Here is a 142,817-nt window from a genome sequence, read left to right as displayed (position 1 = left end):
TCAGTGTAATTATCCCTGCTTTTTTATAAGTAAGGCATTCTGAACTGTATTCAGCCAACAAAGAATCTGCTTTCCAATTGGATCAAATAACTTGTCATTTTGAAGTATTGATCTGTACCCATTAATGGTTGCAATAATAATTAAAGCTTCAAGCAGCGTTACAGGGGGCCAAGCGGGGCACAGGAAGCATCTCACTGCATGCTCTCACTAGAGAAATGTTTTGCTATTTAAAAATGCCCAATGCCGCTAGTAGTCAGGATGTCCAATCGAAGGAGAGGAAATCAAAACAAAAAGACCTTGAAACCAGAAAAGGAACCAGGCAATCCTAGTTCAGCCGATTAGGAGGGATGAATATTGTTGTCGCTGGCAGGTTTCCATCCCTGCTTTTCTATGTGGCAGACTGTCTTTAATCATTAAGCTATTTAAATAGCAGAATGCAACTTTTACCTCATCCATTACATTTTGGCTCAAATAATGTGGACAAAAGAAACATTTATTAACAGAACTAAAGAGTAGTCTTGCGCAAAGACTGTATAGATAATAGCAATACATCCTACTTATAACAAAAACTCCATGGCTGATTTGTGTCTTTGGAAAAGAATAACAGTATATAAGGGTCAAACAATTCTTCTCCTAAATATATGAGAATCATGGTATTACAAAGCGGATATATATTGTTGTGTGAAGGGTGAAAATTACAGAGTGGATATACATTTCTGAAATACAAAATTTGGAACAGCTCAGAGGAGAATCAAACAAGGGTCAGAATATTGAAGAACAAGGATGTCCCCACTATACCACAAGGGCTACTGGTTGTCCCTTCAACCCTCTATCTTCTCCTAATGTAAATTTTACCCCATCCATTACAATTTTGCTGAGATAAAGTGGGCAACAAAACGTTTATTAAAGGAACTAAAGTGTACTGTTGTACAAACCCGATTCCAAAAAAGTTGGGACACTGTACAATTGTGAATAAAAACAGAATGCAATGATGTGGAAGTTCCAAATTTCAATATTTTATTCAGAATACAACATAGATGACATATCAAATGTTTTAAAATGAGAAAATGTATCACTTTAAGGGAAAAAAAAAGGTTATATGAAACTTTCATGGCATCAACACATCTCAAAAAAGTTGGGACAAAGGCCATGTTTACCACTGTGTGGCATTCCCTTTTCTTTTTATAACAGACTGCAAGCAAGTTGCTCAAGTTTATGAATAGGAATGTTGTCCCATTCTTGTTTAATACAGGCTTGCTCAACTGTCTTAGGTCTTCTTTGTCGCACCTTCCTCTTTATGATGCGCCAAATGTTTTCTATGGGTGAAAGATCTGGACTGCAGGCTGGCCATTTCAGTACTCGGATCCTTCTTCTATGCAGCCATGACATTGTTATTGATGCATTATGTGGTCTGGCATTGTCATGTTGGAAATTGCAAGGTCTTCCCTGAAAGCATTGATGGTGCCTTTCCAGATGTGTAGGCTGCCCATGCCACACGCACTCATGCAACCCCATACCATCAGAGATGCAGGCTTCTGAACTGAGCGCTGATAACAACTTGGGTTGTCCTTGTCCTCTTTAGTCCGGATGACATGGCGTCCCAGTTTTCCAAAATGAACTTCAAATTTTGATTTGTCTGACCACAGAACACTTTTCCAATTTGCCACAGTCCATTTTAAATGTTCCTTGGCCCAGAGAAAATGCATGCGCTTCTGGATCCTGTTTAGATACGGCTTCTTTTTTGACCTATAGAGTTTTAGCCGGCAACGGCGAATGGCAGGGTTGATTGTGTTCACCGACAATGTTTTCTGGAAGTATTCCTGAGCCCATGTTGTGATTTCCATTACAGTATCATTCCTGTATGTGATGCAGTGCCGTCTGAGGGCCCGAAGATCATGGGCATCCAGTATGGTTTTCCGGCCTTGACCCTTACGCACAGAGATTGTTCCAGATTCTCTGAATCTTTGGATGATATTATGCACTGTAGATGATGATAACTTCAAACTCCTTGCAATTTTTCTCTGAGAAACTCCTTTCTGATATTGCTCCACTATTTTTCGCCGCAGCATTGGGGGAATTGGTGATCCTCTGCCCATCTTGACTTCTGAGAGACACTGCCACTCTTATAGGCTCTTTTTATACCCAATCATGTTGCCAATTGACATAATAAGTTGGTCCTCCAGCTGTTCCTTATCTGTACATTTAACTTTTCTGGCCTCTTATTGCTACCTGTCCCAACTTTTTTGGAATGTGTAGCTCTCATGAAATCCAAAATGAGCCAATATTTGGCATGACATTACAACATTTCTCACTTTCAACATTCAATATGTTTTCTATATTCTATTGTGAATTAAATATTAGTTTATGAGATTTGTAAATTATTCCATTCCTTTTTTACTCACAATTTGTACAGTGTCCCAACTTTTTTGCAATCGGGTTTGTACAAAGATTACTATAGAGGTCTAACTAATAGCTATACAGCCTACTTATAAGGAAAGCAATGACTCCAATCACTCCATGGCTGGTTCATTTCTTTAAAAACAATAAGTGCATAAAAGGGTCAGGTAATACAATTATTCTCTCAAATATATGAACATTATGGTATTACAGATATGCATTGTTGTGTGAAGGCTGAAAAGTACCAAGTGGATGAACATTTCTGAGATAAACAATTTGGAAAGACTGAGAAGGGAATTGAAGTGGGGTCACACTATTGAAGAACCAGGATGTTCCCACTACACCACAGGGCCTGCTGGCACACCCTTTAGTCTCAAGAGGTTGTGATCTATAATACCCCAAATAGCATACACAGGTGCATACTTTGAAAATCCCCCAGAAACATTCACAATATAACCGACAACCGTTTTGTGTTAGGCATACTATAACATAGGTACGAAGGTTGTTGCCAGCAAAGTTCTTGTCTATTCTGAACAAATCTTAATACATCATTTGTGTTGTCTGCAGCGAGGCTGAAACAGCAGTCAGCTGCATGACAGTCTGCATCTCTAACCACCATGCTATTTAACAAGGGATAGCCTACCACTCCCTCACTTACTCAGTAAGAGACATTTACTCTTCTTGGCCGGCTTCGCGTAAGCGGTCTGGCAAAAACAATGTGTGTATAGAGTGGTGAATGTGTGTATGTGTTATGTGTAGAGATATGGGACATATTGTTTGTGGGGGAGGAGTCGATTTCTTGGGTGAAAATAGGAATGTCTTTATGCTGAGTGATAGGAGAATGTGTGTGTGATTTTATGTAGAGATATAAGAGTGTGTGTAAAGAGAGATGGGAGAAAGTGTATTTGGAGGGAGGAAGTATAGGGTAGGGAAGGAATATGTGCATGGAGCAAAGAATGTGTCTTGTTGAGGGGTGGGAGGAGGAGAGTGTGTATTGTGTGTGAAGAGAGAATATAATGTGTGTGTGATAGTGTGGAGGGACGAGTGCGTATATTAGCCATCTTGTGTTAGCCATCTAGTGTTACCCACCTTGCATCAGCCACCTATCGTTAGCCACCCAGTGTTAGCCACCCTGCGTTAGCCACCCAGTGTTAGCCACCCTGCGTTAGCCACCCAGTGTTAGCCACCCTGCGTTAGCCACCCAGTGTTAGCCACCCTGCGTTAGCCACCCAGTGTTAGCCACCCTGCGTTAGCCACCAAGGGTTAGTCACCCTGCGTTAGCCACCCAGTGTTAGCCACCCTGCGTTAGCCACCCAGTGTTAGCCACCCTGCGTTAGCCACCCAGTGTTAGCCACCCTGCGTTAGCCACCAAGGGTTAGTCACCCTGCATTAGCCACCTTGCCTTGAGCTTGCTAGCCACTTGAGTGACAGCTAAAATCCTTTTCCTCTAGCATCACATGCACATGCAGTGGCCAAAATGATATGGTTGAATTCGTAATACCATTGAATAGGAATAGGTTTAGCTTGCTAAGCTGAAGATTGTTTGGCTTAGTTACCTCATTTAGCGATTAACATCTCCAGAAAGTTATATGTCTCTGACATATTTTTGGTAGCTGTCGGATATTCCCCTGTGGATTTATGGCCTTATATAGTCATAGACCCGCCCACATCAATTTCAGTTTCTGATTTCAGCCATATTGTTTGAGAAATCAGCTTTCCTTATATAACTTTGAAAGAAAATGGTTCAAAGATCCTTCACACCAAACAGCATGCAAATCCGTTCAGCGGTCTCGGAGGAGTTGTCGTTAACATGTTTTTCACAGTGGTCAAAGTGGAGGCCATATTGTTTGAGATTTCAACTTTCCTTATATAACTTTTAATGAAAATTATCCAGTGGTCCTTCACACCAATTGTCATCCAAATCTATTCAGCAGTTTCAAAGGAGATGTCGTTTAAGTGTGTTTGTAATCAATGGCAAAAACGTGAGAAACATTGGTGATGTTTATAGCGCCCGCAAGCAGTATCTCTGTATATGACTTTTCCTCTCCATTCCTAGCAGACACATTTACGAGTATGTTTCGATTGGTAGCGGTTTGATGTTCCATTTGGGATTAATGGAGTTCTAAATTCCTAGAACCGCCCAGCTCAATTTCATTCACTGATTTCGGCCATACTATTTGAAATATAAACGTTCCTTTTAGAACTTTTAAAGAAAATGGTTCAAAGGTCCTTCACATCAAATGGCATGCAAATCCGTTCAGTGGTTTCCGAGATGTCCTTAACGAGTTTTTCACAAAAGTAAAATGGAGGCCATATTGTTTGAGATATCAACTTTTCTTATATAACTTTTAAAGACAATGGTCCAGTGGTCCTTTACACCAATTGTCAACCAAATCTGTTCAGTGGATTCGGAGGAGATGTTGTTACTATTTGAGATATCAACATTTCTTATATACATTTTAAAGATAATGGTTCAAAGGTCCTTCACACCAAACGGCATGCAAATCCGTTCAGCGGTCTCGGAGGAGATGTCGTTAACGAGTTTTTCACCAAATTCCAAATGGAGATAAATCCAAGGGGTGAATTTGAAACACCCCAAGACTTATTTGATCAGCATGAGAATGGGCATGTATGGAACTTGGCTGCATGACTCTACAACATTTGGTTCATGAGATATGCATGCTAAAATTTTCAACATTTGTGCTACAGCGCCACCTTGGGGTGTATAGGTAAATTAATGGCAGAGGCCCTTCGGGCCTCTCATGGCAACAAGCATGCAAATTGAGCAACATATGGCCGAGTTACTGGCCTCTGAAAATAGGCCCGGAGAAAAAAAATAAAAATAATAATAATAAAACGAACAAAACAATAGGGTACCGTACCTACGGCAATGGTCCCCTAATAATAAAACGTACAAACATAAGAGGGTTCCAGCAAATTCGTTGCTTGGCCCCCTAAATACATTGTCACACGGAAAATGTCAATGTACACGCTAGCGGGCTACACATCTACATTGTCATAATGCACAATCAGAATTATGGATGAATAGATCAGGGGCTATTTTTATTATTATTATTTTTGGTCAATTTGAGATCCGAAATGCCCAGGCCTAACAACACCACTGTTGTCTCCTGTTCCCTTTTTTGTAGGTTTGTATGTGTCTGTTTGATTTAAAAATGGACAACATTTGTCATTTACATACAGTCCCCTCCATAAGTACTGGAACGGTAAGGAAAATTCCTTTGTTTTTGTTGTTCACTGAAGACATTTGAACAAGAGTTCAGAATTTCAGCTTTTCAGCTGTGTTAAACAACTCAGGACATATCACCATTTGTTAGAACCCACCCATTTTTCAAGTGAGCAAAAGTATTGGAACGTGTGACTGACAGATATTTCTTGTTGCCCAGGTGTTGTGTTTTAGGTTGATTGTTCAAACATTAAATAGCTCTGCAGGACTAGTCTAAGTTTCCATCCTCGGTTTAAACCTATAAAGACTGCATTTCTTTTTAAAGAGGATAAACCAACATGAAGATCAGAGAGATGTCTATGGGAGAAAAGCAAGCCATCGTCAAGCTGAGAAAAGAAAATTGACCAGAGCCATTGGACAAACATTGGGCATAGCAAGCACAACAATCTGGAATGTCCTGAAAAAGAAAGAAACTACTGGTGTACTGAGCAACGGACGTCGGACAGGTCGAGCAAGGAAAACAACAGTAGTTGATGACAGAAACATTGTGAGAGCTGTGAAGAAAACCCCCTAAACATCAGTAAGAGACATCACCAACCACCTCCACAGTGCAGGGGTGAAGGTACTGTTCAAAGAAGACTCAGAGAGCAGAAATATGGAGGCCACACCACAAGATGCAAACCACTCATCAACAATAATAACATGAATAATCAGATTCAAATTTGAAAAGTAAAGAGATGAGCCGCATCTTATTGACTGTTGAGACCAAGAATGGAAAGGCCAAAGTGTGGAGAAAAAAAAGAACTGCTTATGATGCAAAGCATACAAGCTCATCTCTGAAGCATGGTGGAGGTAATGTCATGGCGTGCATGGCTGCTTCTGGAAAAGGCTCATTAATATTTATTGATGATGTAACTGATGATGGTAGCAGCAGAATGAATTCAGAAGTTTACAGAAACATTCTGTCTGCCAATTTACGGAGAAATGCATTGAAACTAATCGGGAGGAAGTTTATCATGCAGCAGGACAATGACCCAAAGCACACTGCCAACAAAACAATGGACTTCATCATGGGAAAAAAGTGGTGTTAGACTGGCCAAGTCAATCACCTGACCTTTACACAATAGTGCATGCATTTCACCTCCTTAAGAGGAGACTGAAGGGAGAAACACCCCGAAAAAAAAGAAGAACTGAAAGAAGTGGTAAAAGTGCAAGTTTGGTGATGTCGATGGGTCGCAGGCTTGAGGCAGTTATTGCAAGCAAGGGTTATGCCACCAAATATTAAATGTTATGTACCTTAAGATTATTTGTCTCAATACTTTTCCTCACCTAAAAATGCTGTGGTCTAATACAAACGGTGATATGTCCTGAGTTGTTTAACACATCTAGATAGAGATGAATACCAGGAAATAAAAGCTGAAATTCTGAACTCTCGTCTCATACTCATCTTTTGATCTTAAACCCAAATGTCTTCAGTGAACAACAAAAACAAAGGAATTTGCCTTGCTGTTCCAATACTTTTGGAGGGGACTGTATGGAAAAGAAAAATGGAAATCTCTTAACATTTTTGAAAATCTGTTGATTAATACTGGAATATGGAAACAAATGGACACTAATGCCTTGAATAAAATATAGAACAGTTTTTGTTGGGTGTTTTGGCCTCAGCTTCACGACGCCTTCTCAACACAGATCACCTAAAGAACCCATCACATGTATACATAATTATAAATGTATTGCTTGAAATCTATTCTATTCTCTGAACCCTGACTAGAGCATTGAGTCCATTAATTGAGTCCATTAATCACCATAATCTATAGTTTGTCACTAAAATCATGTAAAACATACATGCAGAAGGGTATAAGACTTGTCCTTAAGGTCAGTTAACTTGCACTGGAAATGTATAGAAACAGGATGTAACTGGGTAAATGACACATCCAGAGTATAATTAACTGAAAGCAATGATCGTTTCCTTCCTCTGAGACATTAGCATGCATGACACAGTAAACTTGATGCAAGATAATTTCCCTTTGTGTGCAAATAAGATGTATGATGATTTCAGGTTAAATGTCTCTGGAAGATTACCAAAGGTCTTGTGGGAGACCAACACTGCACATCATCCAGATAACATCATTCCTACTATGAGAGGTGACCCAGTGAAAACTGTGTGGTGGACTACTGTAACGGGAAAACATAGAGCTAATGTTTTAAATTACAGGTTGGTTCATTTGCTGATATACTTGTACAGTTATTCACACTAAGATACAGTCTAAAACACTAAAACTGCTTTTATGAACAATATACAGGAAGCTATTTTCAAATTTCCAGGTGGAAGACCATTTATATAAACCAACAAGCAGTACTCACCTGCACTACTACTCTCTTTGTCACCAGACTCTCATGTAGAAAACACTGCCATTCAATTACCAATCTCAAAGCATTAGTCAAGAGGTAATCAGGAAGTTGGCTTGAATAAAAAGGGCCACAGGTGAACTCTCTGTTGTTCCGCAAAAATGCATGGCAACATCAAAGAGAGGTAGAGGAAGAAAGAGAGATGGACAAGGGAGAGGAAGAAGAACAATAATCTCTAAGGAGATTTGTGACACTGTACTTGACCATATTCTTGTACTTGTTGTGACAATGAGGGAAGCAGGGCTGAGAGTACAGACAAACCTGAACTGCTTTTACTGTTAAACGGTAATTTACTGTAATCCTCTGTCTACTATGTCGACTATCAATTTGTCTGTACTCCGTATGAATCAGCACCTGAAGAATAATACAGGGCAATTACATGAACATGAAGATTGTAATCATCTCATCTCATCTTCATCCGCTTATCCGGTATCGGGTCGCGGAGACAGCAGCTCCAGCAGTGGACCCCAAACTTCCCTTTCCCGAGCCACATTTGCCAGCTCAGACTGGGGGATCCCGAGGCGTTCTCAGGCCAGTGTCGAAATATAATCTCTCCACCTAGTCATACACAATTTTTTCATGTCAAATTGAGGCACCAGTTGATGATAGTAGAAGTAGCCATTAGGAACAAGTTAGTCAAAAACAACTTCATTCTTTTAGGGAAATCCAGTGAAAGAAACTAATTCAGGAGAATGGCAAAAGTATGGAGACATTCAGAAAGACTCTGGCACAGGTTAATAAAAAAAATCATAATCTATAAACCTAAAAAAAAGAAACTCGGGTCAAGTTGATCTCCTTTTTAACCTGATGAGCACAGCGTTGTTCTGGTTTACTTTTTGGCTGTTCATGTTCTTTTTCTCGATGGTCTGCACACTTTTGTGCATGCATAATTCTTGGTATGAAATGGATAACGCGCAGGTAGAAACTAAAAACATTTTTGGCCAGAAAGACACATTTTATTAGCAAAATGCAGTGAAACACCCCAAATATTAAATACAGAATAATGTAATACTTGCATCTAAATTTGTTATCTCATGATATACCAACATATTACATTACCAAAGTGGACTGCAATATTTTCTTTAAATGTATTAACACAATATATATATATATATATACACTCATCTAAAGGATTATTAGGAACACCTGTTCAATTTCTCATTAATGCAATTATCTAATCAACCAATCACATGGCAGTTGCTTCAATGCATTTAGGGGTGTGGTCCTGGTCAAGACAATCTCTTGAACTCCAAAGTGAATGTCAGAATGGGTTATATTGCGACTATTTCTGGTGGGTTTTTGAATTATGTCTTAGGATTTCTTCAGGATACACAAACACTTCACTGGCTCCACGATTCTCCCAACTTTTCATTTGATGGAAAATTCTGTTATCGTCACCTATAGTCATACAGTAGTTATTGTATCAATGTCAATTACGAATTGCCAATAAGTTGTGAAAACGGCCATCGGCAAAAGCCATACAGTTAATAGATACTATCTGTGGTGGAAGCAAACTTAATAAGAAACATTACTCATTTTAACACAATGCTTAATGGATCCTAGTGGCATATTACTGACTTATAAGCTGTTAAAACGGCCAGTGGCAAAAGTCATACAGTTCATAGATACTATTAGTGGTGGAGGTAAACTTAATAAGAAACGTTACTCAGTTTAACACAATGGTTAATGGTGTCTAATGAAATATTCAAACTTAGAGTGATGTTAATGCGTGACAAAATGATATAATGTCCAGAGGCTATACAGATGCCCAGGTAATGTACAGCTCTGTGGGTAACCGCACAGCCTCTCACGTGGGTTCCCTGGGTTCGAATCTCGACAGGGCAGCCGCAACAAACACTTTCTATTGCATGCCAGCTGAACTAGGCTTGCCTGGTTTTTTTCTTTTGAGTAGCGGTTTTACCACAGCTATTTTTAATGCAGCTGGAAATGTGCCTTTGCAGTCTGGTGGCTTGGTGGAGTCTGGTTGCGGCAGACTGACTGCTTAGTAAGAGAAATGTCTGAGCTGGAACATGAAACAGGAACACATCGGACCCTGTCTCCTGCTCCCAGGTCTTGTTGTATGTAGATGTTAAATAGCACGGCTTTTAGGAAAACATCAAAATGATAAAGAACAATGAAGATCTCTCAAAATGGCTCAAATGTGTGATTTCATGCTGGAATACTAAAAGAAAAATGGACAACCATGACTTAATAAATAGAAGAAATGTTTTGCTTTGTGTTTTGGTCTCAACTTCACTGTGTCTACTCAACTCAGATCCCTAAAGAACTATGATGGTTCCCCAACAGAACCCATCATGTGATTACACCTTTTGACCCATACACATGATAATAAATGTAATCCTTGAAATCCCTTCTAGAGCACTGAGTACAATAATAACCATAATCCATGGTTTATCACAAAAATTATTTAATGTGTACTTACAGAAAGAAGGGTAGAGGGTCTTCTCCTTAAGGTCAGTTCCTTGCCATTTAACAAGCAATTGGGTGATTGACACATTGAATGTTTGCACAGCATAACTGAAAGGAATGAGCATTTCCTTCCTCTTTTACATTAACATGCATGACACAGTTGACTTGATGCAAGATAACCATTAATATAGCACAAGAGTAAGGATCTGTACACCAGTTTGGGACCATGTTATTTGTCCGTCAACAAACTCATTATTTAATTCCAGACAACTGAGGTATGTTGCTACAGTGTCTCTCAGAAGGATTCCCCTCCCTTGGACTTTTCCACATCATGGAAAGGTTCGCTATTTTTTATCCTTCAGACAATAGCCTAATCTTGGACTATGGAGACATTATTTTTTGGAATTAATTTCATTTTGAGTGTTTACAATTTTTCCTGCAGTGTCTCTCTAGGCTAAATTGGAACTGAACGGGGCAAAAGATGTAGCGTCCGAAAATATATGATACATTCCAAAATGGAAAGGCTGCTGTGTATGGATATACATGTAGGTCTCTGTATGTTCTCCTGAACAAAATGTGTCAAAACGAGCTTGGTATCAATGGTTATGTTCTACTTGAAACTGAACAATTTTTTGAACATACTAAACATCCAGAGACCTATATCAATATACCCTGGCCTTCCCGTTTTGGAAAACCGCATGTATTTCGAATGCTATGTCCGTTGCCCTGTTCACTTTTGTTGTAGCTGGAAGAGGGTTCCTTTAAAAAAAAAAATAACTCAAAACAGCATTCATTCAAAAGAAATTCTCCACAGTCCAGGATTAGGATAGATACTCCGAAAAAAGGCCCCAGTATCATAAATAACCTTTTCCTTAACACCGCACATCAGGATAACACCATCCCTACCATGAGAGATGATCCAGAGAAAACTTTATCCAGAGTGGACAGGACTTCAGACTAAGCTGAAGGTGGATCTTTTAGCAGAACGACCCAAAGCCCACAGCCAAGACAACACAGGAGTGGCTTTGTGACACGTCTGTGAATGTCTTTGAGTGGCTTGTTCAAACTTCTTCATGTGGCATGTACAACCCACCGACTGCCATTAAACCATAGGGGCTTATGGAAACCACACAGACTGTTATAAGGTTTTTCTCCTGTGTTTACACACTGCATAGTTTTGTCATGTTTGCTGACTATGCTGACTTTTTCACACTGACTGACAATGAGGAAACACAGTGTATGTGTCACATGTTCAAAGATGACAAATAGCAATGAGGTTGTATATTGTCCTTCCTGTTTAAGATAGAATCTTGATATCTGAGTCACTTTCATTGAACTTGGGGTCAAGCAGACCTCCATCATAACCCAAAAACAACAACAGAACTCCTTTTTCCCCACAAAATAATTATTTTTTATTGCTTTTCCACAAAAACAGTTTAATAAAGTTCTCCACCAAAAATGCAAAACTCAGTTGAGTAAATCATGTGAAACAAAATCAGTCCTTATTTCATGAAAAAGGTCATATCTGAGTTTCTATTTGCAACAATTTCATAGAGTAAGAAAGGTTCAGATTTCAGGAAAACAAGAGATAATGATTAGATTACAGATTTTCTCGATTACTATGATGCTTGTACAGTTTTTCACAACCACTAACATGCTAAAACTTTTTTTTTTAACAATGTTCACAAAGCCTTTTTCAAAGTTTGAGGTGGAAGACCATTTACCATTCATATTAAAACATACACATCTCTCTTTGTCACCATACTGTCACCATTCAATTACCAATCTCGAAGCATTACAAGTCCAACATTCTCAACACTATTGTCAGTGTGTTACTTAACTTGACTAATTAGCTACTTAGTCAAGAGGTGATCAGGAAGATGGCTTGAATAAAAAGGACCACAGGTGAACTCACCTTTGTTTTGGAACAATGGATGACAATGTCAAAGAGAAGTAGAGGACGAGGAAGAAAGAGAGGTGGACATGGGAGAGGAAGAAGAACAATAATCTCTAAGGAGATTTGTGACACTGTACTGGACCATGTTCTTGTACTTGGTGTGACAATGAGGGAAGCAGGAAGACAAACCTGAGCTGCTTTTACTGTTAAATGGTAATTTACTGTAAACCTTTCTGTCTATGCTGACTATCCATTTTTCTGTACTCTGTATGTATTAGCACAAGTAGAACAATACAGGAAAATTACATGAATGTGAAGCTTGTATTCAAATTCTCTAAAATGTATTTAAATGTAAATGTGTTCCAAACACTACTTCACATTAAATTGAGACACCAGTTGATGATAGTAGAAGTAGCCATTGTGAACATGGTTGTCAAAAACAACCTTATTCTTTTAGAGAAATCCAGTGAAGGAAAATAATTCAGGAGAATGGCATCTTCAAAAGTATAGAGACAGTCAGAAAGTAAGCGAATACAATCTAGGTTCTGTGTTGGTTCTATACAGTCCAGGTTCTGTGTTGGTTTTCTTCAGTCCAGGTTCTGTGGTGGTTCTCTTCAGTCCAGGTTCTGTGGTGGTTCTCTTCAGTCCAGATTCTGTGGTAGTTCTTTACAATCCAGGTTCTGTGGTGGTTCTCTTCAGTCCAGATTCTGTGGTGGTTCTCATAAGTTCTCATAAACATGGGGCTCTGCATCTATCTGTTGGTTGGTCAGTGGGTGAGTCTGCAAGAAGATAGAATGGATGACCCACCATTAAAAAATGTAAGATAATAATATTATCTAAATGTTCACACGTGCACAAGCACACACGCACACACACACACACAATACACATCTGAAAAACAAACTCTCTCTCACTCAGACTCTCTTAGGCTGCTTCAAAATAAAACATAATGCTGTACTTACATTTAGAGTGTCGTAGTCTGTTGATCTGTTCCTCATGTTCAGAGCTGAGTACATGTCACTGTTAGGATCAGGATGGACACTCTGTGGGGTAGAGAGCTGAGTACATGTCACTGTTAGGATCAGGATGGACACTCTGTGGGGGACAGAGCTGAGTACATGTCACTGTTAGGATCAGGATGGACTCTCTGTGGGGGAGAGAGCTGAGTACATGTCACTGTTAGGATCAGGATGGACACTCTGTGTGGGAGAGAGCTGAGTACATGTCACTGTTAGGATCAGGATGGACACTCTGTGGGGGGAAATGTCAGGATAACAATAGAGCCAGACTGTGTAGAGAACACTGTTGTCATCAGTGTAACTGATATAATCACCTGTGGGTCTGTTGTAGCGTCACTTCCTCCTGTAGATCTCCTGTAAAGAGGATAAAGTATGTTACGCTGTCTACTGACATCTAGTGGTTATTAGTTGTATTTACAGTCCCTGATATACTTGACATTAATCTGTCTAGGAAATGCTGACCTCCTCAGGGTACAGTAGATGGTGACTAGAAGAACTGCAACAGTGAGGACGGCCCCCACTGTAACCACGGGAACCCAGGGAGACAGGAGAGCATGTCCTATTCCAATTTAGGGATATAACATAGTGGAAACCAGGGAAGATATAAAGGTGTTGAGACAGATGTCTGGGAATGATCTTTGATTCTTTGTATTTTCAGAATGACCACAGCTGTTCTCAAAAATTACCATTTTCCAGTGGTCTATTAAATACTCTTGCAGCTTCATTGATGTATTGTATAAATATTATTTTATGCAAATATTCATTTTAGTACTAGTTTTAGTAGTTGTACTGTATACAGTAAAGTATTTTATATCCTCACAGTCACTTCAAGCATAGATTTCAGCATGTTTGTGCAATATTACCTGAGACAGTCAGAGTAGTTCCTGAGAAGCTGTACCCCCACTCTGCAAACCTATTGTTACTCAAGGTGAATTTACACCTGAACTTGTACTCAGCTGAGTCAGTCTCTCTCAGGTCTGTGATTCTCAGGGTACAGTCACTCACATTATCTCCAAGGTACTTCACACGACCTGAATACTCTGGCAATGATTTCAGGTTTGTTGGCGCCTTATTACGTTCTCCTTGTATATACCAGTTCATTTCTATGACTGTATGGTTATTCGGATGTTGGTATGTGCAGGGAAGATCCACTGTTGAGCCGATCAAGGCAGAGATTGTCTGATGGGTGTAAGTCACATTGAAACAGGACTTACCCAGAATACCTGAAATATACAGAATCCTGTCAATGTATTTAGATTATTTGACAATTGTTTTTACATCTCCTGATACACACTGGAAAATTAAAATGAAAATTATGGATAGTAAGAATGTGAATCAGATGCAAAACTTCAATAACTGTGCTTGGATCCAGACTTACAGACTACAGGAGAGCGGAGATCCTCAGAACCATTTACAGCACAGGAGTAACTGTGTGTATAATAACTGGTTTCAGTGTATTGCCGGAGGGGGGAATCGACAAGACGGTATCCATTCTTGTACCCGATGTAGGTGTGGTTTTGGTTGTCACTCAGACTACAGGGGGCGTTACAGGTCAATATCACTTTCTGCCCCCACACTGGGTTGGTGGGAGACACCATCAGTAGGCTTGTTTGTCCACATTTTGTTGCCATAGTTCCTGCTTTGTGTGAATGGAACCCACAGAGGAAAGTCACTCAGTGAGATGAGAGAAGTACTGTGAGAAGTTACACAGAGAAGCCTAACAGACATTGTCAATAAACATAATTATATTCTTCCATACAAATGTGTTACAAACACATTTTAAAATGTTTTGATACACATTAAAATAAGTCTAATGTCTATCAGAAAAAATGCATAATATAAATGCATAAAATAATTATTAATATTAATACTAATAATATAATATATTAGTTCACATGCTTCTTGAATTGTTGGCATTCAAGAATTGTATTCACAATATCTTTCTTTATTCAGTGAGCCTTACAATATAAATTTGTTTAACCAGTTACTGAGTCCTTACTGTACCTGTTACAGACCAGATAACGACCACCAACACACTTCCTGTAGCTCTCATCGTCGTGCCACCTTGTAGTCTTAGAGACATAAACAACAACACTTTATAACAGTTGAATAAATACACTTGAAACCATTAAGAAGCAAACATGAACACATCTTGGGTGGTTGTCCCTCTTCATCTTTTCCTCTTCACCCAGGAGCCTTTGGAGGGGGCGTAACTGTCTGTGTAGTACTGGTTAGGTCCCAGGTGACTACCTGAATGTTTTACAACAACAGGAAATTGGTTATTTGAATTGTCTTGTGACTTTCCAGTGGTGTATTTAAACCCCCTGTTTGTCAGGTAGTGTTCTGGGGACAGATTGGAGCTGTGTGGTAGCTGACCTGAATTTTTCTTAACAGGACATGTCTGAGTTGGAACATGGAACATGTAGACATTGGATCTCTGCATCCTGGATCTCGTCTCCTGTTCCCCTTTTTGTATGTTTGTACGTGATTGATTGATTTTAAAATAAAATGGACAACATTATCATCTGATGTATGGAAAAAGATAATGGAATTCTTTCAAAACGGTTGAAAATGTGTTGATTTATACTGGAATGTGGAAACAAATGGACAACCATGCCTTGAATAAATTATAGAACCATTTTTGTTGGGTGTTTTGGTCTCAGCTTCCCAATGCCTTCTCAACCCAGATCCCTAAAAGACCCATCACATTTCCACCTTTTTTGTACACACATAATTATAAATATATTGCTCCATATGTCTTTTATTCTCTGAAGCCTGACTAGAGCATTGAGTCCAAAAACATCATTAATCTATCATAAAATATAGGTTGTCATTAACAATCCAGTAAAGCGTACTTACAGGGTGAAGGGTAGATGACTCCTTCTAAAAGTAATTTTCCTTGCCCCGACAATGTGTAGACAAGATGTAACTGGGTGATTTACACATTTTTAAGGTTTTCAGAGAATAAGTAACAGATCTGGTGGACCACATCCTTCCTCTTTTGCATTACCATGCATGACACAATTAACTTGACGCACGATAACCATTAATGTAACACAAGAGTAAGGATCTGCACACCAGTTTGGATCCATGTTATCTCCTTGTAATCCCTTATAGAGCATTGAGTACAATATTAACCATAATCCATGGTTTATCTCAAAAATTATTTAAAGTGTACTTACAGAAAGAAGGGTAGAGGGTCTTTTCCTTAAGGTCAGTTCCTTGCCATTTAAGAAACAAGCAATTGGGTGATTGACACATTGAATGTTTGCACAGCATAACTGAAAGGAATGAGCATTTCCTTCCTCTTTTACATTAACATGCATGACACAGTTGACTTGATGCAAGATAACCATTAATATAACACAAGAGTAAGGATCTGTACACCAGTTTGGGACCATGTTATTTGTCCGTCAACAAACTCATTATTCGACACCAGACAGCTGAGGTTTGCAGCTACAGTGTCTCACAAAGTATTCACCCCCCATGGACTTTTCCACCTTATACCGCATGAAAACACGATGTCAAAACGTCATTTCATTAAGATTTTTTGACCCTGATCAACACAAAATGTCAATAATGTATCAGTACAAAATAAAATTGGGACGAATTTTCTAAAATGTCTTTATTAGTTGAATGGAATCACATAATTATTTGAATGGAGTCCACCTTGGTGCAAATAAGTTGTTTCACATGATTTTCTCATGAAGAGATCACCAGAAGTTGTGGGAGACCAACACTGCACATCATCCAGATAACTTCATTCCTACTATGAGAGGTGACCCAGTGAAAACTGTGTGGTGGACTACTGTAACGGGAAAACATAGAGCTAATGTTTTAAATTACAGGTTGGTTCATTTGCTGATATACTTGTACAATCTAACACACTAAGATACAGTCAAACACACTAAAACTGCTTTTATGAACAATATACAGGAAGCTATTTTCAAATTTCCAGGTGGAAGACTATTTATATAAACCAACAAGCACTACTCACCTGCACTACTACTCTCTTTGTCACCAGACTCTCATGTAGAAAACACTGCCATTCAATTACCAATCTTAAAGCATTAGTCAAGAGGTAATCAGGAAGTTGGCTTGAATAAAAAGGGCAGCAGGTCAACTCTCTGTTGTTCTGCAACAATGGATGACAACATCAAAGAGAGGCAGAGGAAGAACAATAATCTCTAAGGAGATTTGTGACACTGTACTTGACCATGTTCTTGTACTTGTTGTGACAATGAGGGAAGCAGGGCTGAGAGTACAGACAAACCTGAACTGCTTTTACTGTTAAACGGTAATTTAGTGTAAACCTCTGTCTACTATGCCGACTATCAATTCTTCTGTACTCCGTATGAATCAGCACATGAAGAATAATACGGGGAAATTACATGAACATAAAGATTGTAATCATATTCTATTAAATATTTTTAATTGTAAATGTTTTCCATACACTACATCAAATTGAGACACCAGTTGATGATAGTAGAAGTAGCCATTATGAACAAGTTAGTCAAAAACAACCTCATTCTTTTAGAGAAACCCTTTGAAGGACAATAATTCTGGAAAATGGCATCTTCAAAAGTATAGAGACATTCAGAAAGAAAGTGAAAGACTCTGGGCCAGGTTTAAATATATTCTTTTAATCTATTGTAAAAAATGTAATCCAAATGAAACTTGGGTCAAGTTAATTTCCGTTTTAACCTGATGAGCACAGCAGTGTTCTGTGTTTGCAGCTCCTCCCCGTCACCTGCCACCGTTACGCTTTCACATCCCGATACGCATGAACGCACCCAGCAATCCCGATCCCAATCACCGGAATACTAAACACTTGCGCCCTGCTTGCCTCTCTATTCAGCCTGTGCTCTGCCTCCACTCCAGTGTGAGGTATTATTCCTAGTGGACCTGCCAAGCCGTTGTATAACGCATTGCATTTGCCTGTTGACTCCCAGCCTGTTGTTCTCTCCCTTCCCGTCCTATCTTGTTATCTAGAAACCTGCATCCTGACCTGTCAGCCTGCCCCTTGGATTCTCCTACCGTCTAACCCTGCCTGTACGGTTGCCATCGCGGACTGATCACCCGATAGTCCAACCTGCCTGCCTGCTTCTGGTTTCTCCTCTCTGTCTATTCCTGCCTTTGCCGTTGCCTTTGTGGTCTGATCTCCTGGTTACCGAACCTACCTGCCCGTCTCTACCGTTTTTTGCTCCTGTCTACTCCCCTGTACGAAAATTAATTGACAGTTGCGTTTCTGCAATAGGAACCACACACCCCTGGTCTATGTGTTCATTACAGACACAATGAATACTGCAACTATCAACATAGATTTGCATGGTTAACTGTCTTTTATGGGTACAGACCATTTGTTTATACTAATATAATTAAAATGAGTTACTTTTATAATATAATAAGTATGATTTTGCTCCATATTTGGCATTTTACTATAATAAATATGTCTGCCTGAAATCAGTGAACAAATCAATAGCACGTGGTCCAGGAACAAACAATATTTAATTCTGTTATCAGTATTATCCATATCAATCTCTAAAGAGCTAAAGGAATATATGAATGGCAAAAATCACAACAAAAGCTGAATCATAATCAAACACATTTGATACATACCTAAACAGAGAAGAACATATATAATGTAATTTATTACAACAGATGTTTGCATAGAACATTGTCATTACAAGGACAAATATATCAACTACAGAATATAGTCTAAAGTTTGAATTTGTCTGGAAACACTGTGGCAACACAGTAACAATAGAGACTTAGCTTTGGTGCCATAGTCCATGTTTTGTGGTGGTTCTCTTCAGTCCAGGTTCTGTGGTGGTTCTCTTCAGTCCAGGTTCTGTGGTGGTTCTCTTCAGTCCAGTTTCTGTGGTGGTTATCTTAAGTTCTCATAAACAGATGACTCAGCATATATGTGTTGGTTGGTCAATGTGGGGGTCTGCAAGAAGACAGAATGGAAGACCCACCATAAAAATATAATAATATGTAAATGCACACACACACACTCTAGCATTGTGGAGTAGAAACCTGAAGGTATATTCTCATCTGGTTTACCTTTTGTATCACATGTTTACTACCTGTTCATACTAACAACTTCTCCTGGACTTGAACCAGAGTCATATGTGACTGACATTGTGCACTAGACACTTTTAGGGTGAGTGTGGCCAGAGAGGAAGAGAGGAAGATCACATGGCAATAACACAGCCTGTCGCTCAGTGGAGGAGAGGCTTGGTATGCCCTCACAGGTAACAGGGACATATTGACTCTGATACCTCCTTAAAACAAAATGGTGTCCTTTATTGACCCATCATACCTAATGTCAGCAGGTCTCCCATTTATTTAATGGGCCTACTGTACCATTCCAGTTCTGTCATACAGTAGGCTGCTGCAATTTATGTTCATAGGCTTGACAGATAAAATCACTAGTGTTGCAAAGTGCTCTAGACAACAACTGTAAAACACTAGAACTGTAAAACAATACAACTGTACATGTCAACACATCAACCGTAAAAAACTACAAATGTAAAACACAACAACAGTAAAACACAACAACTGTAAAATATTATAACTGTAAAACATTACCACTTTCAGTGTGTCATAGTCAAGTGATATTTTTCTCATGTTCAGAGTTGTGTACATTTTTTGGATCAGGGTGGACAATGTGGGGAGAAAGATGTCAAGATAACAATAGAGCCAGACTGTGTAGCGAACATTGTTGTCATCAGGGTAACTGAAATAATCACCTGTGGGTCTGTTGTAGCGTCACTTCCTCCTGTAGATCTCCTGTAAAGAGGGACAGAGTATGTTACACTGTCTACTGACATCTAGTGGATATTAGTTGTATTTACAGTCCCTGGTATACTTGACATGAATCTGTCTAGGAAATGCTGACCTCCTCATGGTACAGTAGATGGTGACTAGAAGAACTGCAACAGTGAGGACGGCCCCCACTGTAACCACGGGGACCCAGGGAGACAGGAGAGCATGTCCTATTCCTATATGACGAATGGGGATATAACATAGAGGAAACCAGGGAAATATAACATAGAGGAAACCAGGGAAATATAACATAGAGGAAACCAGGGAAATATATCATAGAGGAAACCAGGGCAGATTAAACAGTGTTGACAGGTGTTTGGGAATGATCTTTGTGTCTTTGTATGTTTAGAATGACAATGAATGTTCTCATTTACTACTATATTTCCTGTAGCCTATTTAAAATTCTTAGAGAATAATTCATGTGTTTTATATAAAATAATATATGCAAATTTTGATATTAGTACGAGTTGTTGTAGTAGTATAGGATCTAGTATTTTGTATTCTCACAATCACTTCAAGCATAGATTTCAGCATGTTTGTCCAATATTACCTGTTACAGTCAGAGTTGTTCCAGGGAAGCTGTACCCCCACTCTCCATACGGTGTTTTAAATCTGAACTTGTACTCAGCTGAGTCAGTCTCTCTCAGGTCTGTGATTCTCAGGGTACAGTCACGCACATTATCTCCAAGGTACTTCACACGACCTGAATACTCTGGCAATGAACTCAGGTTTGTTGGTCCCTCATCACGTTCTCCTTGGATATACCAGTTAATTTCTATGACTGTGTGCTCATTTGGATGTTGGTATGTGCAGGGAAGATCCACAGTTGAGCCCTTTGGGGCAATTATTCTCTGATAAGTGTAAGTCACATTGATACAGTTTGAACCAACAACACCTGAAATATACAAGAAGCCTGTCAATGTGTTTAAATAATGTGACCTTTTTTTATCAGCTGATCTGCACTGGAAATAGTGTTATGAATAGTAAAAATCTAAATCAGATGCAAAACCAAAAATTCTACTTGGATCCAGACTTACAAACTACAGGAGAGTGGAGATCCTCAGAACCATCTACAGCACAGGAGTAACTGGTTGTATAAAAACTGGTGTCATTGAATTGCTGGATGGAGGAATCGACTAGGTGTCCGTTCTTGTACCAGATGTAGGTGTGGTTTTGGTTGTCAATCAGACTACAGGGGTCGTTACAGGACACTATCACTTCCTGTCCCCACACTGGGTTGGTGGGAGACACCGTCACTTGGCTTGTTTGTCCACATTCTGTTGCCATAGTTCCTATTTGTGTGAATGGAAACCACAGACGACAGACACTCAGTGAGATCGGAAGTACTGAAGTTACATGGAGAAGACTAACAGACATTGTCAAATAAACATAATCATATTTTTCCAAACAAGTGTGTTACAAACACATTTTCCAATGTTTGATACACATTAGATTAGTTAGAAAATGCATAAAATACTACATTATTTGAAATGTTATGTATTGCATGCTTTCACAATAGCTTTCTTTATTGAATGAACCTCACAATATAAATGAGTTCAAACAGTGACTGAGTCCTTTACTGTACCTGTCACAGACCAGATAACGACCACCAACACACTTCCTGTTGTTCTCATTGTTGTTTCTTCCTGTAGTCTTAGAGACATAAACAACAACACAACATATATGGCAAATAAATACACTAAATACAACCACTAAGAGGCCAACATGAACACATCTGTCTGTGTAATAATAATAATACATTATATTCATATTGTGCTTTTCAGGGACCCAAAGACGCTGTACAATAGTGACATGGAAAACTGATACAAAAGAAATACTATGAGAAAACAACGAAGATTGAGAGTGTGGGATTTGGCGTGGCTAGGGGTGATTTTGAACAGATGAGTCTTGAGGCGTTGCTGGAAGATGGGGATAGTCTCAGAGTCACCGATGGTTTTGGGGAGAAAGTTCCAGAGACGAGGAGCAACCCTTGAGAATGCCCTGTCACCAAATTTTTTGAGCTTGGACTTGGGGAATATGAGGTGTCCCGCAGTACTGGAACATAGTGTGTGTGTTGGTTGATATGGAAGAACATCAGAGAGGTAGGCATGGGCGATAATCTTTAGGGCTTTATATGTCAATAGGAGGTAGTCAATGCGTTGGGAGACATGAAGCCAGTGTAACTCACAGAGGTTAGGGGTGATGTGCTGCTGGGACTTGGTGTGAGTCAGTAGTCTGGCTGCAGAGTTCTGAACCAGAAACAATGGTGTCATTGATGCTGAGATTGAAAGTGCCAGTTTGGTTGAGGGTAGTGCTGTGTAGTTCTGTGTATGTCCCAGGTATGAAAACATGAATTTTTTACAACAGCAGAAAATGTAATTGGTTAAATTCATTGTCATGTGATTTTGGTAGTGCATTTAAAAGCCCTCTTGTTCCATTCTAGTTGGCTGCCCACAGGTAGTAATGTGTGTGTATGTATGTGTGTGTACTGTGTGCATTGTATATGCTGTACAAATCAGCTATCTTTCTACTCTCAGGAAAAATGTGAAATTATTTTGACTTACGTGACCACTGAAACTATCTGGCCAACTGGTGAATTTAAGCATGCTCGACTCCATTATGGACCTATTATTTCTATTGTTTTATCTACTTGGAAATTAATAATGAGGCAGACCAATTCCAATGTTATCTGGCATTTCCGTACACAATTGTTTCCGAAATTATAATCTCCTAATAGGAAGGAGACCAATTACATATTCCCAATGGAGCAAAAAGGATTATGTGCTTTTATGGATCTACAACATACATTTAATTTACCTGTTATTTCTTTTTTTCTTTACCTTCAGTTATGTGCTGCATTAAAAACCTATGGTCTTTTAATGATATTATGTACGGCAGATGATGAGATCTCCAAACTTTTTTGTAATTTTATGTATCTTAAATTGTTGCACTATTTGCCGGTGCAGTTGCCCTCACCATCTTTACTTCTGAAAAACTCATCCTCTTTGGGTGACTCATCCTCTTTGGGTGACTCATCCTCTTTCTTGCAATACACAACTTTTCCAGCCTTTTGTTGCCTCTGTCCCAGCTTTTTTGAAACATTTTGCTGGCATCCAATTCAAATGTGTTGTGTTTTTGTTTACATTTTATAAAGAGTCTACACTTTTTGTGTAACAGGGTTGCAATAGTGGAGCCTGCTAGGGATAGAAACATGCAGTGTTGCTCTGGCAGAGAAACAGATTGACCTTTGCCATGTTTAGCAAATTAAAAAGGCAGATTTTGTCATGTTTTTGAATGGGGCCTGAATTTTTTTGTCAAATGTCGCCCAGAAACATACTTTCTACATATTTGGTTAGCGTAGCTGTGAAAATACCATACCTCACAGTGATGCAGCTCAGCAGTACATAAACATATTCAACAGTATATGTCCCCAAATCAAACCTTGAGCACCTTAAAACCCTTCAGTCCAGTGGAACGCTGGCATGCCAGAATGAGGTCATCTAATTCTTACTAGCATTGAGTCCTAAAATTATCATAATCTATGGTTTATCACCAAAATCATGTAAAGTGTTCTTACCGAAAGAAGGATGGAGGATGTGCCGTTATAAACAGTTTCCTGGCATTGTAGAAACATGAAGTAATCGGGTGATTGACACACATTAAATGTTTTCAGGGCATAAGTAGCGGAAAGGATTGACATTTCCTTCCTCTTAGACACTGGCACGCGTGACAGTTTACTTGATTCAAGATGACCATTAATGGAAGATATATAGCCCAGATTGGATCCATTTTATTTATGCATCAACAAACTGATTATTTAATTCACGATTACTGAGGTGTGCAGCTACAGTGTCTCTCAAAAGAATTCACCTCCATAGGACTTTTCCAATTGATACTTTATGAAAACATGACACAAACATGTATTTAAATAGGAGTTTTTTACACTGACCCACACAAAAAAGCCCAAGGTGAAAAATAAAATTAGCAAAATCTACTAAAATGTCTTCAGAAATCACACTATTAGTTGAATGGGTCCACCTGTACGCAATTACGATGTTTTACATGATTTCAGGTTAAATGTCTCTGGGAGATTACCAGAAATTATGTGGGAGACTAACACCACGCATCATCCAGACAACACCATCCCTACCATGACGATAACCCATGGCGATGACCCATGGCGATGACCTATGGCGATGACCCATGGCGATGACCCATGGCGATGACCTATGGCGATGACCCATGGCGATGACCCATGGCGATGACCCATGGCGATGACCCATGGCGATGACCCATGGCGAAAACTTGATCCACAGGACACAGGATCCAAGACTGGTGTGAAGATTAATCTTTTATCACGACAACAACTGATGTAGCTTCAGGACAAATCAGTCAACGCCCTTGAGTGGCTTTTTCAAACTTTGTTAATGAATTGGCATGTACCAACCATCATCTGTCATTAAACCTTAGGGTGTTATGAAAAAGTACAGAGCAACCACTTAGGCCAGTTTTGGAGAATGTTGGAGTATTTATTTTTGGGCGGTGGAGGGCGGGTTCAACTCGTACTAGAGGGTTATACCCACGAAAGTGACAACTGAGTGTTGATCACTGTTATAAGGTTTCTCTCCTGAGTTTACACACTGTCAGGTTTTTGTCAGATTTCCTAATTGTGCTGAGTTATTGACACTGACTGACAATGAGGAAACAATGTCTTGGAAGTGGAACATATGTGTTACAAGATCAAAGATAAGTAGGTTTGAGGTTATCTATTGTCTTTCCTGTTTAAGATACTTCATCTTGACAATGGTTCAATCAGCAATCAGTTATTATTCATGCATAAAAGTGGTCACCTCTGAGTTGCTATTTGCAAGAAATGAAAAGTAATAAGGCAAGGACATTGAGTAAAAGAGGTTCAGATGTGTTCAGCTGAAAGGGGAATGCAGAGAGCTAATGTTTTAGGTTACAGGTTTCTTGTTTCTTTGATACTTGTACATCATACTTTTTTCCCAATTGCTAAAATACTAATACTTGTCTTATGAACAATGTACACAGAGCCATTTTCAAAGTTTCAGGTGGAAGACCATTTATATATTGCATGAATGTTGCAGTGACTGTATTATTATATTGCTTTTGGTATTTGTGAATAAACTTCGATTGAAGTTTATGCAACCAACTCATATACCAATAAGTGTTGCTTACCTGTTTTCACACAATAATCCATACATTTCTTTGTCAACATACTGTCACGCAAAAAACACTGCCATTCAAATAACCAATCTCTAAACATCACACGTCCAACCCTATTAACCCTTTTGTTAACGCCTTACTTAACTTGACTACAGTAACTAATTAGACAAGAGATTATCAGGAATTTGGCTTGAGCAAAAAGGGCATGGAAACTACATTATTATTATTAACAAATATTATTGTTTTGGAACAATTGATAATATCAGAGAGAAGTAGTAAAACACTACTACGGCAAGGAAATACTGAATTCAAAACTAATGACTATATTTACTAATTGCATCTTTATGAAAGGCTGGACTCATTAATTATATTTGAATCACTTGCACCTGAATATAATATAACCATGTTACTGTGAAGGTAGGTGTGTTACTTTCTGACTCTGAAACTGCATTCCTTTTTATGTTAATCACATAAATGGTTTAAAAGTGTAACAGTTTGTGATTTGTTAAATTGTTAGAATGCACGTATGAACAAGCAGTCAGGAATCTTTCATCTGCAAGAATGTTTCCATTGATGCTCTGCCTCCTTTCACCTGCGAAGCTAGTAACAATATTAGCTAGCTGTAGTGTAGCACCCCATTGCACTGCTGCTAGATATTTTTGGTAGACACAGAACACATAAAGTCACAGAAAAAAAACACAGAAACACAACACACACTATCCAAGAAACTATAATAATATATTCACTGTCTCTGAGCAATGTTATGTAGGAACTTATTATCTGATATACCTGGTGGTCTCTACAAAAAAACTAATAGAAGTAAAAAAAAAAAAAGACTAAAAAAGAGAATTATGTTACGGCCTGAGGGTACCTGCCACAGGTTCAGGACTGACACTGGAGAGAGAGAGAGAGAGAGGGAGGGGGGAGAGAATGGGAGTGGGGGAGAGGGAGGAGAGAGTGATGCCACTGAGGTCTTTTATTTTTCATTTTCGTTTTGGTTGTCAGTCAGACTACAGGGGTCGAAGATTGAGCCTCAAGTAGATTGAGTCTCATATTCCTTCTATCTGTGCATATCCCTTCTAGCTGTGCATATTCCTTCTATTTTTTAATTGGAGCACTATAACACGCTTCTCTGCTGATGGTTTTTAACCAGTTTTGTTTTCATGAACCTGCTGTAGGACCACGAGTTTGCATTCAGCGTCGGGGTCTTCTGGTCACTCCAACATCATTTATCTAAAGACACGGTATGTTTTTCATAACGTTTTTAAGAACGTTAATATGCAATCAGTAAAATTAAGCAGAACGTTGCGCAACGAAATTCACAAAGAAGCATTTAATCGGCTAAATAATTTACAAAGAAAAAATGTCAGTTAGGCAGAAGAACATATCAAGGGTACTTGATAAGATTGAGGTTGAGTCCCATTTGTGCATAATGACCACTGTATTTCTCAGGCAGTGAGTCCCATCTGTGCAAATTGACCGCTGTATTTCTTGGTCACCTGATGCCGTCAAACTCACCTGTCCAGTCACGGCTTATTCTTGCCTGTCAGAGGTGGATTTGGAGTCGTTCTTGCTGTTATGTAAAGAATTGAATCAATCAATAAAATGATCAAACAGCCAAAATCCCCATATTCACATTGATGATAATACATTGTTCTTACTCAACTGAACCAAATGAAGCCTAAGAGTGAGGTTGAACTGGCCCTGGGAAACAGAAGAATTGCTGTAGTCTCAATGCGACAGACAGCGTTTCCAACCGTAGTTAAAACCAGCTAGATGTATTGAGAGACTTATTGAACAGTAGTGTCTAGCAATGCTTACATGTTAGCGTTTCTTCAAATGCATTTTATTATCAAAACCTGTTCATCGCATTGAAACTTCAGCAATTTGATCCAATACTCAAGTTGAACGTACTTACAGCGTGAAGTGAAGGGGGAGAAGTATTGAACTATGAAAAAACAACACATTTGTAACTTAGACTGTTGACATATTAACATGAATAAATATGCATGTCATTAAAAGAGTGTTGGCCTACAGTACAGTACATGCGGAAAGTATTCACACCCCTTAGACCACCAGTTACACACCCGTCTCCGTCATGCACTGATCAATGCGGGATCTCGTACAGACACGGGTGTGAGCCTTTCAGAATGTACTGAATCTACCCATGGTGGACTACAGACACGCTGCAGAAACATTTCATGGATGATCAATGGAAACAGGACGCGCGGGAGCTCCATTTGAAGTGACATGGCAACATAGAACATGCAGAGAGAGATGGATACTGTTGTAAGTTTTTTATTGTCTCATGAAAACAATGTGTAACATTATAATACATTTAACATTTAAATTAATGAAATGTAAAGAAACAAGAATTCCGTGTGTCACCCAAAAGGCATTACATGTCTTGTGAGTCAGCAAGAAGAAATGCTATTACCCAAAGAAATGTTATTATGGACCCAAAAAACTGTCATCATGACTAAATCACATCAGTAGGGGCAGAACGAATGACTGGGTCATATCCATAGAAACCATAAGACTTAACAACTGGATGGCGTCTTTGGAAGAGAATCAAATACATTTAAATAAGTTTTGTTCCTCCCTGTAAATATGATAATTTTAGCAACTGTCTTAATAAGCACGAAGGATGTCTTCATTTTGTATTCCCTCTGTAATGGCTCAGTCCATTATTTGCAAAGTAGATGACAACGTTTTTACCACAACTGTTACTATGGACACCTGTCACAACCAGTTTAAGCATGTCATTTAGCCCCCTCGTATATTATTATTGTTTTTAATAAAATAATGTGCCTGATATAAAAATATAAAAACATGTAAGTGCATCCTAAGAGTATAGTATTGTTTGGCAGACCCAGGCACATACTATTGTGAAATGGCAGAATATGCTCACTAGTTGGGGGCACTGGGGTGGTTGAGTTTTGCAGCAGCCAGCTGGCCTTCCTGTTTCTGGGCTTCAGGCAGTTGGACGGTGGAGTACAGAGGCACGTCCTGGCTTCTGTAGTGAACACTGCTGTAATAGGCGTCTTCCTGTTTGACTGTGTCTGTTGTCTGTGCTGCAGTCTGGTCCACGGCCAAGTCTGAGATGATCTCATACACATGGGCAGACTGTCTCTGACAGGGAAATATGTCAGACAGTATTAGTAGTGATGGCCATACAAGGCTTCATTACTGTTCTGCTAGCAGCAGGATATTATGCTAGCAGCACTAAATCTGAATGTATTTTTCAAAATAAAAGCCATCATTGAAAACAATAAAGGCAATATAGTCAAAGATCTAGTGTGTACATTTTATGTTAAATATCTTTTCCAATACTCTTTTTTTTTAGAGATTAGATTGTTAACTATATTGCCTTCTAACGTTTAATGATGGCTTTTATTTGTGATAAAGAATATCTGAGTGTTGCTAATGCTAACGCTAATGAATCCTCAAGTAAGTAGATCTGGGGACTATATAGGAACAGAGTCTCTCTGATTGTTGAAAGATGTCAGACACAGCTTCTACTGGGGCAGACCAAACAAATGTAAACTCACCTGCCCATTATCTGATATGTCTCTTGTGTCATTGGTGGTTTTGAAGGCCTTTCTCCTGATTTATATGAATAAATTAAGGAATAAATGATTGACTAAATAAACACTGAACAATAAGGTTAGTTACAAAATAATAAACAAAAGAGTTGTGATTCTCACTTGGACCAGATGAATCCAGAGAGACAGAAGATGAGAAACAGAACAATCACTGTGATTCCTGCCACTGGCTTCCTCCAAGATGTTTGTTCCCCTCAAATTTAAACAAAAAAAGGGGTGGAAATTAAAATCTGTTATCAAGGAGCTTGTGCCTTGGAACAAGACCACTGACAAGGATTGTGGGGAATTTAAAAAAACATACAAAATAAAAATGCTAAATTACCAGAAGACCCTATGTATTCAAGTACAATATAAGATATTCAAATCAAATCGATGGGCAAACTGCAACAACATTTGATACAGACATGTTTCAGTGACTATACCTGTAATATGTTGTTTCTATATATCAGTTGAACATGTCACCCAGGGTAAGTGCTGCAGCAAAATTACAATATATCAAATGTGGAATTGATCACCTGAAAATAACATTTACTATAATTATTTGGCTTAGTTGGAGGAACTAAAAAAATTATGAAATACTCTTCCTTTTGCATTTCCCTGTTCATTTTTCCCATAATGCATTTTAGAATCGCTTCAAATAAGCTCTGTGTTTGGTTAAGGCTTACTCCAGTTCAGTGTTTTTGTTAACCAAGTAAATCTCATCTGGATCAATTGACGTTTGTCGCAAGGTGTTATGGGGATTATGACTCATACTTCTCAGTCATTACACAAAAATAGTTAATAAATTGAAATTCTATCAAAAACTGCCCAACTCTGAATACTGTAGTAGTACTGTAGTCGTTATACTGTAGCAGTCCTTGGAATGCCTACATTTTCAATGATAAGCCATGTCTTACCTGTTACACTGATCAAACGTATTGAGGATTTCTGGATTCCTATCATATTCTCAGCCTCACAGTAATATTCTCCACTGTCCTCAGATATAATGTTAGTGATGTTGTAACTCTGTCCTGATGCTTTTGGTGAGTTTACAGTCTTCTTGTACCAGGTGTATTTGTCCACAGGTGGGTTGGCATCACTGTTGCAGGTCAGAGTCACTGAACTGCCCTCCACTATTTCACCAGAGGGACTGACTGACACTGAGGTGTTCTTTGGGCCATCTGGGGGACAATAAATTGCAATACAGGGTTTGACAAATCATTACATAAAAAATTAATTATGGATCATCGAACAACTTTAATAGTAGAATCATTTATTAATTCCTCCACATGATTATGATATATTCAATGAAGCTTCATTTCATTTGTGTGATGTGGTAGCATTGGTTAAATTAAATATCAAATGTTAGGTATACTTACATTTAATGTTAATGTACACTAGGGGAGAGCTGAGACTTCCATATTCATTCTCAGCTTCACAGTAATATTCTCCACGGTCCTCAGATGTGATATTAGTGATGCTGTAACTCTGTCCTGATGCTTTTGGTGAGGTTACAGTCTTCTTGTACCAGGTGTATTTTTCCACAGGTGGGTTGGCATCACTGCTGCAGGTCAGAGTCACTGAACTGCCCTCCACTATTTCACCAGAGGAACTGACTGACACTGAGGTGTTCTTTGGTCCATCTGATGTTGATGACAGGAAATAAGGATGTAATGTGGCCCCAAGACATAACTACACATGTATAACACGGTGCCAAGAAGCTACTTACATCTGACATTGAGAGTAACTTCAGGAGAGCGGAGCATCTCTCTGCCTTTTACAGAACAGGAGTAGTTGTCCGCTTCACCAATGACTGGGTGTAGGTTTATGTCACTGTGTTCGTTAGTTAGAAGGTGTCCGTTCTTGTACCAGATGTAAGAGAGTTTGGAGTTGTCAGTTAGAGGACAGGTGGGGCTACAGGTCAGGGAAACTCCCTGTCCTTCTATCACTGTGCTTGGAAACGTCACCTGCAGGCCTTGTATTAAAAACACCCGGTAGTTTTATTACAACAGCCAACCATTCCAACCATTATGAAGACAATCATATTACATACCTATGGTTATTGATGGAAGTGATAATGGTTTACCTGAGACAGAAAGTCTGACGCCTGTTTCTCCAAAATATGCATTTGAACGTGTGATGAATCTGAACATGTATTTAGCCGAGTCGCTCTCTCTGACTCCCCTGATTGTTAGGAAGTGTCTTTTCTCTGTAGTTTTATGGGACTCTGGTCCATCATTCTTATACTTCACACCACCTTTGTAGTCACCATCATTATACGTCACACGACCTTTGTAGTCATCATCATTTCTCAGACTCACAAATCTCCCCCGAGAATCTTTTCTAGTGAACCAGAAGGTTGATGTGACTTTATCCTTTTTTGGATACTTGTAGGTGCAGCTCAGCTCCACTGTTGACCCCTTCAAGGCACAGATACTGTGAGTGGTGTAGGTCACACCATAGTCCTGACCTAGGACCAACGAAAGTCACATTGGGAAATGATGAAAACCCCAATGCTGTTCTGCTCAAACTAAAAGTTCTGTTGCTGTGAGATTTGCTCAGTGAGTAAAAAAATAACTGTTTAAACTGAAGATGCCTAACAGAACACATTAACAGAGCACTTTAAAAGAACACGTTAACAGAACACATGTGACACAACACTTAAAAGACAACTCCCAACAGAACACACCTGACAGAGAACATGTTAATAGAACACATGCAACAGAACACATGTAACAGAACACATTAACAGAACAAACCTAACAGAACACAATAGCATTATGATTTCAATGTGTTTTAGTAAAAATGCCTTTAAATGTACAAAAAGAGCAGCTAATAAGAAAATAGACAATACCTGTCACAGACCAGAATATGACCATCAACACAATTCCAGCTGTTGTCAAAGACATTGCTTCATCTGTCTCTCTGCATCATATATCAAATGAGAGGTGAAAAATCACTACAAATGAAAATGAACCGATCCAACTGAAAACACATTAATACTTTGTATTGCTTCACAGTACCCGGGTTCCTTTGATTATCATTATCATCAATGAAAATATGGTTTCTTTCTCTAGAACATAGTACCAAACACAATATAGCAAGACCTCGTAAAAAGTACTTACATATCAAAGGGTTGAGATTTTGTAAGACAACTATCTGGCAAGGAGGAAACATGATGGCAGTGGTGGGCACATATGTATTACAAATTGTCTGATCCCAAGTAGCTGTAGGAGGAGTTTCTTTCTTCATTCTTCCTCTTTAAGATACATTAGAACTAGAAAACCTGCCCGGCTCTGGTTGGAATGTAAGATCTGTTGTGGTCATGTAAAACATCATCCCAGCTGGATACACTTGAAACTTTGAAGACCTGATCTGAATATTCAGTTAAAATGGTTAGAAAATGTGGAAATGGAGTTGCCCGGGGTTAGAATGAGGAAATGTTTTCTTCCCCAAAAATAACACTGTTGTGTATGTCCAATGCAATCACACCCCACTGCTTTTTGTTGTCTCTTCATAATAAAAACAGTAAATTAACTATCTGATATTGCTATTTTGAACTGAACATTACAGAGACTGGCTTTGAAAAAGAACATGAAACACACACCCACACATATTATATTATATCCTTGTGGTTAACAGGGACCTAACCCATGTCCAGAAATCCATTTTTCCCATTCCTTTGTCATAAACCTGACCATAATCTTAACCTAACCCTAAACTTAAGTTAAAAAACCCTAACCTAATCCTATTTGTAAACTTAACCTACCTCTAACGCCCAACCATAACCAAAACTCTAACCGGTAATTCCTAAACGTGTAAGTCATATAATAAACTACATTTCCCAGTGGGGACATTTGGAAATGTGTTTAGAGCAAGGGGTTTTCTGTAAAGAAGAAAATGCAGGCTTTCGTAAATGGTCATCTCAGGGAGGAACTGTGCCAGAACAAGAATCACAGCGACTCCAGAGTTATGAATATGTTGACATAATCATTAATATATCTCCTGAGAAGAACATTGCGTAAGGACGTCCAATATATGAAACAAGGACAACATTGTCTACACACAGAAAGACTTGTAGCACTATTGGCACATTAATGATAACTGATAGCAGAGAATTGTAATGAACTCAGTGTTTTACCAGACGTAGGCATGGTGTTGGTTGTCACTCAAACTACAGGGGATGATACAGGTCACTATCACTTCCTGTCCTCACACTTTGTTGATGGGAGACAATGTCACTTGGCTTGTTTGTCCACACTTTGTTGCTGGAGTTAATGTGGTGAGTGTTAATGGAAACCTCAGAGTGAAATGTGTGCTTCCTGAATTTATTTCTCTGGACACTTTTTGGAATCATATTTGCCTTTTCTATCAAGAAGTGAGATGGGCCTCTATGTAAGAAGAGAGAAGCACTTTCTGTTGTCTATTTAAAGGGAACACTTCAAGAAACATCCAGCATATCTCACATCACTTAAACTTGAAACAGATATTTATGGCACAAGAGCACATATTTTAATGCATTCTAAAATTGCATCGCCCTTCTCTTTTTGAGGTAAACCAATGATTCAGCCCACACCAGAGACCAGATAGCACCCACCAACTTCCTTCCTGCTGTTCCGAAGGCCTTTTTTGTATCTCCCAGTTGCCTTAGACACATAAACAACAACTCACTCATTAACTAAACCTAAACGTGTAAGTAATACAATAAACTACATTTCCCAGTGGGGACATTTGGAAATGTGTTTAGAGCAGGGGTTTTCTTTAAAGAAGATAATGCAGACTTTCGTAAAAAAATGCTTTACATAGCAAAGGGTTGCTTTACATAGCAAAGGGTTGAGATTTTGTAAGACAACTATCTGGCAAGGAGGAAACATGATGGCAGTGGTGGGCACATATGTATTACAAATAGTCTGGTCCCAAGTAGCTGTGGGAGGAGTTCTTTCTTCTTTCTTCCTCTTTAAGATACATTAGAACTAGAAAACATGCCCAGCTCTGGTTGGAATGTAAGATCTGCTGTGGTGATGTAAAGAATCATCCCAGCTGGATACACTTGAAACTTTGTAGACCTGATCTGAATATTCAATTAAACCAGTTAGAAGATGTGGGAATGGGGTTGCCCAGGGGGGCATTCAGGGCTTCAGTGTGGTTGTGCCAGTCATTGATTGGATCAAAATATGTGCCGGTGGCAGGGCTGCAGGTTTTAAGTGGTTACTTGGGTTAAGATTCTGGAGTTCCTGGGTTAAAGATTTGGGATACGGTGGGGAAATTATAAAAACATTTCTTCAAAAATTTTTTAATTTGAAAATGTTGTAGAGGGAGTCCAAACCATTTAATCAGTGTGTCAGCATACAAGCACACAATGTAATCAGCCTAGTAATGAAAAGGTGCACCCTTTCCCACTAAATTAAACGTAGTTTTAACAAAATTGAAATGTAAAGTTATTGCCAATGATGGACTTTTTCAGACTCAACAAGGAAACAGATTTCGCTACTACCACAATAAAAAAATCATTTTTGTAAATTCAAGTTGCAGTTTTATTTGTGACTCCCAAACACGCAAACAGGAAGCAGAGAGAAGCTCTACCCCCGAATCAGGACGAGACACTGTAGCAGAGGGGGTCGGTGGCGACAGTGGCTTGTCGTCCCACCCCTCCGAGGGAGGCTCCGGGCAGGGGGACCGTTGCAGGAGCCCTGGTGCGTGGTGTGTAGCATAAGTGGCACCTGGTCCCGAGCGTGGGAGGCGGAAGAGTCTCTCCTCCCAGTGTGGTGGCAGGAATACCTCGTCTTCCTCCTCCGATGACTCTGGATACTCCTGCTCCCAGGGCCCCCCCCCCCAAAAAAAAATAGATACATCTATTGGGCTGGTCGCTGGGCCTGCGTCCGGGAACTCCGACTTGGTTTCCGCCGGTGTTGCCGCCTGCTTTGGGGCTTTGGATCCTCTGGCCAGGGACCCAGGGACCCAGGGACCCAGGGACATCGACCCCAAACCTTCTCAAACACACGGTGGGTCTCCTCAGCCGTGGCTTGCTACATTGTCCTGGTTTGGTCGGTCATTCTGTCACGGCTGAGGAGGCAGGACACGGGGCGCAGAATGAAGGGAAGAGATCCTTTTACTGTTTCTCGTTCCAAACTTAACCAAAACAACAAAAGGAGTGTTTGACCCTGAACTGAAGAGTGGCAAACACAACACTAACTACTAACAATGACCCACAACTAAGAGACAAACAGGGCAACTTAAATAGGAGCAGCTGCCTCTGATTGGGGATAATAAACACCAGTGACCATAGAGATGCCTGGAGGCACCCCAGCCAGGACCTGACAATATTCAATAGCAAATATTACAACATATCAAATGTTGAAACTGAGCTGTTTTATTGTTTCTTGAAAAATATCTTTAAATTTGATGATGAATAATATGTTTAAAAAAAGTTGGGACTGGGGCAACAAAAGACTGGAAAAGTGCAATGCAAACAATCTGAACCTGGTGGAATATCACACAAATAATTAGGTTCATTTGCAACAGGTCAGTAACATGATTGTGTATTAAAGATGATTCCAGAGAGGATGGGTCTGTCAGAAGTGAGGATGGGGAGGGGTTCACCACTCTATGAAAGGCCTCGCATTGAAAATAGTGCAACGATCTAAGAATAATGTTTCGTAATGTAAAATTGCCAAGAGTAAAATTGCAAAGGTAAAATTGCTAATTGCATCACCTACGGTATATGATAGCATTAAAAGACTCAGAGAATGCAGACACATCTCTGTACTCAAGTGACAAGGCAATTAAACAATATTGGATGGACGTGATCTTCGGGCCCTCAGGCTGAAATAAGCAATGCATTAAGAACAGACTTTTCTGCAGTGGACATCACTCAGGAACACTTCCAATAACCAGTGTCTGCGAACACAGTTTGTCTTTGCACAAACAAAAACAAAACTCTACCATGCAAAGAAGAAACAAGATCCAGAAATGCTGACTCATTTTCTGGCCTTGAGCTCATCTAAGAGGGACTGAGGCATTGCTTATTTCAGCAAGACAATACCAAACCACATCCTGCACATATTACAACAGCATGGCTATGTAGTAAAAGGGTTTGTGTGATGCAACACAGTGGTAAATATGCCCCTTTCCCAACTATTTTTGAAACATGTTGCTGGTATTAATTTCTAAACGTGCATGTATTTTTCCAAAACATTTGTTTTATATTCAATTAAATATAGGGATAAATTATTTTCACATCATTGCATTTTGTTTTTATTTGCATTTTAAATAGCTTGGAAACAGGGTTGTTTGCATGTGTTTTTGAAAAACATGATGAAGTTAAGCAATTTACTTTTGTTAGAGGCCCAATAAAGATGAAGATGAATGTGTGTTTGGCTATTCACACACAATTTATTTTCTATATTTTCTATATTAAAATTTCAAACTGGTGTTGAATGGAACAAAAATAAGTTATAAAAAAGCAATACAATTACAATCCACACAAAATCCATAACAGGGACAGTTCTGTTACTTAGAAATTAGAAAAGTTAAATATGTAAAAAAGAAAATCTAAAACACATTATATTTTGTAACATGCAACTAAATTACAAATACGGAACTAACAACATTTTACAGTAAGATTTGAAAACAATCGTTTTTCTCTAGAATAAACCACCAAAAATAGTTGAATAATAACAGGTATAATATAATATAATTACAGAGTGTACCAATCGTAATAGAAACCTCACTGACCAAGAAAAGCTGAAGACAGTCAGGTCAGTGGTTGGTTTAAAAGGACTGGTAATCTGGGCAGGCGTCCTGACCGCATTATACTTCCTCCTAACAAAATTCATACCAGATGAGGTTACATAAAAATTATTTCAACATCCCTTTGGACCACATTAATAATTGAAAAAGGCAGATGCTATGCGACTTATATTAAAGGAGCCAGGGGCTTAAATAAATCAAGTTAATATACAATGTGTAAACTTGGAGGGTGGAGTACCGAGTTACTTCCTGTTTCTTGGAGGAAGAGAAGTGGACACTGGAATATTGGAGGAGATCCTGGTTGTCTGTGTCTGCTGTCTGTGCTGCAGTAGAGGTCAAGGCCATGTCTGATACGTTGCTATACACAGGATTGGAGTCTGTCTGATGGGGAGAGAAGTCAGAGAGTGTAAACATTTAGTAGATCTGGGGTCAACAAAGGACTGGATCAAATGTGTAAAATATAGTACATTTATTCAGTCAATTAGCCTCACGTCTTAACAACAAACATTGTATTTCTCAGTCAATGAGTCCCAACTCGACATGCTGACAACTGTATTTCTTAGTCAATGAGTCCCATCTTTACATGCTGACCACTGTATTTCTCAGTCAAAAAGTCCCATCTCGACATGCTGCCCACTGTATTTCTCAGTCAATGAGTCCCATTTGTGCATATTGACCACTGTATTTCTCAGGCAGTGAGTCCCATCTGTGCAAATTGACCGCTGTATTTCTTGGTCACCTGATGCCGTCAAACTCACCTGTCCAGTCACGGCTTATTCTTGCCTGTCAGAGGTGGATTTGGAGTCGTTCTTGCTGTTATGTAAAGAATTGAATCAATCAATAAAATGATCAAACAGCCAAAATCCCCATATTCACATTGATGATAATACATTGTTCTTACTCAACTGAACCAAATGAAGCCTAAGAGTGAGGTTGAACTGGCCCTGGGAAACAGAAGAATTGCTGTAGTCTCAATGCGACAGACAGCGTTTCCAACCGTAGTTAAAACCAGCTAGATGTATTGAGAGACTTATTGAACAGTAGTGTCTGTAGCAATGCTTCCATGTTAGCGTTTCTTCAAATGCATTTTATTATCAAAACCTGTTCATCAGCAATTTGATCCAATACTCAAGTTGAACGTACTTACAGCGTGAAGTGAAGGGGGAGCTGTATTGAACTAGGAAAAAACAACACATTTGAACACATTTGTAACTTTGACTGTTGACATATTAACATGAATAAATATGCATGTCATTAAAAGTGTGTTGGCCTACAGTACAGTACATGCGGAAAGTATTCACACCCCTTACACCACCAGTTACACACCCGTCTCCGTCAAGCACTGATCAATGTGGGATCTCGTACAGACACGGGTGTGAGCCTTTCAGAATGTACTGAATCTACCCATGGTGGACTACAGACACGCTGCAGAACCATTTCATGGACGGTCAATGGAAACAGGACGCGCGGGAGCTCCATTTGAAGTGACATGGCAACGGTACATAGAACATGCAGAAGACAGTCATTGTATGTAGCACAGCACCAGGTTCATACAAACAGAACATACGAGTGACATTGATAAAAAAGCAATCAGGGTTGTGGTTGGTACATGGTCTACATTAATGAATGAGACAGTCTGTTTATACTTGCCATATGGCATTATTTTAAAACCTGTGCTCCTAGAGTAGAACACAATCTACAGGCTTAATACAACTGAAAGAGATGGATACTGCTGTTATTTTTTATTTTCTTGTGAAAACAATGTGTAACATTATAATACATTTAAAATTGTAATTAATGAAATGTAAAGTAACAAGAATTTCGTGTGTCACCCAAAAGGCAGTACATGTCTTGTGAGTCAGCAAGAAGAAATGCTATTACCCAAAGAAATTTTATTATGGACCCAAAAAACTGTCATCATGACTAAATCACATCTGTAGTGGCAGAACGAATGACTGGGTCATGTCCATAGAAACCAAAAGACTTAACAACTGGATGGCGTCTTTGGCAGAGAATCAAATACATTTAAATAAGTTTTGTTCCTCCCTGTAAATATGATAATTTTAGCAACTGTCTTAATAAGCACGAAGGATGTCTTCATTTTGTATTCCCTCTGTAATGGCTCAGTCCATTATTTGCAAAGTAGATGACAACGTTTTTACCACAACTGTTACTATGGACACCTGTCACAACCAGTTTAAGCATGTCATTTAGCCCCCTCGTATATTATTATTGTTTTTAATAAAATAATGTGCCTGATATAAAAATATAAAAACATGCATCCTAAGAGTATTGTATAGTTTGGCAGACCCAGGCACATACTATTGTGAAATGGCAGAATATGCTCACTAGATGGGGGCACTGGGGTGGTTGAGTTTTGCAGCAGCCAGCTGGCCTTCCTGTTTCTGGGCTTCAGGCAGTTGGACGGTGGAGTACAGAGGCACGTCCTGGCTTCTGTAGTGAACACTGCTGTAATAGGCGTCTTCCTGTTTGACTGTGTCTGTTGTCTGTGCTGCAGTCGGGGCCACGGCCAAGTCTGAGATGATCTCATACACATGGGCAGACTGTCTCTGACAGGGAAAGATGTGAGACAGTATTAGTAGTGATGGCCATACAAGGCTTCATTACTGTTCTGCTAGCAGCAGGATGTTATGCTAGCAGCACTAAATTAGAATTTATTTTTCAAAATAAAAGCCATCATTGAAAACAATAAAGGCAATATAGTCAAAGATCTAGTGTGTACATTTTATGTTAAATATCCTTTCCAATACTGTTCTTTTTTAGAGATTAGATTGTTAACTATATTGCCTTCTAACGTTTAATGATGGCTTTTATTTGTGATAAAGAATATCTGAGTGTTGCTAATGCTAACGCTAATGAATCCTCAAGTAAGTAAATCTGGGGACTCTATAGGAACAGATTCTTTCTGATGGTTGAAAGATGTCAGACACAGCTTCTACTGGGGCAGACCAAACAAATGTAAACTCACCTGCCCATTATCTGATATGTCTCTTGTGTCATTGGTGGTTTTGAAGGCCTTTCTCCTGATTTATATGAATAAATTAAGGAATAAATGATTGACTAAATAAACACTGAACAATAAGATTAGTTACAAAATAATAAACAAAAGAGTTGTGATGCTTACTTGGACCAGATGAATCCAGAGAGACAGAAGATGAGAAACAGAACAATCACTGTGATTCCTGCCACTGGCTTCCTCAAAGATGTTTGTTCCCCTCAAATTTAAACAAAAAAAGGGGTGGAAATTAAAATCTGTTCTCAAGGAGCTTGTGCCTTGGAACAAGACCACTGACAAGGATTGTGGGGAATTTAAAAAAACAATAAAAATAAAAATGCTGAATTACCAGAAGACCCTATGTATTCAAGTACAATATAAGATATTCAAATCAAATCGATGGGCAAACTGCAACAACATTAGATAAAGACATGTTTCACTGACTATACCTGTAATATGTTGTTTCTATATATCAGTTGAATAAGTGCTGCTGCAAAATTACAAAATATAAAATGTGGAATTGAACACCTGAAAAGAACAATTACCATAATTATTTGGCTTAGTTGGAGGAACAAAAAATAAATGAAAAACTATTCCTTTTGCATTTCCCCATTCATTTATCCCATAAGACATTTTAGAATCGCTTCAAATAAGCTCTGTGTTTGGTTAAGGCTTACTCCAGCTGAGTGTTTTTGTTAACCATGTAAATCTCATCTGGATTAATTGACTTTTGTCGCAAGGTGTTATGGGGATTATGACTCATACTTCTCAGTCAATACACAAAAATAGTTGAAATACTATTAAAAACTGCCCGACTCTGAATACTGTAGTAGTACTGTAGTAATTATACTGTAGCAGTCCTTTGAATGCTTACATTTTCAATGATTTTCAATGATGAGGCTACTTACATCTGACATTGAGAGTAAATTCAGGAGAGCGGAGCATCTCTCTGCCTTTTACAGCACAGGAGTAGTTGTCCGCGTCACCAATGACTGTGTGTAGGTTTAGGTCATTGTGTTCGTTAGTTAGAAGGTGTCCGTTCTTGTACCAGATGTAAGAGAGTTTGGAGTTGTCAGTTAGAGGACAGGTGGGGCTACAGGTCAGGGAAACTCCCTGTCCTTCTATCACTGTGCTTGGAAACGTCACCTGCAGGCCTTTTATTAAAAACACCCAATAGTTTTATTACAACAGCCAACCATTCCAACCAGTATAAAGACATTCATATTACATACCTATGGTTATTGATGGAAATGATAATGGTTTACCTGAGACAGAAAGTCTGATGCCTGTATTTCCAAAATATTTATTTGAACTTGTGATGAATCTGAACATGTATTTAGCCGAGTCGCTCTCTCTGACTCCCCCGATTGTTAGGAAGTGTCTTTTCTCCGTAGTTTTACGGGACTCTGGTTCATCATTATTATACTTCACACGACTTTTGTAGTCATCATCATCTCTCAGACTCACAAATTTCCCCCGAGAATCTTTTCTAGTGAACCAGAAGGTTGATGTGACTTTATCCTTTTTTGGATACTTGTAGGTGCAGCTCAGCTCCACTGTTGACCCCTTCAAGGCACAGATACTGTGAGTGGTGTAGGTCACACCATAGTCCTGACCTAGGACCAACGAAAGTCACATTGGGAAATGATGAAAACCCCAATGCTGTTCTGCTCAAACTAAAAGTTCTGTTGCTGTGAGATTTGCTCAGTGAGTAAAAAAATAACTGTTTAAACTGAAGACGCCTAACAGAACACATTAACAGAGCACTTTAAGAGAACATGTTAACAGAACACATGTGACACAACACTTAAAAGACAACTCCTAACAGAACACACCTGACAGAGAACATGTTAACAGAACACATGTGACACAACACATTAACAGACAACTCCTAACAGAACACACCTGACAGAGAACATGTTAACAGAACACATGTAACAGAACACATTAACAGAACAAACCTAACAGAACACAATAGCATTATGATTTCAATGTGTTTTAGAAATGCCTTTAAATGTACAAAAAGAGCAGCTAATAAGAAAATAGACGATACCTGTCACAGACCAGAATATGACCATCAACACAATTCCAGCTGTTCTCAAAGACATTGTTTTACCTCTCTCTCTCTCTGCATCACATATCAAATGAGAGGTGAACAATCACTACAAATGAAAATGAACGGATCAAACTGTCTGTGTAACACTGAAAACACATTTATACTTTGTAATGCTTCACAGTACCTGGGTTCCTTTGATTATCATTATCATCAATAAAAAGATGGTTTCTTTCTCTAGAACATAGTACCAAACACAATATAGCAAGACCTCGTAAAAAATACTTACATAGCAAAGGGTTGAAATTTTGTAAGACAACTATCTGGCAAGGAGGAAACATGATGGCAGTGGTGGGCACATATGTATTACAAATTGTCTGGTCCCAAGTAGCTGTGGGAGGAGTTCTTTCTTCATTCTTCCTCTTTAAGATACATTAGAACTAGAAAACATGCCCGGCTCTGGTTGGAATGTAAGATCTGCTGTGGTGATGTAAAGAATCATCCCAGCCGGATACACTTAAAACTTTGAAGACCTGATCTGAATATTCCGTTAAACTAGTTAGAAGATGTTGAAATGGGGTTGCCCGGGGTTAGAATTAGGTAAAGACATCCAATAGATGAAACAAGGACAACATTGACTACACACAGAAAGACTTGTAGTCCTATTGGCACATTAATGATAACTGATAGCAGAGAATTGGAATGAACTCAGTGTTTTACCAGACGTAGGCATGGTGTTGGTTGTCACTCAAACTACAGGGGATGATACAGGTCACTATCACTTCCTGTCCTCACACTTTGTTGATGGGAGACAATGTCACTTGGCTTGTTTGTCCACACTCTGTTGCTGGAGTTAATGTGGTGAGTGTTAATGGAAACCTCAGAGTGAAATGTGTGCTTCCTGAATCTAATTCTCTAGACACTTTTTGGACTCATATTTTGGACTCAAACTTCCAGCATATCTCACATCACTTAAACTTGAAACAGATATTTATGGCACAATAGCACATATATTTCATGCATTTTTAAATTGCATCGCCCATCTCTTTTTGTGGCAAACCAATGATTCAGCCCACACCAGAGACCAGATAGCACCCACCCACATCCTTCCTGCTGTTCCCAAGGCCTTTGTTAAACAACAACTCACTCTTTGTCTGGTGAATACCTACATTGGAACAAATCTGTTTGAATAACCATAATAAAAATATTCTTATTTGAACCGTGACAATTGAATTGAGTCCAAAGGGTTTATTATTACCACAGCGTAAGGTGCATCACTAATTTCACGAGATGAGCGAGCTAAGGATGGAGGTCTAGTTAAAGATATCTATAGAATCTAAAAGTAACTGTGTGAATGTAGAAACAATGAACCGTGCGTATGCCAATATCCAACATATTCAGGGCACAAGTCGCTGAGACAAAATTATCCTTTCCTTCCTCTTTAAGACATTAGCATGCATGACATACTCCTACTCCAATCAAACAGGATGACACTTTCAAAATAAAAGTTGTGCAGAGTAATGCATTTCTCTGTTGACTGATTAACCAGTAATTATCATGGGCATTACTATCAAATGTATTTTTGTCTATTTTTACTATAGCTTTTATTCTTTGCCAGGGATTCGGACCTGGCCAAGCATAGACTCGGTAGTCAGTTTATTAGATAAACAAACCTGTTAATGAAAATCGATAGTGCCTACGGACCGCAAGTCGTGTTCACCAGAAAAATCTTTTTCTGGTAAATAAAAGTTATTAAACACCATCATTGCACAATAACTGCAGATATATCATTGACATTATACATATGTCATGGATATGTCTGCACTTTTATGCGTGGGTTTTGTCAGCTTACAGAGAGACTCAATATAGTTGATACATGTCTAAAAGTAGTTGATGAGGACATCTTCCTTCCTGTAGCATGCATCACTCTGTCAGCTTGAAGGTCCGATCTATGAAACACAGAACTCAAATGGGGCCCGCTGCTCAGATAGCTTCTGTGTTCAATTGTGTTAGAGGCTGAGACACCCAATTGCGCCCCTCACAAAGCCCCTGGGCCAATCATATGCGATACCTTGAGCTCCCATGGGGCAGAGTGAAATCGCTTCGAGGCATCTGGCAGCATCATCCGTGATCACCAGGGTAAACAGTCAAACTGGGTATCGAATGACAGGCAGTGGGATCACTGGGATTGGAAGACAGAACAATGTGGCGGTATTCTGGGTTTTTCCCAGTGAGTAACTGGGACGACGTGTTCTGGCAAAGGGACGGGCGACTATGGGAAACACAGGGGGCATTCAGGGCTTCAGTGTGGTTGTGCCAGTCATTGATTGGATCAAAATATGTGCAGGTGAGCTGGGGTTTTAAGGTGATGGGAAATGGGCATGAGAAACTTAACACAACACAGATGTGCTGGCTAACTCTGAAAGAAGGACCATCGATAGGACGTGTTGCCTGTTACTGATGGGCCCCACACATCCTGTCCATACATTCTGTCCACACATCCTGTTAGGAGTTGCCCATGTGACTGACATAGGCTATATGGATAGGTCCATTGACCATAGGTTGGAACATACCATACAAGGGTCTGTTGGAGGATAAACCTTTCTTATTGGAGGGTATTGGAATTTGTAATGGTTGGTTATGACAACGGGCCACCTCCTATGTATTCTGGCATAAAAGACTGTGTTGCCTCTGTAATTATGGAAGAGATAGAAATGAGAAATGGAAGGACAACATCATAGACTCATGCTGAATAAAGATGGCTCTCCCCTGACTTCTGGTTACATTTATTTTGTTCATGGATCAAACGTGGACAGAATCTAACAAAGGGGTTACCTGGGTTATGGTTCTGGAATGCCTGTGTTAAAGTTCTGGGATACGGTGGGGAAATTATAAAGCAGAGAGAAGCTCCACCCCCGACCCCCGTAGCAGGCTTGTCCCACCCGTCCGAGGGAGGCTCCGGGCAGGGGGACCGGTGCAGGACCCCTGGTGTGTGGTGTGTACCGTAAGTGGCACCCGGTCCCCAAGTGTGGGAGGCGGAAGAGTCTCTCCTCCCAGTGTGGTGGCAGGAATACCTCGTCTTCCTCCTCCGATGACTCTGGATACTCCTGCTCCCAGGGGAGCATTATATATTCTGAAAAATGTATACAGGTTTTGGAGCAACATATGCTGCCATCCATACAATGTCTTTTCAGGGAAGGCATTGCTTATTTCAGCAAGACAATGAGCCTGTCCCAACTATTTTTGAAACATGTTGCTGGTATTCATTTCAAATAAATATAGGGATAAAGGATTTTCACATCATTGCATGCAGTATTTATTAGCATTTTAAACAGCGTGGAAACAGGGTTGCATGTATGTGTTTTGGACAAACATGATGAAGTTAATCAATGTACTTTTCATCTCAAACTAATAAAGGCTGAATAAAGAAGTATATGAATGTCACGGCTGGGTGTAGTGGAGTGTATCGAAAGAACTTGGAGCCAAACGCAGGGAGGCGATAAACAAAACTGTATTCTCAAAATTAACAATCCAACAACAAAGGCACGCTATCACACGGCGAAATAAAACGCTCAAACGAACGTGCCTCTCTCCACAATATAAGACATAGAACAATACCACACAAAGACACCCAGAAACACAGGAACTAATATAGGCAACCTAATGAGGGAATGGACACCAGGTGTGTGCAATAACAAGACATGACAGTGCCGTGGAGGAGGAGCGGCGTGGCTAGAAGACCGGCGACGACGCGCGCCGAATACCACGTCGGGGGGGATGGCGCGCGTCCTCCACGCGCGTCCTCGTTACAATGAATGTGTGTTTGGCTATTCACACATAATTCATTTTCTATATTTTCTATATTAAAATGTCAGACTGGTGTTGAATGGAACAAAAATAAGTTATAAAAAAGCAATACAATTACAATCCACACAAAATCCATAACAGGGATGGTTCTGTTACTTAGAAATTAGAAAAAGTTAAACATGTACAAAAGATTCTAAAACACATTATATTTTGTAACATGCTACAAAATTACTAAAACGGAAAAAAACATTTTACAGTAAGATTTAAAAACAATCGTTTTTCTCTAGAATAAACCACCAAAAATAGTTGAATTATATCAGGTATTATGTAATGTAATTGCAGAGTGTACCAATTGCAATGGAAACCTCACTGACCAAGAAAAGCTGAAGACAGTCGGGTCAGTGGTTGGTTTAAAAGGACTGGTAATTTGGGCAGGCGACCTGACCGCATTATACTTTCTCCTAACAACAATCATACCAGATGATTTCAACATCCTTTTGGACCACAGTAATTATTGAAAAAGGCCATTTACTATGCTGCTTATATTAAAGGAGCCAGGGGCTTAAACAAATCAAGTTAAGAAACAATGTGTAAACTTATATCCCTTTTCATTTTTTAACATAATTTAATAACATAATACTCAGCTGACTCCTTCCTTTGACTCAAGTGCAGTCCTACTTACAGCACTCTGGTCCCTGAATGACACAGCAGCATACTGGACTACTTGGTCTTGTAACTAGGGATGAAAGGTTTGGACGGTGGAGTACAGAGGCACTTCCTGTTTCTGGGGATGAAGCGTTTGGAGGGTGGAGTACAGACTTACTTCCTGTTTTTTGGAGGAAGAGAAGTGGAAACTGGAATAGTGGAGGAGGAACTGGTGGTCTGTGTCTGCTGTCTGTGCTGCAGTAGAGGTCAAGGCCATGTCTGATACGTTGCTATACACAGGATTGGAGTCTGTCTGATGGGGAGAGAAGTCAGAGAGTGTAAACATTTAGTAGATCTGGGGTCTATAAAGGACTAGATCAAAAGTGTAAAATATAGTGAATTTATTTAGTCAATTAGTCTCATGTCTAAATAACAAACATTGTATTTCTCAGTCAATGAGTCCAAACTCGACATTATGACCACTGAATTTCTCGGGTCAGTGAGTCCCATCTCGATATGCTGACCACTGTATTTCTCGGGTCAGTGAGTCCCATCTCTATGTGCTGACCACTGTATTTCTCAGTCAGTGAGTCCGATCTCAACTTTCTGACCACTGCATTTCTCAGTCAGCGAGTCCCATCTCTACGTGCTGACCACTGTATTTCTCAGTCAATGAATCCCACTTGGGCATAATGACCACTGCATTTCTTGGTCAACTGATACCATCAGACTCACCTGTCCAATCACTGCTGTGTTGGGTCCATCAGAAGTGGATTTGGAGGCCTTCTTACTGCATAGTGTATCATGTTATTAATTAATAAATCAAACAATTAAGCATTCAATTAAAATCAACACTCATATTTACATTGATGATAATACATTCTTCTTACTCACCTGAACCAAATGAAGCCAGAGAGACAGAGAATTAGAATCACAACAACTACTGTGATTCCTACTATGACACCAGTTGTAACTCTTTGTTCCCCTACAGAGAATTCAGGAGAGTGGACATTCGTAAGGCCTTTTACACCACAGGAGTATCTGCCTCTATCCTCCATGCTGTCAGGGTCAAGGATCAGGTAATTAGTCATGGTCTTTTGGTGGGTGAGATGTTGTCCGTTCTTGTACCAGATGTAGGTGGTGTTGGAGTTGTCAGTCAGAGGACAGGATGTGATACAGGTCAGATTGACCTTTCCTTCCTCTGTAGCAGGAGTCACCTTCACCTGGATGTCTGACAGAGGGTTCACAAATAGATCAGAGGGTTCACAAATAGATCAGAGGGTTCACAAATAGATCAGAGGGTTCACAAATAGATCAGAGGGTTCACAAATAGATCAGAGGGTCCATAAATAGATCAGAGGGTTCACAAATAGATCAGAGGGTTCACAAATAGATCAGAGGGTTCACAAATAGATCAGAGGGTTCACAAATAGAACAGAGGGTTCACAAAAACTAATGTCCACCAGATTCATAAAACAATCAGATGTAGACATCAAACTACAATAGGAGAATGGTTACCAGTAACAGTCAGAGTTGTCCCAGGGAAGCTGTAGCCCCATGTTACTTTGTTTGATGTAAATCTGAACTTGTACTCAGCAGAGTCACTCTCTCTCAGGTCTGTAACAGTCAGGGTGGAGTCCTTGTCTGTAGTTTGATGGTACTCCACCCGACCTGCATACTCTGGGTCCTGGTTCAAGTCTATAATTACTCCAGAGTCCCATTTGTTGAACCAGGTTTCTTCTGTGGCATTATGATTCTTTAGATGTCTGAACGTGCAGGAGATGTTCACTGTGGAGCCCTTCAAGGCACAGACACTTTGATGGGTGTAACTGACATTCATGCAGCTCTGACCCACAACACCTGAAACACAATTACAACATACCATGAGATTGTATTCATGCTGTAGTTCTGAAGTGCCAATGATTGTTATTATTTTATATTTTCCAAGTTGACCATATCTAAACACTACCCAAACAAAAGACTGAGTTTAAAACACACTTACACACCATAGCAGAGCGGAGATTCAATAAAGAACAGGAGTAACTGTCTGTGTAATATTCCTTAACAGAGTGTTGACGGGAAACGGGTTCATCAAGACGTTGTCCGTTCTTGTACCAGACGTAGGTGAGGTTGGAGTTGTCAGTCAGATTACAGCTGGTGGAACAGGTCAGAGTTCTAGTTTGATTCCACCTTGTGCCAGGAGTCACCTTCACCTGCAGGTCTGAAAGAAGTTCACAAATAGATTAGATGGTTCACAAAAAAAGTGCACTCATCACTATTTCAATCTTTATATTAATCATAATATATTACTAATAATATATTACACCAGCTTCATGTGCTAACAACTAATGTCCACCAGATACATTAAACAATCAGATGTAGGAACAGAAGTAAAAGGGGGGAATGATTACCAGTAACAGTCAGAGTTGTCCCAGGGAAGCTGTAGCCCCATGTTACTTTGTTTGATGTAAATCTGAACTTGTACTCAGCAGAGTCACTCTCTCTCAGGTCTGTAACAGTCAGGGTGGAGTCCTTGTCTGTAGTTCGATGGTACTCCACCCGACCTGCATACTCTGGGTCCTGGTTCAAGTCTATAATTACTCCAGAGTCCCATTTGTTGAACCAGGCTTCTTCTGTGGTATTAAGCTTCTTCAGATGACTGAACGTGCAGGAGATGTTCACTGTGGAGCCCTTCAAGGCACAGACACTTTGATGGGTGTAACTGACATTCATGCAGCTCTGACCCACAACACCTGAAACACAATTACAACATACCATGAGATTGTATTCATGCTGTAGTTCTGAAGTGCCATTGATTGTTATTATTTTATATTTTCCAAGTTGACAGTGTCTAAACACTACCCAAACAAAAGACTGAGTTTAAAACACACTTACACGCCACAGCAGAGCGGAGATTCAATAAAGAACAGGAGTAACTGTCTGTGTAATATTCCTTGACAGAGTGTTGACGGGAAACGGGTTCATCAAGACGTTGTCCGTTCTTGTACCAGACGTAGGTGAGGTTGGAGTTGTCAGTCAGATTACAGCTGGTGGAACAGGTCAGAGTTTTTCCCCCTGTGCCAGGAGTCACCCTTACCTGCAGGTCTGAAAGAAGTTCACAAATAGATTAGATGGTTCACAAAAAAAGTGCACTCATTACTATTTCAATCTTACTATTAATCACAATATATTACTAATAATATATTACATCAGCTTCATGTGCTAACAACTAATGTCCACCAGATACATAAAACAAATGGGATGTAGGAACAGAAGTACAAGAGGAGAATGATTACCAGTAACAGTCAGAGTTGTCCCAGGGAAGCTGTAGCCCCATGTTACTTTGTTTGTTGTAAATCTGAACTTGTACTCAGCAGAGTCAGTCTCTCTCAGGTCTTTAACAGTCAGGGTGGAGTCTTTGTCTGTAGTTCGATGGTACTCCACCCGACCTGCATACTCTGGGTCCTGGTTCAAGTCTATAATTACTCCAGAGTCCCATTTGTTGAACCAGGCTTCTTCTGTGGCATTAAGCTTCTTCAGATGACTGAACGTGCAGGAGATGTTCACTGTGGAGCCCTTCAAGGCACAGACACTTTGACGGGTGTAACTGACATTCATGCAGCTCTGACCCACAACACCTGAAACACAATTACAACATACCATGAGATTGTATTCATGCTGTAGTTCTGAAGTGTCAATGATTGTTATTATTTTATATTTTCCAAGTTGACAGTGTCTAAACACTACCCAAACAAAAGACTGAGTTTAAAACACACTTACACACCACAGCAGAGCGGAGATTCAGTAAAGAACAGGAGTAACTGTTGATGTAATATTCCTTGACAGAGTGTTGATGGGAAACGGGTTTATCAAGACGTTGTCCGTTCATGTACCAGACGTAGGTGAGGTTGGAGTTGTCAGTCAGATTACAGCTGGTGGAACAGGTCAGAGTTTTAGTGTGATTTCCCCCTGTGCCAGGAGTCACCTTCACCTGCAGGTCTGAAATGAAATGGACAGAAAACTATTTAGAGTCTCTGTAAATGTATCATTATGAGTATTGTATTTTTATATTGTATTATCTGTGACCTTCATCTGCAAGTCTGAAATTAAATGTACACAATTACTAATAATGTATATTTACTATAAATATGTATCCCAGGTAGAATAGATTTTAATTGAAATTCTTAAAATTTTATTTCTATATTGTATTACCTGTGACAGTCAGATTTGTTCCAGGGAAACTGTACCCCCACTCTCCGTTCTGTGTTTTAAATCTGAACTTGTACTCAGCTGAGTCAGTCTCTCTCAGGTCTGTGATTCTCAGGGTACAGTCACTCACATTATTTCCAAGGTACTTCACACGACCTGAATACTCTGGCAATGAACTCAGGTTTGTTGGCGCCTCATCACGTTTTCCTTGGATATACAAGTTTGAGTCTGACACTGTATCATTATCTAGATGTATATATTTGCATGGCAAATCCACTGTTGAGCCCTTCAAGGCACAGATTCTCTGATGGGCATATGTTTCATTTAAACAGTTTCTACAATGAACACCTGGAACACAACATCCCAACAATAACAAATGTTAATTCCACTTGATGTAGGCAGTACTCCCCACCAAAGGATAGCTGTAATGGTGAATATTGCAGTTAAATACAAACTCACACACTGTAGGACAGTGGAGATCCTCAAGATCTTTTACAGAAAAGGAGTAATTGGATGTATAATAACTTATTACTGAGTAGGCATCATACCTTTCACAGACCAGAGAAAAGCCACCAACAGACCTCCTGCTGTTTTCAAGACCATTTTTGTATCCCTCGTTCTGCCTCAGACATCAAATGAGAAGTGAACAAACACTTAGTTTACAGATTCATCTGTCTGTGTAACACTTAATAAATATTATTATCCACATACGCCTTTTAAGAACGTTGATAGCATCTTGGTACTTTGGTCTCTTTCATAATTACCCAAAAGGACAATATGGTTCATTTAAACATGTTACCACACACAATGCTGAAATATATTATCAAGTGTACTTACATGGCAAAAGGTTGAGTTCTTCTCAGACGACCAACTGACCATGAGAATACGAGACGTGTGGTTGGCACATATGTTTTACAAGTTGACGGATTACAAGTAGGAGTGGAAAGAACTACTTTACTTCCTCTTTAAGATATTGCACAAGACGACTGGTGGCACTGCAGCATAAGAAAACAAGAGTTTAGCACATCAGTGTAGTTTTGTATTAATTATTGTGGGGGTGAAGGACAATGGATCCCAGGATTTTCTTTTTTAGGGGGGGTCACATTGACTTGTCTGTAATATTGGGGGGTAATGACCCCCTTGTCCCCACAAATTCTACACCCCTGATTTAGCACTAAGGTTATTTTTGAGGTATCCAGAGGCATCTGTCTCTCTCCAGGAAGTCCTTTCTCAGACCGCTATACTGCCACCTACTGGAAACATTTCTCAAGACGTAGTTAAACAGTTACTCTTGTTCCTTTCAAGCTAGAGGAACCAAGTCTTGTTTTTCACATGATTATCTCACATTTCAACTTGTTAAATGTTTGTTTTTCTTCATGGAGACATGTTCTGGTAATTTACTGGGGCAGCAAAGCCTGTATTGTGGCTTGTTGTTTGACATGGACACTAACACTTCTTGCTGATGACCCAGTAACATAGGCATACATTATGTCTTGTGGTGACAGAGAGGTTGCAACTGTTGCAGAAATTGCATAATGCTAATTAATTACTTAAAAATCATACAATGTGATTTTCTGGATTTTTGTTTTAGATTCTGTCACTCACATTTGAAGAGTACCTATGATAAAAATTACAGATTTCTACATGCTTTGTAAGTGGGAAAACCTGCAATATCAGCAGTGTATCAAATAATTGTTCTCCTCACTGCACCTCACAAGTGAGCAAGAAAGAAACTGAAGACTAAATAGTGCGCAAATTCCAACAGACACAGGTCAAATTAATCCAGGTGATTGTGGCGCTAATGTGCAGTCTATGTGGAACGTGGGATGACATAGGAGCCTGGGGAGGTGCAGGTAAGAGAACCAAAACATGGAGTGATCAGGGTATGTGTGGTGAGTGATTGTGTGGGCAAGGGCTGGGTGTAGGGGCTTGGAACGGCCAGGGCGTGCTGCGTTCAGGAGGTGCTGGAACAGGGTGAGTGCGGGGGCTGGGTGTAGGGGCTTGGAACGGCCAGGGCGTGCTGCGTTCAGGAGGTGCTGGAACAGGGTGTGACCAAGACCTGACTGCAGGCCTCACAGTTAAAAGGACAATGAACAATAAAGTCTGATGGCAAACGTTTAACATAGCATTATTTATAGTACATTAAGACATTTAACAGTTAATTAAAAGAAAATACAGATCACTGGGTTTTACAACTAAACATTGTAAAAATTGAAATTATTCTCTATATTAGTCCTGGTTCTGTGTTGGTTCTCTCCAGTCCAGGTTCTGTGGTGGTTCTCTTCAGTCCAGGTTCTGTGGTGGTCCTCATCAGTTGTGGTTCTGTGTTGGTTCTCTTCAGTCCAGATTCTGTGGGGGTTCTCTTCAGTCCAGGTTCTGTGGTGATTCTTTTTGATTCAGTTTCTGTGGTGGTCAATCCAGGGTTTGTGGTTTATCCCTTAAGTCTGTATTGTTGTCATAAACAGAAGGCTCAGAGTTTTACTGAGTGTCTTTGTCATTGTGGGAGTCTCTCACATACTGAAAGAAGAAATCCTAGATGAACACTTCACCCACAGGAACAATAGGACTGGTAAATGGGGGCAGAATATTCTATCACTATTATTGTGTCCATATATATATATATATGTATTTATATACACGCAAATGCATGTACATGTGTTTAGTTGTTTTGCCTCTGTTCTCCAGCACTTTGGATATATACAGATACAGTTAGGATGGGGTCAAAATACAATCAGATCTATCTAGATACAGAGGCGAGAACAAGTATTTGATACACTGCCGATTTTGCAGGTTTTCCTACTTACAAAGCATGTTGAGGGCTGTCATTTTTTTTTATCATAGGTACACTTCAACTGTGAGAGATGCAATCTAAAACAAAAATCCAGAAAATCCCATTGAATGATTTTTAAATAATGAATTTGCATTTTATTGCATGACATAAGAATTTGATCACCTACCAACCAGTAAGAATTCGGCTCTCACAGACTTGTTAGTTTTTCTTTAAGAAGCGCTCCTATTATCCACTCATTACCTGTATTAACTGCACCTGTTTGAACTCGTTACCTGAATAAAAGACACCTGTCCACACACTCAATCAAACAGACTCCAACCTCTCCACAATGGCCAAGACCAGAGAGCTGTGTCAGGACATCAAGGATAAAATTATAGACCTCCACAAGGATGGGATGGGCTACAGGACAATAGGCAAGCAGCTTGGTGAGAAGGCAACAACTGTTGGTGCAATTATTAGAAAATGGAAGAAGTTCAAGATGACGGTCAATCTCCCTCGGTCTGGGGCTCCATGCAAGATCTCACCTCGTGGGGCACCAATGATCATGAGGAAGGTGAGGGACTACAGCCCAGAACTACACGGCAGGACCTGGTCAATGACATGAAGAGAGCTGGGACCACAGTCCCAAAGAAAACCATTAGTAACACACTACGCCGTCATGGATTAGAATCCTGCAGCGCACACAAGGTCCCCAAGCCAGCGCGTGTCCAGGCCCGTCTGAAGTTTACCAATGACCATCTGGATGATCCAGAGGAGGAATGGGAGAAGTTCATGTGGTCTGATAAGACAAAAATTTAGCTTTTTGGTCTAAACTCCACTTGCTGTGTTTGGAGGAAGAAGAAGGATGAGTACAACCCCAAGAACACCATCCCAACCGTGAAGCATGGAGGTGGAAACATCATTCTTTGGGGATGCTTTTCTGCAAAGGGGACAGGACGACTGCACCATATTGAGGGGAGGTTGGATGGGGCCATGTATCACGAGCCAACAACCTCCTTCCCTCAGTAAGAGCATTGAAGATGGGTCGTGGCTGGGTCTTCCAGAATGACAACGACCCGAAACACACAGCCAGGGCAACGAAGGAGTGGCTCCGTAAGAAGCATCTCAAGGTCCTGGAGTGGCCTAGCCAGTCTCCAGACCTGAACCCAATAGAAAATCTTTGGAGGGAGCTGAAAGTCCGTATTGCCCAGCGACTGCCCCGAAACCTGAAGGATCTGGAGAAGGTCTGCATGAAGGAATGGGCCACAATACCTACTGCAGTGTGTGCAAACCTGGTCAAGAGCTACAGGAAACGTATGATCACTGTAATTGCAAACAAAGGTTTCCGTACCAAATATTAAGTTCTGCTTTTCAGATGTATCAAATACTCATGTCATGCAATAATGGATTTTAGATTTTTGTTTTAGATTGTGTCACTAACAGTTGAAGTACCTATGATAAAAATTACAGACGTCTACATGCTTTGTAAGTGGGAAAACCTGCAAAATTGGCAGGGTATCAAATAATTGTTCTCCCCACTGTACATGATTTATGAAACCCCACCAATAATATACTATCACAAACATACTGCCAGCGTGTCGTAGTCAGAGGACATGGTCCTCATGTTCAGAGTTGTGTACAAGTCACTGTTCGTATCAGCATGGACACTCTGGGAGAGAGAGAGATTAAATATACAAACACTTGCGCAGGCTACATAAAACACAAATTATGAAACACTGTATAAGAATCTTACATCCAGCGTGTCGTAGTCAGGGGACATGGTCCTCATGTTCAGAGTTGTGTATGTGTCACTGTCAGTATCAACATGGACCCTCTGAGAGAGAGAAAGAGAGAGAGAGAGAGAGAGAGAGAGAGAGATTATTGTGACATTAGACGACTTTATTTGCTTCGTTGCTTTTAAGGATTAGCTAACCTGGTGAAAATTTTATGGACACAGTTCATCAGAACATTCTATTAGTTGTTTCATGTGTAAAATGTGTTATTGTGCTATTGTCACATCCTGTCATGGCAGGCTTCCTTGTGTATTTTGTCAGTCTTTGTTTGGTTTTGTCCTGTGTAACATTGGTCTATATTGGTGATATAGTTTCTGTTTCGTTACATCTTACTGGGTTTTATTTAAAGACATGTATTCTCGCAGCGCCTGTGTCCTGCCTCACACCTGCAAAGTTCCACTTATTATCTTCAGGCACCCGTTTGTTAGCTGTTAACACTTTCCGACACATACTCAGTATTAATTAAAAGCCAGGCAATATTGGGTTTACTTAAAAAACATGTTATCTCCAAAGATTCAGTGAGTCCCATCAGACTTACCTGTCTAATCACTACTTTGTCTCGCCTGTCAGAGGTGGATTTGGAGGCCTTCTTCCTGTTTTGTGAATAATGAAATCAATCAATCAAAAGATCAAGCAATCAATTAAAATCCACACCCATATTCACATTTATGATAATACATTGTTCATACTCACCTAAACCAAATGAATCCAGAGAGAAGGAGAATTAGAATCACAACAACTACTGTGATTCCTACAATGGCACCAATTCTAACTGATTGTTCCCCTACAGAGAATTCAGGAGAGAGGACATTCGTAAGGCCTTTGACACCACAGGAGTATCTGCCTCTATCCTCCATGCTGTCAGGGTCTAGGATCAGGTAACTAGTCATGGTCTTTTGGTGGGTGAGATGTTGTCCGTTCTTGTACCAGATGTAGGTGGTGTTGGAGTTGTCAGTCAGAGGACAGGATGTGATACAGGTCAGATTGACCTTCCCTTCCTCTGTAGCAGGAGTCCCCTTTACCTGGATGTCTGACAGAGGGTTCACAAATAGATCAGAGGGTTCACAAATAGATCAGAGGGTTCACAAACAGATCAGAGGGTTCACAAAAAAGTGCAGTCATCGTGATTTCAATCATAAAATGTATAATAATATATTACATCAGCTTCATGTGGTAATATCTAATGTCCACCAGATACATAAAACAAATGGGATGTAGGAACAGAAGTACAAGAGGAGAATGGTTACCAGTAACAGTCAGAGTTGTCCCAGGGAAGCTGTAGCCCCATGTTACTTTGTTTGATGTAAATCTGAACTTGTACTCAGCAGAGTCACTCTCTCTCAGGTCTGTAACAGTCAGGGTGGAGTCCTTGTCTGTAGTTCGATGGTACTCCACCCGACCTGCATACTCTGGGTTCTGGATCAAGTCATGAATTACTCCAGAGTCCCATTTGTTGAACCAGGTTTTTTCTGTGACATTTTGCCTGTTCGGGTGACTGAACGTGCAGGAGATGTTCACTGTGGAGCCCTTCAAGGCACAGACACTTTGATGGGTGTAACTGACATTCATGCAGCTCTGACCCACAACACCTGAAACACAATTACAACATACCATGAGATTGTATTCATGCTGTAGTTCTGAAGTGTCAATGATTGTTATTATTTTATATTTTCCAAGTTGACAGTGTCTAAACACTACCCAAACAAAAGACTGAGTTTAAAACACACTTACACACCACAGCAGAGCGGAGATTCAGTAAAGAACAGGAGTAACTGTTGATGTAATATTCCTTGACAGAGTGTTGATGGGAAACGGGTTTATCAAGACGTTGTCCGTTCATGTACCAGACGTAGGTGAGGTTGGAGTTGTCAGTCAGATTACAGCTGGTGGAACAGGTCAGAGTTTTAGTGTGATTTCCCCCTGTGCCAGGAGTCACCTTCACCTGCAGGTCTGAAATGAAATGGACAGAAAACTATTTAGAGTCTCTGTAAATGTATCATTATGAGTATTGTATTTTTATATTGTATTATCTGTGACCTTCATCTGCAAGTCTGAAATTAAATGTACACAATTACTAATAATGTATATTTACTATAAATATGTATCCCAGGTAGAATAGATTTTAATTGAAATTCTTAAAATTTTATTTCTATATTGTATTACCTGTGACAGTCAGATTTGTTCCAGGGAAACTGTACCCCCACTCTCCGTTCTGTGTTTTAAATCTGAACTTGTACTCAGCTGAGTCAGTCTCTCTCAGGTCTGTGATTCTCAGGGTACAGTCACTCACATTATTTCCAAGGTACTTCACACGACCTGAATACTCTGGCAATGAACTCAGGTTTGTTGGCGCCTCATCACGTTTTCCTTGGATATACAAGTTTGAGTCTGACACTGTATCATTATCTAGATGTATATATTTGCATGGCAAATCCACTGTTGAGCCCTTCAAGGCACAGATTCTCTGATGGGCATATGTTTCATTTAAACAGTTTCTACAATGAACACCTGGAACACAACAGCCCAACAATAACAAATGTTAATTCCACTTGATGTAGGCAGTACTCCCCACCAAAGGATAGCTGTAATGGTGAATATTGCAGTTAAATACAAACTCACACACTGTAGGACAGTGGAGATCCTCAAGATCTTTTACAGAAAAGGAGTCACTGGATGTATAATAACTTATTACTGAGTGTTGCCTTGAAGTAGGCTCAATTAGACGTCGTCCATTTCTGTAACAAATGTAGGCAACATACCTTTCACAGAACAGAGAAAAGCCACCAACAGACATCCTGCTGTTTTCAAGACCATTGTTGTATCCCTCGTTCTGCCTCATACATCAAATGAGAAGTGAACAAACACTTAGTTTACAGATTCATCTGTCTGTGTAACACTTAATAAATATTATTATCCACATACGCCTTTTAAGAACGTTGATAGCATCTTGGTACTTGGGTCTCTATCATAATTACCCAAAAGGGCAATATGGTTCATTTAAACATGTTACAACACACAATGCTGAAATATATTATCAAGTGTACTTACATGGAAAAAGGTTGAGCTCTTCTCAGACGACCAATTGACCATGAGAATACGAGACGTGTGGTTGGCACATATGTTTTACAAGTTGACGGATTACAAGTAGGAGTGGACAGAACTACTTTACTTCCTCTTTAAGATAGTGCACAAGACGACTGGTGGCACTGCAGCATAAGAAAACAAGAGTTTAGCACATCAGTGTAGTTTTGTATTAATTATTGTGGGGGTGAAGGACAATGGATCCCAGGATTTTCTTTTTTAGGGGGGGTCACATTGACTTGTCTGTAATATTGGGGGGTAATGACCCCCTTGTCCCCACAAATTCTACACCCCTGATTTAGCACTAAGGTTATTTTTGAGGTATCCAGAGGCATCTGTCTCTCTCCAGGAAGTCCTTTCTCAGACCGCTATACTGCCACCTACTGGAAACATTTCTCAAGACGTAGTTAAACAGTTACTCTTGTTCCTTTCAAGCTAGAGGAACCAAGTCTTGTTTTTCACATGATTATCTCACATTTCAACTTGTTAAATGTTTGTTTTTCTTCATGGAGACATGTTCTGGTAATTTACTGGGGCAGCAAAGCCTGTATTGTGGCTTGTTGTTTGACATGGACACTAACACTTCTTGCTGATGACCCAGTAACATAGGCATACATTATGTCTTGTGGTGACAGAGAGGTTGCAACTGTTGCAGAAATTGCATAATGCTAATTAATTACTTAAAAATCATACAATGTGATTTTCTGGATTTTTGTTTTAGATTCTGTCACTCACATTTGAAGAGTACCTATGACAAAAATTACAGATTTCTACATGCTTTGTAAGTGGGAAAACCTGCAATATCAGCAGTGTATCAAATAATTGTTCTCCTCACTGCACCTCACAAGTGAGCAAGAAAGAAACTGAAGACTAAATAGTGCGCAAATTCCAACAGGCACAGGTCAAATTAATCCAGGTGATTGTGGCGCTAATGTGCAGTCTATGTGGAACGTGGGATGACATAGGAGACCGGGGAGGTGCAGGTAAGAGAACCAAGAAATGGAGTGATCAGGGTATGTGTGGTGAGTGAGTGTGTGGACGAGGGCTGGGTGTAGGGGCTTGGAACGGCCAGGGCGTGCTGCGTTCAGGAGGTGCTGGAACAGGGTGAGTGCGGGGCCTGGGTGCAGGGGCTTAGGAAGGCCAGAGTGTGCTGCATTTAAGAGGAGCTGGAACAGGGTGTGACCAAGACCTGACTGCAGGCCTCACAGTTAAAAGGACAATGAACAATAAAGTCTGATAGCAAACGTTTAACATAGCATTATTTATAGTACATTAAGACATTTAACAGTTAATTAAAAGAAAATACAGATCACTGGGTTTTACAACTAAACATTGTAAAAATTGAAATTATTCTCTATATTAGTCCTGGTTCTGTGTTGGTTCTCTCCAGTCCAGATTCTGTGGGGGTTCTCTTCAGTCCAGGTTCTGTGGTGATTCTTTTTGATTCAGTTTCTCTGGTGGTCAATCCAGGGTTTGTGGTTTATCCCTTAAGTCTGTATTGTTGTCATAAACAGAAGGCTCAGAGTTTTACTGAGTGTCTTTGTCATTGTGGGAGTCTCTCACATACTGAAAGAAGAAATCCTAGATGAACACTTCACCCACAGGAACAATAGGACTGGTAAATGGGGGCAGAATATTCTATCACTATTATTGTGTCCATATATATATATATATGTATTTATATACACGCAAATGCATGTACATGTGTTTAGTTGTTTTGCCTCTGTTCTCCAGCACTTTGGATATATACAGATACAGTTAGGATGGGGTCAAAATACAATCAGATCTATCTAGATACAGAGGCGAGAACAAGTATTTGATACACTGCCGATTTTGCAGGTTTTCCTACTTACAAAGCATGTAGAGGGCTGTCATTTTTTTTATCATAGGTACACTTCAACTGTGAGAGACGCAATCTAAAACAAAAATCCAGAAAATCCCATTGAATGATTTTTAAATAATGAATTTGCATTTTATTGCATGACATAAGAATTTGCGAAGAGGATCGGGCGGCAGTCGAAGGCAGGGGCCTAGACAACCCGATCTCTGGACACAGAAACTAGCTCTAGGGACGTGGAATGTCACCTCGCTGGCGGGGAAGGAGCCTGAGCTAGTGTGTGAGGTTGAGAGGTTCCGATTAGAGGTAGTCGGGATCACCTCTACGCACGGCTTGGGCTCTGGAACCACACTCCTTGAGAGAGGATGGACTCTTCACCACTCTGGAGTTGCCCATGGTGAGAGGCGGCGGGCTGGTGTGGGTTTGCTTATAGCTCCCCAGCTCTGCCGCCATGTGTTGGCGTTTACCCCGGTGAACGAGAGGGTCGTTTCCCTGCGCCTACGGGTCGGGGATAGGTCTCTCACTGTTGTTTGTGCCTACGGGCCGAACGGCAGTGCAGAGTACCCGACCTTCTTGGAGTCTCTGGGAGGGGTGCTGGAAAGTGCTCCGACTGGGGACTCTATTGTTCTACTGGGGGACTTCAACGCCCACGTGGGCAACGACAGTGACACCTGGAGGGGCGTGATTGGGAGGAACGGCCCCCCTGATCTGAACCCGAGTGGTGTTCAGTTATTGGACTTCTGTGCTAGTCACAGTTTGTCCATAACGAACACCATGTTCAAGCATAAGGGTGTCCATCAGTGCACGTGGCACCAGGACACCCTAGGCCGCAGGTCGATGATCGACTTTGTTGTCGTCTCATCTGACCTGTGGCCGTATGTCTTGGACACTCGGGTGAAGAGAGGGGCGGAGCTGTCAACTGATCACCACCTGGTGGTGAGTTGGATCCGATGGCGGGGGAGAAAGCTGGACAGACTCGGCAGGCCCAAGCGAACTGTAAGGGTCTGCTGGGAACGTCTGGCCGAGTCTCCTGTCAGAGAGATCTTTAACTCCCACCTCCGGCAGAGCTTCGACTGGATCCCGAGGGAGGTTGGAGATATTGAGTCCGAGTGGACCATGTTCTCCACCGCCATTGTCGAAGCGGCCGCTCGGAGCTGTGGTCGTAAGGTCTCCGGTGCCTGTCGAGGCGGCAATCCCCGAACCCGGTGGTGGACACCGGAAGTAAGGGATGCCGTCAAGCTGAAGAAGGAGTCCTATCAGGCCTGGTTGGCTTGTGGGACTCCTGACGCAGCTGACGGGTACCGACAGGCCAAGCGGGCTGCAGCCCGGGTGGTTGTGGAGGCAAAAACTCGGGCCTGGGAGGAGTTCGGTGAGGCCATGGAGAAGGACTATCGGCTGGCCTCGAAGAGATTCTGGCAAACCATCCGGCGCCTCAGGAGAGGGAAACAGTGCCCTACCAACGCTGTTTACAGTAGAGGTGGGCAGCTGTTGACCTCAACTGAGGATGTCGTCGAGCGGTGGAAGGAATACTTCGAGGATCTCCTCAATCCCGCTGTCACTTCTTCCATTGAGGAAGCAGAGGATGAGGGCTCAGAGGTGGACTCGTCCATCACCCGGGCTGAAGTCACTGAGGTGGTCAAGAAACTCCTCGGTGGCAAGGCACCGGGGGTGGATGAGATCCGCCCTGAGTACCTCAAGTCTTTGGATGTTGTGGGGCTGTCTTGGTTGACACGCCTGTGCAACATCGCGTGGCGGTCGGGGACAGTGCCTCTGGGATGGCAGACCGGGGTGGTGGTCCCTCTTTTTAAGAAGGGGGACCGGAGGGTGTGTTCCAACTATAGGGGGATCACACTTCTCAGCCTCCCCGGGAAAGTCTATGCCAGGGTACTGGAGAGGAGAATACGGCCGATAGTAGAACCTCGGATTCAGGAGGAACAGTGTGGTTTTCGTCCGGGCCGTGGAACACTGGACCAGCTCTATACCCTCTACGGGGTGTTGGAGGGTTCATGGGAGTTTGCCCAACCAATCCACATGTGTTTTGTGGATTTGGAGAAGGCATTCGACTGTGTCCCTCGCGGCATCTTGTGGAGGGTGCTTGGGGAATATGGGGTCCTGGGTCCTTTGCTAAGGGCTGTCAGGTCCCTGTACAACCGAAGCAGGAGCTTGGTCCGCATTGCCGGCAGTAAGTCAGACTTGTTCCCAGTGCATGTTGGACTCCGGCAGGGCTGCCCTTTGTCACCGGTTCTGTTCGTAATTTTTATGGACAGAATTTCTAGGCGCAGCCAGGGGCCGGAGGGTGTCAGGTTTGGGGACCACACAATTTCGTCTCTGCTTTTTGCAGATGATGTTGTCGTGTTGGCCCCTTCTAACCAGGACCTTCAGCATGCGCTGGGACGGTTTGCAGCCGAGTGTGAAGCGGTGGGGATGAAAATCAGTACCTCCAAATCCGAGGCCATGGTCCTCAGTCGGAAAAGGGTGGCTTGCCCGCTTCAGGTTGGTGGAGAGTGCCTGCCTCAAGTGGAGGAGTTTAAGTATCTAGGGGTCTTGTTCACGAGTGAGGGAAGGATGGAACGGGAGATTGACAGACGGATCGGTGCAGCTTCTGCAGTAATGCAGTCGATGTATCGGTCTGTCGTGGTGAAGAAAGAGCTGAGCCGCAAGGCAAAGCTCTCGATTTACCAGTCAATCTACGTTCCTACTCTCACCTATGGTCATGAGCTTTGGGTCATGACCGAAAGGACAAGATCCCGGATACAGGCGGCCGAAATGAGCTTTCTCCGCAGGGTGGCCGGGCGATCCCTTAGAGATAGGGTGAGAAGCTCGGTCACCCGGGAGGAGCTCAGAGTAGAGCCCCTGCTCCTCCACATCGAGAGGGGTCAGCTGAGGTGGCTTGGGCATCTTTTTCGGATGCCTCCGGAACGCCTTCCTGGGAAGGTGTTCCGGTCCCGTCCCACCGGGAGGAGACCCCGGGGAAGACCTAGGACTCGCTGGAGGGACTATGTCTCCCGGCTGGCCTGGGAACGCCTCGGTGTCCCCCCGGAAGAGCTAGAGGAAGTGTCTGGGGAGAGGGAAGTCTGGGCATCCCTGCTTAGACTGCTGCCCCCGCGACCCGGCCCCGGATAAGCGGAAGAAGATGCCATGCCATGCCACATAAGAATTTGATCACCTACCAACCAGTAAGAATTCGGCTCTCACAGACGTGTTAGTTTTTCTTTAAGAAGCGCTCCTATTCTCCACTCATTACCTGTATTAACTGCACCTGTTTGAACTCGTTACTTAAATAAAAGACACCTGTCCACGCACTCAATCAAACAGACTCCAACCTCTCCACAATGGCCAAGACCAGAGAGCTGTGTCAGGACATCAAGGATAAAATTATAGACCTCCACAAGGATGGGATGGGCTACAGGACAATAGGCAAGCAGCTTGGTGAGAAGGCAACAACTGTTGGTGCAATTATTAGAAAATGGAAGAAGTTCAAGATGACGGTCAATCTCCCTAGGTCTGGGGCTCCATGCAAGATCTCACCTCGTGGGGCATCAATGATCATGAGGAAGGTGAGGGACTACAGCCCAGAACTACACGGCAGGACCTGGTCAATGACCTGAAGAGAGCTGGGACCACAGTCCCAAAGAAAACCATTAGTAACACACTACGCCGTCATGGATTAGAATCCTGCAGCGCACACAAGGTCCCCAAGCCAGCGCGTGTCCAGGCCCGTCTGAAGTTTGCCAATGACCATCTGGATGATCCAGAGGAGGAATGGGAGAAGTTCATGTGGTCTGATAAGACAAAAATAGAGCTTTTTGGTCTAAACTCCACTCGCTGTGTTTGGAGGAAGAAGAAGGATGAGTACAACCCCAAGAACACCATCCCAACCATGAAGCATGGAGGTGGAAACATCATTCTTTGGGGATGCTTTTCTGCAAAGGGGACAGGACGACTGCACCATATTGAGGGGAGGATGGATGGGGCCATGTATCACGAGCCAACAACCTCCTTCCCTCAGTAAGAGCATCGAAGATGGGTTGTGGCTGGGTCTTCCAGAATGACAACGATCCGAAACACACAGCCAGGGCAACTAAGGAGTGGCTCCGTAACAAGCATCTCAAGGTCCTGGAGTGGCCTAGCCAGTCTCCAGACCTGAACCCAATAGAAAATCTTTGGAGGGAGCTGAAAGTCCGTATTGCCTAGCGACAGCCCCGAAACCTGAAGGATCTGGAGAAGGTCTGCATGGAGGAGTGGGCCACAATACCTACTGCAGTGTGTGCAAACCTGGTCAGGAGCTACAGGAAACGTATGATCTCTGTAATTGCAAACACAGGTTTCTGTACCAAATATTGAGTTCTGCTTTTCAGATGTATCAAATACTCATGTCATGCAATAAAATGCAAATTAATTGCTGAAAAATCATACAATGTGATTTTTGGGATTTTTGTTTTAGATTGCGTCACTAACAGTTGAAATGTACCTATGATAAAAATTACAGACGTCTACATGCTTTGTAAGTGGGAAAACCTGCAAAATTGGCAGGGTATCAAATAATTGTTCTCCCCACTGTACATGATTTATGAAACCCCACCGATAATATACTATCACAATCATACTGCCAGCGTGTCGTAGTCAGAGGACATGGTCCTCATGTTCAGAGTTGTGTACAAGTCACTGTCAGTATCAACATGGACCCTCTGAGAGAGAGAAATATTAAATATACAAACACTTGTATAGGCTACATAAAACACAAATTATGAAACACTGTATAAGAAACTTACATCCAGCGTGTCGTAGTCAGGGGACATGGTCCTCATGTTCAGAGTTGTGTATGTGTCACTGTCAGTATCAACATGGACCCTCTGAGAGAGAGAGAGAGAGAGAGAGAGAGAGAGAGAGAGAGTATTGTGACATTAGACAACTTTATTTGCCTCATTGCTTTTAAGGATTAGCCAACCTGGTGAAAATATTATGGACACAGTTCATCAAAACATTCTATTAGTAGTTTCCTGAGTAAAATTTGTTATTGTGCTATTGTCACATCCTGTCATGGCAGGCTTCCTTGTGTATTTTGTCAGTCTTTGTTTGGTTTTGTCCTGTGTAACATTGGTCTATATTGGTGATATAGTTTCTGTTTCGTTACATCTTACTGGGTTTTATTTAAAGACATGTATTCTCGCAGCGCCTGTGTCCTGCCTCACACCTGCAAAGTTCCACTTATTATCTTCAGGCACCCGTTTGTTAGCTGTTAACACTTTCCGACACATACTCAGTATTAATTAAAAGCCAGGCAATATTGGGTTTACTTAAAAACATGTTATCTCCAAAGATTGCCATCAGACTTACCTGTCTAATCACTACTTTGTCTCGCCTGTCAGAGGTGGATTTGGAGGCCTTCTTCCTGTTTTGTGAATAATGAAATCAATCAATCAAAAGATCAAGCAATCAATTAAAATCCACACCCATATTCACATTTATGATAATACATTGTTCATACTCACCTAAACCAAATGAATCCAGAGAGAAGGAGAATTAGAATCACAACAACTACTGTGATTCCTACAATGGTACCAATTCTAACTGATTGTTCCCCTACAGAGAATTTAGGAGAGTGGACATTCATAAGGCCTTTGACACCACAGGAGTATCTGCCTCTATCCTCCATGCTGTCAGGGTCTAGGATCAGGTAACTAGTCATGGTCTTTTGGTGGGTGAGATGTTGTCCGTTCTTGTACCAGATGTAGGTGGTGTTGGAGTTGTCAGTCAGAGGACAGGATGTGATACAGGTCAGATTGACCTTCCCTTCCTCTGTAGCAGGAGTCCCCTTTACCTGGATGTCTGACAGAGGGTTCACAAATAGATCAGAGGGTTCACAAATAGATCAGAGGGTTCGCAAACAGATCAGAGGGTTCACAAAAAAGTGCAGTCATCGTGATTTCAATCATAAAATTTATAATAATATATTACATCAGCTTCATGTGGTAATATCTAATGTCCACCAGATACATAAAACAATCAGATTTAGGAACAGAAGTACAAGAGGAGAATGGTTACCAGTAACAGTCAGAGTTGTCCCAGGGAAGCTGTAGCCCCATGTTACTTTGTTTGCTGTAAATCTGAACTTGTACTCAGCAGAGTCACTCTCTCTCAGGTCTGTAACAGTCAGGGTGGAGTCCTTGTCTGTAGTTCGATGGTAATCCACCCGACCTGCATACTCTGGGTCCTGGATCAAGTCTTTAATTACTCCAGAGTCCCATTTGTTGAACCAGGTTTCTTCTGTGGCATTAAGCTTCTTCAGATGACTGAACGTGCAGGAGATGTTCACTGTGGAGCCCTTCAAGGCACAGACACTTTGATGGGTGTAAATGACATTCATGCAGCTCTGACCCACAACACCTGAAACACAATTACAACATACCATGAGATTGTATTCATGCTGTAGTTCTGAAGTGCCATTGATTGTTATTATTTTATATTTTCCAAGTTGACAGTGTCTAAACACTACTCAAACAACAGACTGAATTTTAAACACACTTACACGCCACAGCAGAGCGGAGATTCAGTAAAGAACAGGAGTAACTGTCTGTGTAATATTCCTTAACAGAGTGTTGACGGGAAACGGGTTCATCAAGACGTTGTCCGTTCTTGTACCAGACGTAGGTGAGGTTGGAGTTGTCAGTCAGATTACAGCTGGTGGAACAGGTCAGAGTTTTTCCCCCTGTGCCAGGAGTCACCCTCACCTGCAGGTCTGAAATGAAATGGACAAAAAACGATTTAGTGTCTCTATAAATGTATCATTATGAGTATGATAGATTTTGTTAAATTTTCATAATAGTATTTTTATATTGTATTATCTGTGACCTTCATCTGCAAGTCTGAAATTAAATGTACACAATTACTAATAATGTATAATTACTACAAATAGGTACCCCAGGTAGAATAGATTTTAATTGAAATTCTTAAAATTGTATTTCTATATTGTATTACCTGTGACAGTCAGATTTGTTCCAGGGAAGCTGTACCTCCACTCTCCGTTCTGTGTTTTAAATCTGAACTTGTACTCAGCTGAGTCAGTCTCTCTCAGGTCTGTGATTCTCAGGGTACAGTCACTCACATTATTTCCAAGGTACTTCACACGACCTGAATACTCTGGCAATGAACTCAGGTTTGTTGGCGCCTCATCACGTTCTCCTTGGATATACCAGTTTGAGTCTGACACTGTATTATTATTTAGATGTCTATATTTGCATGGCAAATCCACTGTTGAGCCCTTCAAGGCACAGATTCTCTGATGGGCACAAGTTTCATTTAAACAGTTTCTACCATGAACACCTGGAACACAACAGCCCAACAATAACAAATGTTAATTCCACTTGATGTAGGCAGTACTCCCCACCAAAGGATAGCTGTAATGGTGAATATTGCAGTTAAATACAAACTCACACACTGTAGGACAGTGGAGATCCTCAAGATCTTTTACAGAAAAGGAGTCACTGGATGTATAATAACTTATTACTGAGTGTTGCCTTGAAGTAGGCTCAATTAGACGTCGTCCATTTCTGTAACAAATGTAGGCAACATACCTTTCACAGAACAGAGAAAAGCCACCAACAGACATCCTGCTGTTTTCAAGACCATTGTTGTATCCCTCGTTCTGCCTCATACATCAAATGAGAAGTGAACAAACACTTAGTTTACAGATTCATCTGTCTGTGTAACACTTAATAAATATTATTATCCACATACGCCTTTTAAGAACGTTGATAGCATCTTGGTACTTGGGTCTCTATCATAATTACCCAAAAGGGCAATATGGTTCATTTAAACATGTTACAACACACAATGCTGAAATATATTATCAAGTGTACTTACATGGAAAAAGGTTGAGCTCTTCTCAGACGACCAATTGACCATGAGAATACGAGACGTGTGGTTGGCACATATGTTTTACAAGTTGACGGATTACAAGTAGGAGTGGACAGAACTACTTTACTTCCTCTTTAAGATATTGCACAAGACGACTGGTGGCACTGCAGCATAAGAAAACAAGAGTTTAGTACATCAATGTAGTTTTGTATTGTTTATTGGGGGGATGAGTTCATTGTCGCTATCGACCACAATAGTGACAATGTTGTTATAAATGTCCTATGACAGACTTTTAATAGTAAAGAAATATGAGACACACATCCACATCCTCTGCTGTTTTTTCATTTTTCCTCCTCTGTTTGTCTTAGTTTATCATGATGTCAGATTGTTTCTTATTAAAAGTCATGGTTGGTTTACTACTTGATAGGCTCTACGTAATACATTCAAACAGTTAATACTCATTTGAGAAATAGATCATAAATACAATGCATGTATTCCTTTTAGTAATAGATTCGAATACAATGCATGTATTCGAATTCTGAAACTGTAACATTATGTTTAATACATTGGGGTGGATCCACACCAGCTAAAATGGTCAATACTTAATGATCTTAGAATTAGAAAGAACATTTGCTACACCAAAAACATTAATTGAACATGTACATAAAAGGCCAGTGAACAATCACATCTAAAACCCATAATTTAACTCAGCCTTTCTTACAGTAATATAAAACGCATGGATCACCAATTCTTAGAACCTAGCATTGTAAAAACTGTCAGTATTCTCCATATTAGTCACTGACTCAAGTACTCTTCAGTCATGGTTCTGTGTTGGTTCTCTGCGGTCCAGGTTTTGTGGTGGTTCTCCACAGTCAAGGTCCCTGGTTGTATTCGTCAGTAAAGGTTCTGTGGTGGTTCTCTTCAGTCAGTCCAAGTTATGTGATAGTACTCTTCAGTCCAGGTTCTGTGGTGGTTCTCTTCAGTCCAGGTTCCGTGGTGGTTCTCCACAGTTCTCATAATCCGAGATTTTCTGACGGTCTTCGTCATTCTGGGAGTTTCTCACACTCTGAAAGAAGAACTCCTAGATAAATACTTCACACACAGGCACAATAGGACTAGGCAATGGGGGCAGAATATTCTATCACTATTATTGTATCACTGTATGTTTACCTATTAATTATGCAGGCCCGGATCTGTGTGTGTGTGTGGGGGGGTCAGAACATTGCCCCCCCAGATAGAACAGAATACGTGGCCCCCCTGTTATCTCCTTACATAAACCCTGCAAGTGATATATGAATTAGATATGCCCCCCCCCAGGCCTGGCCTGTAATTATGGTGTCTTAAATGATTAATTTCTTCATTTTGGTTTAAACTGTGTAGGCAACACCATGAGCTACATTGAGAGTGCTCTGGAATAATTCATATTTGTGTTATTTTTCTAAACTAATCAACATTTAAAGTGGAACATTAAAAGGGACCACTGAAAATGAAGAGACCACTGCACCTTTTTCTTTCCTTTCCAAAAAAGATGAAAAGGATAGTTTTGAGTGAGGAAGAGAACTGTTCAGTTTGCAGTGGTCTCTAAATTTTAACCCTTCTGTTCCTCACTCAAAACCTTCCTTTTCAACTTTTTTGGAAAGGAAAGAAAAAGGTGCAGTGGTCTTTTCATTTTTTCAGGAGCTGTAGATGCAAATGTATGTTCATATGTTTAGCTGTTTTCCCTCTGTTCTCCAGCACCTTGGGTTTATACAGATACAGTGATGATGGGGTCAAAGCACAGTCAAATCCATCTAGATAAATGATTCATGAAACCCAACCATTTATATACTATAAGAAACATACTGCCAGCGTTTCGTAGTCAGGGGACAGGTTCCTCATGTTCAGAGTTGCGTACGTGTTACTGTTAGAGTCAGGATGGACACTCTGTGGGGGGAGATGAAATACACAAACATACTCTCAAAGCCGGGCATTGCCCCCCCAGATAGAACAGAATCTGTGGCACCCCTGATTTTGTCCCTACATAAACCCTGCAAATGGTATATGAATTAGATATGCGCCCCCCCAATGATAACATAAAATAGCACCTCAGTAATTAAATTCTGGAGCCAGGCCTGTAATTATGGTGTCTTGAATTATTCATTTCTTATTGAAGTAATAATTAACTTTAGATGTTCTGTCCGAGCGAAAACACAAAATCGGGGATCACCCATTGATTGTGGTACATGCCATATACATTTCATGCGTGGACTGTAATTTTCTCCACAGATGATTCAACAGCTTACGTCATAAGTCAACGGGCTTGTCTTTGTAATTCTTTCTGGACAAGTGCATCGGCTAAAAGACTCTCTGCCATTAGTACCTATGACTTATTCAGCGTCCTTTTTTAGATGTTCCCCCTAATGATTTAGTTAATAAATCCATCTGGAGTGTTTTATCTGTGAGCCCAGTCCTGCTCCAGTTTTTCCTGCACATGGGCGCCATCATGTGGACCGAACCGGGCATGAGACGTAAAACGCTTGACCGCATTCCAATGGATTCGCCAAGATTTCATGGACACCTTTTGTGAGGCCAGTGTTTCAATTGTATGTTCAATAAACTTTTACATTCTGCCTCAACCTCTGTTTTTCTCCTCCCAAATAAAAATTGCTGAACTTTAGTATTTACTTTGTTTTTATTGTCTTCCTAAATAGGTTGCTTTGTCCAGCAGTAACTCAACCTCGGCCACTGACAAAATGACTTCATTCAATTCATGATTATTATTGTATTGTTAATGATTACTGTTCAGAGAATAAAGTAACATTTCTGGATTAGTTAATATTTTTCTACAAATACCCATCTGCTTGCAATTAACACTTTCCAATGCATTCATATTATATATAAATTGCTTGGCAAAACTGGGTTTACTTGAAAAACATACCCACAAAAAGTTATTCCCAAAAGGACCACTGAATATCTCAGTCAATGAGTCCCCGGCTTACCTGTCCAATCACTGCTTTGTCTTGCCTGACAGAGGTGGATTTGGAGGCCTTCTTCCTGTTTGGTGAAGAATTGAATCAATCAATCAAACAATAAAGCAAAATCCCCATATTCACATTTATATAATACATTTATATAATTTATATAATATGATACATTCTTCTTACTCACCTGAACCAAATGAAGCCAAAGAGAAGGAGAATTAGAATCACAACAACTAATGTGATTCCTACAACTGTACCAGTTGTAACTGATTGTTCCCATACAGATAATTTAGGGGAGCCGAGATCCGTAAGGCCTTTTACAGAACAGGAGTATCTACCTCTATCCTCAGTGCTGTCAGGGTCGAGGATCAGGTAACTAGTCACAGTCTTTTGGTGGGTGAGATGTTGTCCGTTTTTGTACCAGACATATGTGAGGTTGGAGTTGTCAGTTAGAGGACAGGATGTGCTACAGGTCAAAGTTTTAGTTTTCCGTTTTCCAGGAGTCACCTTCACCTGCAGGTCTGAAATGAAATGGATGAAAAACAACTGAAGATATTTACAGTGAATAGGTACCCCAGATTGATTAAATTCATGTGATTTATACGTTGTACAGTATTACCTGTAACAGTCAGAGTTATTCCAGGGAAGCTGTACCACCACACTGTATTCCTAGTTTTAATTCTGAACTTGTACTCAGCTGAGTCAGTCTCTCTCAGGTCTGTGATTCTCAGGGTACAGTTACTCACATTATCTCCAAGGTACTTCACACGACCTGAATACTCTGGCAATGAACCCAGGTTAGTTGGCGCCTCATCATGTTTCTCTTGGATATACCAGTTTGACCAAGATAATTTTTTATTATTTGGATATTGATACTTGCAGGGAAGATCCACCACTGAGCCCTTCAAGGCACAGATACTCTGACGGGTATAAGTCACGTTGAAACATTGTCTACCCAGAACACCTGAAACAGAACAACCCAACAACCCAACAGTACCTTATTAGATTGTACTTCATGTAGGCAGTACTGACCACCAATGGAATGGCTCCACAGTTGTGCTCATAATTTTGCATACCCTGGCAGAAATCATGAAATGTTGGCATTGGTTTAGAAAATATGACTGATAATGTATAAGGATAGTGATCATATGAAGCCATTTATTATCACACAGTTGTTTGGCTTCTTTTTAAATCATAAAGTTAACAGAAATCATCCAAATGACCCTGATCAAATGTTTAAATACCCTGGAATGTACAGACACACAAGGTGTCACACACACAGGTGAAAATGGCAATTAAAGGTGAATTTCCCACACCTGTGGCTTTTTAAATTGCAATTAGTGTCTGTGTATAAATAGTCAATGAGTTTGTTAACAGGGTAATATAACTTTATAAAAATTTAAAAGGATATAAAAAGATATCCAATGCCTTGCAAATGTCAGTCAGTACTGTTCAATCACTTAATAAGAAGTGGAAAATTCAGGTATCTCTTGATACCAAGCCAAGGTCAGGTAGACCAAGAAAGATTTCAGCCAAAACTGCCAAAAACCCACAGGTAACCTCAGGAGAAATAAAGTCTGCTATGGAAAAAGACCATGTGATTGTTTCAAGGAGCACAATACAATGATCCTTGAACAAAAATGAGCTTCATGGCTGAGTTGCCAGAAAGAAGCCTTTACTGCACCAATGCCACAAAAAAGCCTGTTTACAATATGCCCGACAACACCTTGACAGTTGAATGTGATTCCCATAAAAAATAAAAAACGTGTTTTGGCTGCTCACTCATGTTTTCTTTACAAATTGTACATATATTATCTATTCTCCAAGGGTATGAAGACGTATTTTGCCTGCTCACTCCAATTCTCAAAGGGTATACAAATTCTGAGCACAACTGTAATAGTAAGATTTTAATTGCGATGACTGCACTTTTCTGTGAACCGCCTTTTTGTGAACCCTCTAATCTCATTGTGAACCATCTAATTCATTTGTGAACCCTCTAATATATGTGTGAACCTTCTGTTCTATTTGTGAACCCTCTGATCTATTTGTGAACCCTCTGTTCTATTTGTGAAACCTCTGATCTATTTGTGAACCCCTCTGTTCTATTTGTGAAACCTCTGATCCAATCGTGAACCCTCTGATCCATTTGTGAACCCTCTGATCTATTTGTGAGCCATCTGATATATTTGTGAGCGCTTTTTCAGACCTTCACCTGTAATAGTGTCCCTATTCCCTGTTAAATAGGATCATCCATCATTTGAAAGATTGTAGTTAAAAACATACTCACACATTGTAGGAGATTGGAGATCATCATGGTCTTTCACAGAACAAGAGAAACTGGATGTATAATAACTTATTACTGAGAGTTGCCTGGAAGTAGGCTCATCGAGACGTTGACCGTTTCTGTACCAGATGTAGGTAGCGTTGGTCAGAGTACAGTTGGTGACACAGGTCAGTGTTACATTCTCTCCCCTCTTGAAAACAATTGGTGACACCACCACCTGGGTTTTCTGGCCACAGTCTTTTGCCACAGTTACTAAGTGTGAATGAAAACAACAGAAGATCACCATGACTTGGTTTTATACACAATGCTGTTAATTGATGTTTATAATCACACATATTTTCCTGAATAGTTTGAATACATTTTAGAGATCCTAGATCAAACAATACAGAGAACGAGGTTTGACATACCTGACCAGAGAACAAACACCAGCACATTTTGTGTTGTTCTGAAGACCATTTTTGCATCTGTCTCTCTCTAACTGCATTATACATCAAATGACAAGTGAACAATTGTTTAGTGTCTGAATCACAATGTAAATTTTTACACAAGTATCTTTAAATGACTGGTTGCTAAAACCACACAACCCAGAAATGGAAAGTATATTTGGTAACACCTACAGTAAGGGCACAGTAATTGGCATTAGTTTGAATATGTATTAATGTTAGTATATATATTAGTTCAAACGGATCAAAAGTTAGTAAATGTCCTCACTGTGTTATTATTCATGTTTATTCACGTTTAGGTAAACATCTATTGATACATTAATAAACGATTGGATTTCCAAGCTTTTATTCTAAATCCGGATATTCCTTGCTCATTCTACTCTTTAGGATATTTTTCAGTAATGATGAAGAGCCCAGATACATTGGTTACATTTCTTGCCATTGGTTTCTAGTATGTAATAAGTAATAAAAAGTTAAGTTCATGTTTCCTCTCTAATTACTAATGTCACATTAAGGGCTCACGTACATTTACAGTGGTTATAAAAAGTCTACACACCCCTGTTATAATGTCAGGTTCATGTGATGTAAAAGAATGAGACAAAGATAAATCATGTCAGAACTTTTTTCACCTTTAATGTGACCTGTAACGTGAACAGATCAATTGAAGTGAAATCTTTGAGGGGGAAAATAAAAAAACTCATAATAACCTGGTTGCATAAGTGTCCACACCCTTAAACTAATACTTTGTTGAAGCACCTTTTGATTGTATTACAGCACTCAGTCATTTTGGATAGGAGTCTATTAGCAAGGCACATCTTGACGTGGAAATATTTGCCCACTCTTCTTTGAAAAAGCACTCCAAATCTGTCAGATTGCGAGGACATCTGTGCACAGCCCTCGATCTTCAGACCACCCCACAGATGTTCAATTGGATTCAGGTCTGGGCTCTGGCTGGGCCATTCCAAAACGTTAATCATCTTCAGGTGAAGCCATGCTTTTGTGGATTTGGATGTGTGATTTGGGTCATTGTCATGTTGAAAGGTGAACTTCATCTTCAGCTTTCTAATGGAAGCCTGAAGGGTATGTGCCAAAACTGCCTGGTATTTGGAACTGTTCATAATTCCCTCCACCCTGACAAAGGCACCGGTTCCAGCTGAAGAAAAACAGCTCCAAAGCATCCTGTTGCTACCACCAAGCTTCACTGTGGGGTATTATGTTCTTTAGGTGGTGTGCAGTGGTTTTTTTTTGTGCCAAACATAGCTTTTGGAATTATGGCCATAAAGTGCAAAAATGGTTTCATCAGACCATAACACATTTTCCCACATGCTTTTTGGGGACTTGATGTTTGTTTTTAAACACTTCAGCCAGGCTTGGATGTTTTTATTTGTAAGAAAAGGCTTCCATCTTCCCACCCTACCCCATAGCCCATTCATATGAAGAATACGGGAGATTGTTGTCACATGTAGCACACAGCCAGTACTTGCCAGAAATTCCTGCAGTTCCTTTAATGTTGCTGTAGGCCTCTTGGAAGCCTCCCTGACCAGTTTTCTTCTCGTCTTTTTATCAATTTTGGAGTGACGTCCAGTCCTTGGTAATGTCTCTGTTGTGCCATATATTTTCCACTTGATGATGACTGTCTTCAACTGTGTTCCATGGTATATATAATGCTTTGGAAATTATTTTGTACCCTTCTGCTGACTGATATCTTTCAACAATGAAATCCTTCTGATGCTTTGGAAGCTCTCTGGTGACCATGGCTTTTGCTCAGAGATGTAACTAAGAAAATGTCAGGAAAATCCTACAAGAACAGCTGAACCTTATTTGTGATTAATCAGAGTCACTTTAAATTATGGCTGTTGTGTAATGATTAGTTTGAATGTGATTGGTTAATTCAGAACACAGCCACATCGCCAGTTATATGAGGGTGTCCACACTAATGCAACCAGGTTATTGTAAGGTTTTTATTATTCATTTTTCCCCCTCGAAGATTGTAGTTTGTTTTCAATTGAATTGTTCACTTTATGGGTCACATTAAAGTGGAAAATGTTCTGACATGATTTATCATTGGCTCATTCTTTTACACCTCAAAAACCAGGCATTTTAACAAGGGTGTGTCGACTTTTTATATCCACTGTATAAGGAATAGATGAATACATTGGAGTCTATGTTCCCAAAGGTTGTAAAGCCGAGGATATCCCCAGGAAGATGAGCAAGTAAATTATACATCCAGAATGAGAGCAAAATGTTTGATACAGAGGATCCATTTGTTAATAAATCTATAACTTGGACTTTTGGACTGAATTTAGTTAGGACATTTACTGTTAATCAATTTTAACTAATACATCTCTTAACATTTTTACTTACATATATATCTGCCATTGTTAATATTAACAAAGATTAATACATTTATATTAATTAAAACAGTTACTGTTAGTTAATAGTTAATATAATTACTTATAATTACAATACACATATTGGAAAGTGTTACCAAATGTCTTAGTCAACGAAGTAGCTATCAACAGAAGAATACAGTTGATTACAAAAAAACACAATATTGTTAAATATCTTCCAGCGTACTTACATAAAACAATGCTGATTTGCGTTATGACTGGCTGGTGATGAGGAAACAAGTTTAAATGTGTTGTTGGTAGATATGAATTATGAGTTGACAGATTACAAGTAGCTGCTGTCTGAACAGTTTTACTTCCTCTTTAATATAACTTAGCAAGACAACTAGTGCCACTGCAACATAAGACTGCATGAGCTATGCATCAGATATAACACATTACTATATTATATAAAATAAGAATATTTTGATATTACTCAAACTCCACAATGCTTCTGAATTGTAGATGAAAAAACTTGTATCCCTGAGTTAGTGCATCACTCTGGGTAGGTATTTGGTGACATAATGGCCCAGTTCTAGTGAGGATTACGTGGACCAGCCCCTCAGTCGGTTCCCTGAGCCTTTATCGCCTGATAGCAATTATTTAACAAATCTGTATCACTTGGTTCTGGAAGTCCAGGTTCTGTGGTGGTTCTCTTCAGTCCAAGTTCTGTGGTGGTTCTCTTCAGTCCAAGTTCTGTGGTGGTTCTCTTCAGTCCAGGTTCTGTGGTGGTTCTCTTCAGTCCAGGTTCTGTGGTGGTTCTCCAAAGTTCTCATAATCCAAGTTTTTCTGACCGTCATTGTCATTGTGCGAGTCCCTCACACACTGAAAGAAGACATCCTAGATGAACACTTCACACACCACTATATGAACACACATCATTTTATGAACACACACAACTTTATTAATACACATCACTATATAAACACACACCACAATATAAACACACACAACTTTATTAATACACACAACTTTATTAATACACACCACTATATGAACACACACCACTATATAAACACACACCACCATTTAAACACACACCACTTTATGAACACACACCACTATATAAACACACACCACTACACAAACACACACCACTATACAAACACACACCACCATTTAAACACAAACCACTTTATGAACACACACAAAATAACAAAAAATGAAGTGACACAAGTTTAGTTTGGATCATACAGTAATGAGGGGGTTAAAGTACAGACTGTCAGTTCTATAAAAAATCTGTTATAAAACATAACCATTGTCACATTATAAGAGACTTACATCCAGAGTGTCGTAGTCAGGTGACCTGATCTTCATGTTCAGAGATGAGTACGTGTTACTGTTAGTATCAGGATGGACACTCTGTTGGGTAGAGAGATGAGAGATTAAATAAACACATTCTCATAAACTAAATAAAACTAAAAAATATGTGACTTACATCCAGAGTGTCGTAGTCAGGTGACCTGGTCTTCATGTTCAGAACTGAGTACGTGTCACTGTTAGTATCAGGATGGACACTCTGTTGGGTAGAGAGAAACAATACACAACTATTCCAAGATATTCCAATACACAAGATCGTCCGTTAACTGAATCTTATACCACCATATGTGTCAGCTTTTTGTCTGTCATTACATCTCCCCGAGTACCAGTCTCCTTGTTCCCGGCACACCATGAAGGCACCCGTAATCACCACTGATCCTGAGCACCTGCACCAGTCTACACACCTGGGGGGCTGATTGCCACTCTCCCTATAAATGTTTTGTTATCTTCTGCTCACCGTGTTTTTCCCCTCGTTCGTTTCCAGACCCTTGTTCCGAGACCCGTCCTCCACCTCCCTCCCAACCACCTGGATCATCTATCTGCCTTCCCGTTATCGACCTTCGCCTGGACTGACTCCCCGCTCTGTTGATCGAACCCTGCCTGACCTTCTGACCATTCTTGCCTCCCGGACTTCGTACCTCTGCTACCCACTATCCACCCTCCAACAATACATTCATACCCACCTACGTAATTCTTACGTATCTCCACCATCATCTCAGACTACTACGACAAACATCATCATTGTCCTTTTACCCCGGTGTCTGTATCTGCTTCTGGATCCTACCTCTGTCCTGAGTCCCGGGAGTCGTGACAATATGGATAGAAAACCATGTGCTAAGCTTAAGCCAATGTGTACTCTCTCATTTCAATCTGCCATACTGGTAGCCTTCCATCAAAAACTTTCCAAGCACTGAACATTGGAAAAAGGATAAAGTGTTTCACTAACTTCACACAAGAGCCTTTAATTATTCATATCCAACATCACACCAGAGCCTGTAATTATTCAGATCCAACATCACACCAGAGCCTGTAATTATTCAGATCCAACATCACACCAGAGCCTGTAATGACACAGATCTGACATCACACCAGAGCCTGTAATGACACAGATCCAACATCACACCAGAGCCTGTAATGACACAGATCTGACATCACACCAGAGCCTGTAATGACACAGATCCAACATCACACCAGAACCTGTAATGACACAGATCTGACATCACACCAGAGCCTGTATTGACACAGATCTGACATCACACCAGAGCCTGTAATGACACAGATCCAACATCACACCAGAGACTGCAATGACACAGATCTGACATCACACCAAAGCCTGTAATGACACAGACCTGACATCACACCAGAGCCTGTAATGACACAGATCTGACATCACACCAGAGCCTGTATTGACACAGATCTGACATCACACCAGAGCCTGTAATGACACAGATCCAACATCACACCAGAGCCTGTAATGACACAGATCCGACATCACACCAGAGCCTGTAATGACACAGATCTGACATCACACCAGAGCCTGTAATGACACAGATCCAACATCACACCAGAACCTGTAATGACACAGATCTGACATCACACCAGAGCCTGTAGAGATGTAAAGAGAGAGATGTAAAGCAAGAAAGAGGTTTGGACAGTGATCAAGGAATTCTGCCTCACACTTTGACCAGTCTTGGCACCTTGTTTCTAGACTGGAGGTTCTGAAACCCAAATCAGTACAAGAACAGACTTACACCCAGTGTGTCATAGTCAGGAGACAGAGTGGTCAGGTTCAGAGCAGTTCGCGTGTCACCCATAGCGTCTGGATGGACACTCTGTGGAGAAACAGAGTCAGAGAGAGGGTTGAAGAGAGAGAAAACAATACAAATAAGAAAGAAAATGTGTAGAGACAGAGAATGTTGTTGTCATCAGTGTAACTGATATAATCACCTGTGGGTCTGTTTTAGCATCACTTCCTCCTGAAGATCTCCTGTAAAGAGGGACAGAGTATGTTATGCTGTCTACTAACATCTAGTGGATATTAGTTGTATTTACAGTCCCTGATATACTTGACATTAATCTTTCTAGGAAATGCTGACCTCCTCATGGTACAATAGATGGTGACTAGAAGAACTGCAACAGTGAGGACGGCCCCCACTGTAACCACGGGAACCCAGGGAAACACTGCTTCATCTGTGGTCAAATAATTAACGAAAATAAATAGAATACACACACACAGAATTCCTGAATCACAGCACAAGGATTGGAAAGCCGAACTTCAACCGGAACCACAGAATTTCCTCCATATGTGTTATCGGATCTTCACTAGACAACTCTCGAAGAGATTGGACAATTCAAAGACCCGGCCCGGCAATGAGTGGGATTAAGGCTATCATAGACGCCATCTTTCCAAGCGGACAGAGAAAGTTGCTGTCAGGTCCTGGCTGGGGTGCATCTAGACATCTCTATGGGCCTGGGGGCCACAGTTAGTGCCTGACTGCTGAGGTGCATCTAGACATCTCTATGGGCCTTGGGGACACAGTCCCCCCCTAATTTGCACTTTTTGTCCATTGCTTTGTGGCTCATTGCTTGTGTTCATGCTTCAGTTCACAGTGTCCCTCGCCTTCTGTGGTTTTGCTTGTTTGTCGGGAAACAAAAAAAGGAAGAACTTCCTGCTCTGTGTCTTGTGTCCTGCCCCGTGACATTCACAAACATGAACCGTAGCCCTGAGCTGAATTGGGCCAGTGTGAGGAAAAACTCAAACCACCTGAGGCTAAAGGCTCAGTTCACTCTTCCGATATCACTCTAAACCCTCAGTGAACGAACACATGAGAGGGTAGAGTTGTGTGACACTCATGGATGAGGGTGGTTGTGTGCTACTCTGTGTAGATATGGATTGCAGGAAACAATCTCACACTCAAGTACATAGAGAATATTCTGAATTTATGTCAAGTCAGTTGGTTACTCACATCTGACAGTGATGGTCTGAGAACGGAGGTCCTCATGACCTTTAACAGCACAGGAGTAGCCCACATCCTCTGTGGTGAGTCCCAGGTGAAGGACGTTGTTGTGTTCATTCGTGACACCTTGTCCGTTTTGGTGCCAGATGTAGGTGGTGTGGTCAGTCAGAGGACAGGAGGTGCTACAGGTCAGAGTCACATTCCCTTCCTTAGTGGCAGGAGTCACTTTCACCTGAAGGTCTGAGACAATCATGATTTCCACCAATAATTACTAATTGGGAAGAATTATTATAAGTATTATCAAAACCATTATATAGTATATAGTGTAGTGCCCCCAGGGGCCAGCAGAGGGGGATAGTGGTCAACGGCCGGTACATTGCCAGGCACTGGCTCCACCACTGGGAGGCACCAGACGCAGCCTACACCAGGGCGTTGTCTCAGCTGCGCACAATGAGGCCTGATTGGCAATCAACTGGGCGACAACCTATTTGACACAGGTGCAGATAAGTGGAAAGGAGAGAGCCGGTTGAAAGAAACCACTGTGCTGAAGGAAGAGGACAGTGAGGAGTGATTTGAATGCTATGTATTTGAGTTCTAAGTTCTGTGTAGTGAACAAAAGGAATCGTCTGCAAACCTAACATCCAACTGCCTGGTGTCCACTGTGTTTGACCCCCCCCCCTCCCCTACACCTCTCAGATACCACAATAGGAGAATGGTTACCAGTAACAGATAGAGTTGTCCCAGGGAAGCTGTAGCCCCACTTTGCTATGTTTGTTGTAAATCTGAACTTGTACTCAGCAGAGTCACTCTCTCTCAGGTCTTTAACTGTCAGGGTGGAGTCCTTGTCTGTAGTTCGATGGTACTCAACCCGACCTGCATATTCTGGGTCCTGGTTCAAGTCTATAATTACTCCAGAGTCCCATTTGTTGAACCAGGTTGTTTCAGTGACATTTTGCCTGTTTGGGTGTCTGAACGTGCAGGAGATGTTCACTGTGGAGCCCTTCAAGGCACAGACACTTTGATGGGTGTAACTGACATTCATGCAGCTCTGACCCACAATACCTGAAACACAATTACAACATACCATGAGATTGTATTCATGCTGTAGTTCTGAAGTGCCAATGATTGTTATTATTTTATATTTTCCAAGTTGACAGTGTCTAAACACTACTCAAACAACAGACTGAATTTAAAACACACTTACACACCACAGCAGAGCGCAGATTCAATAAAGAACAGGAGTAACTGTGGGTGTAATATTCCTTAACAGAGTGTTGACAGGAAACGGGTTTATCAAGACGTTGTCCGTTCATGTACCAGACGTAGGTGAGGTTGGAGTTGTCAGTCAGATTACAGCTGGTGGAACAGGTCAGAGTTTTAGTTTTTGGTTTCCCTGGAGTCACCTTCACCTGCAGGTCTGAAATTAAATGGACAGAAAAATTACCAAATATAATTACTACAAATAAGTACCCCAGGTACAATAGATTTTAATTGAAATTCTTATAATTATAGTTATATATTGTATTACCTGTGACAGTCAGAGTTGTTCCAGGGAAGCTGTACCCCCACTCTGCATTCTGTGTTTTAAATCTGAACTTGTACTCAGCTGAGTCAGTCTCTCTCAGGTCTGTGATTCTCAGGGTACATTCACTCATATTATCTCCAAGGTACTTCACACGACCTGAATACTCTGGCAATGAACTCAGTATAACAGGCCTCTCGTCACCTCTCTCTTGGACATACCAGCTTGTCCAAGAGAGTGTGTGATTATTTGGATATTGATACTTGCAGGGAAGATCCACCACTGAGCCCTTCAAGGCACAGATACTCTGACGGGTATAAGTCACGTTGAAACATTGTCTACCCAGAACACCTGAAACAACAGCCCCATAATAACTCAGTCTTATTGTACTGCCTATAGGCAGTACTGACCACCAATGGAATAGCTGTAATAGTCTTCCTGCTTTGTAGGATATTCCATTATTTTAAAGATTTGTGAACCCTCTGTGAACCCTTTTTCAGACCTTCACCTGTAATAGTGTCCCTATTCCCTATTACATAGGATCATCCATCATTTGAAAGATTGTAGTTAAAAACAAACTCACACACTGAAGGAGAGTGGAGATCCTCAAGGTCTTTTACAGAACAGGAGTAACTGGATGACAAAGTTCCTACTACTGAGTGTTGCCTGGAAGTAGGCTTATCTAGACGTTGACCGTTTCTGTACCAGATGTAGGTAGCGTTGGTCAGAGTACAGTTGGTGACACAGGTCAGTGTTACATTCTCTCCCTTCTTGGAAACAATTGGTGACACCACCACCTGGATTATCTGGCCAAAGTCTTTTGCCGTAGTTGCTATATATAAAAAAAATAGATGACCATCACTCAGGGGGTTGTAGGAGAGGTTTTACGGACTATGCCGTTGATTTACATTTACAACCAAGGATCATAACCAAACTATCCCTGAAAAGTTTTAATACATTTTAGATATGACAAAATACAGAAAAAGGGGTTTCTACATACCAGTCACGGACCAGAGAAAAACGACCAACAGACTATATGCTGTTTTCAAGACCATTGTTGTATCTCTTTTTCTGCCTCAAACATCAAATGAGAAGTAAAGATTACTTAGTTAACAGATTCATCTGTCTGTGAAACACTGAAAACACATTATTATCCATGTTCTCCATTCAATGTGGGTTATTCTGAGAACCTTGAATCTAGGACCTAGCGTTCCTCAGTACCTAGAATAAATGGCATTTGTCCAGCCATGACCCCAAACATACATTAACCCAGCCACATTTAAAACAGGACAGCAACACAATCACTACACATCTCAGTCCTTTATACCAGTCATTCAGTCACACCTGGCATTTATTCATAAATCTCACACCAAAGGTTATTTCCCTTGATAAATAATATGAAAGATTTTCTATCCTCGCTTCCTTATCATTCTTAAGGAAACCCATGAACTGAGGAGGAAAGTGTGTGCTGATGTTACGTGCTGTACAAAATGTCATAATTTTTTGTGTTCTTCCCTCTTTCTATCAGATTGGCGATCAAGGGTGTAATGCTAAGAAGATGCCTCTGCTGTTAAAATTTAGCTTCCCATCTTAACTTTGCCAACAGGACAAATGGAATGTTTCTGGAACTTCATTCTCTGGACAGATGAATACAGAATTGACCATTTTGGTCATAACCAAAATTGGTATGTTTGGCGAAAACCCAACTCTGCGTACCACCAGAAAACATTTTAAGAGACTGATAAGTGCCTATAGGAGATGTTTACTCTAAGTAATCAGTGCCGTTCACTTATTTTGTACACGTACAATCTGAGTTTTACAGGAGTAAAATCCTTGTGTTAAATCATGAAAATAGGTTTTTACTTGTGTCCTTTATGTGGAATGTCTTCCTTACAAAGTAGGTTTTAGATAAGGGTTTTGTCAGTTTCATGTAGGGTTCTCAATCTTTCAAACAGCACTCTACATGGCAAAAGGCTGAAGTAAGGCAACTGATTGACAGTGTGTTTAATAGTTATCCTTCCTCTTTACACATTTTGCAAGTTTAACCATTACAACAGTGGCCTACACTGATAATCACCAGATTTATATATAGAGTGGATATAAAAAGTCTATACACCCCTGTTAAGATGACAGGTTTTTGTTGTGTAAAAGAATGAGACAAAGATAAATCATGTCAGAAAGTTTTTCACTTTTCATGTGACCTATAATTGTGAACAATTCAATTGAAAAACAAACTGAAATCTTCGAGGTGGAAACATTTTAAATAAAAACCTTACAATAACCTGGTTGCATAAGTGTGCATACCCTCTTATAACTGGGTATGTGGCTGTGTTCAGAATTAACCAATCACATTCAAACTCATGTTAAATAGAAGTCATTACACCGTCCATCATTTAAAGTGACTCTGATTAATCACAAATAAAGTTCAGCTATTCTAGAACGATTTTCCTGACATTTTCTTAGTTGCATCTCAGAGCAAAAACCATGGTCCACAGAGAGCTTCCAAAGCATCAGAGGGATCTCATTGTTGAAAAATATCAGTCAGGAGAAGGGTACAAAATAACTTTCAAAGCATTAGATATACCATGGAACACAGTGGAGACAGTCATCATCAGGTGGAGAAAATATGGCACAACAGAGACATTACCAAGAACTGGACGTTACTCCAAAATTGATGAAAAAAACGAGAAGAAAACTGGTCAGGGAGGCTTCCAAGAGGCCAACAGCAACATTAAAGGAACTGCAGGAATTTCTGGCAAGTACAGGCTGTGTGCTACATGTGACAAAAATCTCCCGTATTCTTCATTTGAATGGGCTATGGGGTAGGGTGGCAAGATGGAAGCCTTTTCTTACAAATAAAAACATCCAAGCCTGGCAGAAGTGTTCAAAAACAAACATCAAGTCCCCAAAAAGCACGTGGGAAAATGTGTTATGGTCTGATGAAACCAATTTTGCACTTTATGGCCATAATTCCAAAAGCTATGTTTGGCGCAAATAAAACCACTGCACAACACCTAAAGAACATAATACCCCACAGTGAAGCTTGGTGGTAGCAGCAGGATGCTTTGGAGCTGTTTTTCTTCAGCTGGAACCGGTGCCTTTGTCCGGGTGGAGGGAATTATGAACAGTTCCAAATACCAGGCAGTTTTGGCACAAAACCTTCAGGTGTCCATTAGAAAGCTGAAGATGAAGAGGTTCACCTTTCAGCACGACAATGACCCAAAGCACACATCCAAATCCACAAAAGCATGGCTTCACCTGAAGATGATTAACGTTTTGGAATGGCCCAGCCAGAGCCCAGACCTGAATCCAATTGAACATATGTGGGGTGATCTGAAGAGGGCTGTGCACAGATGTCCTCGCAATCTGACAGATTTGGAGCGCTTTTGGAAAGATGAGTGGGCGAATATTGTCACGTCAAGATGTGCCTTGCTAATAGACTCCTATCCAAAATGACTGAGTGCTGTAATACAATCAAAAGGTGCTTCAACAAAGTATTAGTTTAAGGGTGTGGACACTTATGCAACCAGGTTATTGTGAGTTTTTAATTTTTCCCCCTCAAAGATTTCACTTCAACTGAATTGTTTCACGTTACAGGTTACATTAAAGGTGACAAATTTCTGTCATGATTTATCTTTGTCTCATTCTTTTACATCACAAGAACCTGACATTTTAACAGGGGTTTGTAGATTTTTTATATCCACTGTATATACAAATATATACAGGTGCGGGTCATAAATTTTGAATATCATCAATAAGTTGATTTATTTCAGTCATTCCATTCAAAAAGTGAAACTATATTATTTTCCTTCATTACACACACTGATATATTTCAAATGTTTATTTCATTTAATTGTGATGATTATAACTGACAACTAATGAAAATCCCAAATTCAGTATCTCAGAAAATTTAAATATTACTAAAAATATTTGTAGAAATGTTGGCCAACTGAAAGTATGAACATGAAAAGTATGAGCATGTACAGCACTCAATACTTAGTTGGGGCTCCTTTTGCCTGAATTACTGCAGCAATGCGGCGTGGCATGGAGTCAATCAGTCTGTGGCACTGCTCAGGTGTTATGAGAGCCCAGGTTGCTCTGATGGTGGCCTTCAGCTCTTCTGCATTGTTGAGTCTGGCGTATCGCATCTTCCTCTTCACGATGCCCCACAGATCTTTCATAGGGTTAAGGTCAGGCGAGTTTGCTGGCCAGTAAGGACAGGGATACCATGGTCCTTAAACCAGGTACTCGTAGCTTTGGCACTGTGTGCAGGTGCCGAGTCCTGTTGGAAAATGAAATCTGCATCTCCATAAAGTTGGTTACCAGCAGGAAGCATGAAGTGCTCTAAAACTTCCTGGTAGACGGCTGCGTTGACCTTAGAAAACACTGTGGATCAACACCAGTAGATGACATGGCAACCCAAACCATCACTGACTGTGGAAACTTTACACTGGACTTCAAGCAAAGTGGAATCTGTGCCTCTCCTCTCTTCCTCCAGACTCTGGGACCTTGATTTACGAAGGAAATGCAAAATGTACTTTCATCATAGAACATAACTCTGCAGCAGTCCAGTCCTTTTTGTCTTTAGCCCAGGCAAGACGCTTCTGAAGCTGTGTCTTGTTCAAGAGTGGCTTGACACAAGGAATGCGACAGCTGAAACCCATGTCTTGCATACGTCTGTGCATGATGGTTCTTGAAGCACTGACTCCAGCTGCAGTCCACTCTTTGTGAATCTCCCCCACATTTTTGAATGGGTTTTGTTTCACAATCCTCTCCAGGGTGCGGTTATCCCTATTGCTTGTACACAATTTTTCTACCACATCTTTTCCTCCCCTTCGCCTCTCTATTAATGTGCTTGGAAACAGAACTCTGTGAACAGCCAGCCTCTTTAGCTCTGACCTTTTGTGTCTTGCCCTCCTTGTGCAAAGTGTCAATGGTCGTCTTTTAGACAGCTGTCAAGTCAGCAGTCTTCCCCATGTTTGTGTTGCCTACAGAACTAGACTGAGAGACCATTTAAAGGCCTTTGCATGTGTTTTGGGTTAATTAGCTGATTAGAGTGTGGCACCAGTTGTCTTCAATATTGAACCTTTTCACAATATTCAAATTTTCTGAGATACTGAAGTTGGGGATTTCATTAGTTGTCAGTTATAATCATCAAAATTAAAAGACATAAACACTTGAAATATATCAGTCTGTGTGGAATTAATGTATACATTATACAAGTTAGACTTTTTGAATGGAATTACTGAAATAAATCAACTTTTTGATGATATTCTAATTTTATGACCAGCACCTGTATATATATATATATATATATATATATATATATATATATATATATATATATATATATATATACATATATATATATACAGCTCCACAAAAAATTAAGAGACCACCATCTTTAAGTATATTTCATTATATAGTTGCAGAGTTTGAATGGAAATCATTCATATGCATCACTCGGTGAAGTGAATTGTTACAGTGAGGCAGAGATGATGCCAATGAATACAGTTTACATTCAAACATTTTAACCTGAATAGCGTAATGACTTTTCATGATGACATGTAGACCAAGAGTACACATAGAATTGGTTAACCATAAATGCCACAGAATAGAGAAACACCACTAACCAAGTACTGCCAAAAGTCTGTTTTGATTCTGAGAACATTTAGAGCACTGATACCTGGATCACCAATTATTATTATGACTTAGCAAAGTGCCAAACACATTATTCCAATATTAATACATTAAGCACACTTACATTACGTGGGGCTGTGGCTTTGCAAAACAACTGACTGGCAATGAGGAAACAAGAAGCGTTTGGTACACACACGTGTTGCAAGTAGTCAGAGCAGAGTAGAAGTGGGCTGAACTGTTTTCCTTCCTCTTTAAGACGTTAGGCAAGAAGGAAACTAGTGTCACTGTCACATATGGAAACAGATTTTAGCTCCAGGTTTAATGAATATGGTAACCCTAACTCTCAAGAATTATTGGCCCCCCTTGGTAAATATGTCATTTTTATTCAGCAGTTAAAAAATACAAAAAATGTAGGTAAACTCTATTAGAAGTACATTCCCACTGAGTTATATTTCTTTTGAAGTGTATCTGATTCACTAGGAACTCATATGTTTACATGTGACTCAAATCCCAAACTCCATTAACCCTCCATTAAGTTGGGTTAAGAGAATACTTTAACAGCAGATGGACTGATGTTGGGAAAAGGACTGTGCATACATTCACCTCCTGGAACATATACGTTTCAAATCAGCAAATTAAGAAGGGGAAGCTCATAGCCCATACAAATGCTTCACACCAACTTTCAGGGCGTAGTCCCCTAAGAATAGTAATAAGACGAAGAGGAGGAACCATACAGTAGAAATATTTATTATTAACAATTCTACAGTTTAGTGTATATGTTGTACTGTACTGTTCAACTTGAAAAGTTTCAAAAAGCTGGGAAAGGGGCAATAAAAGACTGGAAAAGTTGTGTAATGCAACAAAAAAAAAGCCTAGTGGAACATCTCACAACTAACTAAATTAGTTCGCAACAGGTCAGTAACTTGACTTAACTTTAAGAATCACGTTTGTCAACGTAAAATTGCAAAGAGTTTGGGCAAGTCATCCTCAATGGTAAGTAACATAATTAAAAGATTCAGAGAATCTGGAGAAATCTCTGTATGCAAGGGTCAAGACCAAAAAACAATATTGGATGGACGTGATCTTCAGGCCCTCAAGTGGCACTGCATTCAAAACAGACTGTGTACATCACTGCATGGGCTCAGGAACACTTCCAAAAACCATAACCATAATCTGAACACAATACGTTGCAGCATCCACAAATGCAGTTTAAAACTCTACCATGCAAAGAATAAACCATATATGAACATGATCCAGAAATGCTGCTGCTTTCTCTGGGCCCAAGCTCATTTTGGATACACTGAGATGAAGTGGAAAACTGTTCTGTGGTCAGAAATCATTTTTGGGAATCATGGACACCATGTCCTCCAGAGTAAAGAGGTGACGGACCATCTGGCTTGTTTTCAGCGCACCATTCAAAAGCCAGCATTCGTGATGGTATGGGGGTGCATTAGTGCGCATGGCATGGATGAGTTGCACAGCTGTGAAGGCACCATTAATGCTGAATAATATTTACAGGTTTTGAAGCAACAAATGCTGCCATCCAGACATCTTTTTCAGGGAAGGCCTTGCTTATTTCAGCAAGACAATGCCAAACCACATTCTGTATGTATTACAGAAATACTAAACTGGCCTGCCTGCAATCCAGACCTGTCACCCATTGAAAACATTTGGCGCATTATGAAAGGAAATATATGAGGAAGGAGACCCTGAACTATTGAGCAGCTGAAATCCAATATCAAACAAGAATGAGAATACATTTCTCTTTCAGAACTACAGCAATTGATCACCTCAGTCACCAAACGCATTCAAAGTATTTAAAAAAAAAGAGGTGATGCAACACAGTGGTAAACATGCCCCTGTCCCAACTATTTTCAAAACATATTGCTGGCATTCTTTTCTAAACGCGCATGTATTTTTCCAAAACATTTGTTTAATATTCAATGAAATATAGGGATAAAGGATATCACTGCATTCTGTTTTTAATTGCCTTATTACACAGTGTGGAAACACAGTTCTATGTATATGTTTTTGACAAACATGACGAAGTTAAGCAATTTACTTGTGTTAGAAGCCCAATAAAAATTAAGGTGAATGTGTGTTTCGGTATTCAAACACTATTTATTTTCTATATTTTCTATATTAAAATGTCTACCTGGTGTTGAATGGAACAAAAGTAATAATGTAAAAAACAAGATATCAAAAAAATACAATTACAATCCACACAAAATCCATAACAGGGATGGTTCTTTTACTTAGAAATTAGAAAGCTAACATATGTGTAAAATATTCTAAAACATATTATATTTTGTAACATGCTACAAAATTAAAAAATTGGAACACGTTTATTTTATTTACAGTAAGATTTAATAGCAATCGTTTTGCTCCAGAATAAATCACCTAAAATAGTTGAATTATAACAGGTATAATCTAATGTAATAGCAGAGTGTACCAATCGTAATGGAAACCTCACAGACCAAGAAAAGGTGAAGACAGTCGGGTCAGTGGTTGGTTTAAAAGGACTGGTAATCTGGGCAGGCGACCTGACCGCATTATACTTTCTCCTAACAACAATCATACCAGATGATTTCAACATCCTTTTGGACCACAGTAATTATTGAAAAAGGCACATACTGTGCTGCTTATATTAAAGGAGACAGGGGCTTAAATTAATCAAGTTAATTAACAATGTGTAAACTTAGAAATATCCCTTTTAATTTTTTTACATAATTTAATAACATAATAATCAGCTGATTCCTTCCTTTGACTCAAGTGCAGTCCTATTCACAGCACTCTGGTCCTTGTATGACACAGCAGCATAGTGGACTACTTGGTCTTGTTTCTGGGGATGAAGCGTTTGGACGGTGGAGTACAGAGGTACTTCCTGTTTTTTGGAGGAAGAGATGTGGACACTGGAATAGTGGAGGAGATCCTGGTTGTCTGTTTCTGCTGTCTGTGCTGCAGTAGAGGTCAAGGCCATGTTTGATACGTTGCTATACACAGGATTGGAGTCTGTCTGATGGGGAGAGAAGTCAGAGAGTGTAAACATTTAGCAGATCTGGGGTCAATAAAGGACTAGATCAAAAGTGTAAAATATAGTGAATTTATTCAATCAATTAGTCTCATGTCTGCATAACAAACACTGTATTTCTCAGTCAATGAGTCCCATCTCTACATGCTGACCACTCTATTTCTCGGGTCAGTGAGTCCCATCTCTACATGCTGACCACTGTATTTCTCAGTCAATGAGTCCCATTTGTGCATAATGACCACTGTATTTCCTGGCCAACTGATGCCATCAGACTCACCTGTCCATTCACTGCTGTGTCATGTCCATCAGATGTGGATTCGGAGGCCTTCTTACTGCATAGTAAATCATTTTATTAATGAATTAATCAAACAATCAAGCATTCAGTTAAAATCCACACCCATATTCACATTGATCATAATACATTGTTCTTACACACCTAAACCAAATGAATCCAGAGAGAAGGAGAATTAGAATCACAACAACTACTGTGATTCCTACAACAGCACCAATTCTAACTGATTGTTCCCCTACAGAGAATTCAGGAGAGAGGACATTCGTAAGGCCTTTGACACCACAGGAGTATCTGCCTCTATCCTCCATGCTGTCAGGGTCTAGGATCAGGTAACTAGTCATGGTCTTTTGGTGGGTGAGATGTTGTCCGTTCTTGTACCAGATGTAGGTGGTGTTGGAGTTGTCAGTCAGAGGACAGGATGTGATACAGGTCAGATTGACCTTCCCTTCCTCTGTAGCAGGAGTCACCTTCACCTGGATGTCTGACAGAGGGTTCACAAATAGATCAGAGGGTTCACAAATAGATCAGAGGGTTCACAAATAGATCAAAGGGTTCACAAATAGATCAGAGGGTTCACAAATAGAACAGAGGGTTCACAAATAGAACAGAGGGTTCACAAAAACTAATGTCCACCAGATACATAAAACAATCAGATGTAGGAACAGAATGTAGACATCAAACTACAATAGGAGAATGATTACCAGTAACAGTCAGAGTTGTCCCAGGGAAGCTGTAGCCCCATGTTACTTTGTTTGATGTAAATCTGAACTTGTACTCAGCAGAGTCACTCTCTCTCAGGTCTGTAACAGTCAGGGTGGAGTCCTTGTCTGTAGTTCGATGGTACTCCACCCGACCTGCAAACTCTGGGTTCTGGATCAAGTCATGAATTACTCCAGAGTCCCATTTGTTGAACCAGGTTTTGTCTGTGACATTTTGACTGTTCGGGTGACTGAACGTGCAGGAGATGTTCACTGTGGAGCCCTTCAAGGCACAGACACTTTGATGGGTGTAACTGACATTCATGCAGCTCTGACCCACAACACCTGAAACACAATTACAACATACCATGAGATTGTATTCATGCTGTAGTTCTGAAGTGCCATTGATTGTTATTATTTTATATTTTCCAAGTTGACAGTGTCTAAACACTACCCAAACAAAAGACTGAGTTTAAAACACACTTACACGCCACAGCAGAGCGGAGATTCAATAAAGAACAGGAGTAACTGTCTGTGTAATATTCCTTGACAGAGTGTTGACGGGAAACGGGTTCATCAAGACGTTGTCCGTTCTTGTACCAGACGTAGGTGAGGTTGGAGTTGTCAGTCAGATTACAGCTGGTGGAACAGGTCAGAGTTTTTCCCCCTGTGCCAGGAGTCACCCTTACCTGCAGGTCTGAAAGAAGTTCACAAATAGATTAGATGGTTCACAAAAAAAGTGCACTCATTACTATTTCAATCTTACTATTAATCACAATATATTACTAATAATATATTACATCAGCTTCATGTGCTAACAACTAATGTCCACCAGATACATAAAACAAATGGGATGTAGGAACAGAAGTACAAGAGGAGAATGGTTACCAGTAACAGTCAGAGTTGTCCCAGGGAAGCTGTAGCCCCATGTTACTTTGTTTGTTGTAAATCTGAACTTGTACTCAGCAGAGTCAGTCTCTCTCAGGTCTGTAACTGTCAGGGTGGAGTCCTTGTCTGTAGTTCGATGGTACTCCACCCGACCTGCATACTCTGGGTCCTGGTTCAAGTCTATAATTACTCCAGAGTCCCATTTGTTGAACCAGGCTTCTTCTGTGGCATTAAGCTTCTTCAGATGACTGAACGTGCAGGAGATGTTCACTGTGGAGCCCTTCAAGGCACAGACACTTTGACGGGTGTAACTGACATTCATGCAGCTCTGACCCACAACACCTGAAACACAATTACAACATACCATGAGATTGTATTCATGCTGTAGTTCTGAAGTGTCAATGATTGTTATTATTTTATATTTTCCAAGTTGACAGTGTCTAAACACTACCCAAACAAAAGACTGAGTTTAAAACACACTTACACACCACAGCAGAGCGGAGATTCAGTAAAGAACAGGAGTAACTGTTGATGTAATATTCCTTGACAGAGTGTTGATGGGAAACGGGTTTATCAAGACGTTGTCCGTTCATGTACCAGACGTAGGTGAGGTTGGAGTTGTCAGTCAGATTACAGCTGGTGGAACAGGTCAGAGTTTTAGTGTGATTTCCCCCTGTGCCAGGAGTCACCTTCACCTGCAGGTCTGAAATGAAATGGACAGAAAACTATTTAGAGTCTCTGTAAATGTATCATTATGAGTATTGTATTTTTATATTGTATTATCTGTGACCTTCATCTGCAAGTCTGAAATTAAATGTACACAATTACTAATAATGTATATTTACTATAAATATGTATCCCAGGTAGAATAGATTTTAATTGAAATTCTTAAAATTTTATTTCTATATTGTATTACCTGTGACAGTCAGATTTGTTCCAGGGAAACTGTACCCCCACTCTCCGTTCTGTGTTTTAAATCTGAACTTGTACTCAGCTGAGTCAGTCTCTCTCAGGTCTGTGATTCTCAGGGTACAGTCACTCACATTATTTCCAAGGTACTTCACACGACCTGAATACTCTGGCAATGAACTCAGGTTTGTTGGCGCCTCATCACGTTTTCCTTGGATATACAAGTTTGAGTCTGACACTGTATCATTATCTAGATGTAAATATTTGCATGGCAAATCCACTGTTGAGCCCTTCAAGGCACAGATACTCTGATGGGCATATGTTTCATTTAAACAGTTTCTACAATGAACACCTGGAACACAACAGCCCAACAATAACAAATGTTAATTCCACTTGATGTAGGCAGTACTCCCCACCAAAGGATAGCTGTAATGGTGAATATTCCAGTTAAATACAAACTCACACACTGTAGGACAGTGGAGATCCTCAAGATCTTTTACAGAAAAGGAGTAATTGGATGTATAAAAACTTATTACTGAGTAGGCATCATACCTTTCACAGACCAGAGAAAAGCCACCAACAGACCTCCTGCTGTTTTCAAGACCATTGTTGTATCCCTCGTTCTGCCTCAGACATCAAATGAGAAGTGAACAAACACTTAGTTTACAGATTCATACGTCTGTGTAACACTTAATAAATATTATTATCCACATACGCCTTTTAAGAACGTTGATAGCATCTTGGTACTTTGGTCTCTTTCATAATTACCCAAAAGGACAATATGGTTCATTTAAACATGTTACCACACACAATGCTGAAATATATTATCAAGTGTACTTACATGGCAAAAGGTTGAGTTCTTCTCAGACGACCAACTGACCATGAGAATACAAGACGTGTGGTTGGCACATATGTTTTACAAGTTGACGGATTACAAGTAGGAGTGGAAAGAACTACTTTACTTCCTCTTTAAGATATTGCACAAGACGACTGGTGGCACTGCAGCATAAGAAAACAAGAGTTTAGCACATCAGTGTAGTTTTGTATTAATTATTGTGGGGGTGAAGGACAATGGATCCCAGGATTTTCTTTTTTAGGGGGGGTCACATTGACTTGTCTGTAATATTGGGGGGTAATGACCCCCTTGTCCCCACAAATTCTACACCCCTGATTTAGCACTAAGGTTATTTTTGAGGTATCCAGAGGCATCTGTCTCTCTCCAGGAAGTCCTTTCTCAGACCGCTATACTGCCACCTACTGGAAACATTTCTCAAGACGTAGTTAAACAGTTACTCTTGTTCCTTTCAAGCTAGAGGAACCAAGTCTTGTTTTTCACATGATTATCTCACATTTCAACTTGTTAAATGTTTGTTTTTCTTCATGGAGACATGTTCTGGTAATTTACTGGGGCAGCAAAGCCTGTATTGTGGCTTGTTGTTTGACATGGACACTAACACTTCTTGCTGATGACCCAGTAACATAGGCATACATTATGTCTTGACAGAGAGGTTGCAACTGTTGCAGAAATTGCATAATGCTAATTAATTACTTAAAAATCATACAATGTGATTTTCTGGATTTTTGTTTTAGATTCTGTCACTCACATTTGAAGAGTACCTATGATAAAAATTACAGATTTCTACATGCTTTGTAAGTGGGAAAACCTGCAATATCAGCAGTGTATCAAATAATTGTTCTCCTCACTGCACCTCACAAGTGAGCAAGAAAGAAACTGAAGACTAAATAGTGCGCAAATTCCAACAGACACAGGTCAAATTAATCCAGGTGATTGTGGCGCTAATGTGCAGTCTATGTGGAACGTGGGATGACATAGGAGCCTGGGGAGGTGCAGGTAAGAGAACCAAAACATGGAGTGATCAGGGTATGTGTGGTGAGTGATTGTGTGGGCAAGGGCTGGGTGTAGGGGCTCGGAACGGCCAGGGCGTGCTGCGTTCAGGAGGTGCTGGAACAGGGTGAGTGCGGGGGCTGGGTGTAGGGGCTTGGAACGGCCAGGGCGTGCTGCGTTCAGGAGGTGCTGGAACAGGGTGAGTGCGGGGGCTGGGTGTAGGGGCTTGGAACGGCCAGGGCGTGCTGCGTTCAGGAGGTGCTGGAACAGGGTGTGACCAAGACCTGACTGCAGGCCTCACAGTTAAAAGGACAATGAACAATAAAGTCTGATAGCAAACGTTTAACATAGCATTATTTATAGTACATTAAGACATTTAACAGTTAATTAAAAGAAAATACAGATCACTGGGTTTTACAACTAAACATTGTAAAAATTGAAATTATTCTCTATATTAGTCCTGGTTCTGTGTTGGTTCTCTCCAGTCCAGGTTCTGTGGTGGTTCTCTTCAGTCCAGGTTCTGTGGTGGTCCTCATCAGTTGTGGTTCTGTGTTGGTTCTCTTCAGTCCAGATTCTGTGGGGGTTCTCTTCAGTCCAGGTTCTGTGGTGATTCTTTTTGATTCAGTTTCTGTGGTGGTCAATCCAGGGTTTGTGGTTTATCCCTTAAGTCTGTATTGTGGTCATAAACAGAAGGCTCAGAGTTTTACTGAGTGTCTTTGTCCTTGTGGGAGTCTCTCACATACTGAAAGAAGAAATCCTAGATGAACACTTCACCCACAGGAACAATAGGACTGGTAAATGGGGGCAGAATATTCTATCACTATTATTGTGTCCATATATATATATATATATATATGTATTTATATACACGCAAATGCATGTACATGTGTTTAGTTGTTTTGCCTCTGTTCTCCAGCACTTTGGATATATACAGATACAGTTAGGATGGGGTCAAAGTACAATCAGATCTATCTAGATACAGAGGCGAGAACAAGTATTTGATACACTGCCGATTTTGCAGGTTTTCCTACTTACAAAGCATGTAGAGGGCTGTCATTTTTTTTTATCATAGGTACACTTCAACTGTGAGAGACGCAATCTAAAACAAAAATCCAGAAAATCCCATTGAATGATTTTTAAATAATGAATTTGCATTTTATTGCATGACATAAGAATTTGATCACCTACCAACCAGTAAGAATTCGGCTCTCACAGACCTGTTAGTTTTTCTTTAAGAAGCGCTCCTATTCTCCACTCATTACCTGTATTAACTGCACCTGTTTGAACTCGTTACTTAAATAAAAGACACCTGTCCACACACTCAATCAAACAGACTCCAACCTCTCCACAATGGCCAAGACCAGAGAGCTGTGTCAGGACATCAAGGATAAAATTATAGACCTCCACAAGGATGGGATGGGCTACAGTACAATAGGCAAGCAGCTTGGTGAGAAGGCAACAACTGTTGGTGCAATTATTAGAAAATGGAAGAAGTTCAAGATGACGGTCAATCTCCCTCGGTCTGGGGCTCCATGCAAGATCTCACCTCGTGGGGCATCAATGATCATGAGGAAGGTGAGGGACTACAGCCCTGAACTACACGGCAGGACCTGGTCAATGACCTGAAAAGAGCTGGGACCACAGTCTCAAAGAAAACCATTAGTAACACACTACGCCGTCATGGATTAGAATCCTGCAGCGCATGCAAGGTCCCCCTGCTCAAGCCAGCGTGTGTCCAGGCCCGTCTGAAGTTTGCCAATGAACAGCTGGATGATCCAGAGGAGGAATGGGAAAAGGTCATGTGGTCTGATGAGACAAAAATAGAGCTTTTTGGTCTAAACTCCACTCGCCATGTTTGGAGGAAGAAGAAGGATGAGTACAACCCCAAGAACACCATCCCAACCATGAAGCATGGAGGTGGAAACATCATTCTTTGGGGATGCTTTTCTGCAAAGGGGACAGGACGACTGCACCATATTGAGGGGAGGTTGGATGGGGCCATGTATCATGAGCCAACAACCTCCTTCCCTCAGTAAGAGCATTGAAGATGGGTCGTGGCTGGGTCTTCCAGCATGACAACGACCCGAAACACACAGCCAGGGCAACGAAGGAGTGGCTCCGTAAGAAGCATCTCAAGGTCCTGGAGTGGCCTAGCCAGTCTCCAGACCTGAACCAAATAGAAAATCTTTGGAGGGAGCTGAAAGTCTGTATTGCCCAGCGACAGCCCCGAAACCTGAAGGATCTGGAGAAGGTCTGCATGGAGGAGTGGGCCACAATACCTACTGCAGTGTGTGCAAACCTGGTCAAGAACTACCGGAAACGTATGATCTCTGTAATTGCAAACAAAGGTTTCCGTACCAAATATTAAGTTCTGCTTTTCAGATGTATCAAATACTCATGTCATGCAATAAAATGCAAATTAATTGCTGAAAAATCATACAATGTGATTTTTTGGATTTTTGTTTTAGATTGCGTCACTAACAGTTGAAGAGTACATATGATAAAAATGACAGACTTCTACATGCTTTGTACGTGGGAAAACCTGCAAAATCGGCAGGGTATCAAATACTTGTTCTCCCCATTGTACATGATTCATGAAACCCCACCAATAATATACTATCACAATCATACTGCCAGTGTGTCGTAGTCAGAGGACATGGTCCTCATGTTCAGAGTTGTGTACAAGTCACTGTTCGTATCAGCATGGACACTCTGGGAGAAAGAGAGAGAGATTAAATATACAAACACTTGCATAGGCTAAATAAAACACAAATTATGAAACACTGTATAAGAATCTTACATCCAGCGTGTCGTAGTCAGGGGACATGGTCCTCATGTTCAGAGTTGTGTATGTGTCACTGTCAGTATCAACATGGACCCTCTGAGAGAGAGAGAGAGAGAGAGAGAGATTATTGTGACATTAGACGACTTTATTTGCTTCGTTGGTTTTAAGGATTAGCTAACCTGGTGAAAATGTTATGGACACAGTTCATCAGAACATTCTATTAGTTGTTTCATGTGTAAAATGTGTTATTGTGCTATTGTCACATCCTGTCATGGCAGGCTTCCTTGTATATTTTGTCAGTCTTTATTTGGTTTTGTCCTGTGTAACGTTGGTCTATTTTGGTAATTTAGTTTCTGTTTCGTTACATCTTTGTGGGTTTTATTTAAAGACGTATTCTCGCAGCGCCTGTGTCCAGCCTCACATCAGCAAAGTTCCACTTATTTTCCTCAGGCACCCGTCTGTTTGCGTTAACACTTTCCCACACATACTCAGTATTGATTAAAAGCCAGGCAATATTGGGTTTACTTAAAACACACGTTATCTCCAAAGAGTCAGTGAGTCCCATCAGACTTACCTGTCTAATCACTACTTTGTCTTGCCTGTCAGAGGTGGATTTGGAGGCCTTCTTGCTGTTTTGTGAATAATTAAATCAATCAATCGAACGATCAAGCAATCAATTAAAATCCACACCCATATTCACATTTATGATAATACATTGTTCTTACTCACCTAAACCAAATGAATCCAGAGAGAAGGAGAATTAGAATCACAACAACTACTGTGATTCCTACAACAGCACCAATTCTAACTGATTGTTCCCCTACAGAGAATTTAGGAGAGTGGACATTCATAAGGCCTTTGACACCACAGGAGTATCTGCCTCTATCCTCCATGCTGTCAGGGTCTAGGATCAGGTAACTAGTCATGGTCTTTTGGTGGGTGAGATGTTGTCCGTTCTTGTACCAGATGTAGGTGGTGTTGGAGTTGTCAGTCAGAGGACAGGATGTGATACAGGTGAGATTGACCTTCCCTTCCTCTGTAGCAGGAGTCACCTTTACCTGGATGTCTGACAGAGGGTTCACAAATAGATCAGAGGGTTCACAAATAGATTAGAGGGTTGAACAGGTGGAACAGGTCAGAGTTCTTCCCCCTGTGCCAGGAGTCACCCTCACCTGCAGGTCTGAAATGAAATGGACAAAAATCCATTTAGTGTCTCTATAAATGTATCATTATGAGTATTATGAATTTTGTTAAATTTTCATAATAGTATTTTTATATTGTATTATCTGTGACCTTCATCTGCAAGTCTAACATTAAATGTACACAATTACTAATAATGTATAATTACTACAAATAGGTACCCCAGGTAGAATAGATTTAAATTGAAATTCTTAAAATTGTATTTCTATATTGTATTACCTGTGACAGTCAGATTTGTTCCAGGGAAGCTGTACCCCCATTCTGCGTTCAGTGTTTTAAATCTGAACTTGTACTCAGCTGAGTCAGTCTCTCTCAGGTCTGTGAATCTCAGGGTACAGTCACTCATATTATCTCCAAGGTACTTCACACGACTTGAATACTCTGGCAATGAACTCAGGTTTGTTGGCGCCTCATCACGTTTTCCTTGGATATACCAGTTTGAGTCGGAGACTATATCATTATTTAGATGTCTATATTTGCATGGCAAATCCACTGTTGAGCCCTTCAAGGCACAGATTCTCTGATGGGCATAAGTTACGTCAAAACAGTTTCTACCCCGAACACCTGAAACACAACAGCCCAACAATAACTAATGTTAATTCCACTTGATGTAGGCAGTACTGATCACCAATGGCATAGCTGTAATGGTGAATATTGCACTTAAATACAAACTCACACACTGTAGGAGAGTGGAGATCCTCAAGATCTTTTACAGAACAGAAGTAACTGGATGTATAATAACTTTTTACTGTGTGTTGCCTGGAAGTAGGCTCAACTAGACGTTGACCGTTTCTGTACCAAATATAGGTAGCGTTGGTCAGACTACAGTTGCTGAGACAGGTCAGCGTCACATACTGCACATCCATGTCAGCATCTGGTGACATCACAACCTGGCTTTTTTGGCCACACCTTGTTGCCATACTTGCTGTATTAAGTGAGAATGGAAACAACAGATGTGCATCATGAAGGAAAATGAACCAGAGATGGAGACGATGCCACTAATTCATATCTACAATCAAACATCTTGTTCTGACTAAGTTCATTACATTGTAGACATTACACCTAGATCACACAACTCAGAGAAAGTGGTTAAACATACCTAAAACATACCTGTCACAGAATAGAGAAAAACCACCAACAGACTTCCTGCTGTTTTACAGACCATTTTTGTATCCCTCGTTCTGCCTCATACATCAAATGAGAAGTGAACAAACACTTAGTTTACAGATTCATCTGTCTGTCTAACACTTAATAAATCTTATTATCCACATACGCCTTTTAAGAAAGTTGAGAGCATCTTGATACTTGGGTCTCTATCATAATTACCCAAATGAACCATATGGTTCATTTAAACATGTTACCACACACAATGCTGAAATATATTATCAAGTGTACTTACATGGAAAAAGGTTGAGCTCTTCTCAGACGACCAACTGACCATGAGAATACGAGACGTGTGGTTGGCACATATGTTTTACAAGTTGACGGATTACAAGTAGGAGTGGACAGAACTACTTCCTCTTTAAGATATTGCACAAGACGACTGCAGCATAAGATAACAAGAGTTCAGCACATCAGTGTAGGTTTGTATTAATTATTGTGGGGGTCAAGGACAATGGATCCCAGAATTTTATTTTTTAGGGGGGGTCACATTGACTTGTCTGTAATATTGGGGGGTAATGACCCCCTTGTCCCCCACAGGAGTTAAGCACAACAGTGTAGTTTTGTATTGTTTATTGGGGGGATGAGTTCATTGTCGCTATCGACCACAATAGTGACAATGTTGTTATAAATGTCCTATGACAGACTTTTAATAGTAAAGAAATATGAGACACACACATCCACATCCTCTGCTGTTTTTTCATTTTTCCTCCTCTGTTTGTCTTAGTTTATCATGTTGTCAGATTGTTTCTCATTAAAAGTCATGGTTGGTTAACTACTTGATAGGCTCAACGTAATACATTCAAACAGTTAATATTCATTTGAGAAATAGATCATAAATACAATGCATGTATTCCTTTTAGTAATAGATTCGAATACAATGCATGTATTCGAATTCTGAAACTGTAACATTATGTTTAATACATTGGGGTGGATCCACACCAGTTAAAATGGTCAATACTTAATGATCTTAGAATTAGAAAGAACATTTGCTACACCAAAAACATTAATTGAACCTGTACATAAAAGGCCAGTGAACAATCACATCTACAACCCATCATTTAACTCAGCCTTTCTTACAGTAATATAAAACGCATGGATCACCAGGTCTTAGAACCTTGCATTGTAAAAACTGTCAGTTTTCTCCATATTAGTCACTGACTCAAGTACTCTTCAGTCATGGTTCTTTGTTGGTTCTCTGCGGTCCAGGTTTTGTGGTGGTTCTCCACAGTCAAGGTCCCTGGTTGTATTCGTCAGTCCAGGTTCTGTGGTGGTTCTCTTCAGTCCAGGTTCCGTGGTGGTTCTCCACAGTTCTCATAATCCGAGATTTTCTGACGGTCTTCGTCATTCTGGGAGTTTCTCACACTCTGAAAGAAGAACTCCTAGATAAATACTTCACACACAGCCACAATAGAACTAGGCAATGGGGGCAGAATATTCTATCACTATTATTGTATCACTATTATTGTATCACTGTATGTTTACCTATTAATTATGCAGGCCCGGATCTGTGTGTGTGTGGGGGGGTCAAAACATTGCCCACCCAGATAGAACAGAATATGTGGCCCCCCTGTTATCTCCTTACATAAACCCTGCAAGTGATATATGAATTAGATATGCCCCCCCCCCCCCAGGCCTGGCCTGTAATTATGGTGTCTTAAATGATTAATTTCTTCATTTTGGTTTAAACTGTGTAGGCATCACCATGAGCTACATTGAGAGTGCTCTGGAATAATTCATATTTGTGTTATTTTTCTAAACTAATCAACATTTAAAGTGGAACATATAAAGGGACCACTGAAAATGAAGAGACCACTGCTCCTTTTTCTTTCCTTTCCTAAAAAGTTGAAAAGGATAGTTTTGAGTGAGGAAGAGAACTGTTCAGTTTGCCGTGGTCTCTTAATTTTTTAACCCTTCTGTTCCTCACTCAAAACTTTCCTTTTCAACTTTTTTGGAAAGGAAAGAAAAAGGTGCAGTGGTCTTTTCATTTTTTCAGGAGCTGTAGATGCAAATGTATGTACATATATTTAGTTGTTTCCCCTCTGTTCTCCAGCACCTTGGGTTTATACAGATACAGTGATGATGGGGTCAAAGCACAGTCAGATCCATCTAGATAAATGATTCATGAAACCCAACCATTTATATACTATAACAAACATACTGCCAGCGTTTCGTAGTCAGGGGACAGGTTCCTCATGTTCAGAGTTGCGTACGTGTTACTGTTAGAGTCAGGATGGACACTCTGTGGGGGGAGAGAGGGAGAAGAAGTATGCAAACACTCTCATCGGCTACATAAAACACAAATTATGAAACACATTATGAGAAATTTACCGCCAGAGTGTCGTCAGTGGACAGGTTCCTCATGTTCAGAGTTGCGTACGTGTTACTGTTAGAGTCAGGATGGACACTCTGTGGGGGGAGAGGAAATACACAAACATACTCTCAAAGCCGGGCATTGCCCCCCCAGATAGAACAGAATCTGTGGCCCCCCTGATTTTGTCCCTACATAAACCCTGCAAATGGTATATGAATTAGATATGCGCCCCCCCCAATGATAACATAAAATAGCACCTCAGTAATTAAATTCTGGAGCCAGGCCTGTAATTATTGTGTCTTGAATTATTCATTTCTTCATTTTGGTTTAAACCCAGATGAAACTGTGTAGGCAACACCATGAGCAACATTGAGAGTGCTCTGGAATGAATCATTTTTGTGTAGTTTTTCAAAAATTATCAACATTTAAAGTGGAATAATGATTTGTCTTCCATATTTGTTCATACATGGTTAAAGGAATGATTGGACTGTCTATACACACAACCCAACACTAACTGAGGGAGAGCTGGGTGGAGCTAGCACGAGTGCAGGGTCAGAAGACCACACTGATCTCCCCAAAGTTCAGCAATTTGATAGAACTTATTGATGTAATAATTAATTACTTCAATAAGTATTTTTAGATGTTCTGTCCGAGCGAAAACACAAAAAGGGGGATCACCCATTGATTGTGGTACATGCCATATACATTTCATGCGTGGACTGTCATTTTCTCCACAGATGGTTCAAAAGCTTACGTCATAAGTCAACGGGCTTGTCTCTGTAATTCTTTCGGGACAAGTGCATCGGCTAAACAACACAAAGGTGAAACAGTGACACATTTGCGTTTTTCTCTGCCGTTAGTACCGATGACTTATTCAGCGTCCTTTTTTAGATGTTCCCCCTAATGATTTAGTTAATAAATCCATCTGGAGTGTTTTATCTGTGAGCACAGTACTGCTCCGGTTTTTCCTGCACATGGGCGCCATCATGTGGACCAAGGACATTAGACGTAAAACTCTTGACCACATTCCAATGGATTCGCCAAGATTTCATGGACACCTTTTGTTTCAATTGTATGTTCAATAAACTTTTACATTCTGCCTCAACCTATGTTTTTCTCCTCCCAAATATAAATTGCTGAACTTTAGTATTTACTTTGTTTTTATGGTCTTCCTAAATAGGTTGCTTTGTCTAGCGGCAACTCAACCTCGGCCACTGACAAAATGACTTTTTTCATTCAATTCATGATTATTATTGTATTGTAATTGATTACTGTTCAGAGAATAAAGTAACGTTTCTGGATTAGTTAATTTTTTTTCTACAAATACCTGTCTGCTTTTCAATTAACACTTTCCAATGCATTCATATTATATATAAATTTCTTGGCAAAATTGGGTTTACAGTCACAACAGGTGGTGTAGTGATGTGTTGCGAGAGCAAGGAACCAGATGCAGGCAGGGGTAGTCGGTGTGGATTCTTTAATATATAAGAAATAAACAAACACCGAGCACAAAACACACAAAAGCAAAGGGCTGACTAAAGCAGCAAAAACGACAATAAGAAATGGTACAAGTACTTACAATAACGGCAACATCCAAACATGACAAGAACAATGAGCCACAATGTGGGGAGCAGAGGGGAAACATACATACACATACAAATTAGCTAGATTGGGACCTGGTGTGGAGGATTGGAAACATGTGACAGTCCGGGATGTGTTCGTGAGAATATGGGAACTTGTGAAAATATGGCACGGTGGCGCTGCTGCTCACCGCACCATGACATTTACTGGAAAAACATACCCACAAAAAGTTATTCCCAAAAGGACCACTGAATATCTCAGTCAATGAGGTCCCGGCTTACCTGTACAATCACTGCTTTGTCTTGCCCGACAGAGGTGGATTTGGAGGCCTTCTTCCTGTTTGGTGAAGAATTGAATCAATCAATCAAACGATAAAGCAAAATCCCCATATTCACATTTATGATAATACATTCTTCTTACTCACCTGAACCAAATGAAGCCAGAGAGAAGGAGAATTAGAATCACAACAACTAATGTGATTCCTACAACTGTACCAGTTGTAACTGATTGTTCCCCTAAAGATAATTCAGGAGAGAGGACATTCGTAAGGCCTTTGACACCACAGGAGTATCTGCCTCTATCCTCAGTGCTGTCAGGGTCGAGGATCAGGTAACTAGTCACAGTCTTTTGGTGGGTGAGATGTTGTCCGTTTTTGTACCAGACATATGTGAGGTTGGAGTTGTCAGTTAGAGGACAGGATGTGCTACAGGTCAAAGTTTTAGTTTTCCGTTTTCCAGGAGTCACCTTCACCTGCAGGTCTGAAATGAAATGGATGAAAAACAACTGAAGATATTTACAGTGAATAGGTACCCCAGATTGATTAAATTCATGTGATTTATACGTTGTACAGTATTACCTGTAACAGTCAGAGTAGTTCCAGGGAAGCTGTACCCCCACTCTGTATTCCTAGTTTTAAATCTGAACTTGTACTCAGCTGAGTCAGTCTCTCTCAGGTCTGTGATTCTCAGGGTACAGTTACTCACATTATCTCCAAGGTACTTCACACGACCTGAATACTCTGGCAATGAACCCAGGTTTGTTGGCGCCTCATCATGTTTCTCTTGGATATACCAGTTTGACCAAGATAATTTTTTATTATTTGGATATTGATACTTGCAGGGTAGATCCACCACTGAGCCCTTCAAGGCACAGATACTCTGACGGGTATAAGTCACGTTGAAACATTGTCTACCCAGAACACCTGAAACACAACAACCCAACATTAACTTATTACATTGTACTTCATGTAGGCAGTACTGACCACCAATGGAATGGCTCCACAGTTGTGCTCATAATTTTGCATACCCTGGCAGAAATCATGAAATGTTGGCATTGGTTTAGAATATATGACTGATAATGTATAAGGATAGTGATCATAGGAAGCCATTTATTATCACACAGTTGTTTGGCTTCATTTTAAATCATAATGTTAACAGAAATCATCCAAATGACCCTGATCAAATGTTTACATACCCTGGAATGTACAGACACACAAGGTGTCACACACACAGGTGAAAATGGCAATTAAAGGTGAATTTCCCACACCTGTGGCTTTTTAAATTGCAATTAGTGTCTGTGTATAAATAGTCAATGAGTTTGTTTACAGGGTAATATAACTTTATAAAAATTTAAAAGGATATAAAAAGATATCCAATTCCTTGCAAATGCCAGTCCGTACTGTTCAATCACTTATTAAGAAGTGGAACATTCTGGGATCTCTTGATACCAAGCCAAGGTCAGGTAGACCAAGAAAGATTTCAGCCAAAACTGCCAAAAACCCACAGGTAACCTCAGGAGAAATAAAGTCTGCTATGGAAAAAGACCATGTGATTGTTTCAAGGAGCACAATACAACGATCCTTGAACAGAAATGAGCTTCATGGCTGAGTTGCCAGAAAGAAGCCTTTACTGCACCAATGCCACAAAAAAACCTGTTTACAATATGCCCGACAACACCTTGACAGTTGAATGTGATTCCCATGAAAAAATTTAAAACGTGTTTTGGCTGCTCACTCATGTTTTCTTTACAAATTGTACATATATTATCTATTCTCCAAGGGTATGAAGATGTATTTTGCCTGCTCACTCCAATTCTCCAAGGGTATACAAATTCTGAGCACAACTGTAATAGTAAGATTTTAATTGCGATGACTGCACTTTTCTGTGAACCCTCTAATCTAATTGTGAACCATCTAATTCATTTGTGAACCCTCTAATATATGTGTGAACCCTCTGTTCTATTTGTGAACCCTCTGATCTATTTGTGAACCCTCTGTGCTATTTGTGAAACCTCTGATCCAATCGTGAACCCTCTGATCCATTTGTGAACCCTCTGATCTATTTGTGAACTATCTGATCCATTTGTGAACCATCTGATCCAATCGTGAACCCTCTAATCTATTTGTGAACCCTCTGATCTATTTGTGAGCCATCTGATATATTTGTGAACGCTTTTTCAGACCTTCACCTGTAATAGTGTCCCTATTCCCTATTACATAGGATCATCCATCATTTGAATGATTGTAGTTAAAAACATACTCACACATTGTAGGAGATTGGAGATCCTCATGGTCTTTCACAGAACAGGAGAAACTGGATGTATAATAACTTATTACTGAGAGTTGCCTGGAAGTAGGCTCATCTAGACGTTGACCGTTTCTGTACCAGATGTAGGTAGCGTTGGTCAGAGTACAGTTGGTGACACAGGTCAGTGTTACATACTCTCCCTTCTTGGAAACAATTGGTGACACCACCACCTGGGTTTTCTGGCCACAGTCTTTTGCCATAGTTACTAAGTGTGAATGAAAACAACAGAAGATCAACATGACTTGGTTTTATACACAATGCTGTTAATTGATGTTTATAATCACACATATTTTCCTGAATAGTTTGAATACATTTTAGAGATCCTAGATCAAACAATACAGAGAAAGAGTTTTGACATACCTGACCAGAGAACAAACACCAGCACACTTTGTGTTGTTCTGAAGACCATTTTTGCATCTGTCTCTCTCTATCTGCATTATACATCAAATGACAAGTGAACAATTGTTTAGTGTCTGAGTCACAATGTAAATGTTTACACAAGTGTCTTTAAATGGATGGTTGCTAAAACCACACAACCCAGAAATGGAAAGTATATTTGGTAACACCTACAGTAAGGGCACAGTAATTGGCATTAGTTCGAATATGTATTAATGTTAGTATATATATTAGTTAAAACGGATCAAAAGTTAGTAAATGTCCTCACTGTGTTATTATTCATGTTTATTCATGTTTAGGTAAACATCTATTGATACATTAATAAACGATTGGATTTCCAAGCTTTTATTCTGATTCTGGATATTCCTTGCTCATTCTACTCTTTAGGATATTTATCAACAATAGGAAGCGGTGAGCATTTTCAACTGGAGCCCATTGCACAGTGAAACCCTTGGCGAAAGAACTTGCAAAGTGCTTTAATCCAAAGTCTTGCAAAACAAAACATATATTGAAAATGAGACATGAAAAAACATATAATCAAATAATAACTTTGGACACTGATTTATGCGAGAGACCAGTGGAAACTGGCCAACATCACTTATTGCCTTTTATAGGCGATTTAGAGGATCATCACGGTGGCTGTGAATCATTCATATAGTTTACACAGAAATGTCTATAATTAATGGTTAATTACTATTCAGTAATGATGAAGAGCCCAGATACATTGGTTACATTGCTTGCCATTGGTATCTAGTATATAATAAGGGCTATGTAAGTTAAGTTCATGTTTCCTCTCTAATTACTAATGTCACATTAAGGGCTCACGTACATTTACAGAGGATATAAACAGTCTACACACCCCTGTTAAAATGTCAGGTTCTTGTGATGTAAAAGAATGAGACAAAGATAAATCATGTCAGAACTTTTTTCACCTTTAATGTGACCTGTAACGTGAACAAATCAATTGAAGTGAAATCTTTGAGGGGGAAAAATAAAAAAACTCATAATAACCTGGTTGCATAAGTGTCCACACCCTTAAACTAATACTTTGTGGAAGCACCTTTTGATTGTATTACAGCACTCAGTCATTTTGGATAGGAGTCTATTAGCAAGGCACATCTTGACGTGGAAATATTTGCCCACTCTTCTTTGAAAAAGCACTCCAAATCTGTCAGATTGCAAGGACATCTGTGCACAGCCCTCTTCAGATCACCCCACAGATGTTCAATTGGATTCAGGTCTGGGCTCTGGCTGGGCCATTCCAAAACGTTAATCATCTTCAGGTGAAGCCATGCTTTTGTGGATTTGGATGTGTGCTTTGGGTCATTGTCGTGCTGAAAGGTGAACTTCATCTTCAGCTTTCTAATGGAAGCCTGAAGGGTATGTGCCAAAACTGCCTGATATTTGGAACTGTTCATAATTCCCTCCACCATGACAAAGGCACCGGTTCCAGCTGAAGAAAAACAGCTCCAAAGCATCCTGCTGCTACCACCAAGCTTCACTGTGGGGTATTATGTTCTTTAGGTGATGTGCCAAAACATAGCTTTTGGAATTATGGCAATTATGGCAAGTGCAAAAATGGTTTCATCAGACCATAACACATTTTCCCACGTGCTTTTTGGGGACTTGATGTTTGTTTTTGCACACTTCAGCCAGGCTTGGATTCATTTTATTTGTAAGAAAAGGCTTCCATCTTCCCACCCTACCCCATAGCCCATTCATATGAAGAATACGGGAGATTGTTGTCACATGTAGCACATTGCCAATACTTGCCAGAAATTCCTGCAGTTCCTTTAATGTTGCTGTTCGCCTCTTGGAAGCCTCCCTGACCAGTTTTCTTCTCGTCTTTTCATAAATTTTGGAGTGACGTCCAGTTCTTGGTAATGTCTCTGTTGTGCCATATATTTTCCACTTGATGATGACTGTCTTCAACTGTGTTCCATGGTATATCTAATGCTTTGGAAATTATTTTGTACCCTTCTGCTGACTGATATCTTTCAACAATGAAATCCTTCTGATGCTTTGGAAGCTCTCTGGTGACCATGGCTTTTGCTCAGAGATGTAACTAAGAAAATGTCAGGAAAATCCTACAAGAACAGCTGAACCTTATTTGTGATTAATCAGAGTCACTTTAAATTATGGCTGTTGTGTAATGATTAGTTTGAATGTGATTGGTTAATTCAGAACACAGCCACATCGCCAGTTATAAGAGGGTGTCCACACTAATGCAACCAGGTTATTGTAAGGTTTTTATTATTCATTTTTCTCCCTCGAAGATTTCAGTTTGTTTTCAATTGAATTGTTTACTTTATGGGTCACATTAAAGTGGAAAATGTTCTGACATGATTTATCATTGGCTCATTCTTTTACACCTCAAAAACCAGGCATTTTAACAAGGGTGTGTAGACTTTTTATATCCACTGTATAAGGAATAGTAACAACTCAAAGATGAATACATTGGAGTTTTTCTCTATGTTCCCAAAGGTTGTAAAGCCGAGGATATCCCCAGGAAGATGAGCAAGTAAATTATACATCCAGAATGAGAGCAAAATGTTTGATACAGAGGATACATTTGTTAATAAATCTATAACTTTGGACTTTTGGACTGAATTTAGTTAGGACATTTACTGTTAATCAGTTTTAACTAATACATCTCTTAACATTTTTACTTACATATATATCTGCCATTGTTAATATTAACAAAGATTAATACATTTATATTAATTAAAACAGTTACTGTTAGTAAATATAATTACTTATAATTACAATACACATATTGGAAAGTGTTACCAAATGTCTTAGTCAACGAAGTAGCTATCTACAGAAGAATACAGTTGATTACAAAAAAACACAATATTGTAAAATGTCTTCCAGCGTACTTACATTAAACAATGCTGAGTTGTTGTATGACTGGCTGGTGATGAGGAAACAAGTTTAAATGTGTTGTTGGTAGATATGAATTATGAGTTGACAGATTACAAGTAGCTGCTGTCTGAACAGTTTTACTTCCTCTTTAATATAACTTAGCAAGACAACTAGTGCCACTGCAACATAAGACTGCATGAGCTATGCATCAGATATAATACATTACTATATTATATAAAATAAGAATATTTTGATATTACTCAAACTCCACATCGCTTCTGAATTGTAGATGAAAAAACTTGTATCCCTGAGTTAGTGCATCACTCTGGGTGGGTATTTGGTGACATAATGGCCCAGTTCTAGTGAGGATTACGTGGACCAGCCCCTCAGTCGGTTCCATGAGCCTTTATCGCCTGATAGCAATTATTTAACAAATCTGTATCACTTGGTTCTGGAAGTCCAGGTTCTGTGGTGGTTCTCTTCAGTCCAAGTTCTGTGGTGGTTCTCTTCAGTCCAAGTTCTGTGGTGGTTCTCTTCAGTCCAGGTTCTGTGGTGGTTCTCCAAAGTTCTCATAATCCAAGTTTTTCTGACCGTCATTGTCATTGTGCGAGTCCCTCACACACTGAAAGAAGACATCCTAGATGAACACTTCACACACCACTATATGAACACACATCATTTTATGAACACACACAACTTTATTAATACACATCACTATATAAACACACACCACAATATAAACACACACAACTTTATTAATACACACAACTTTATTAATACACACCACTATATGAACACACACCACTATATAAACACACACCACCATTTAAACACACACCACTTTATGAAGACACACCACTATATAAACACACACCACTATACAAACACACACCACCATTTAAACACAAACCACTTTATGAACACACACAAAATAACAAAAAATGAAGTGACACAAGTTTAGTTTGGATCATACAGTAATGAGGGGGTTAAAGTACAGACTGTCAGTTCTATAAAAAATCTGTTATAAAACATAACCATTGTCACATTATAAGAGACTTACATCCAGAGTGTCGTAGTCAGGTGACCTGATCTTCATGTTCAGAGATGAGTACGTGTTACTGTTAGTATCAGGATGGACACTCTGTTGGGTAGAGAGATGAGAGATTAAATAAACACATTCTCATAAACTAAATAAAACTAAAAAATATGTGACTTACATCCAGAGTGTCGTAGTCAGGTGACCTGGTCTTCATGTTCAGAACTGAGTACGTGTCACTGTTAGTATCAGGATGGACACTCTGTTGGGTAGAGAGAAACAATACACAACTATTCCAAGATATTCCAATACACAAGATCGTCCGTTAACTGAATCTTATACCACCATATGTGTCAGCTTTTTGTCTGTCATTACATCTCCCCGAGTACCAGTCTCCTTGTTCCCGGCACACCATGAAGGCACCCGTAATCACCACTGATCCTGAGCACCTGCACCAGTCTACACACCTGGGGGGCTGATTGCCACTCTCCCTATAAATGTTTTGTTATCTTCTGCTCACCGTGTTTTTCCCCTCGTTCGTTTCCAGACCCTTGTTCCGAGACCCGTCCTCCACCTCCCTCCCAACCACCTGGATCATCTATCTGCCTTCCCGTTATCGACCTTCGCCTGGACTGACTCCCCGCTCTGTTGATCGAACCCTGCCTGACCTTCTGACCATTCTTGCCTCCCGGACTTCGTACCTCTGCTACCCACTATCCACCCTCCAACAATACATTCATTCCCACCTACGTAATTCTTACGTATCTCCACCATCATCTCAGACTACTACGACAAACATCATCATTGTCCTTTTACCCCGGTGTCTGTATCTGCTTCTGGATCCTACCTCTGTACAGTAATGAGGGGTCCCGGGAGTCGTGACAATATGGATAGAAAACCATGTGCTAAGCTTAAGCCAATGTGTACTCTCTCATTTCAATCTGCCATACTGGTAGCCTTCCATCAAAAACTTTCCAAGCACTGAACATTGGAAAAAGGATAAAGTGTTTCACTAACTTCACACAAGAGCCTGTAATTATTCAGATCCAACATCACACCAGAGCCTGTAATGACACAGATCTGACATCACACCAGAGCCTGTAATGACACAGATCCAACATCACACCAGAGCCTGTAATGACACAGACCTGACATCACACCAGAGCCTGTAATGACACAGATCGGACATCACACCAGAGCCTGTAATGACACAGATCTGACATCATACCAGAGACTGCAATGACACAGATCTGACATCACACCAAAGCCTGTAATGACACAGACCTGACATCACACCAGAGCCTGTAATGACACAGATCTGACATCACACCAGAGCCTGTATTGACACAGATCTGACATCACACCAGAGCCTGTAATGACACAGATCCAACATCACACCAGAGCCTGTAATGACACAGATCCGACATCACACCAGAGCCTGTAATGACACAGATCTGACATCACACCAGAGCCTGTAATGACACAGATCCAACATCACACCAGAACCTGTAATGACACAGATCTGACATCACATCAAAGCCTGTAATGACACAGATCCGACATCACACCAGAGCCTGTAATGACACAGATCTGACATCACACCAGAGCCTGTAGAGATGTAAAGAGAGAGATGTAAAGCAAGAAAGAGGTTTGGACAGTGATCAAGGAATTCTGCCTCACACTTTGACCAGTCTTGGCACCTTGTTTCTAGACTGGAGGTTCTGAAACCCAAATCAGTACAAGAACAGACTTACACCCAGTGTGTCATAGTCAGGAGACAGAGTGGTCAGGTTCTGAGCAGTCTGCGTTTCACCCATAGCGTCTGGATGGACACTCTGTGGAGAAACAGAGTCAGAGAGAGGGTTGAAGAGAGAGAAAACAACTCAAATAGGAAGGAAAATGTGTAGAGACAGAGAACGTTGTTGTCATCAGTGTAACTGATATAATCACCTGTGGGTCTGTTGTAGCGTCACTTCCTCCTGTAGATCTCCTGTAAAGAGGGACAGAGCATGTTACGATGTCTACTGACATCTAGTGGTTATTAGTTGTACTTACAGTCCCTGATATACTTGACATTAATCTGTCTAGGAAATGCTGACCTCCTCATGGTACAGTAGATGGTGACTAGAAGAACTGCAACAGTCAGGACGGCCCCCACTGTAACCACGGGAACCCAGGGAAACACTGCTTCATCTGTGGTCAAATAATTAACGAAAATAAATAGAATACACACACCCAGAATTCCTGAATCACAGCACAAGGATTGGAAAGCCGAACTTCAACCGGAACCACAGAATTGCCTCCATATGTGTTATCGGATCTTCACTGGACAACTCGCTAAGAGATTGGACCACTCACAGACCCGGCCCGGTAATGAATGGGATTAAGGCTATCATAGACGCCGTCTTTCCCAGCGGACGGAGAAAGTTGTTCTGGCAGGGGTACATCTAGACATCTCTATGGGCCTGGGGCCACAGTCAGGGCCTGACTGCTGAGGTGCATCACAACATCTCTATGGGCCTTGGGGACACAGTCCCCCCCTAAATTTGCCCTTTTTGTCTATTGCTTTGTGGCTCATTGCTTGTGTTCATGCTTCAGTTCACGGTGTCCCTCGCCTTCTGTGGTTTTGCTTGTTTTTCGGGAAACAAAAAAAGGAAGAACTTCCTGCTCTGTGCCTTGTGTCCTGCCCTGTGGCATTCACAAACATGAACCATAGCCCAGAGCTGAATTGGCCCAGTGTGAGGAAAAACTCAAACCACCTGAGGCTAAAGGCTCAGTTCACTCTTCCGATTTCACTCTAAACCCTCAGTGAACGAACACATGAGAGGGTAGAGTTGTGTTACACTCATGGATGAGGGTGGTTGTGTGCTACTCTGTGTAGATATGGCCATGTTATGTGCAATGGCAAGGCACATGGCTAAATAGCATTATCCTGCAGGTCTAGTACTGAAATCAGTGGGCAGCAGAAGGTCTACAGAAGGTATGATGCTAAATGTGAACTACATACAAATGCAAGCAGCATTTTTAGTACATTTCTAAATACTGTGAATTAATGAAAAAACATATTTGAGATACATATACGTGAAACATTGCCAAACTATTAGTACTGAGTATCTGGGAACAGGTCCAGTTCTGTTCATATGAAACAAAGGTGGACCCCAGCCGATAGAGCATCTGGTGTTGAGGATTGCAGGAAATAATCTGACACTCAAGTACGTAGAGAATATTCAGAATTTAAGTCAAGTCAATTGGTTACTCACTGACAGTGATGGTCTCAGAACGGAGGTCCTCATGACCTTTCACAGCACAGGAGTAGCCCACTTCCTCTGTGGTGAGTCCCAGGTGAAGGACGTTGTTGTGTTCATTCGTGACACGTTGTCCGTTTTGGTGCCAGATGTAGGTGGTGTCGTCAGTCAGAGGACAGGAGGTGCTACAGGTCAGAGTCACATTCCCTTCCTTAGTGGCAGGAGTCACTTTCACCTGAAGGTCTGAGACAATCATGATTTCCACCAATAATTACTAATTGGGAAGAATTATCATAAGTATTATCATAAACATTATATAGTACATGGTGTGGTGCCCCCAGGGGCCAGCAGAGGGGGATAGTGGTCAACGGCCGGTACATTGCCAGGCGCTGGCTCCACCACTGGGAGGCACCAGACGCAGCCTACACCAGGGCGTTGTCTCAGCTGCGCACAATGAGGCCTGATTGGCCAAACAACCGGGCGACAACCTATTTGACACAGGTGCAGATAAGTGGAAAGGAGAGAGCCGGCTGAAAGAAAACAATGTGCTGAATGAAGAGGACAGTGAGGAGTGATTTGAATGCTTATGTATTTGAGTTCTAAGTTCTGTTTAGTGAACAAAAGGAATTGTCTGAAAAACCTAACATCCAACTGCCTGGTGTCCACTGTGTTTGAACCCCCCCCTCCCCTACACCTCTCAGATACCACAAGAGGAGAATGGTTACCAGTAACAGTCAGAGTTGTCCCAGGGAAGCTGTAGCCCCATGTTACTTTGTTTGATGTAAATCTGAACTTGTACTCAGCAGAGTCACTCTCTCTCAGGTCTGTAACAGTCAGGGTGGAGTCTTTGTCTGTAGTTCGATGGTACTCCACCCGACCTGCATACTCTGGGTCCTGGTTCAAGTCTTTAATTATTCCAGAGTCCCATTTGTTGAACCAGGTTTTTTCTGTGACATTTTTACTGTTCAGATGGCTGAACGTGCAGGAGATGTTCACTGTGGAGCCTTTCAAGGCACAGACACTTTGATGGGTGTAACTGACATTCATGCAGCTCTGACCCACAACACCTGAAACACAATTACAACATACCATGAGATTGTATTCATGCTGTAGTTCTGAAGTGCCAATGATTGTTATTATTTTATATTTTCCAAGTTGACAATGTCTAAACACTACTCAAACAACAGACTGAATTTAAAACACACTTACACACCACAGCAGAGCGCAGATTCAATAAAGAACAGGAGAAACTGTCTGTGTGATATTCCTTAACAGAGTGTTGATGGGAAACAAGTTCATCAAGACGTTGTCCGTTCTTGTACCAGACGTAGGTGAGGTTGGAGTTGTCAGTCAGATTACAGCTGGTGGAACAGGTCAGAGTTTTAGTTTTTGGTTTCCCTGGAGTCACCTTCACCTGCAGGTCTGAAATTAAATGGACAGAAAAATTACCAAATATAATTACTACAAATAAGTACCCCAGGTACAATAGATTTTAATTGAAATTCTTATAATTATAGTTATATATTGTATTACCTGTGACAGTCAGAGTTGTTCCAGGGAAGCTGTACCCCCACTCTGCATTCTGTGTTTTAAATCTGAACTTGTACTCAGCTGAGTCAGTCTCTCTCAGGTCTGTGATTCTCAGGGTACATTCACTCATATTATCTCCAAGGTACTTCACACGACCTGAATACTCTGGCAATGAACTCAGTATAACAGGCCTCTCGTCACCTCTCTCTTGGACATACCAGCTTGTCCAAGAGAGTGTGTGATGATTTGGATATTGATACTTGCAGGGAAGATCCATCACTGAGCCCTCCAAGGCACAGATACTCTGACGGGTATAAGTCACGTTGAAACATTTTCTACCCAGAACACCTGAAACAACAGCCCCATAATAACTCAGTCTTATTGTACTGCCTATAGGCAGTACTGACCACCAATGGAATAGCTGGAATAGTCTGCCTGCTTTGTAGGATATTCCGTTATTATAAAGATTTGTGAACCCTCTGTGAACCCTTTTTCAGACCTTCACCTGTAATAGTGTCCCTATTCCCTGTTAAATAGGATCATCCATCATTTGAAAGATTGTAGTTAAAAACATACTCACACATTGTAGGAGATTGGAGATCCTCATGGTCTTTCACAGAACAAGAGAAACTGGATGTATAATAACTTATTACTGAGAGTTGCCTGGAAGTAGGCTCATCGAGACGTTGACCGTTTCTGTACCAGATGTAGGTAGCGTTGGTCAGAGTACAGTTGGTGACACAGGTCAGTGTTACATTCTCTCCCTTCTTGGAAACAATTGGTGACACCACCACCTGGATTATCTGGCCACAGTCTTTTGCCGTAGTTGCTATATATAAAAAAAAATAGATGACCATCACTCAGGGGGTTGTAGGAGAGGTTTTACGGACTATGCCGTTGATTTACATTTATAACCAAGGATCATAACCAAACTATCCCTGAAAAGTTTTAATACATTTTAGATATGACAAAATACAGAAAAAGGGGTTTCTACATACCAGTCACGGACCAGAGAAAAACGACCAACAGACTATATGCTGTTTTCAAGACCATTGTTGTATCTCTTTTTCTGCCTCAAACATCAAATGAGAAGTAAAGATTACTTAGTTAACAGATTCATCTGTCTGTGAAACACTGAAAACACATTATTATCCATGTTCTCCATTCAATGTGGGTTATTCTGAGAACCTTGAATCTAGGACCTAGCGTTCCTCAGTACCTAGAATAAATGGCATTTGTCCAGCCATGACCCCAAACATACATTAACCCAGCCACATTTAAAACAGGACAGCAACACAATCACTAGACATCTCAGTCCTTTATACCAGTCATTCAGTCACACCTGGCATTTATTCATAAATCTCACACCAAAGGTTATTTCCCTTGATAAATAATATGAAAGATTTTCTATCCTCGCTTCCTTATCATTCTTAAGGAAACCCATGAACTGAGAAGGAAAGTGTGTGCTGATGTTACGTGCTGTACAAAATGTCATAATTTTTTGTGTTCTTCCCTCTTTCTATCAGATTGGCGATCAAGGGTGTAATGCTAAGAAGATGCCTCTGCTGTTAAAATTTAGCTTCCCATCTTAACTTTGCCAACAGGACAAATGGAATGTTTCTGGAACTTCATTCTCTGGACAGATGAATACAGAATTGACCATTTTGGTCATAACCAAAATTGGTATGTTTGGCGAAAACCCAACTCTGCGTACCACCAGAAAACATTTTAAGAGACTGATTAGTGCCTATAGGAGATGTTTACTCTAAGTAATCAGTGCCGTTCACTTATTTTGTACACGTACAATCTGAGTTTTACAGGAGTAAAATCCTTGTGTTAAATCATGAAAATAGGTTTTTACTTGTGTCCTTTATGTGGAATGTCTTCCTTACAAAGTAGGTTTTAGATAAGGGTTTTGTCAGTTTCATGTAGGGTTCTCAATCTTTCAAACAGCACTCTACATGGCAAAAGGCTGAAGTAAGGCAACTGATTGACAGTGTGTTTAATAGTTATCCTTCCTCTTTACACATTTTGCAAGTTTAACCATTACAACAGTGGCCTACACTGATAATCACCAGATTTATATATAGAGTGGATATAAAAAGTCTATACACCCCTGTTAAGATGACAGGTTTTTGTTGTGTAAAAGAATGAGACAAAGATAAATCATGTCAGAAAGTTTTTCACTTTTCATGTGACCTATAATTGTGAACAATTCAATTGAAAAACAAACTGAAATCTTCGAGGTGGAAACATTTTAAATAAAAACCTTACAATAACCTGGTTGCATAAGTGTGCATACCCTCTTATAACTGGGTATGTGGCTGTGTTCAGAATTAACCAATCACATTCAAACTCATGTTAAATAGAAGTCATTACACCGTCCATCATTTAAAGTGACTCTGATTAATCACAAATAAAGTTCAGCTATTCTAGAAGGATTTTCCTGACATTTTCTTAGTTGCATCTCAGAGCAAAAACCATGGTCCACAGAGAGCTTCCAAAGCATCAGAGGGATCTCATTGTTGAAAAATATCAGTCAGGAGAAGGGTACAAAATAACTTTCAAAGCATTAGATATACCATGGAACACAGTGGAGACAGTCATCATCAGGTGGAGAAAATATGGCACAACAGAGACATTACCAAGAACTGGACGTTACTCCAAAATTGATGAAAAAACTAGAAGAAAACTGGTCAGGGAGGCTTCCAAGAGGCCAACAGCAACATTAAAGGAACTGCAGGAATTTCTGGCAAGTACAGGCTGTGTGCTACATGTGACAAAAATCTCCCGTATTCTTCATTTGAATGGGCTATGGGGTAGGGTGGCAAGATGGAAGCCTTTTCTTACAAATAAAAACATCCAAGCCTGGCAGAAGTGTTCAAAAACAAACATCAAGTCCCAAAAAAGCACGTGGGAAAATGTGTTATGGTCTGATGAAACCAATTTTGCACTTTATGGCCATAATTCCAAAAGCTATGTTTGGCGCAAATAAAACCACTGCACAACACCTAAAGAACATAATACCCCACAGTGAAGCTTGGTGGTAGCAGCAGGATGCTTTGGAGCTGTTTTTCTTCAGCTGGAACCGGTGCCTTTGTCATGGTGGAGGGAATTATGAACAGTTCCAAATATCAGGCAATTTTGGCACATACCCTTCAGGCGTCTATTAGAAAGCTGAAGATGAAGAGGTTCACCTTTCAGCACGACAATGACCCAAAGCACACATCCAAAACCACAAAAGCATGGCTTCACCTGAAGATGATTAACGTTTTGGAATGGCCCAGCCAGAGCCCAGACCTGAATCCAATTGAACATATGTGGGGTGATCTGAAGAGGGCTGTGCACAGGAGATGTCCTCGCAATCTGACAGATTTGGAGCGCTTTTGGAAAGAAGAGTGGGCGAATAGTGTCACGTCAAGATGTGCCTTGCTAATAGACTCCTATCCAAAATGACTGAGTGCTGTAATACAATCAAAAGTTGCTTCAACAAAGTTTTAGTTTAAGGGTGTGGACACTAATGCAACCAGGTTATTGTGAGTTTTAAATTTTTCCCCCTCAAAGATTTCACTTCAACTGAATTGTTTCACGTTACAGGTTACATTAAAGGTGACAAATTTCTGACATGATTTATCTTTGTCTCATTCTTTTACATCACAAGAACCTGACATTTTAACAGGGGTTTGTAGATTTTTTATATCCACTGGATATACAAATATATACAGGTGCGGGTCAGAAATTTTGAATATCATCAATAAGTTGATTTATTTCAGTCATTCCATTCAAAAAGTGAAACTATATTATTTTCCTTCCTTACACACACTGATATATTTCAAATGTTTCTTTCATTTAATTGTGATGATTATAACTGACAACTAATGAAAATCCCAAATTCAGTATCTCAGAAAATTAGAATATTACTAAAAATATTTGTAGAAATGTTGGCCAACTGAAAGTATGAACATGAAAAGTATGAGCATGTACAGCACTCAATACTTAGTTGGGACTCCTTTTGCCTGAATTACTGCAGCAATGCGGCGTGGCATGGAGTCAATCAGTCTGTGGCACTGCTCAGGTGTTATGAGACCCCAGGTTGCTCTGATGGTGGCCTTCAGCTCTTCTGCATTGTTGAGTCTGGCGTATCGCATCTTCCTCTTCACAATGCCCCACAGATCTGTTATAGGGTTAAGGTCAGGCGAGTTTGCTGGCCAGTAAGGACAGGGATACCATGGTCCTTAAACCAGGTACTCGTAGCTTTGGCACTGTGTGCAGGTGCCAAGTCCTGTTGGAAAATGAAATCTGCATCTCCATAAAGTTGGTTACCAGCAGGAAGCATGAAGTGCTCTAAAACTTCCTGGTAGACGGCTGCGTTGACCTTAGAAAACACTGTGGATCAACACCAGTAGATGACATGGCAACCCAAACCATCACTGACTGTGGAAACTTTACACTGGACTTCAAGCAAAGTGGAATCTGTGCCTCTCCTCTCTTCCTCCAGACTCTGGGACCTTGATTTACGAAGGAAATGCAAAATGTACTTTCATCATAGAACATAACTCTGCAGCAGTCCAGTCCTTTTTGTCTTTAGCCCAGACGAGACGCTTCTGAAGATGTGTCTTGTTCAAGAGTGGCTTGACACAAGGAATGCGACAGCTGAAACCCAAGTCTTGCATACGTCTGTGCATGATGGTTCTTGTAGCACTGACTCCAGCTGCAGTCCACTCTTTGTGAATCTCCCACACATTTTTGAATGGGTTTTGTTTCACAATCCTCTCCAGGGTGCGGTTATCCCTATTGCTTGTACACATTTTTTCTACCACATCTTTTCCTTCCCTTCGCCTCTCTATTAATGTGCTTGGAAACAGAACTCTGTGAACAGCCAACCTCTTTAGCTTTGACCTTTTGTGTCTTGCCCTCCTTGTGCAAGGTGTCGTCTTTTGGACAACTGTCAAGTCAGCAGTCATCCCCATGTTTGTGTTGCCTACAGAACTAGACTGAGAGACCATTTAAAGGCCTTTGCCGGTGTTTTGGGTTAATTAGCTGATTAGAGTGTGGCACCAGTTGTCTTCAATATTGAACCTTTTCACAATATTCAAATTTTCTGAGATACTGAATTTGGGGTTTTCATTAGTTGTCAGTTATAATCATCAAAATTAAAAGACATAAACACTTGAAATATATCAGTCTGTGTGGAATTAATGTATACATTATACAAGTTTCACTTTTTGAATGGAATTACTGAAATAAATCAACGTTTTGATGATATTCTAATTTTATGACCAGCACCTGTATATATATATATATATATATATGTATACAGCTCCGGAGAAAATTAAGAGACCACCATCTTTAAGTATATTTCATTATATAGTTGCAGAGTCTGAATGGAAATCATTCATATGCATCACTCGGTGAAGTGAATTGTTACAGTGAGGCAGAGATGATGCCAATGAATAAAGTTTACATTCAAACATTTTAACCTGAATGGCGTAATGACTTTTCATGATGACATGTAGACCAAGAGTACACATAGAATTGGTTAACCATAAATGCCACAGAATAGAGAAACACCACTAACCACGTACTGCCGAAAGTCTGTTTTGATTCTGAGAACATTTAGAGCACTGATACCTGGATCACCAATTATTATTATTATGACTTAGCAAAGTGCCAAACACATTATTCCAATATTAATACATTAAGCACACTTACATTACGTGGGGCTGTGGCTTTGCAAGACAACTGACTGGCAATGAGGAAACAAGAAGCGTTTGGTACACACACGTGTTGCAAGTAGTCAGAGCAGAGTAGAAGTGGGCTGAACTGTTTTCCTTCCTCTTTAAGACGTTAGGCAAGAAGGAAACTAGTGTCACTGTCACATATGGAAACAGATTTTAGCTCTAGGTTTAATGAATATGGTAACCCTAACTCTCAAGAATTATTGGCCCCCCTTGGTAAATATGTCATTTTTATTCAGCAATTTAATAAAAAATACAAAAAATGTAGGTAAACTCTATTAGAAGTACATTCCCACTGAGTTATATTTCTTTTGAAGTGTATCTGATTCACTAGGAACTCATATGTTTACATGTGACTCAAATCCCAAACTCCATTAACCCTCCATTAAGTTGGGTTAAGAGAATACTTTAACAGCAGACGGACTGATGTTGAGAAAAGGACTGTGCATACATTCACCTCCTGGAACATATACGTTATATTAAGAAGGGGAAGCTCATAGCCCATACAAATGCTTTACACCAACTTTCAGGGCGTAGTCCCCTAAGAATAGTAATAAGACGAAGAAGAGGAACCATACAGAAGAAATATTTATTATTAACAATACAATCGTTTAGTGTATATGTGGTACTGTACTGTTCAACTTGAAAAGTTTCAAAAAGCTGGGAAAGGGGCAATAAAAGACTGGAAAAGTTGTGTAATGCAAAAAAAAAAGCCTAGTGGAACATCTCACAACTAATTAAATTAGTTGGCAACAGGTCAGTAACTTGACTTAACTTTAAGAATCACGTTTGTCAACGTAAAATTGCAAAGAGTTTGGTCAAGTCATCCTCAATGGTAAATAACATAATTAAAAGGTTCAGAGAATCTGGAGAAATCTCTGTACGCAAGGGTCAAGACCAAAAAACAAATTCGGATGGACGTGATCTACAGGATCTCAAGTGGCACTGCATTCAAAACAGACATGATTCTGCTGTGGACATCACTGCATGGGCTCAGACACTTCCAAAAACCCTAATCCTGTGAACACAATACGTTGCCGCATCCACAAAAGCAGTTTAAAACTCTACCATGCAAAGAATAAACCATATATGAACATGATCCAGAAATGCTGCTGCCTTCTCTGAGCCCAAGCACATTTTGGATACACTGAGATGAAGTGGAAAACTGTTCTGTGGTCAGAAATCATTTTTGGGAATCATGGACACCATGTCCTCCAGAGTAAAGAGGTGAGGGACCATCTGGCTTGTTTTCAGCGCACCATTCAAAAGCCAGCATTCGTGATGGTATGGGGGTGCATTAGTGCACATGGCATGGATGAGTTGCACAGCTGTGAAGGCACCATTAATGCTGAATAATATTTACAGGTTTTGAAGCAACAAATGCTGCCATCCAGACATCTTTTTCAGGGAAGGCCTTGCTTATTTCAGCAAGACAATGCCAAACCACATTCTGTATGTATTACAGAAATACTAAACTGGCCTGCCTGCAATCCAGACCTGTCACCCCTAGAAAACATTTGGCGCATTATGAAAGGAAATATATGAGGAAGGAGACCCTGAACTATTGAGCAGCTGAAATCCAATATCAAACAAGAATGAGAATACATTTCTCTTTCAGAACTACAGCAATTGATCACCTCAGTCACCAAACGCATTCAAAGTATTTAAAAAAAAGAGGTGATGCAACACAGTGGTAAACATGCCCCTGTCCCAACTATTTTCAAAACATATTGCTGGCATTCTTTTCTAAACGCGCATGTATTTTTCCAAAACATTTGTTTAATATTCAATGAAATATAGGGATAAAGGACATCATTGCATTCTGTTTTTAATTGCATTTTACACAGTGTGGAAACACAGTTCTATGTATATGTTTTTGACAAACATGACGAAGTTAAGCAATTTACTTGTGTTAGAAGCCCAATAAAAATGAAGGTGAATGTGTGTTTCGGTATTCAAACACTATTTATTTTCTATATTTTCTATATTAAAATGTCTACCTGGTGTTGAATGGAACAAAAGTAATAATGTAAAAAACAAGATATTAAAAAAAATACAATTACAATCCACACAAAATCCATAACAGGGATGGTTCTTTTACTTAGAAATTAGAAAGCTAACATATGTGTAAAATATTCTAAAATATATTGTATTTTGTAACATGCTACAAAATAAAAAAATTGGAACACGTTTATTTTTTTTACAGTAAGATTTAATAGCAATCGTTTTGCTCCAGAATAAATCACCAAAAATAGTTGAATAATAACAGGTATAATCTAATGTAATAGCAGAGTGTACCAATCATAATGGAAACCTCACAGACCAAGAAAAGCTGAAGACAGTCGGGTCAGTGGTTGGTTTAAAAGGACTGGTAATTTGGGCAGGCGACCTGACCACATTATACTTCCTCCTAACAACAATCATACCAGATGATTTCAACATCCTTTTGGACCACAGTAATTATTGAAAAAGGCACATACTGTGCTGCTTATATTAAAGGAGACAGGGGCTTAAATTAATCAAGTTAATTAACAATGTGTAAACTTAGAAATATCCCTTTTAATTTTTTTACATAATTTAATAACATAATACTCAGCTGATTCCTTCCTTTGACTCAAGTGCAGTCCTATTCACAGCACTCTGGTCCCTGTATGACACAGCAGCATAGTGGACTACTTGGTCTTGTTTCTGGGGATGAAGCGTTTGGACGGTGGAGTACAGAGGTACTTCCTGTTTCTTGGAGGAAGAGAAGTGGACACTGGAATAGTGGAGGAGATCCTGGTTGTCTGTTTCTGCTGTCTGTATTGCAGTAGAGGTCAAGGCCATGTTTGATACGTTGCTATACACAGGATTGGAGTCTGTCTGATGGGGAGAGAAGTCAGAGAGTGTAAACATTTAGTAGATCTGGGGTCTATAAAGGACTAGATCAAAAGTGTAAAATATAGTGAATTTATTCAGTCAATTAGTCTCATGTCTGCATAACAAACACTGTATTTATCAGTCAATGAGTCCCATCTCTACATGCTGACCACTCTATTTCTGGGGTCAGTGAGTCCCATCTCTACATGCTGACCACTGTATTTCTCAGTCAATGAGTCCCATCTCTACATGCTGACCACTGTATTTCTCAGTCAATGAGTCCCATCTCGACATGATGACCACTGTATTTCTCAATCAATGAGTCCCATCTCTACATGCTGACCACTGTATTTCTCAGTCAGTTAGTCCCATCTCTACATGCTGACCACTGTATTTCTCAGTCAATGAGTCCCATCTCTACAGGCTGACCATTGTATTTCTCAATCAATGAGTCCCATCTTGAAATGCTGACCACTGTATTTCTCAGTCAGTTTGTCCCATCTCTACATGCTGACCACTGTATTTCTCAGTCAATGAGTCCCATCTCTACATGCTGACCATTGTATTTCTCAATCAATGAGTCCCATCTCGAAATGCTGACCACTGTATTTCTCAGTCAATGAGTCCCATCTCAACATACTGACCACTGTATTTCTCAGTCAATGAGTCCCATTTGTGCATGCTGACCACTGTATTTCTCAGTCAATGAGTCCCATTTGTGCATAATGACCACTGTATTTCCTGGCCAACTGATGCCATCAGACTCACCTGTCCATTCACTGCTGTGTCGTGTCCATCAGATGTGGATCTGGAGGCCTTCTTACTGCATAGTAAATCATTTTATTAATGAATTAATCAAACAATCAAGCATTCAGTTAAAATCCACACCCATATTTAAATTGATGATAATACATTGTTCTTATTCACCTGAACCAAATGATGCCTAAGAGGCAGAGAAATAGAATCACAACAACTACTGTGATTCCTACAATGGCACCAATTCTAACTGATTGTTCCCCTAAAGAGAATTCAGGAGAGTGGACATTCGTAAGGCCTTTGACACCACAGGAGTATCTGCCTCTATCCTCCATGCTGTCAGGGTCTAGGATCAGGTAACTAGTCATGGTCTTTTGGTGGGTGAGATGTTGTCCGTTCTTGTACCAGATGTAGGTGGTGTTGGAGTTGTCAGTCAGAGGACAGGATGTGATACAGGTCAGATTGACCTTTCCTTCCTCTGTAGCAGGAGTCACCTTCACCTGGATGTCTGACAGAGGGTTCACAAATAGATCAGAGGGTTCACAAATAGATCAGAGGGTTCACAAATAGATCAGAGGGTTCACAAAAAAGTGCAGTCATCGTGATTTCAATCATAAAATTTATAATAATATATTACATCAGCTTCATGTGGTAATATCTAATGTCCACCAGATACATAAAACAAATGGGATGTAGGAACAGAAGTACAAGAGGAGAATGGTTACCAGTAACAGTCAGAGTTGTCCCAGGGAAGCTGTAGCCCCATGTTACTTTGTTTGACGTAAACCTGAACTTGTACTCAGCAGAGTCACTCTCTCTCAGGTCTGTAACAGTCAGGGTGGAGTCCTTGTCTGTAGTTCGATGGTAATCCACCCGACCAGCATACTCTGGGTCCTGGATCAAGTCTTTAATTACTCCAGAGTCCCATTTGTTGAACCAGGTTTCTTCTGTGGCATTATGATTCTTCAGATGTCTGAACGTGCAGGAGATGTTCACTGTGGAGCCCTTCAAGGCACAGACACTTTGATGGGTGTAACTGACATTCATGCAGCTCTGACCCACAACACCTGAAACACAATTACAACATACCATGAGATTGTATTCATGCTGTAGTTCTGAAGTGCCATTGATTGTTATTATTTTATATTTTCCAAGTTGACAGTGTCTAAACACGACCCAAACAAAAGACTGAGTTTAAAACACACTTACACACCACAGCAGAGCGGAGATTCAATAAAGAACAGGAGTAACTGTCTGTGTAATATTCCTTGACAGAGTGTTGACGGGAAACGGGTTCATCAAGACGTTGTCCGTTCTTGTACCAGACGTAGGTGAGGTTGGAGTTGTCAGTCAGATTACAGCTGGTGGAACAGGTCAGAGTTCTAGTTTGATTCCACCTTGTGCCAGGAGTCACCTTCACCTGCAGGTCTGAAATGAAATGGACAAAAAACTATTTAGTGTCTCTATATATGTATCATTATGAGTATGATAGATTTTGTAAAATTCTCATAATTGTATTTTTATATTGTATTATCTGTGACCTTCACTTGCAAGTCTGAAAATAAATGTACAAAATTACTATAAATGTATAATTACTACAAATAGGTACCCCAGGTTCAACAGATTTTAATTGAAATTCTTATAATTGTATTTCTATATTGTATTACCTGTGACAGTCAGATTTGTTCCAGGGAAGCTGTACCTCCACTCTGCAAACTGTGTTTTAAATCTGAACTTGTACTCAGCTGAGTCAGTCTCTCTCAGGTCTGTGATTCTCAGGGTACAGTCACTCATATTATCTCCAAGGTACTTCACACGACTTGAATACTCTGGCAATGAACTCAGGTTTGTTGGCGCCTCATCACGTTTTCCTTGGATATACCAGTTTGAGTCGGAGACTATATCATTATTTAGATGTCTATATTTGCATGGCAAATCCACTGTTGAGCCCTTCAAGGCACAGATACTTTGATGGGCATAAGTTACGTCAAAACAGTTTCTACCCCGAACACCTGAAACACAACAGCCCAACAATAACTAATGTTAATTCCACTTGATGTAGGCAGTACTGATCACCAATGGCATAGCTTTAATGCTGAATATTGCAGTTAAATACAAACTCACACACTCTAGGAGAGTGAAGATCCTCAAGATCTTTTACAGAACAGGAGTAACTGGATGTATAATAACTTTTTACTGTGTGTTGCCTGGAAGTAGGCTCAACTAGACGTTGACCGTTTCTGTACCAAATGTAGGTAGCGTTGGTCAGAGTACAGTTGCTGAGACAGGTCAGCGTCACATACTGCACGTCCTTGTCAGCATCTGGTGACATCACAACCTGGCTTTTTTGGTCACACCTTGTTGCCATACTTGCTGTATTAAGTGAGAATGGAAACAACAGATGTGCATCATGAAGGAAAATGAACCAGAGATGGAGTTGATGCCACTAATTCATATCTACAATCAAACATCTTGTTCTGACTAAGTTCATTACATTGTAGACATGACACCTAGATCACACAATTCAGAGAAAGCGGTTAAACATACATAAAACATACCTGTCACAGACCAGAGAAAAACCACCAACAGACTTCCTGCTGTTTTCAAGACCATTGTTGTATCCCTCGTTCTGCCTCATACATCAAATGAGAAGTGAACAAACACTTAGTTTACAGATTCATCTGTGTGTGTAACACTTAATAAATATTATTATCCACATACGCCTTTTAAGAACGTTGATAGCATCTTGATACTTGGGTCTTTATCATAATTACCCAAAAGGATAATATGGTTCATTTAAACATGTTACCACACACAATGCTGAAATATATTATCAAGTGTACTTACATGGCAAAAGGTTGAGCTCTTCTCAGACTACCAACTGACCATGAGAATACGAGACGTGTGGTTGGCACATATGTTTTACAAGTTGACGGATTACAAGTAGGAGTGGAAAGAACTACTTTACTTCCTCTTTAAGAAATTGCACAAGACGACTGGTGGCACTGCAGCATAAGAAAACAGGAGTTTAGGTGGCTCTGTGGTGGCTCTCTTCAGTCAGTCCAAGTTATGTGATGGTTCTCTTCAGTCCAGGTTCCGTGGTGGTTCTCCAAAGTTCTCTTAATCCAAGTTTTTCTCCACATTTCTCCCCCCGGTTTTGTCCCTACATAAACCCTTAGATATGCCCCTCCTTCCCCCCACTGATAACATAAAATGGCCCCTCTGTAATTTAACTGTGGTGATGTGGGGTTATGACATTACATGTGGTGATCTAACATCATATGTGGTGTTTGAATCATATGTGGTGATCTAACATCATATGTGGTGTTTGAATCATATGTGGTGATCTAACATCATATGTGGTGTTTGAATCATATGTGGTGATTTAACATCATATGTGGTGATCTAACATCATATGTGGTGATCTAACATCATATGTGGTGTTCGCATCATATGTGGTGATCTAACATCATATGTGGTGTTTGCATCATATGTGGTGATCTAACATCATATGTGGTGTTTGAATCATATGTGGTGATCTAACATCATATGTGGTGTTTGAATCATATGTGGTGATCTAACATCATATGTGGTGTTTGAATCATATGTGGTGATTTAACATCATATGTGGTGATCTAACATCATATGTGGTGATCTAACATCATATGTGGTGTTTGCATCATATGTGGTGATCTAACATCATATGTGGTGTTTGCATCATATGTGGTGATCTAACATCATATGTGGTGATCTAACATCATATGTGGTGATCTAACATCATATGTGGTGATCTAACATCATATGTGGGGATCTAACATCATATGTGGTGTTTGCATCATATGTGGTGATCTAACATCATATGTGGTGTTTGAATCATATGTGGTGATCTAACATCATATGTGGTGATCTAACATCATATGTGGTGATCTAACATCATATGTTGTGTTTGCATCATATGTGGTGATATAAAATCATATGTTAGCCTAACATAGCCTAATATGCTGATGCTAATATATTGTGTGTCTTGGGTAATCTATCTTATTGTACTCACCAAGTTGCTTTACTCACAGTCCACGATTTCTTCCAATAACCTAGTCCAAATTGTTCTCCTTGTTTCACATCCATTAGTCGTAATTTGAAGAAGATACATGCTACCAAAAACATAAGCTTGTGCGTAATCGGTGCGAGACTGCATGTCTTTGCTGACATCGTGCAAATTATCTAGGCAACGTAGAAGGATATACTAAGTCTGATTAAATGCTAGGGACTCTCTTCTTTTCAGAAATACCAATTATGCTGTGTTAAAACCTAGTAAGGGTTTGGAAAATCATGAATAGCTTTGCTCCGAGTTGGATTTCGTTCTACAACACTGAAGAACATGAATTGTCTTCGATTATAAAAACGGATTTCATCAAACAAAACAATGCTTTGCGATATCTCTGGGAAGTGCTTTAATCCAAAGACTTGCAAAACAAAACATATATATTGAAAATGAGGCATGAAAAAACATTTAGTCAAATAATAACTTTGGACACTGATTGTGGCGAGAGACCAGCCAACATCAGCTGTCCTCTTGTTGCTTTTTATAGGCGATTTAGAGGATCATCACGGTGGCTGTGTATCATTCATATAGTTTACACAGACATTTCTTTATTTAATGGTTAATTACTATTCAGTAATGATGAAGAGCCCAGATACATTGGTTACATTTCTTGCCATTGGTTTCTAGTATGTAATAAGGGCTATGTAAGTTAAGTTCCTGTTTCCTCTCTAATTACTAATGTCACAGTAAGAGCTCACATACATTTGTTGCCAGTTTGTTTTTCAATTGATCTGTTCACTTTACAGGTCACATTAAAAGTGAAAAAAGTTCTGACATGATTTATCTTTGTCTCATTCCTTTACATCACAAAAACCTGCCATTTTAACAGGGGTGTGTAGACTTTTTTATAACCACTGTATAATTAACAGTAACAACTCAAAGATGAATACATTGGAGTTTTTCTCTATGTTCCCAAAGGTTGTAAAGCAGAGGATATCACCCAGGAAGATGAGCAAGTAAATTATACATCCAGAATGAGAGCAAAATGTTGGATACAGAGGATCCATTTGTTAATAAATCTATAACTTTGGACTTAAACAATAATTTAGTTAGGATATTAACTGTTAATCCATTTTAACTAATACATCTCTTAACATTTTTACTTACATATAAATCTGCCATTGTTAATATTAACAAAGATTAATACATTTATATGAATTAAAACAGTTACTGTTAGTTAATATAATTACTTGTAATTACCATACACATATTGGAAAGTGTTACCAAATGTCTTAGTCAACGAAGTAGCTATCAACAGAAGAATACAGTTGATTACAAAAAAACACAATATTGTAAAATGTCTTCCAGCGTACTTACATGAAACAATGCTGAGTTGCTGTCTGACTGGCTGGTGATGAGGAAGCAAGTTTAAATGTGTTGTTGGTAGATATGAATTATGAGTTGACAGATTACAAGTAGCTGCTGTCTGAACTGTTTCACTTCCTCTTTAATATAATTTAGAAGGAAAACTAGTGGCACTGCAACATAAGACTACTAGAGCTATGCATCAGATATAACACATTAGTATATTATATAAAATAAGAATATTTTGATATTACTCAAACTCCACATCGCTTCTGAATTGTAGATGAAAAAACTTGTATCCCTGAGTTAGTGCATCACTCTGGGTAGGTATTTGGTGACATAATGGCCCAGTTCTAGTGAGGATTACGTGGACCAGCCCCTCAGTCGGTTCCCTGAGCCTTTGTCGCCTGATAGCAATTATTTAACAAATCTGCATCACTTGGTTCTGGAAGTCCAGGTTCTGTGGTGGTTCTCTTCAGTTCAAGTTCTGTGGTGGTTCTCTTCAGTCCAGGTTCTGTGGTGGTTCTCCACAGTTCTCATAATCCACGTTTTTCTGACCGTCTTTGTCATTGTGAGAGTCCCTCACACACTGAAAGAAGACATCCTAGATGAACACTTAACACACCACTATATGAACACACATCATTTTATGAACACACACAACTGTATTAATACACATCACTATATAAACACACACCACTATATGAACACACACCACTTTATTAATACACACAACTTTATGAACACACAACAATTAATTAGTACACACCACTTTATTAACACACACCACTATATAAACACACACCACTATATAAACACACACCACTATATAAACACACACCACTTTATGAACACACACCACTATATGAACACACACCACTATATAAAACACACCACTATATGAACACACACCACTATATGAACACACACCACTATATGAACACACACCACTTTATAAACACACACCACTATGCGAACACACACATGCACAATTGAGCTGGGTGATGGGGACAAAATAACAAAAAACGAAGTGACAGTGACACAAGTTTAGTTTGGATCATACAGTAATGAGGGGGTTTAAGTACAGACTGTCAGTTCTATAAAAAATCTGTTATAAAACATAACCATTGTCACATTATAAGAGACTTACATCCAGAGTGTCGTAGTCAGGTGACCTGATCTTCATGTTCAGAGATGAGTACGTGTTACTGTTAGTATCAGGATGAACATTCTGTGGGGGAGGGAGAAAAAATACACAAATATTCCAAGATAGCAAAATATGTTTGGGCCAGATCTGGCTCACATTCGACACTTTTCTCAGGTCCATATTACTTCTGGATTTCCGGCCCAGCAGCGGCCATAAAGCAGGCACATTTGGGATTCACTAAGCATTTTTCATTGGGCCCTGCTCTATTAGGATACATGAAAGGGAAACACATCGTCCGTTAACTTAATCTTATACCACCATATGGATTGAAAACCATGTGCTCAAGCCAATGTGTTCTCTCTCATTTCAATCTGCCATTACTGATCGCCTTCCATCAAAAACTTTCCAAGCACTGCACATTGGAAAAAGGATAAAGTGTATCACTAACTTGACACTAGAGCCTGTAATGACACACATCTGACATCACACCAGAGCCTGTAATGACACACATCTGACATCACACTAGTGCCTGTAATGACACAGATCTGACATCACACCAGAGCCTGTAATGACACAGATCTGACATCACACCAGAGCCGGTAATGACACAGATCTGACATGATACTAGAGCCTGTAATGACACAGATCTGACATCACACTAGAGCCTGTAATGACACAGATCTGACATCACACCAGAGCCTGTAATGACACAGATCTGACATCACACCAGCACCTGTAGAGATTTAAAGAGAGAGATTTAAAGAAAGAAAGAGGTTTGGACAGTGATCAAGGAATTCTGCCTCACACTTTGACCAGTCTTGGCACCTTGTTTCTAGACTGGAGGTTCTGAAACCCAAATCAGTACAAGAACAGACTTACACCCAGTGTGTCATAGTCAGGAGACAGAGTGGTCAGGTTCTGAGCAGTCTGCGTTTCACCCATAGCGTCTGGATGGACACTCTGTGGAGAAACAGAGTCAGAGAGAGGGTTTAAGAGAGAGAAAACAACTCAAATAGGAAGGAAAATGTGTAGAGACAGAGAACGTTGTTGTCATCAGTGTAACTGATATAATCACCTGTGGGTCTGTTGTAGCGTCACTTCCTCCTGTAGATCTCCTGTAAAGAGGGACAGAGCATGTTACGATGTCTACTGACATCTAGTGGTTATTAGTTGTACTTACAGTCCCTGATATACTTGACATTAATCTGTCTAGGAAATGCTGACCTCCTCATGGTACAGTAGATGGTGACTAGAAGAACTGCAACAGTGAGGACGGCCCCCACTGTAACCACGGGAACCCAGGGAAACACTGCTTCATCTGTGGTCAAATAATTAACGAAAATAAATAGAATACACACACACAGAATTCCTGAATCACAGCACAAGGATTGGAAAGCCGAACTTCAACCGGAACCACAGAATTGCCTCCATATGTGTTATCGGATCTTCACTGGACAACTCGCTAAGAGATTGGACCACTCACAGACCCGGCCCGGTAATGAATGGGATTAAGGCTATCATAGACGCCGTCTTTCCCAGCGGACGGAGAAAGTTGTTCTGGCAGGGGTACATCTAGACATCTCTATGGGCCTGGGGCCACAGTCAGGGCCTGACTGCTGAGGTGCATCACAACATCTCTATGGGCCTTGGGGACACAGTCCCCCCCTAAATTTGCCCTTTTTGTCTATTGCTTTGTGGCTCATTGCTTGTGTTCATGCTTCAGTTCACGGTGTCCCTCGCCTTCTGTGGTTTTGCTTGTTTTTCGGGAAACAAAAAAAGGAAGAACTTCCTGCTCTGTGCCTTGTGTCCTGCCCTGTGGCATTCACAAACATGAACCATAGCCCAGAGCTGAATTGGCCCAGTGTGAGGAAAAACTCAAACCACCTGAGGCTAAAGGCTCAGTTCACTCTTCCGATTTCACTCTAAACCCTCAGTGAACGAACACATGAGAGGGTAGAGTTGTGTTACACTCATGGATGAGGGTGGTTGTGTGCTACTCTGTGTAGATATGGCCATGTTATGTGCAATGGCAAGGCACATGGCTAAATAGCATTATCCTGCAGGTCTAGTACTGAAATCAGTGGGCAGCAGAAGGTCTACAGAAGGTATGATGCTAAATGTGAACTAAATACAAATGCAAGCAGCATTTTTAGTACATTTCTAAATACTGTGAATCAATGAAAAAACATATTTGAGATACATATACGTGAAACATTGCCAAACTATTAGTACTGAGTATCTGGGAACAGGTCCAGTTCTGTTCATATGAAACAAAGGTGGACCCCAGCCGATAGAGCATCTGGTGTTGAGGATTGCAGGAAACAATCTGACACTCAAGTACGTAGAGAATATTCAGAATTTAAGTCAAGTCAATTGGTTACTCACTGACAGTGATGGTCTCAGAACGGAGGTCCTCATGACCTTTCACAGCACAGGAGTAGCCCACTTCCTCTGTGGTGAGTCCCAGGTGAAGGACGTTGTTGTGTTCATTCGTGACACGTTGTCCGTTTTGGTGCCAGATGTAGGTGGGGTTGTCAGTCAGAAGACAGGAGGTGCTACAGGTCAGAGTCACATTCCCTTCCTTAGTGGCAGGAGTCACTTTCACCTGAAGGTCTGAGACAATCATGATTTCCACCAATAATTACTAATTGGGAAGAATTATCATAAGTATTATCATAAACATTATATAGTACATGGTGTGGTGCCCCCAGGGGCCAGCAGAGGGGGATAGTGGTCAACGGCCGGTACATTGCCATGCGCTGGCTCCACCACTGGGAGGCACCAGACGCAGCCTACACCAGGGCGTTGTCTCAGCTGCGCACAATGAGGCCTGATTGGCAATCAACTGGGCGACAACCTATTTGACACAGGTGCAGATAAGTGGAAAGTAGAGAGCCGGCTGAAAGAAACCACTGTGCTGAATGAAGAGGACAGTGAGGAGCGATTTGAATGCTTGAGTATTTGAATTCGAAATTCTGTGTAGTGAACAAAAGGAATTGTCTGAAAAACCTAACATCCAACTGCCTGGTGTCCACTGTGTTTGAACCCCCCCCTCCCCTACACCTCTCAGATACCACAAGAGGAGAATGGTTACCAGTAACAGTCAGAGTTGTCCCAGGGAAGCTGTAGCCCCATGTTACTTTGTTTGATGTAAATCTGAACTTGTACTCAGCAGAGTCACTCTCTCTCAGGTCTGTGACTGTCAGGGTGGAGTCTTTGTCTGTAGTTCGATGGTACTCCACCCGACCTGCATACTCTGGGTCCTGGTTCAAGTCTTTAATTATTCCAGAGTCCCATTTGTTGAACCAGGTTTTTTCTGTGACATTTTTACTGTTCAGATGGCTGAACGTGCAGGAGATGTTCACTGTGGAGCCTTTCAAGGCACAGACACTTTGATGGGTGTAACTGACATTCATGCAGCTCTGACCCACAACACCTGAAACACAATTACAACATACCATGAGATTGTATTCATGCTGTAGTTCTGAAGTGCCAATGATTGTTATTATTTTATATTTTCCAAGTTGACAATGTCTAAACACTAACCAAAAAACCGACTAATTTTAAAACACACTTACACACCACAGCAGAGCGGAGATTCAATAAAGAACAGGAGAAACTGTCTGTGTGATATTCCTTAACAGAGTGTTGATGGGAAACAAGTTCATCAAGACGTTGTCCGTTCTTGTACCAGACGTAGGTGAGGTTGGAGTTGTCAGTCAGATTACAGCTGGTGGAACAGGTCAGAGTTTTAGTTTTTGGTTTCCCTGGAGTCACCTTCACCTGCAGGTCTGAAATTAAATGGACAGAAAAATTACCAAATATAATTACTACAAATAAGTACCCCAGGTACAAAAGAATTTTATTGAAATTCTCATAATTATATTTATATGTTGTACTACCTGTGACAGTCAGAGTTAATCCAGGGAAGCTGTACCCCCACTCTGCAATCTGTGTTTTAAATCTGAACTTGTACTCAGCTGAGTCAGTCTCTCTCAGGTTTGTGATTCTCAGGGTACAGTCACTCATATTATCTCCAAGGTACTTCACACGACCTGAGTACTCTGGCAATGAACTCAGTATAACAGGCGTCTCATCACGTTTCTCTTGGACATACCAGCTTGACCAAGAGAGTGTGTGATGATTTGGATATTGATACTTGCAGGGAAGATCCACCACTGAGCCCTCCAAGGCACAGATACTCTGACGGGTATAAGTCACGTTGAAACATTTTCTACCCAGAACACCTGAAACAACAGCCCCGTAATAACTCAGTCTTATTGTACTGCCTATAGGCAGTACTGACCACCAATGGAATAGCTGGAATAGTCTGCCTGCTTTGTAGGATATTCCGTTATTATAAAGATAGTAGTTAAAAACAAACTCACACACTGAAGGAGAGTGGAGATCCTCAAGGTCTTTTACAGAACAGGAGTAACTGGATGAGAAAGTACTTATTACTGAATGTTGCTTGGAAGTAGGCTCATCTAGACGTTGACCGTTTCTGTACCAGATGTAGGTAGCGTTGGTCAGAGTACAGTTGGTGACACAGGTCAGTGTTACATTCTGTCTTCTTTTGACAGCAGTTACTGACAACACCACCTGGGTTATCTGGTCGCAGTTTGTTGCCGTAGTTGCTATAAATAAAAAAAATAGATGACCATTACTCAGGGGGTTGTAGGAGAAGTTTTACAGACTATGCCGTTGATTTACATTTATAACCAAGGATCAAAACCAAACTTTCCCTGAAAAGTTTTAATACATTTTAGATATGACACAATACAGAGAAAGGGGTTTCTACATACCAGTCACGGACCAGAGAAAAACGACCAACAGACTATATGCTGTTTTCAAGACCATTGTTGTATCTCTTTTTCTGCCTCATACATCAAATGAGAAGTGAACAAACACTTAGTTAACAGATTCATCTGTCTGTGCAACACTGAAAACACATTATTATCCATGTTCGCCTTCCAATTTGGATTATTCTGAGACCCTTGAATCTAGGACCTAGCGTTCCTCAGTGCCCAAATAAATGGCATTTGTCCAGCCATGACCCCAAACATACATCAACCCGGCCACATTTAAAACAGGACAGTAACACAATCACCACACATCTCAGTCCTTTATACCAGTCATTCAGTCACACCTGGCATTTTTTCGTACATCTCACACCAAAGGTTATTTCCCTTGATAAATAATATGAAAGATTTTCTATCCTCGCTTCCTTATCATTCTTGAGGAAACCCATGAACTGAGAAGGAAAGTGTGTGCTGATGTTACGTGCTGTACAAAATGTCATAATTTTTTGTGTTCTTCCCTCTTTCTATCAGATTGGCGATCAAGGGTGTAATGCTAAGAAGATGCCTCTGCTGTTAAAATAGAGCTTCCCATCTTAACTTTGCCAACAGGACAAATGGAATGTTTCTGGAACTTCATTCTCTGGACAGATGAATACAGAATTGACCATTTCGGTCATAATCAAAATTGGTATGTTTGGCGAAAACCCAACTCTGCGTACCACCAGAAAACATTTTAAGAGACTGATTAGTGCCTATAGGAGATGTTTACTCTAAGTAATCAGTGCCGTTCACTTATTTTGTACACGTACAAAGTGGGTTTTAGATAAGGATTTTACCAGTTTCATGTATGGTTCTTAGTCTTTCAAATAGCACTCTACATGGCAAAGGGCTGAAGTAAGGCAACTGATTGACAGTGAGTTGATTAAATATTCTTCCTCTTTACACATTTTGCAAGTTCAGCCGTTACAACACAGGCCTACAGTGCTAATCACCAGATGTATACTTAGATTGGAAATAAAAAGTCTATACACCCCTGTTAAGATGACAGGTTTTTGTTGTGTAAAAGAATGAGACAAAGATAAATCAGGTCAGAAAGTTTTTCACTTTTAATGTGACCTATAATTGTGAACAATTCAATTGAAAAACAAACTGAAATATTCGAGGGGGAAAAATGACAAATAAAAACCTTACAATAACCTTGTTGCATAAGTGTGCACACCCTCTTATAACTGGGTATGTGGCTGTGTCAGAATGAACCAATCCCATTCAAACTCATATTAAATAGAAGTGATTTCACCGTCCATCATTTAAAGTGACTCTGATTAATCACAAATAAAGTTCAGCTGTACTAGAAGGATTTTCCTGACATTTTCTTAGTAACATCTCAGAGCAAAAACCATGGTCTGCAGAGAGCTTCAAAAAGCATCAAAGGAATCTCATTGTTGAAAGATATCAGTCAGGAGAAGGGTACAAAATAATTTCCAAAGCATTAGATATACCATGCAACACAGTTGAGACTGTAATCTTCAGGTGGAGAAAATATGGCACAAAACAGACATTACCAAGAATTTGACGTCACTCCAAAATTTATGAAAATACGAGAAGAAAACTGGGCAGGAAGTCTTCCAAGAGGCCTGCAGCAACATCAAAGGAACTGCAGGAATTTCTGGCAAGTACTGGCTGTGTGCTACATGTGACGACAATCTCCCTTATTCTTCATATGAATGGGCTGTGGGGTAGGGTGGGAAGATGGAAGCCTTTTCTTAGAAAGCAAAACATCCAAGCCTGGCTGAAGTGTGCAAAAAGAAACATCAAGTCCCCCAAAAGCACGTGGGAAATATGTTAAGGTCTGATGAAACCTTTTTGAACCTTTTGGCAATAATTGCAAAAGCTATGTTTGGTGCAAAAACAACAATGCACATCACCCAAAGAACATAATACCCCACAGTGTAGCATGCTGGTGGCATCATCATGCATTGGGGCTGTTTTTCATCAGCTGGAACCAAGGCCTTAGTCAGGGTGGAGGGAATTATGAGCAGTTCCAAATACCAGGCTATTTTGGCACAAAAACCTTCAGGCTTCCATTAGAAAGCTGAAGATGAAGAGGAAGTTTACCTTTCAGCACAACAACAACACAAAGCAATCATCCAATTCCACAAAAGCATGGCTTCACTAGAAGATTAACGTTTTGGAATGGCCCAGACAGAGCCCAGACCTGAATCCAATTGAGCTGTGGGCTTAGCTGAAGAGGGCTGTGCACAGGAGATGTCCTCGCAGTCTGACAGATTTGAAGCGCTTTTGCAAAGAAGAGTGTGCAAATATTGCCACGTCAAGATATGCCAGGCTAATACACTTCTACGCAAAACGATTCAGTGCTGTAATACAATCAAAAGGTGCTTGAACAGTATTAGTTTAAGGGTGTGCACACTTATGCCACCAGGTTATTGTGGGATACTTATTTTATTTTTTTTCCCCTCAAAGATTTCTGTTTGTTTTTCAATTCAATTGTTCACGTTACAGGTCACATTAAAGGTGGAAAAAGATCTTACATGATTTTTCTTTGTCTCATTCTTTTACATCACAAGAACCTGGCATTTAAACAGGGGTGTGTAGAGCTTTTTTATCCACTGTATATATATATATATGTATACAGCTCCAGAAATAATTAAGAGACCACTGCAGCTTTTTCTTTCTTTTCCAAAAAAGTTGAGAAGGAAGGTTTTAAGTGAGGAAAAGAAGGAATAAAATTAAAATAAGTGGTCTCTTAAAATGCAAATTGAAAGCTTCTGTTCCTCACTCAAAACTTTCCTTTTCAACTTTTTTGGAAAGGGAAGCAAAAGGTGCAGTGGTTTCATAATTATTGCCAGATCTGTATGTATATTTCATTATATAGTTGCAGAGTCTGAATGGAAATCATTAATATGCTTCACTCGGTGAAGTGAATTGTTACAGTGAGGTAGAGATGATGCCAATGAATAGAGTTTACATTCAAACATCTCAACCTGAATAACGTAATGACTTTTCATAATGACAAGTAGACCAAGAGTACACATAGAATTGGTTAACCATAAATGCCACAGATTATAGAAACACCACTAACCAAGTACTGCCGAAAGTCTGTTTTGATTCTGAGAACATTTAGAGCCCCGATACCTGGATCACCAATTATTATTATTATGACTTAGCAAAGTGCCAAACACATTATTCCAATATTAATACATTAAGCACACTTACATTACGTGGGGCTGTGGTTTTGCAAGACAACTGACTGGCAATGAGGAAACAAGAAGCGTTTGGTACACACACGTGTTGCAAGTAGTCAGAGCACAGTAGAAGTGGGCTGAACTGTTTTCCTTCCTCTTTAAGACGTTAGGCAAGAAGGAAACTAGTGTCACTGTCACATATGGAAACAGATTTTAGCTCTATATTTAATGAATATGACTCAAGAATTATTGCCCCCCCTTGGTAAATATGTTATTTTTATTCAGAGGTTTAATCTCACACTCAAAATATTTGAGGTAAACTCTATTAGAAGTACATTCCCACTGAGTTATATTTCTTTTGAAGTGTATCTGATTCACTAGAAACTCATATGTTTACATGTGACTCAGATCCCAAACTCCATTAACCCTCCATTAAGTTGGGTTAAGAGAATACTTTAACAGCAGATGGACTGAAGTTGAGAAAATGACTGTACATACATTCACCTCCTGGAACATATACGGTATATTAAGAAGGGCAAGCTCATAGCCAATACAAATGCTTCACACCAACTTTCAGGGCATAGTCCCCTAAGAATAGTAATAAGACGAAGAAGAGAAACCATACATTAGAAATATTTATTATTAACAATACAACAGTTTAGTGAATATGTTCAACTGGAATACATGCTCTGCTAGATATTACAATGTGTCTATATCTACAGGAGTTGATTAAAAAATCCCACTACATGACCAAACTTGAGAGTTAAAGTGCCTAATATCATAAACAATAATGTAAACAAAAATGCACAATTTAGTGTTTTTGTTTACGGTTGGGAATAAGGTTAACAGTGTGGTGAAGGTAAGGTTAAAGTGACATTTTAATTTGGTTAGGAATTTTATAGAATTAAACTCCTGACTTTAAAATTAGGTGGAATATTGATAATCTTCCCAATCACACATTGACCTTGTAAGACTTGGTGGAGCTAATCCCACCACAGCACCAGTCCGGTAAACACACTGGCCTCTCCATCTTGGTAATATGCATCAGTGGCTCGATACTAGAACTCAGATCCATAATAGAAAAAACACTAATGGTCACCTGACATTGGAACTGGATAAATGTGTAGTACGAGAAGAACGGGACAAGAGCAACGGGGGGAAGGTAGTTGAAGAAGATGATACCCAAGATGACCAGCACCATTTTGAATGCTTTCTTCTTCACCGGGTGCATCACCTCCTTCCCAGCCACAGAGCGGCGTAGGACCCATGCGATGGAGAGGTTACAGTAGATCATTAGGGCAAAGGAGAACAGGATGAGCACACTGAAGATCTCGTTGACAGACATGGCTCCCAGAATGCTCTTGGTGAGGGCGTAGGCCACGATAAGGCCCCATGTGAACACAGAGACACCAATGCGGATCCTGTTGTCACGGATACCTGTAAACAACACAGGGTGGACCACGGCGACATAGCGGTCCAGACAGATACACACCTGGTGAAACAGGATCAAAGTAATATGGGAAACGTGGAGAGTCAGAATATACAGTGGAGATAAAAAGTCTACACACCCCTGTTAAAATGCCAGGTTCTTGTGATGTAAAAGAATGAGACAAAGATAAATTCAGCTTTAATGGGACCTATAACGTGAACAATTAAATTGAAAAACAAGCTGAAATCTTTGAGGGGGAAACATTTTAAACTCACAATAACCTGGTTGCATAAGTGTGCACACCCTTAAACTAATACTTTGTTGAAGCACCTTTTAATTTTTTTACAGCACTATTTTTTGGTAGAAGTTTAATAGCATGGCACATCATGACATGGCAATATTTTTTATATCCACTGTAAAAATGAGAGAGACATGCCTGAAACTCCCAACACAATTTTTACTGTGTATAAACAGTCAATATCCCACTAAAAAAATATATAAATAACCTGCAGAAGTTTCTTATATATCAGCTTGTTCACTATGTCTCTATGATACAGAAGTCCTGAACCATAAGAATATTTTTTATTTTGTCATTTCAAGATAAAATATTGTTATTTCGAGATTAAATATTGTTATTTTGAGATAGGATGTTTAAAGTTTATCTCGTTATATCTCTTGCTACATTTTAAGCCAAACGTTCTAAGTTTTATGGACCTACCAGGAAGAGCGGTGCACTGTCTTTGAGCCCATAAGCAAAGCGTTGGAAGTACCAGATGCCTTGGTGGTCCAGTACCAGCCTGTTGATGATATCTATTGGCCCCATGAGGCAGAAGTATGTGTCCAGGACGGCCAGGTTAAAGATGAAGATGTCAGAAGTAGACGAGTTGCTCTTCCTGCTGGCGATCTGCCACAGTACCAAGATGTTACACGGCGTGCCTGTGGAATTGATAGGTTATGTTAGGATGTGTTATACTAAATTATTGTGTAGTGCACTAGGCATGAGCCCATACTAGGGCTATACATACTACGTGTCTAATTCCATGTATAGTGAACATTTGTGATTAACATTTGTGAACTACACTCACCTAAAGGATTATTAGGAACAATTGTTCAATTTCTCATTAATGCAATTATCTAATCAACCAATCACATGGCAGTTGCTTCAATGCATTTAGGGGTGTGGTCCTGGTCAAGACAATCTCCTGAACTCCAAACTGAATGTCAGAATGGGAAAGGAAGGTGATTTAAGCAATTTTGAGCGTGGCATGCCTGTTGGTGCCAGACGGGCCGGTCTGAGTTTTCACAATCTACTAAGTTACTGGTATTTTCACGCACAACAATTTCTAGGGTTTACAAAGAATGGTGTGAAAAGGGAAAAACATCCAGTATGCGGCAGTCCTGTGGGTGAAAATGCCTTGTTGATGCTAGAGGTCAGAGGAGATTGATTCAACTGATTCAAGCTGATAGAAGAGCAACTTTGACTGAAATAACCACTCGTTACAACCGAGGTATGCAGCAAAGCATTTGTGAAGCCACAACATGCACAACCTTGAGGCGGATGGGCTACAACAGCAGAAGACCCCACCGGGTACCACTCATCTCCACTACAAATAGGAAAAAGAGGCTACAATTTGCACGAGCTCACCAAAATTGGACAGTTGAAGACTGGAAGAATGTTGCCTGGTCTGATGAGTCTCAATTTCTGTTGAGACATTCAGATGGTAGAGTCAGAATTTGGCGTGAGCAGAATGAGAACATGGATCCATCATGCCTTGTTACCACTGTGCAGGCTGGTGGTGGTGGTGTAATGGTGTGGGGGATGTTTTCTTGGCACACTTTAGGC

The 142,817-nt window shown here is 40.3% G+C and overlaps 9 protein-coding genes across 49 annotated transcripts; all 9 read right to left on the bottom strand.

Annotated features, from left to right (window-relative positions):
- Positions 1-11,810: 11,810 nt before the first annotated feature.
- On the bottom strand, positions 11,811-16,566 carry LOC117594841. Of its 10 annotated transcripts, none has more exons than XM_034293997.1 (9): positions 16,522-16,566; positions 15,716-15,805; positions 15,344-15,589; positions 14,718-14,978; positions 14,203-14,562; positions 13,802-13,898; positions 13,654-13,693; positions 13,283-13,378; positions 11,811-13,099 (listed from the first exon to the last, which is right to left on the bottom strand). In XM_034293997.1, the coding sequence occupies exons 3-9, from the start codon at positions 15,420-15,422 to the stop codon at positions 13,040-13,042; spliced, it is 993 nt and encodes a 330-aa protein (XP_034149888.1). In that variant the 5' UTR covers positions 15,423-15,589; positions 15,716-15,805; positions 16,522-16,566; the 3' UTR covers positions 11,811-13,039. The 10 variants fall into 10 exon arrangements, 6 of the variants coding, with proteins under 6 accessions (XP_034149888.1, XP_034149886.1, XP_034149887.1 ...); XM_034293995.1 differs by lacking the exon at positions 16,522-16,566 and adding an exon at positions 16,199-16,493 and having other exon boundaries at positions 15,716-16,030; XM_034293996.1 differs by lacking the exon at positions 16,522-16,566 and adding an exon at positions 16,199-16,493.
- A 2,409-nt stretch (positions 16,567-18,975) lies between these two features.
- LOC114839750 lies at positions 18,976-23,823 on the bottom strand. The gene is made up of 7 exons (XM_029121958.2): positions 23,748-23,823; positions 21,756-21,823; positions 21,208-21,462; positions 20,721-21,065; positions 20,244-20,346; positions 20,095-20,134; positions 18,976-19,289 (listed from the first exon to the last, which is right to left on the bottom strand). Exons 2-7 carry the CDS (start codon positions 21,802-21,804, stop codon positions 19,227-19,229), a joined length of 855 nt encoding a protein of 284 aa, XP_028977791.2. The 5' UTR covers positions 21,805-21,823; positions 23,748-23,823; the 3' UTR covers positions 18,976-19,226.
- Positions 23,824-34,561: 10,738 nt separating this feature from the next.
- On the bottom strand, positions 34,562-43,501 carry LOC105012070. Of its 5 annotated transcripts, XR_004576157.1 has the most exons (12): positions 41,760-43,287; positions 40,972-41,322; positions 40,615-40,860; positions 39,836-39,926; positions 39,680-39,734; positions 39,040-39,260; positions 37,838-37,867; positions 37,597-37,634; positions 37,449-37,503; positions 36,929-37,071; positions 36,676-36,762; positions 34,562-35,070 (listed from the first exon to the last, which is right to left on the bottom strand). XR_004576157.1 is itself a non-coding variant. In XM_034294280.1 (11 exons), the coding sequence occupies exons 2-10, from the start codon at positions 41,812-41,814 to the stop codon at positions 37,457-37,459; spliced, it is 1,134 nt and encodes a 377-aa protein (XP_034150171.1). In that variant the 5' UTR covers positions 41,815-41,868; positions 42,049-43,287; the 3' UTR covers positions 36,779-37,071; positions 37,449-37,456. The 5 variants fall into 5 exon arrangements, 3 of the variants coding, with proteins under 3 accessions (XP_034150172.1, XP_034150171.1, XP_034150173.1); XR_004576156.1 differs by lacking the exon at positions 34,562-35,070 and having other exon boundaries at positions 36,524-36,762; XM_034294280.1 differs by lacking the exons at positions 34,562-35,070; positions 36,676-36,762 and having other exon boundaries at positions 36,779-37,071; positions 41,760-41,868; positions 42,049-43,287.
- A 1,033-nt stretch (positions 43,502-44,534) lies between these two features.
- Positions 44,535-88,344, bottom strand: LOC114839747. 4 transcript variants are annotated; one of them, XM_034294247.1, is made up of 16 exons: positions 87,396-88,344; positions 82,632-82,702; positions 82,215-82,463; positions 81,638-81,982; positions 56,715-56,933; positions 56,231-56,572; positions 49,992-50,210; positions 49,508-49,849; positions 49,107-49,316; positions 48,623-48,964; positions 48,214-48,432; positions 47,730-48,071; positions 47,106-47,442; positions 46,947-47,001; positions 46,390-46,524; positions 44,535-44,892 (listed from the first exon to the last, which is right to left on the bottom strand). In XM_034294247.1, the coding sequence occupies exons 2-16, from the start codon at positions 82,684-82,686 to the stop codon at positions 44,884-44,886; spliced, it is 3,420 nt and encodes a 1,139-aa protein (XP_034150138.1). In that variant the 5' UTR covers positions 82,687-82,702; positions 87,396-88,344; the 3' UTR covers positions 44,535-44,883. The 4 variants fall into 4 exon arrangements, with proteins under 4 accessions (XP_034150138.1, XP_034150140.1, XP_034150139.1 ...); XM_034294249.1 differs by lacking the exons at positions 44,535-44,892; positions 81,638-81,982; positions 82,215-82,463; positions 82,632-82,702; positions 87,396-88,344 and adding exons at positions 57,147-57,491; positions 57,743-57,817; positions 58,032-58,769 and having other exon boundaries at positions 45,806-46,524; XM_034294248.1 differs by lacking the exons at positions 44,535-44,892; positions 81,638-81,982; positions 82,215-82,463; positions 82,632-82,702; positions 87,396-88,344 and adding exons at positions 57,147-57,491; positions 57,743-57,813; positions 58,032-58,769 and having other exon boundaries at positions 45,806-46,524.
- LOC106024452 (V-set and immunoglobulin domain-containing protein 1-like) lies at positions 59,542-67,846 on the bottom strand. Its single transcript, XM_034294278.1, has 9 exons — positions 67,765-67,846; positions 67,476-67,546; positions 66,880-67,224; positions 66,431-66,640; positions 65,947-66,288; positions 65,394-65,730; positions 65,239-65,293; positions 64,674-64,754; positions 59,542-59,630 (listed from the first exon to the last, which is right to left on the bottom strand). The coding sequence occupies exons 2-9, from the start codon at positions 67,528-67,530 to the stop codon at positions 59,592-59,594; spliced, it is 1,464 nt and encodes a 487-aa protein (XP_034150169.1). The 5' UTR covers positions 67,531-67,546; positions 67,765-67,846; the 3' UTR covers positions 59,542-59,591.
- LOC106024179 lies at positions 68,462-100,399 on the bottom strand. 12 transcript variants are annotated; one of them, XM_034294257.1, is made up of 21 exons: positions 100,320-100,397; positions 100,020-100,101; positions 99,597-99,845; positions 99,140-99,484; positions 92,665-92,883; positions 92,181-92,522; positions 91,780-91,989; positions 91,296-91,637; positions 80,119-80,349; positions 79,249-79,342; positions 79,100-79,139; positions 78,904-78,984; positions 77,271-77,351; positions 77,114-77,194; positions 76,027-76,657; positions 73,410-73,480; positions 73,006-73,254; positions 71,338-71,682; positions 70,906-71,239; positions 70,737-70,791; positions 68,739-68,824 (listed from the first exon to the last, which is right to left on the bottom strand). In XM_034294257.1, the coding sequence occupies exons 3-15, from the start codon at positions 99,838-99,840 to the stop codon at positions 76,571-76,573; spliced, it is 2,397 nt and encodes a 798-aa protein (XP_034150148.1). In that variant the 5' UTR covers positions 99,841-99,845; positions 100,020-100,101; positions 100,320-100,397; the 3' UTR covers positions 68,739-68,824; positions 70,737-70,791; positions 70,906-71,239; positions 71,338-71,682; positions 73,006-73,254; positions 73,410-73,480; positions 76,027-76,570. The 12 variants fall into 12 exon arrangements, with proteins under 12 accessions (XP_034150149.1, XP_034150148.1, XP_034150142.1 ...); XM_034294251.1 differs by having other exon boundaries at positions 100,031-100,101; XM_034294253.1 differs by having other exon boundaries at positions 71,057-71,239; positions 100,031-100,101.
- Positions 100,400-100,607: 208 nt separating this feature from the next.
- Positions 100,608-109,929, bottom strand: LOC114839748 (leucine-rich repeats and immunoglobulin-like domains protein 1). The gene is made up of 9 exons (XM_034294279.1): positions 109,841-109,929; positions 106,922-106,992; positions 106,518-106,766; positions 104,833-105,177; positions 104,401-104,734; positions 104,258-104,312; positions 102,413-102,490; positions 102,243-102,323; positions 100,608-101,448 (listed from the first exon to the last, which is right to left on the bottom strand). The coding sequence occupies exons 2-9, from the start codon at positions 106,968-106,970 to the stop codon at positions 101,362-101,364; spliced, it is 1,278 nt and encodes a 425-aa protein (XP_034150170.1). The 5' UTR covers positions 106,971-106,992; positions 109,841-109,929; the 3' UTR covers positions 100,608-101,361.
- A 404-nt stretch (positions 109,930-110,333) lies between these two features.
- On the bottom strand, positions 110,334-122,759 carry LOC117594877. Of its 5 annotated transcripts, XM_034294276.1 has the most exons (14): positions 121,346-122,759; positions 116,632-116,702; positions 116,214-116,462; positions 115,637-115,981; positions 115,313-115,525; positions 114,829-115,170; positions 114,427-114,591; positions 114,118-114,346; positions 112,958-113,053; positions 112,809-112,848; positions 112,613-112,693; positions 111,040-111,120; positions 110,883-110,963; positions 110,342-110,444 (listed from the first exon to the last, which is right to left on the bottom strand). In XM_034294276.1, the coding sequence occupies exons 2-14, from the start codon at positions 116,684-116,686 to the stop codon at positions 110,358-110,360; spliced, it is 2,064 nt and encodes a 687-aa protein (XP_034150167.1). In that variant the 5' UTR covers positions 116,687-116,702; positions 121,346-122,759; the 3' UTR covers positions 110,342-110,357. The 5 variants fall into 5 exon arrangements, with proteins under 5 accessions (XP_034150166.1, XP_034150167.1, XP_034150164.1 ...); XM_034294273.1 differs by having other exon boundaries at positions 112,958-113,051; positions 114,119-114,346; positions 114,427-115,170; XM_034294277.1 differs by lacking the exon at positions 114,427-114,591.
- Positions 122,760-123,317: 558 nt separating this feature from the next.
- Positions 123,318-139,658, bottom strand: LOC105008438. 10 transcript variants are annotated; one of them, XM_034294266.1, is made up of 11 exons: positions 139,577-139,658; positions 136,346-136,416; positions 135,929-136,177; positions 135,443-135,743; positions 135,119-135,331; positions 134,635-134,976; positions 126,196-126,414; positions 125,712-126,053; positions 125,158-125,494; positions 124,999-125,053; positions 123,318-124,233 (listed from the first exon to the last, which is right to left on the bottom strand). In XM_034294266.1, exons 4-11 carry the CDS (start codon positions 135,567-135,569, stop codon positions 123,964-123,966), a joined length of 1,905 nt encoding a protein of 634 aa, XP_034150157.1. In that variant the 5' UTR covers positions 135,570-135,743; positions 135,929-136,177; positions 136,346-136,416; positions 139,577-139,658; the 3' UTR covers positions 123,318-123,963. The 10 variants fall into 10 exon arrangements, with proteins under 10 accessions (XP_034150157.1, XP_034150154.1, XP_034150156.1 ...); XM_034294263.1 differs by having other exon boundaries at positions 135,443-135,787; positions 139,577-139,652; XM_034294265.1 differs by having other exon boundaries at positions 135,443-135,787; positions 136,346-136,420; positions 139,577-139,591.
- Between the last annotated feature and the right edge of the window lie 3,159 nt (positions 139,659-142,817).

Source organism: Esox lucius, chromosome 9, assembly GCF_011004845.1.
Source record: "Esox lucius isolate fEsoLuc1 chromosome 9, fEsoLuc1.pri, whole genome shotgun sequence".
NCBI classification, from domain to species: domain Eukaryota; kingdom Metazoa; phylum Chordata; class Actinopteri; order Esociformes; family Esocidae; genus Esox; species Esox lucius.
The sequence above is the reverse complement of the archived record's forward strand: the minus strand, read 5'-3'. Positions and strand labels throughout refer to the sequence as shown.

What these genes read in the sequence shown, in the direction of transcription:
- LOC117594841 (XM_034293997.1), bottom strand. Translation starts at nt 15,422, where the DNA reads ATGTCTCTAAGACTACAAGGTGGCACGACGATGAGAGCTACAGGAAGT. An exon ending in ACGCTACAACAGACCCACAG is followed by an intron (nt 13,379 to 13,653) that starts GTGATTATATCA and finishes ACATGTACTCAG; the next exon opens with CTCTCTACCCCACAGAGTGT. An exon ending in CAGACTACGACACTCTAAAT is followed by an intron (nt 13,100 to 13,282) that starts GTAAGTACAGCA and finishes ATCTTCTTGCAG; the next exon opens with ACTCACCCACTGACCAACCA.
- LOC114839750 (XM_029121958.2), bottom strand. Translation starts at nt 21,804, where the DNA reads ATGAGAACAACAGGAAGTGTGTTGGTGGTCGTTATCTGGTCTGTGACA. An exon ending in CGTTATCTGGTCTGTGACAG is followed by an intron (nt 21,463 to 21,755) that starts GTACAGTAAAGG and finishes TCACACAAATAG; the next exon opens with GAACTATGGCAACAGAATGT. An exon ending in ACGCTACAACAGACCCACAG is followed by an intron (nt 19,290 to 20,094) that starts GTGATTATTTCA and finishes GTCTTCTTGCAG; the next exon opens with ACCCCCACATTGACCAACCA.
- LOC105012070 (XM_034294280.1), bottom strand. Translation starts at nt 41,814, where the DNA reads ATGTCTTTGAGAACAGCTGGAATTGTGTTGATGGTCATATTCTGGTCT. An exon ending in CATCAGACTTTCTGTCTCAG is followed by an intron (nt 40,861 to 40,971) that starts GTAAACCATTAT and finishes TTTTAATAAAAG; the next exon opens with GCCTGCAGGTGACGTTTCCA. An exon ending in CTCCCCCTTCACTTCACGCT is followed by an intron (nt 37,635 to 37,837) that starts GTAAGTACGTTC and finishes TCTGTTTCCCAG; the next exon opens with GGCCAGTTCAACCTCACTCT.
- LOC106024452 (XM_034294278.1), bottom strand. Translation starts at nt 67,530, where the DNA reads ATGGTCTTGAAAACAGCAGGATGTCTGTTGGTGGCTTTTCTCTGTTCT. An exon ending in TCTGGATTCATTTGGTTTAG is followed by an intron (nt 65,294 to 65,393) that starts GTGAGTATGAAC and finishes TTCACAAAACAG; the next exon opens with GAAGAAGGCCTCCAAATCCA. An exon ending in CTGACTACGACACGCTGGAT is followed by an intron (nt 59,631 to 64,673) that starts GTAAGTTTCTTA and finishes TTCTTCTTTCAG; the next exon opens with TATGTGAGAGACTCCCACAA.
- LOC114839747 (XM_034294247.1), bottom strand. Translation starts at nt 82,686, where the DNA reads ATGGTCTTGAAAACAGCATATAGTCTGTTGGTCGTTTTTCTCTGGTCC. An exon ending in TTTTCTCTGGTCCGTGACTG is followed by an intron (nt 82,464 to 82,631) that starts GTATGTAGAAAC and finishes TTTTATATATAG; the next exon opens with CAACTACGGCAAAAGACTTT. An exon ending in ACACAGCAGTGATTGGACAG is followed by an intron (nt 46,525 to 46,946) that starts GTGAGTCTGATG and finishes TCTCCCCATCAG; the next exon opens with ACAGACTCCAATCCTGTGTA.
- LOC106024179 (XM_034294251.1), bottom strand. Translation starts at nt 100,085, where the DNA reads ATGGTCTGTAAAACAGCAGGAAGTCTGTTGGTGGTTTTTCTCTATTCT. An exon ending in TCTCCACTCTCCTACAGTGT is followed by an intron (nt 99,485 to 99,596) that starts GTGAGTTTGTAT and finishes GTTGTGTTTCAG; the next exon opens with GTGTTCGGGGTAGAAACTGT. An exon ending in TCTCCGCTCTGCTGTGGTGT is followed by an intron (nt 92,523 to 92,664) that starts GTAAGTGTGTTT and finishes ATTGTGTTTCAG; the next exon opens with GTGTTGTGGGTCAGAGCTGC.
- LOC114839748 (XM_034294279.1), bottom strand. Translation starts at nt 106,970, where the DNA reads ATGGTCTTCAGAACAACACAAAGTGTGCTGGTGTTTGTTCTCTGGTCA. An exon ending in GGTGTTTGTTCTCTGGTCAG is followed by an intron (nt 106,767 to 106,921) that starts GTATGTCAAAAC and finishes ATTCACACTTAG; the next exon opens with TAACTATGGCAAAAGACTGT. An exon ending in TCTGGCTTCATTTGGTTCAG is followed by an intron (nt 104,313 to 104,400) that starts GTGAGTAAGAAG and finishes TTCACCAAACAG; the next exon opens with GAAGAAGGCCTCCAAATCCA.
- LOC117594877 (XM_034294273.1), bottom strand. Translation starts at nt 116,686, where the DNA reads ATGGTCTTGAAAACAGCATATAGTCTGTTGGTCGTTTTTCTCTGGTCC. An exon ending in AACAACTCTGACTGTCACAG is followed by an intron (nt 115,526 to 115,636) that starts GTAATACAATAT and finishes ATTTAATTTCAG; the next exon opens with ACCTGCAGGTGAAGGTGACT. An exon ending in CTGACTATGACACACTGGGT is followed by an intron (nt 111,121 to 112,612) that starts GTAAGTCTGTTC and finishes TCTACCCAACAG; the next exon opens with AGTGTCCATCCTGATACTAA.
- LOC105008438 (XM_034294263.1), bottom strand. Translation starts at nt 136,400, where the DNA reads ATGGTCTTGAAAACAGCATATAGTCTGTTGGTCGTTTTTCTCTGGTCC. An exon ending in TCTCCACTCTCCTTCAGTGT is followed by an intron (nt 135,788 to 135,928) that starts GTGAGTTTGTTT and finishes CTGTTGTTTCAG; the next exon opens with GTGTTCTGGGTAGAAAATGT. An exon ending in GACAACTCTGACTGTTACTG is followed by an intron (nt 125,495 to 125,711) that starts GTAACCATTCTC and finishes ACCCTCTGTCAG; the next exon opens with ACATCCAGGTGAAGGTGACT.